This window comes from Leopardus geoffroyi, chromosome B2, assembly GCF_018350155.1.
Source record: "Leopardus geoffroyi isolate Oge1 chromosome B2, O.geoffroyi_Oge1_pat1.0, whole genome shotgun sequence".
Taxonomy (NCBI): domain Eukaryota; kingdom Metazoa; phylum Chordata; class Mammalia; order Carnivora; family Felidae; genus Leopardus; species Leopardus geoffroyi.
The window spans coordinates 139,151,155-139,295,333 of NC_059332.1; the positions used below are offsets into that span (position 1 = coordinate 139,151,155).

The 144,179-nt window shown below is 43.0% G+C and overlaps 1 protein-coding gene and 1 long non-coding RNA gene across 8 annotated transcripts; one reads left to right on the forward strand and one right to left on the reverse strand.

Moving 5' to 3' along the window:
• The first annotated feature begins 5,665 nt into the window (after nt 1-5,665).
• Nucleotides 5,666-22,697, forward strand: LOC123609198. The gene is made up of 5 exons (XR_006717666.1): nt 5,666-5,676; nt 11,965-11,968; nt 13,058-13,061; nt 14,728-14,732; nt 22,596-22,697. It is a non-coding gene; the product is annotated as an uncharacterized LOC123609198 (long non-coding RNA).
• Nucleotides 22,698-28,652: 5,955 nt separating this feature from the next.
• Nucleotides 28,653-112,989, reverse strand: CNKSR3 (CNKSR family member 3). Of its 7 annotated transcripts, XM_045500089.1 has the most exons (14): nt 112,448-112,459; nt 112,201-112,333; nt 60,335-60,498; nt 53,007-53,209; nt 52,425-52,512; nt 47,358-47,399; nt 44,762-44,881; nt 42,730-42,789; nt 37,830-37,898; nt 37,348-37,581; nt 36,515-36,639; nt 33,727-33,935; nt 33,138-33,227; nt 28,653-30,148 (listed from the first exon to the last, which is right to left on the reverse strand). In XM_045500089.1, the coding sequence occupies exons 2-14, from the start codon at nt 112,250-112,252 to the stop codon at nt 29,850-29,852; spliced, it is 1,755 nt and encodes a 584-aa protein (XP_045356045.1). In that variant the 5' UTR covers nt 112,253-112,333; nt 112,448-112,459; the 3' UTR covers nt 28,653-29,849. The 7 variants fall into 7 exon arrangements, with proteins under 7 accessions (XP_045356045.1, XP_045356043.1, XP_045356046.1 ...); XM_045500087.1 differs by having other exon boundaries at nt 112,201-112,982; XM_045500090.1 differs by having other exon boundaries at nt 37,435-37,581; nt 112,201-112,966.
• Between the last annotated feature and the right edge of the window lie 31,190 nt (nt 112,990-144,179).

The following is a 144,179-nucleotide window of genomic DNA, read 5'->3' on the forward strand; positions in this document are numbered from 1 at the left end:
ACTATCTTATTCACTGATACACCTCACGATGCTTAGCACGCAGCGGGCACTCCATAAATATTTGTTGAAGAAGTGAGGGACAGATGAGGTGAAGAAATACTGTAAGTGGGTGTATTTGTTTTCCATTGGTCTTGTAACAAATTACCATGAACTGGGTGGATAAAGCCTCACAGATCTATTATCTTACAGTTTAGGAAGGCAAAGGTCCAAAATGGGTTGGTGAGGCAATATTCCTTCTGGAGGCTCTAAGAAAGAACCATTTCCTTGCTTTTTCCAGCTTCTAGAATCTGCCTGATTCTTTAACCCATTGCCCCACATCACTCCAACCTCTGTGTCTGTTGTCACAGCTCCTTCTCTTAATCTGACCTTCCTATCTCCCTCTTCTAAGGACGCTTGTGATTGCACTGGGCCCACCAGGATAATCCAAAATAATTTCTCAATCTTAAAATCCTTAGCTGAATCACATCTGCAAAGTTGCTTTGCCATGTGAGACAACACATCCACAGGTTCTGGGATTAGAACATGGACATTATTCAGCCTGCTAACAGTCCACTGGGGTAGAGTCCTTTTCCCTCACCTAATTCTTTTTTTTTAAGATTTTTTCTTAAGCAATCCATACACCCAACGTGAGGCTTGAACTCACAACCCTGAGATCAAGAGTCTCACGCTCCACAGCCTGAGCCAGCCAGGCGCCCCTTCCCTCACCTAATTCTAATAGTTTGTAATGCGCTGGTTTTATATTCCACAAGCAGCTAGATCTCACCCAGAATGGGAGCTACGTTAATGTCCTCCAAATACCTAGCTCAGTCATTGACACCAACTGAGCCAAAGTCGGGGAGTCGTTAGGTTTTCCCCAGATCCCTATCTACCTCCACAAGGAAATCACCAAATTTTATCACTATTATTTAGCATGATTCCCAAAGTCATGTCCTTCTTCCACCCCTGCCTGCTACCCCACTCCACCTTCAGACCTCATCCTCTGCAGAATCGCAATACCTTTCCGGCCAGACTCCTGACCTCCCAGTGGACCTCCCTAAAGCTGTCCTCCATAATTCTGAGTTCTCAAACATGCAGATGTATCACTCCCCAGGGGCTGCACACAGACCTTGAGAAATATTTGCTGAAATACTTATGAAACAGAGCTAGTGATAATAGGTATGTTGATCTGGAAAAATAAAATGGTCCAAAAAACAGATCCTAGAATCTAAGATCTGCTACATCCTTCTTTGTGGGGGATGATTTTGATTGGGTTTCCCCTGTTTTGTAAGGAAGCCCATTCCTCTGGTCAGTCAGTTCATGTGTAATTCACATGAGTGGATGCCACATATTGGTAACATTACCTTTCTAAGATTGAGGAGATAAATCACACGACTTTGTGACTGACTCCTCAGCCTGGACAAAACTGATCACTGCCACCAAGTGGCCAATGTTGTCATTGAAACGAGCAAGCACACGGACACAGTCGCCTCTCGTTCATTCTTCCCGTCGCAAGCGGTGGAGGCACAAGGGAGGCCATGAAATACACTTCACACCTTCATTGGCCCAGTGAGGCACCGTTTAGAATGGTGGCTTGCAGGATTTTTATATCCCAATGGGAAAAAATGAAGTAAAAATACTTGCGAGCTGCAGCATAGAAATTATTTTTAACTCCTACTTTCCATTCCATATTCAGCCTTGCAAAACACAGTAATACCTTGTTTACTTGACATGAAAGGGAACATGATACACTGGAAGGTTATTTTCAAAGTAAACTCAAGCTACGCCTTTAAGAATTAATACTTATTTTTACAATTTAACCATCTATAATGGGTATGTCTGAATGCCTCCCTGCGGTAGAAGTTAGAACAAAATGATATGCTTGTTTCTCTGGGCGCAGCGGTGACCAGCCTGTCGCTGCTGAGAGGGCGGGCTCCTACTGTGTCACATTCTCCACTGTCCAGGGTCAGGCCAATCCTTGCCGGCACAGAAACTCCACTTTGTCCCTGCTTTGGGGTATCCTGGCCACAGGGGTGCTGACTTATCCTACCCACGTCACATACAAAACCCTGAAAGCAGATGTTGGTGTTCATTTGAGATAAGAAACCCAACACACGGTGGGGCTCCTGGGTGGTTCAGTCGGTTGGGCAGCCGACTCCGGCTCAGGTCATGATCTCGCGGTCCGTGAACTCGAGCCCCGTGTCAGGCTCTGTACTGACAGCTCAGAGCCTGGGGCCTGCTTCTGATTCTGTGTCTCCCTGTCTCTCTGTCCCTCCCCTGCTTGCTCTCTTTCTCTCTCTCTCTCAAAAATAGTAAACATTTTTTTAAAAAATTTAAAAAAAAAAGAAAGAAACCACATGGTACATTGACATTAACCTGACTACTATTTTCTGAACCTGTATCAGGGGTTGAGGTCAGGGGTGGGAGGAAAGAAGAGGGGAAGTCATCGCTGGCCCTTAACAGAGAGAAACAGAGAGCTGTATTCAGGTGGCATTTCTGCTCCTGTTCTAGTTCATGTAGCTTAGCAAATACCCCCTTTTTTTTCTGAGATAAATTCCAGGAGTCTCTGTTCCTTGAGAACAAAAGGATGAGCTAAAAATACTATTAAACATGAGAGTCGTTAAGGATGGTGTGTTTTATACGTTCGCTTTTAATTTTGGAGCATTTGAGCATTTTTTGGTGTTGTTTTTGCTGTGCATTTCTAATTTTATTACAAAATAGTAAGAGAAGGTAGACTGTGTAATTTATTCCTTGTAAAATAGATTTATAATTCTCATTGTCCAACTGTATGAGTAATTACTGTGTATCTTAAACACTTTAATAAAAGGTCAATTCTCTGTATTGTAAATAATTTATATCTATTGATTCAATTTTGAAATTTGTCACTGCTGGTAACTAAACCCTTGTCTAATTCATATACATGATCTGTCAAAAACTGGGGGAAGTTTGTTCATTTCTATGGCATTTGGATATTTGCCAGTTTCTTTTTATATTTCCAGTAGAAGTTGTTTCCTATGTTCTAAGTTCAGGTACCTGAGCATATACAGGTTTTTGACTATTACGCCTTTCACTATTGCATCTATTAAAGGTAGATTGTACCTTTTACCTAAAATGACACTCCAGGGAAATGCAAATCAAAACAACAATGATATATCACCTCATACCTGTCAGAATGGCTAGTATGAAAAAGATAAGAAACAACAAGTGTTGGTGAGGATGTGGAGAAAGGGGACCCTCATGCATTGTTGGCGGGAATGAAAATTGATGCAACCACCATGGAAAACAGTGTAGAGGTCCCTCAAAAATTAAAAATAGAAACACCATATGATCAAGTAATTCCATTATGGGGTATTTACCCAAGGAAAACGAGAACACTAACTTGAAAAGATACATGCACCCTTACGTTTATTGCAGCGAAGGCCAAGATATGGAAGCAGCCCAGGTGTCCATCGATAGGTAAATGGATAAAGGAGATGTGGTCAACATATACCATAGAGTTTTATTCAGTCATGAAAAAGAATGAGATCTTGCCATTTGAGGCAATGTGGATTAACCTGAAGGGCATAAGTCAGTCAGAGAAAGACAAATACCATATGATTTCACTTAAATGTGGGATCTAAATTTCAAAACAAAACAAAACAGGTGGTTGCCAGAAGGGAGAGGAAGAGGGATGGGCGAAATAAGTGAATGGGGATTAAAAGGAACAAACTTGCAGTTATACAATAAAGAAGTCACAAAGATGAAGAATACAGCACAGGGAATATAGTCAATACTATTGTAGTAATGTATGGTGACAGATGGTGACTATGCTTATGGGGAGCACTGAGTAATGCACACAATTGTCGACCCACTGTGTTGTGCACGTGAAACTAATATAATATTGCATGTCAACCATGCTTCAATAATAAAAAAAAAATTTTAAGGAACGTTAATGGTAAATGACAAATGACAGTTCATCTCTGCTTTTGCCTTGAAATGTATCTCATCTGAAATTAATATTGTTATTTCCTGTTTTATTTTGTCTGCACAACTAAAATCTTTGCCTACGTTTTTCTTTAATTCTTACACCTGTTTCTAATTTCATTTTTGATGTTTTTTTTGTCGGTGTTTATAGCGTATAGTTTGGTACTTTATAAAAATATACTTTGGGGCGCCTGGGTGGCTCAGTCGGCTAAGCGTCCGACTTCGGCTCAGGTCATGATCTCGCGGTCCGTGAGTTCGAGCCCTGTGTCGGGCTCTGTGCTGACAGCTCAGAGCCTGGGGCCTGTTTCGGATTCTGTGTCTCCCTCTCTCTCTGACCCTCCCTCTCTCTCTGACCCTCCCTCGTTCATGCTCTGTCTCTCTCTGTCTCAAAAGTAAATAAACGTTAAAAAAAAAATACTTTAACATTGTGTATTTGCTTGTCAAAACTGCTGTATCTGCTCTTTTGTCAGCTTGTTTCATGTTTTCTGCTAGTCTGTGCTCAGCTGATGCTCCAGGGTCCAGGGCTAGAGCATGTGACTGGCCCTAAGCCAATCAGAAGATTCCACCTGTTCTGAGCTGGTCCAATCAGAGAGATACCAGCATTTGTACAGGAGCTATCAAGACAAGATTCTCTTTCATGCTGAACTTAAATTTGTCAAAATGCAAGGTTAGAGCTTCGAAGACCACCTTGCTGGACTGAGAACGAGCCGACATAATAGAAAAATAGGTCAGAGGCAGAAAGAAATAAAACTCCCAGAATGCAGCTACACTTAAAGATAAGTCTACACCTAGACCCAGCACTATCCATACAACTTCCCACAAGGATGGAAATGTTTTATGATTTGCGCCATCCAGTATGGTAGCCACTAGCCACATCACAGCTATTGAAATGGGGCTAGAGCAACGAGGGAGGTGCCTGGCTATTTCAGTGGTAAAGCACGCAACTCTTGATCTCAAGGTTGTGAGTTCAAGCCCCACGTTGGACGTGGAGCCTAATTCAAAAAAAAAAAAAAATCTTTTTTTTTTTTAAGTGGGTCTGGAGCAACTAAGGAATTGATAAAGACGGTGCATTATTAACAGAGAAATACAACCAAAGACTAAGCATCTTGATTAAATTCATAGAATTTGGAGCAGAGCCAAAACTGTAGCCAGGTCTTCTAGAATTGACTCTTATACTAGGAATACATGAGCTAAGATTTGTAGCAATTTGTGACGAAAGGAGTGATGAGGAACTGAAAAATAAGCCCTGTATTTGCTGTGTAGATTTCTGACTATTTCCTTTCTGTTTTTTATTCCTTATGTGCACTGGCATCAAATATAAATAAGTCTTTGGAGCTCAGTTATAAAACTGATGTGCCAGATGCGAGGGCAATCTGCCCGCAACATTTGTCACCCCACTGATTGCCAGGGTTCACTCAGCTAATCTGGCTAGCCCTGTGGGGGTCCCCTTCCTCCCTCACCCGGCCACGTGCATCCGTCCCCAAGCTGGGCGCTCTGTACAAGAGGACGACGTTTCCAGATAGGGGAGGATCTTCTTTGGTCAAGGGTATATGAGTTGCTGCGCTCTCCCATTAGAACCTTGAAACAAGCTCTCAAGGTCCATTTGTAGGAGAAGGTGGGGTAGTCGGGCTTCCAAGACTCTAGACACATCCAATAAAACACTGCATGTGGGGGTCTGCCTATCTTAAAAATAAAACAAAACGAATGTAACAATTGTTTCTTAAGATAGGCTTAGGGGTCCTGTTTAGAAAACTTTAAATAATTCTGACACCATATTTTAATGCCTAGTTTACATTGAATACTTATTCTGACATTTAAAGTGGTAAGATTCGATGCGAACAAAAGGTCAGGAAAGAATTCTTGAGGCATTCCTAGTGCAAAACAAAGTGTTTTTATTAAAGCCCGGGGACAGGACCCATGGGCAGAAGGAGCTGCACCGGGGTTGTGAGGAGTTGATTATATACTTTTAAGTTGGGGAAGGGGGTAGGGATACAGGAGGTTTCCAAAGGGATTTTCATACATTACAAAAGATTTACAGGATCCTGGAGGTCTGGCTATTGTAAAGCCAACGTTGTTTTTTGCCTCTAGCAAAGCATTAACATTATGGCAGTCCTGGGTCCTTCGAGAAATGTCCCATTCTGCCCATCTCAGGTATTTGCCAATGGGCTGCAAGTTGTAAGGACATTTAATCTTATCTGCATTTCTTTTGCCTTCACTCTGCTCCTCAAGATGGGAATTGTGACTCTTGAAAAAAAGTAGTTACACGAGCAGCCTCTCTAAGCTTCTTGCGAGTATCCAATGGAGGGAGCTACCTCCCCCCTTACTGACTACACTGAGGGGCATCCTGTCAGAATAGCCTCGTGGTTCATTTTCTCTGGTGCACAGGCACGGTCCATTATCTTTTGCCTTTTGCCTTTCTCCTGCTTGAGTCTATATTTAGAGATTTTTAAAATATTTATAATAATATGTGGTATAGTTGGGTTATAATTCTTGGCAAAATGCCAGCTTTCAATTTTGTTCACACATAGCTAGCAACTCAGGAAATTTCTGGAAATTTCAGGAAATTTCTGAAACCTAAAATATTCACCCATGACCTCTCAATGATTATGCTGTTACTGCCTCAAATATGTCCATTTTGTGGGTTGCCAAGAAGCCAGGAAATGCACGTAGCAGCCAAAATTGAAGTGAGCTAAAGTGTAGCTGAGGTTTTGTTGTGGTTTTTTTTTCTTTCTTTTTTTTTTTTTTTTGGACATGACATTTCTGATTTAAAATTTTGCAGACCCAAGTGAAGAGGAGAAGACTTTTACATGTTAATAATAAACAGTAAAAATATTTTGAGACTCCGAGCCAAACCATCCGGCTTTCGGCCCCAGGCTGCACCAGCCAAGAGGGCAGAGGAACAGGAGAAACATGGACCCCGAAGAGACTGGAAGGCTGGAGGGGCTCTCCTCTCTGCAAGGACAACACCCAGAAAACACCCAGGACTGAGACAACTCCCCAGTTAATTGTCAGCAAGTTCTATAATGAAATCTCCCTTAGAACAAATTTCTCCTTTTATTATCAACATCCTCGCAATAAGACAATCTAACCCCGCCTTTTCCCTTTTTTCTTTTCTTTTTTTTTCTTAAGATGTGACTATTGCTCTAAGTTCTGCATTTAAGGGGAAAATAACACCAGAGCCTCTGCGTGAAGGCTCACTGCTCTCAGCCTTGTGTGACGCTTGGGCTCACTGCTTTAATGTTCTTCCACACAGCAAGGAAGGAACCAGTGCTAAACTCACGAAACACACCCTGAGCATCACCAAGGAGCCTGAGGCAGAACTTCTGGTCCCACCACAGGGAGAGTAGCTCCCCAGGTCTGTGCAATGAATGTCAAACAGCCCTCCTACAGGGTGGTCCCAGCATCTCTCTCTCTGGAATCTGTACATCCCACCCCTGACAGGAGTTTACAGAGAGCTTCTCACAGAAACTGGGAGAAGGAAGATGAAGGGGGGAAATCCCTAGCTCTGTTTGAAAGACTGAGTCCAAACTAAGAGGAGAATGAACTGAGGGTTGATGGGGGGGGGGCGGGCAGAGCACACAGGGGAGGGGGGAAATGGGTGATGGGCATCGATTGAGGAGGGCTCGTGTTGGAACGAGCACTGGGTGTTGTATGTAAGCGATGAATCATGGGAATCGACCCCCAAAACAAAGAGCACACTGTATACGCTGTATGTTAGCTAACTTGACAAGAATTATATTTAATTAATCAATTAATTTTGGGGAAAAAAGGCCATGACTGGCAGAAAGTGCATTGAGGGATCAGTTAACATAACAATAAGGTCAATATGGAATTCAAGATCACATCAGTAAGTTTCACCTGTTTTTGAAATGAAGAATGCTGGAAGACAAATGTTGTTAGGATCATATTTGACCCAGAGAAGGAAAAAGGTTGGGGAGAAATTATATCCGGGATTAACTCAATCAGCAATGGTAGCTTTTGTACATAAACTTAAAAATGTATTAGGATGATAATATGTAGGTGGCTTTATTGTAAGATTGTCATCACAGAAATTAAGATATAAAAATCCATCTGGATATTGTCCTCACATACAAGTAGTGCACACTTTGTAAGTTTCCATTATGCATGAATTTCAGGTATTATGGCTTAAATGACCCCCATTGTGCAATAACATGGTGCACATTGCAGTTACCGAAGGATGTTAACTGGGAGAAATTGCACGAAGCCCAAGCTGTTGGTAGCTTCTCCGTCCCCTAATCACTACATAATAACGGGTGCATCTCATGATCAGTGACCAATCGCACCCCTTTTTCCATGTCTGTTGGTGATCGATCACTGCATCTGTCATTCAGTTCACTCACAGCCAGCACGGTGCGCACAGAAAGCGATAATCAAAAGCATCAAAACAAAAGGGAAGCAAAGAAACAAAAAGTAATAAGGCTGAAGTAAATTTCCAGTCAAATAAGTGTGAGTGGAGTTCTAGAAGAAACAGCCAACCATGGGAATGTGGACACTGCTCTCGTCCTGAGACTATTGATAGGCAGACAAAGAGTTAATGAGGTGAAGTCAGTCACATAAGTGAGGACGACAGTTGTGACAAAAAAACACGAAGACGTCCTAAAAGAAGTGGTGTGGGCTAAATAAATAAATTAAATTGCGTTAAAGAACTCTCAGAGATGCTTTTCATTAAAGCACAAAGGATAAAATGTCGGAAGCTAATTCAAACTTAGGAAAGAAGCATGAAAATTCTTCAAGATATAGGAAAGATTCAAAGAAGGCAAGCACTGTACAAGTTATTCTTGATAAGTTTAAGTGTTTATTTATTTACTTTGAGAAAGAGAGAGAGAGTGCGCACACAGGGAAGGAGCAGAGAGAGAGGGAGAGAGAGAATCCCAAGCAGGCTCCAAGCTGTCAGCATGGAGCCCAACATGGGACTCAGTCCCACGAACCAGGAGATCATGACCTGAGCCAAAACCAAGATCCAACGCTCAACCAACTGAGCCACCCAGGCGCCTTCGATAAGTGCTTTGCAAAGAAGTAAAACACTTTAATTCTCAGTGTTTATAATGTTCTAAATTATATAGTATTAAATATATATCAGTTTTACTATTTTTTAAGTTTCCCTATATATTTATAGCTGACAGAAAGTATTTGATGTTTTGACAAAATTTTTCCAAGTTCACAGAAGAATAAGAACTTTTCCCATTGATTATAAGAAGTGTCAGCTTATATGGTCATACTAACGGTCCTGCACTGTCATGCAAAGCGAAGACTATCTACTCTATTTTAAAATGGGAACATGAATTCCAGGGTTTTGACCTCTCTCTGCTCAAAGCACTAATATGCATGCTTTTATGTGAGTTCCCAAGGCAACATCGCCTTCTGCTTACCTTTTATTGACACGTGTCCCCCCCAAAACGAAAAGAATGGTCTTGGTATCATCCTGCCTTTAGCCAGGTTAACGTATGTATTATTAAACTCAGAATTAATGCCTTTTTTCTGAGGGATCATCATCATTATTTCACATATAAAGAAGACTTCAGTAACTGCTCCATGGTGATTATACTGCAATTCAAAGATTTCTAAAATTCTGGGTGTTTCCCATAGCAAGCACCTTCTCCCATAGCAAGCTCACTGTACTTGGAGTGTAGTTGCCATTCTCATGCCAGTTTTCAATCTCAAAACAAGGGATACGTAGCATTTGTCCCTTCAGTCTAAGCTCACATGGGACATGCTGCATGTATTATCCTTCTATGCTCAGTAACCAACCTGAAAGCCTACTGTCTCGCAGCCCAGGGTATCCACAGAGTCATTTCCTGTCTTAGAATGTCTTCTCCACTCCCGCTGTCTGATTCCCAAATCAGAAACCTGTTTATCTTATACTCTTGGTCTGTATCACAGTGCCTATCAAATAGTATTTGGTAAATTCTGTTATGAATGAATCCTCAAGTCTCACCTCCGGTAACACCTCCTCTGAGAAGCCTCCCCCTCCTCCACCAAATGGACTGTTGACTGGACAACTCTCTCCCCTGCACTTGTACCTTTGTATCTTTGTGGCAATCAATAAATACTGTCTTATCTTTCAAAAGTAAGTTGAAATCAATGTCTTTTTAAAATTTTTTAAAATGTTTTATTATTTATTTTTGAGCCAGAGAGCATGAGCAGTGGAGGGGCGGAGAGAGAGAAGGAGACACAGAATCCGAAGCAAGCTCCAGGCTCCGAGCTGTCAGTGCAGAGCCAGATGTGGGACTCGAACCCACGAACCGTGAGATCATGACCTGAGCCAAAGTCAGACGCCTAACCGACTGAGCCACCCAAGCGCTCCTCAATGTCTTTTTAAAAAAAAAAAAATCCTTTTCCAGGTCCTCGATACCTCACCTAAAGTTCAAACTCCTTTGTTGGTGTTCTCCGTGTAGTCATTCCTTCACTCAGCTAGGATTCATCCATCACTGGGTGTGTTATGAACCAGTTGAGGGCCCTTTTCTCAAAGAGGTACCCACATGGACCGGCGGACAGATGCAGAGATTATGTTGTGGCACAATTCAGGGAGTACGGTGACAAGGGAGTGCACAGTGTTATTTTGATAGCAGAGGGGAAGGGCACCTGATCCATCTTGAGGATGAATGGAAAGGAGCGCTTTTCTCTGAGAAGGCAGTTGTTTGGACTGTTTTAAGGATGAGTCGGAATCTGCCCACCAAAGAAAGGTGAAGAGGAAAGGGGGCGGGCATACCTTGTTTCCACGTGCTTAATATATCAGGAGACGTACTGTGTCGGGGGATGATGCCCCAGCAGTATACAGAGCTTCATCACCCCTTACTGCCTGGTAGCTTCCCATTATGTGGATGCCCCTTAGTGTGTTCAGCCAGTCCCCTACCGGTGCACATTAATATTCCTCGTGCCATTACCTGCTATCATAAGTAACGCCGCAATGGATGCCATTGTGCATATTTGTTGCATTTTGTATTTTCGCCAGTTGTAACTTGGGGATGAATTCCTAAAAGCGTGTGTACGTTCCTATAGTGGAATTAAACATGTTTAAACCTGGGGGAAAAAAATCCCTGGAAGCGTGATTGCTGGATCAAAGGGTAACCGGAGACATGAAGGTGCTAAACATTGCCAAATTGTGCTCAGTAGGGTTTGTGCCATTTGCATTCTCATTAGCAAGGTAGGAAACTAAAAGACAATTTCTAGAAAGATGAAGAAAAAGGTGACGTAAAAATCCTGGTCTCAGAGCTGTACTCCAGCAGCATCCATGAGAAAGGACAAGTCCAAAAGCATAAAGTACTAGGAACTCAGATCTGTAGAGGCTGAATCATAAAATCAGAACATGTATTTAAATGGATAATGTAGTGTGGAGGAACAAACAGCCTTCTTCTTACTATTACTACCTCTTGTCACGCAACAGAACAAATCAAATACACCACCTCTCCTGAAAACTGTCAGGGGAGGGGGCACGGGAGGTCCTTACCTATCAGGTAGCGGTAGTAGAAGGAATGAACAGCACATTACCTCTTATTACTAATAAAGGCTTCCTTCATTCCCCAACTCCATTTTTCCATTCAAGTGGATCTCACAACTACAACTTTTTTTCTGCCCCAGACGTTTTCCAGATCTTTACTTTCAGTTAGGGAGACCTGTCATATGCATTTTTGCTCCCCCCCCCCCCCACCCAGACCCTCGGGTCCTAATTTTCTCTGAAGCAGAAGTGGTCAGGACAGCTCAACAGGTTAGCAAGATGAACCAGATAACTCAACTCCTACACCTGATCTCACCTGCCTGAACCCCTCAATCTGTTTTCTGGGGACAGGTAAAGAAGGCAGACAGTGTTGTTTAGTTGTGTATCTATATTTGGTTTAAATAAAAGTGCTACATACACATGTAAATACAAGCACGACCCAGCCTGCAGCCTTAAGAACCAGAATATGACAATAGACTTGAAGCTTCCTGGGTGTTGCTGCTTCCCCCAGTTCCTTCCTCTCCCCGAAGCCTCTTCTGAAGAAGATGTGTGTTTGCATTTGCTGAGAGTTAGGTGATCACGGGGGCCACTCTGGCTTCCTTTAGTCCTAACAGGTGAGCCTGCATTGTAGGGATGAGGCTTAGGCTCCGCATCCCAGGGCTGAAGTGTGAATTTGTCCTGGGAACACTTGCCTGTCCTTTTTCCACTCATCATTCTCAGCTCACTGTTGGCAGGTCCCACACATTCTCACAAATCCGACAGTGCTTTGTAAAACATCTTCACCGTGATTAGTGCAGGAACGAGCTGTGCTGTAGCACCAGGGCTCTCCCTGGGACCCAGTAGCCCAAGCTGCTGTGAGTGGAACTGCGGTTCATGGTTCTTGCCTCCGGCCTTGAGACAGTATCTCCCTTCCTTGTTATATTCTAAGGTAGGATGATAGCAAATCCTATTTCAGGGGCCCCTACCCCTTAAGAGTTTTATCACCTATGACCGTTTCAAATAGTTGGTAGTGGTTACCTGAAATTCTGTCTTCAAGGGGTTGAGATTTGTTTTCTAAGCACTTCAGGAATGCAAGGTCAGTCTCTACTGTGAGTAGGCATGTGATGAGTGACGGTCCCAACAGAGTTCAACCTTGACAGCCTACCTTTCAACATCTGTGTTTTTCGGATGAATGTCTATTTTTACTCTTCAAGGATTAGCCTTTGATTATCTAGATCTACCTTCGGAGACCTAGTCATTACTAAGGTTGTAGGAATTTTAAAGGCAAACATTTCTCTCCCTACCCCATTGTGTATCTCATCCTTCATCATTCACGCCCCACTCTAACCCATGCCCCGCTGGTAAATCAGCCTCCCCAAACTCAAGCTCCTTGCATCCCCTTGACCTCCTAAATCCTAGCAGAAATTATACACTGCAGAAACTATTTATTATCTGAATATGTGCGTCTATTCTGACCATTCATAATGGCTAATTCTAATTCCAGGTTAATACTCATCACTTGGTATAATAGGTATCTGTCGCTGTATAACAAAGCCTCTAAAATTTAACAGTTTGGAAAAGCAATAAACGTTTATTTTCCCACCCAGTGTCTGTTAATCAGAAGTTTGGGGATGGGGGTGCCTGGCTGGCTCAGTCGGTGGAGTGTGTGACTCTTGATCTCAGGGTTGTGAGTTCAAGTCACACATTAGGTGTACAGATTACTTGAAAAAATAAAATCTTAAAAAAGAAGGAAATTTGGGGAGAGTCCGTTGGGTGACTAGGGATCTCAGGTGAGGTTACTGTTGGGATGGCATCTGGGACTGGTCATTTGTGCTTCAGGAAACTTCAGTTTCTCAGCACATGGTCCTCTCCATAGAACTGTTTAAGTGCCCTTCCAACATGGCAACTGGATTCCCCCATATTTAGTGGTCCAGGAGAGAGCAAGGTGGAAGCATCAACATCCTCTATGACCTACCTCAGAAGTCACACGCCGTCATTTCCATAGTATCACCATTGGTATCCCACGTCCTCTCTGTTCAGTGTGTGAGGAAATTACACAGGGGGATGATGGGGAAATGACACACTTGATGAAGGAGATCGGTGGAGGTCTTCCTGCAGGCTGAGTCCTATACCTGGCAAATATTTTTCCTTGGAAAGAGGTGTAGAGCCAAGATCCGCAAAGCCTGACGCTTGTTAGTTTGTGAACTACTCCAGTGTGTTGAGTAAAAAGCAGAAAGGAAGCTTTTACCTTTCCTGTGCACATTTTTGCAAGAAATGTCATAGCTTTGTGGCTTATTGCCTTACATCTTTTTTGAGATTCCAAAAATGAAATCACATTTCATGATTAAAGAGTAAGGAGCCACAGAGCAGAGAAAAACAAGGGGTCATGGCAGAAAGTTGTTACTCAAATGCTCCTCAGTATTCCTCCGGAGAGTCTTTTGGTTCAGTAATTTTCCACCGAATAATAAGTTCCACTCAATGAAAAATGTTCTTACCCTTCTGCTTCTGACAGTAACTGTCATCATAGAATAATGGCAGACTACGCTTTGTTTTGTTTTGTTTTGCTTTGCTCTCTGGAATGCTTGATATGGTAGCACCCACAGAGTTTCTGGAATTTCCTTATAATCTTCTAAGGAGGTAGACAGCCATAAGTCTAATTATAAAACAACGTCAGCCTTGTCATTGCGAGGTTAGCAAGCCAGAAATCTGGCGAAGTTCAACAAGGCAGTGGCTTAAAAATATTTATATAAAACTTTGTTTAGCTGCCAAACTCCTAAAGAAGGAGGAGGATTCTTCAAGGTGCATCAATATGACCAAGGAATGTTTTCTAAGCTCTCTCTTCCTCCTGAATAATCAAATTCAAGAGACACTTACAAGAGAATCCATCACCGGAATATGCCAGACATGTTTCTAGATTCTAGGGACTATCAGGAAAACTAAGACCTCACCCTCCTGGAGCTAACAGATCTTTGCTCAGTGAGGGGAACCTCTTAGACTCGGTGTAGGTTTTCAGGATGTCCCCTCCTCTTTATCAGTTTGTAATAAGACATAAAATCCAGTGATACAGAGATTCGGTTTGGAAACCTCTTCCTTACTTTTTCCCTTCTACCCTACACCCCCTACTTTCCTGGGAAGAGCACACCCGGAGAGGACTCTCCAGGAAGCATCTGGCTCTAGGAATGTTTCTCCCTCCAAATCTTATATGTTTGGAGCCTCATTCCACCTAAATATTCTCCACATCCATTCAACATGTGCTGTGGGTCTGCTCAGGCATTACTCTCAGATTTTAGACCCTTTCGTCCTGCTGGTGTTACAGGAAGCAAATCTCAGCCCCCGGTGATTTATGCAGAAAGAGGGTGTCCAGGGCTCCACCACAGCCTGGAGAGTCAGGAATCCTGGTGACAGAGGGCCATAACCTTCCCAAGAAAGATGCGTAGGAGTAAGGGAGCCAACGGCTTTTTTGAATGGACTCTTTGAGTTAACATCCACCCTAGGAGCTTCCTTCTTTTCCCCAGGGAAGAAAAAAGTAATCTTGCTCCATCCAAGCTAAGGACTCACTCAATTTTTTTTTATCCTATTTATATGTATCAACTTTCCTTCTCCTTCTATTATCTATCACTGAAACCACTGAGAATTCTTTGAAAAGGCACAGTGAAAAAGCAGCTAGGTTTATGAAGCAGAGCACTTTGTCTATTTCATTTTGAAATATCTAAGTTTCCTAAAGACATCTTTCTTTCTTTAGTTGGGGATAACTTACATATAGCAAACATTCTATTAGTTTCAGGTGTACAACATAATGATTCATTTGTATATATTATGAAATCATTACCACAGTAAAGCTAGTTAACATTCATCACCACGCACAATTACAATTTTTTTCCTTGTAATGAAAACTTTGAAGGTCTACCCTCTTAGCAGCTTCCAAATATGCAAGTACTAATTATTATTATAATGTCATACATTACATCCCCAGGATTGATTTATTTTGTAACTGGAAGTTTGTTCTTTCTGATCCCCCCTCACCCATCTCGCCCACTCTCCATCCCTGCCACTGGCAGCCACCCATCTGATCTCTGGATCTATGAGCTAGTATTTTGCTTTTATTTATTTTTTTAAGATTCCACATGTACGTGAGATAATGCGTGTGAGATCATGCATTATTAGCTAAAGATAGCTTTCTACATTACAGATTAACAGTCTTGAAACCTCCCACTAAAAGGCAATCTTAAAGCACTTACGAATTACAGGGGGCTTCTGGGTGACTCAGTTGGTTAAGTGTCCAACTCTTGATTGGGCTCAGGTCATGATCTCACGAACCATGAAATGGAGCCCTGCATTGGGCTCTGCACTGAGAGCAGGGAGCCTGCTTGGGATTCTCTCTCTCCCTCTCTCTTTCTGCTCCTCCCCTGCTTGTGTGCATGCTTCTTAGCATTCTGCCCTCCTCATGAGGAGCACACATTCCCTCCACCGCCCTTTCCCCCATCAGTCCCTAGGGTCAAAAATGACAATGGTCTCCTGAAATCCAAAGACAAGTTTCCCCTATGTAGCTCCTCATTTTTGAAATGGAACTAAGTTATGGAAAGCTAAAATTTTAAAGGGAAGAATGAAAAAGTCTTTGAATATGGCAATTATCAAAACATGAAGGGCAAGGTAATTTGTGTGCCATTTCAAAAGAATTATTAAAAATATGTTTACTACTGTAGCAATTGCCCTGTAAGTGTGTCAAATGTTTTCTGATCGTCCCTTCACATCTGCCTCTCACTCTCCCAAAGGTGCTTCTTCCCAAAGACCCCTGCTTTGGGCCACAGAAAGCTGCCCTCCATGAACCACTCCATCAACCAGGTTCTCCTGCCCTCTGACTTCTGGTTGTATCCTGCCAATGGCCAGAGGTACTGACAGAAGGAGAGGAAGGTCAGGAAACATTGTTCTCTCTGTCTCTCTCTGTCTCTGTCTCTGTCTCTCTCTCTCCCTCTCTCTCTCATTCCCTCCCTTCCTCCTCTGCATTGGCAGTGATCTTCTACCAAACATCATGGCTTCCAGTGAACATCCCCTCCTCTCTCCTGCCTCATTCTCACTGGATTCCAGGGGCCTCTCCCTCCTTTAACTTATGGTCCCTCCTGCTGATGCTGGGATGCTTCAACTGTCTCTCAGGAAATCTCTGCATCTGATGACACTTCTGTAAATAACCCATTCATCAGACTCTCATTGATGACCCCTTTTGAGGGTGTCATCTGTTTCCTGCAGTGACCATGACTAGTACTGTGCATGGCTGATTTTTTTTAGCCTTCATCTCAATGCATCAAGCATTTCACTCTTTTCCAAATGAAAAGTAAATTACAAAAGAAAAGAAAAAGTCAACCACAGGGTGTACAACTTTGCATAACTAATAAAATAATTTAGGCATTGCCACAAAGAAAATTAAAGAAAGATGGTTTTTTTGTGTATTATTTAATTGAGGCAATAGGAGAGGAATGTTAAGGAAAGCAGGAATGTTTGTCAAGTTCAGGGTCCTTGATAACCACACATGGCTGCAAGTTGCAGCCACATGAGTCATTCACAATGGATGTGAACGTGCATATGTAACAATTCTTCTCCTTTTAATGAAACATAAGAAATTTGCAAGTCTTGAAAATTAGAAACATACGTATTCAATTATTTTATTAGACCTTATTTAAAGAGAAACGTTTCTGTAATCAAATGTATTGTACATTGTTTTTTAACATCTGGAACAATAAATAGCTTATTAATAAAACGAATCAGACTCAATAGTTGGATTTTTACGATAGTTGGATTTGATTCTTTGTCTTCCTGAAACAGGTTTAAATTAGCTTTTCAAAATAGTCCACTAATTTCTTGGATGTAGGAAGAATAAGAGGTTCTCAGAATTACAAAACAACTATTGTCTTTTACATAGAAAAACAAACTCAGGAACACGGAATTGAATTATTCACAATTTGATCTCAGATTCTTTATATCACATCATCATCGTTGGTCCATACTTGTCCTTCTCATACTTTTTTAAATTTCATTTTAAAAATAATAAAATGAATACCTATGTACCCATTACATACCTTTGCACCCACTATGCTAACCAAGAGCTAGAATATTACTGACCTGCCACAAGCTTTGTGCACCTCCCCCACCCTCTCGGGACAACCCGGTCTCAGACCCCTGCCACTTGCTCAAGCCCCTGCCCACACCTGCCCAACTCACCTGGGCACCCATTTCCGAGGGCAGGGCATCCCCTGGACCATCACCACATAACCAAGCTGGCCACCTGCACATACAGATTTCTAGCTCCTCCTTTAAGTGGACCCAGATGAAAGGCCACACCGCTTGGCATGGGTTTTGGCTTCTTGAGCTGCCACCAAACAGGCTAAGTGACCCAACACGAAAGTATAGGGACTCTAACTTCCATGGGCAGACCCCGACCGACGGGCGAAGTTGCTGGGAGGAGCCGGAAGACAAATTCCCTCTTCACTGTTCCTTCTTGCATCTTTCCAGAGACGCTCCAGTGAGCAGGACACAATCCATAGGGACCCACTGTGTCTCTTCATGACTCATCCTGAAATGGTAGCCAATAACGCTGCACAGCCCTTTGTGTGTGAGTCTGCTCAGGCGGCCATAACAAAGTAGCACAGACCAGATTTAAACAGCAGACATTCTTTTTCTCACATCCCGGGACGCCGGAAGTCTGCTGTCAAGATGTCAGCAGGGTTCAGTTTTTTCCAAGGCCTCTCTCCTTGGCTTCTAGGAGGCCATCTTCTCCCTGTACCTTCACATGGTCCTTCCTCTGGGCACACACACGTCTGTGTCCAAATTTCCTCTTATAAGGACACCAGTCATACTGAATTAGAGCCCATCCTAAAGACCTCATCACTTCTTTAAATACCTTATCCCCAAATATGATTGCATTCTGAGGGCCAGAGATTCAGGACTTCAACATACATATTTGGAGTGTGGAGGACACAGTTTAGCCCATAACATGCTCTTACCACCCCAGCAGAGATAACACCCTGGGCTTGGTGTTACTCATTTACTTTCTTTTCACTTTCCATTTAGATGTCATGCCTAAATAATATTTTCTTCAGTTTTAGCTGTTTTAGAATGTCATAAAGACTGTTATCCTATTTGTTGTTATCCTATCCTATTTGTTATTTGTTGTTATTTGTTGTTATTTGTTGTTATCCTATCCTATTTGTTGAATTCTTTCTTTTTCCATTCAACATTATGTTAATAAAGTTCATCTTTGATGTGAAGAGCTATAATTCATTCCTTTTCACTTGCTGCAGATTATTCCATTGTGCGAATAAACCACCACGTCCACATTATTTTGTGGATGGACATTAGGTTGTATTGTGCAAACAAAAGCAAATGGCCAAGCGGCACAAATGGGCCCCTTGAGACCATTTGTTGGGGTCACTCAGAAAAGCATGGAAGGAATGCAGGTCCCTATTGTCAGTTGCATCTAGGGCAGTAGACCGAAGTCTAACAAAGGCCAACCTCAGAGCCTAGAAGAGAGCCCCTAAACATCGTGGGGCTTTTAAGCTGCATGATTAAAAAAGGCCTGGGCCCTCCCCTGGCATGATTAGGGGTTGTGTTTGCAGCTGACATATTGCCAACTAGCGGCAGGATTTGCCTCATTACCACTCACAGTCAGGAGCAACCAGTTCTTCCCCTTGCAATAGCAAGGAAATAGGATCTAAGCCTCGCATTGAATCAGATTTTATTGTCCTAAATAATGGTTCATAACCGATTTCCATGGAGCTCTGTAGGAGCCCCCTTCCTTTTTGGGAATATCAGCTTGTAGGGGATCAGTCTTTGACATGTTAGCATTTACCTCTCAGGTAGTTAACCATTTTATTCTCCAGAAGATGTCCCCAGGAATGAAATGGCTGGGTCATGTGATGTATGAATATTTACATGCTAACTTAACATCTCACCAGCAATACACATAAGATCCCACGGATCCTCCAAAAAATGTTTTTTGCTAATTTTTGTACTGAGTGGTCTCTCTCTAACCAACTTGTAGGAAGTATTTACATATTCTTAATACTAATCCTTAGAATGTATCCTCTCTCAATCGGTAGCCTTCTTTTTATTTCTTTTACAGTGTTTTTTGATAAACAGAAGTTCTTAACTTTAATGTAGTTGAATCTATCAACCTTTTCTCTTATCGTTGGTCCTTTTGTTGTCTTATGTAAGAGATCCTTCCCCATCCCAATGTCATAAAAACATATAGACTTCAAAGTGATGCATGGACCGAAAAACAAGTCATAATGGAATTAAAAATTAGTTTTTTAATGATAATTAAATATCATTTAATGAACTAAATGATAATGAAAATACTACATGCCAAACTTCGTGAAATACAGCAAAAGTGATGTTTCAAGGGAAACTTGCAGTCTTAAATACTAGTATTTTAGGAGTTGTATGTTAATGAGCTAAGTACCCAACTTAAGAAACATGGCAGAAACTACTACTCTTCACCAATATCCCTTTCCCATCCTCACTTGCAGCGAAGGTGGCCGTGATCATCATTTCTAGGCTAAGTTGGTTTACGCAGCTTCACTTTCACAGGTCCTGCACCTCAACCTACCAGGCAGATAACGCCCCAAGTTGGAGAATCCATAACATAAGAGTAGCCTGAGTCCTTGAGTCACTGGTCAAAGGAAGGCTGTCACGGAGAGTTGCCCAACCTGGAGCATCCACAGTGGCCTCTGCATGAAGATCACATAAACTCTTCGTGTGTTGAGTGACTGAAATACTTGAACTGTTTCAGCATGAACCTAACATAAGCATTAAAGAACAAAACAAGCCAGAATAAACCCAAAGGAAATGGAGTGACGGAGAAAATAAAAGAGCAGAAATCGATGAAATGGAAAACAAAGAAGCAGTGGAAAGTCTCCACAATGGTTCTTCCCCGAACTCTGGGGAAGCCATCAGGTAACTGCTCACCTCTGCTCCTACCTCCTTGCCAGCGCGTTTTCATCTCCCCACACTGTTCAGAAGACTGTGTTGAGACTCCACATATACGAAGCTGCATGGGCTGGATTGGGTTGCTCATTTCCCTAACTGCCAAATAAATGTGCTGTGTTTTCTCCCATTGCAGCTGCATCAGGGAAACAAAGGGCAAAAGAGCAGAGCCGGGGGCCAAAGGTAAAAAGGGCAAGAAGAAGAAAGGCCCACAGAGCGGAGGGCAGGGGTTCCTGGGGTGCTCAGGACAAGGGCTCCCCATGCAAGGGAAAAAAAAACAAAAGCAGAGCATTGCCATTTGCGTGCCCCAAGGATTTTCCATTGCCAAGAATAGAATTCAATCCCATTTCCCATGTAATGAGTGTAGTCCACATTTTCAGTTAATTCTGCGAGAGTGCTTTTGAAAAAAGTGCCCAGATGTATTCACAGGGGAAATGCAACCAAAAGGAGGCCCAGTAATCCTCATCATTAACTGTGATTTGCAAAGGACTTGTTTATTTATTTATTTATTTATTTAAGTATCTGATGTTTCTTCCTTTTAATTTTTTTTTCCTTTGCTGAACTGCATCATAGTTGAACATCTCCTGCTACTTATCTTTTCAGTGTAGATTCCTGGGGGAGCAGAGTTCCTGTTTGTTTTCATAGAGCAGTAAAGTAGAACCCCACAGACCCAGGCGAGCCCAGTGTCACCATGAGCGAAGGACGTTACTGTAAAACCACACTCCCACAGTCTCAGATGATAGCAACCGTGTTGGTTGTCTGTAAACCACAGCAATAATGTTCTCAGGAGTGCTTCACTCACCCCCTCGAGATGAAGGCCCTTAGGAATATACACTGTCTACTCAACAGCTTTCCTATTTACACACTTGGCTTTCTCAGGTCCAAAATACTCTCCTTCGACAAAACGTCATAAAACCGGAATGGTCCCTGGCCTTACCTAAGTTTATAGGAGCGTTCTTTGGCCCCTACTCTCCAACTATTCATTTTTCTATGCCTAATTTGAAACTGCCTGTATGAGTCTTAAATGAGTCCTCTGTAGACTTCTGAGAGCTTACGTTCTCAGTAGTTCCTGTAATCCTGTAACCAAAGAAGCTGTTGTTGACAACCTGGGTTTATTCTTCCTATAAACACGATTGAGTTCTGACACCTGGTATAATGTTTTCCTTTAGAACGAGAGCCAATGTAATGAAATTCTACATTACAGAAAACGTTAATAATTTTTCCTAATTTTTTTCTGACTTTATAGTCATTAATTTTTCCATCTAGTTACTTCAATAATATTTGCTCTACTGCCTACCATGTGAGTTAGACAGACTCTGCTTTAGAAGGGCTAATAATCCAATCTGGAGAGCCAAACATCTAACAGGATGATTCAATGTTATAGAAAACAGGAGAGACCAATTAATTATGACCAGAGTAGGATCAAAGAAAGCCTCATAGGGATGAATTTGGGACTCACGCCAGCGATTGGATCTGGAAGGATGAATCCATTCTCAGGATTTAAGAATCTGAAAGTAAGTGCTAAGTAAGGGGTGTGAGAAGAGTCTTAGCTAAAATTAACTCGTTGTTAGTTAAAACCAACACACAAACCAAATCTTACACCTCGACATGTGTATTTTATGTTGTCTAAAGTCTAGAATTCAATTCACATCATTGAATACACTCTAAGGGGGCATTTCAGTGGCATCCCTTCATTGAGAAGTCTGAAAAAGGCACTTCCAAGTAAAATGTACTACTCTAAACAAGATTTGCTTCAATGTTCTTCCATTTATTTAAATGCCCTAAGAGCAAATGGAGAAGCAAAGCTTGAAAGGTCTTGATTTGATTCTTTACTCCAAAGATCAGGTTCCAGTTTTATTGTTGTTGTTTGCTTTGGTTTTTCTTTCTTTCTTTCTTTTTTTTTTAACTGCTTATCTGATCTGAATGCCCATGGGCAATGCTTGTCCACCCACTGGCATTGCCATGAGCACAAATACTATAAAATGCCAATTCAGTCAATCCACCGTGATTGTCTTATATTTTTTCCTAGGAACTCAATGGATTATTTCCTAGGAAATAAACAGATGAGTATAATCACAGTTGGGGGTGAACATTAGGTGTTCAGGGTAGTGAGAATTCCAGGGAGGGGGATAATTAGTACAAAATACAGCTGTGACACAGGGTACAGAAGAGAATTGAGTTTTGCTAGAAAGAGAAAGAAGGGGGAAAAGTATGATCTCTTTCCTTGGGGCTTTTGCAAAAGTAGTAGTTGAATTGTGTGGACTGCTGATTATGTAGGTTTTTATTTAACATGGGTGAACAGCCATACGTTCACACGGTTCCCCTAACAGAGGAGAGGCACAAACACAAGAGAGACACCAAAGGGGCTGGGAAATTCACTGTGAAATGTGTGTGTAAAATTCACAGTCCCACCCCAGTCCCACGTCACAGATAAATGAACTGAGACTCATGGGCAATCAGGGCAATTCACAAAAGTTCTTCCAGAAACAATATCCACGACCACTGTGTCTATATTGGCTAAGCATCTGTTGGTGTGTGTGCTGACCCTTTGGCTGATACACTGCACATGCCCAGATGGCTGAAAGTCAGACACAACTCCATAAAACAGATGAAAGCCAGGCCTAAAGATCATCTTCCAGCCCTGGTGTCCCTCCCACGGTTTCTCCCGGCGACCACAGCATTAGTTGGAAAAGGCATCCAAGGACAGTCTTTTTCAGCTTCTGCAAAGGCAACACACAATCTACTCATTTCATATTTATGTAAAGAGTTCCTTCTCATGAAAATTTTCAAAATGGGTACCGTTCTACATGATTCCTTTTCTTCTAACCACATGAGACACAGAAATAGTTTGGGGGTACCACTTGAAACTGGGGATGAGAGGCAGAAGTCATTCAGCCAAACAGGACACGGGCCAATGCGCAGATTTTGTTTTCCTACACAGTTTTGCTGAAGAAAGCTGCGGGAAGTAAAGAGAGAAGGCATGTTGGTGATGAGTCAAGCTGGTTGTTAAAGCCAGACTGTGGTTCTGGATGTGCCCCATCAGAGACAGGCTTTTATCACTTGAGTTCTGACTCAGCCAAAACTTCTGAGCAACTGAGATGTGTACCAGTGAAAAACCACACTTACAGGTTACACACAGCACAGCGGCTTTCTGACAGTGTGACAAAGGCATTCTTTTGCTGCTTGTGGACAAAAGAATGAGCAATTCCTCATAGACCGGCTCTGGAATGTCTTATTTACTAGAGGTTAAGATGGTGTACACACTACTATTACTAAAATATTCCAACAAAAGTCAAGATCTATTAAATGCTGTGTGGTACACGATACCAAGGGCCTTACGAACGTTATCTCCTTTAACCCCCATAAGCCTATGAAGTGGATTCTATTATTATCCACATTTCGGAGATAACTGGGGAGCAGAGAGATAAGTAACTTCCTTCAAGTCACAAAGTTGTAAGTGGTAAAGGGGGACAGCTGGATTATCTGACCTCAAAAGCTGAGCCCCCAGCTGCTTCTAACTACAGCCAATTTCCAAAAGTCAAAGACTTCTAAATTAGCCCTAATTCCCCACAATCTCTCCACTCATATCCTGGCACAGCTTCCGATGGAATTGACAAGAGAGATTTATGAGTGAGAAAAATTAAAAGACAATTTCTAAACTTCAGAGACTGTATTACCTTATATTAAATTTATTTTTAAAGTTCTTTCATGTTTCTCTAAAATAATCAAAATGTTCAGACCAAGATATGTCCATATGGTGAAGGGATGTCTTAAAATCTGGTCTCTTTCACCCTAACATTAGTATTACAGGGTAAATCCCTTATAATTGGTCTGGTCTGCGGAAGAACAAGAAAAGAGTAATTTGTTTTCTGGTTTCTTTCTCTCGTTTCAGTCATTCCTTCACAAACATTGGAGTACTTACAATGTTCTGCACAAGGGAAGAGAAAGTGATGAGAATATCCCTATCCCTGGAATCCAGGAAAATAATTCTTTTTTTTTTTTTAATGCGCCTTTATTTATTTTGGGAAAGAGAGGGAGCACAAGCAGGAGAGGGGCGGGAGGAGAGGGACACAGAGAATCCCAAGCAGGTTCTGAGCTGTCAACGCAGAGCCTGACATGGGGCTCAAACTCACTTACTGAGAGATTGTGACCTGAGCTGAAATCAAGAGTCAGACACTCAACCGACTGAGCCACCCAGGCGCCCCATCTCTTCTTTTTTAAATGCCTTTGAGATTTACTTCTTAATTTTCTCCTACAGCTTCGGTTTCACAGTTTTTCGGAGAGACAAGAAGCTCCATAAAGAAGCATTGTGTGTAATATCTGGTTGTGAGCATGTCATGAATGCCCAGACTGTGACCCATCTTCCTAGGAGCAGTGACTGTAGAGCGGTGGGCAGGATCCAGGGGAGAATGTAGGATTAAAACCCACAGTCTTGGCCACAGCCTCACAGGTTTTGACCCCTGAGGTCTGTTGTCAATTGGCAGCACGTGAAGATGAACTTCAAGAATGTTGTCATCGAATTTTAGAGTATGCCTAAGACGATCGGGGTACAATCAGAATCTTGTCCTTAATAACCCGACACCACATGCATTTCTGTAAGGGGAGTGCCCCAAAGGTTCTCAAACACGGTGTGTGACAGTCTCCTGCTGAGTGATGTTATTTTGTTGACTGTGAACAAAATCTTCTCTCTTCTTTCCAAATCAGTAAGCCAAAGGCCATTATCATAGGACTTTTGTAAGAGGACAAAATTCTTTCACACACACGCAAGGGTTCGGACAGAACTCGCCTCCCTAAAACTGGAGAAAAACATGGCGCTCCAGCAAATCTGAATTTGATATCTCTTCCTCCTTTAGTTACCTTCAACCTCACATTTGTCAAAACTTTGTCAGACCAGCATATCTCTAGCAATAATTGTGGTCAAAAATAAAACCCCTGGGGCAAAACTTAGCAGTTGAGACATTTCCAGAAAATTATAAGGTAAATTTGGTAAAATTACTATTTTTTCTAGTCCCATTTCCTATAGGTTATAAAATCTTTTTTTTCTTCTTGTTTAAGTCCTTCTAGGGATCACCAACCACGTGCTATGGTCCTACTAGGTTTGATTCATCACACAAGGCCTTCACATATTTGCAGGAGCATCAGAAAGGTGTTTTTTGGTGGCTCAGTCGGTTAAGCCCCTGACTCTTCATTCCAGCTCGTAATCTCGTTCGTGGTTTGTGAGATCGAGCCCAACCGCAGGCTCTGCATGGAGGGTGCAGAGCCAGCTTGGGATTCATTCTCTCTCCTTTCCTCTTTTTGCCCATCCCCAGTTCTCGCTCTCAAAATAAATAAATAACCTTTAAAAAACGTCCGTGTTTTTGTGTACTATTTAAGCCAGTTTTCAATCAACAGAGTTTTAAATACTCACTTTCCAGGTGATTAGCATGAATGTATAAAAAAGTTCACCTTCCATATAATCTCTAAGGTAGTGGTTTGTAGTCTCATCAAAGGAAATAATGCAGCGCTTTGGTCACAAGGCTGGAGCAAAACGTGAATGGACAAGTGTGTCCACAAAGACTAGTCACAGACACATGGAGACCTCCAAGTTAGGCCAAATGACCAACTCATTTATGCCCCTGGTGGCACGAAAAGCTGCATGGTGTTTATTCTTTGCCGATAGTATTCAAATGTCAAAGAAATTTACTTAAGTTCTTCAGGGGATAAAATTATGTGTAAGTATCTTAGGGTTTTCTGAGGGCCAACAAACTGAAACTTGGTAACATTCATGGTCTTTGGGCCACAGGTGGCAACAAATGCTTGGTTTTGGGGGGAGGAAAAGAAAAACAAAAATAACCCCCATAAAACTGATTCTTGAACTTCAGGTTTGGGGGGTAGAGAAGCAAGGAGAAAGCAGCAGAGATAGACAGCGGGCAAGGATATAGCATGAAGACCGAAACGCTCAATGACAACAATAGAATTGCTTTTAAATCGCTTGTTCTCAAGAGGACAGTACCTTGTCCTAGAGGCAGTTTGGGACATGTGATGGGGAGCCTCACTACTGGCGTCCAACAGGTGGGACCCAGTGCTGCCTGAGCCCTACTGGTTGGATCCAGTTTCCCATCAGCACAGCATTCGACTATGTCACCGAGCAGTTCATGGAGATGGAAACCCAATTTAGAATTATCTGGGTCTATAATTTCATTTTATCTATAACCACACAGGGAATTTTTAGTCCAGTTTGAATAGGCGTTGGAATTTCCAGCAATTACTCCACAAATTGGGAGAAACCTGTCCAGTGAAGTGGTTATGCACAAGTTGGGCAGAGCTAGATTGCTTCGATTTTAATCCCAGCTCTGCGGCTATCAGCGGTCTACCCTCGGATGCCTCCCTCGTTTGTAAAATGGGAAGAACAGTGACACCTCATAAAGTGGTTAGGGAAGTGTTTAGAACAATGCTGGGCACCCAGTAAGCACTACATGGGCACAGCTCTCACAGACTTCTGTTCCATCTACAACTTCATCAATAATTGGCCACATTCTAGAAAATCCTATTACTGACATCAATCTGTTCCTGGTATTGAGTCGCCAACACAGCACACCTGCTACTGGTCTCCATTCGTACCTGCCGTATTCACGGCGATATTATCTGAAGACGCAGGTACGTGCCTTGTTTCATTATTTCCACACACGTTGTAATATAATCATGTGATAATATTTACATAGTAAAATAATTATTTCACTATAAAATGTTCATATCTGTTTATATTTCATTTAGAACATTAGATTGATATGTGTGTATAGAGGCTGGTTATATTACCTATTAATTTCATTTTGGAATAGTGAAAGTGAATGCAGGTGATGCTTTTATGTGCAAACATAGGTTCTATCATCCGTGATTCTTAGTTGATGACCGTAGTCATGTTGTAAAATATTTATTACAAAAAGGGCTGGGTGTTGAGTTGGGTCTGGTAGAGTTAAAAAAAATAATCACTATTTTAATGTTTCATGTCAAAAAGTATCATTCCACATCTTCATTTGCTGGCACATGTCCACCATTAAATTACTATTGAGGTGAGCAGTTTCCATGTCATTTCTAAGAAATTAGTATTAAACTACTGTTTATGTATCTCAACAGTTGAGATACATACTTTTTTTTTTTTTTTTTTTTTTTTTTTTTTTTTTTTTTTTTTTTTTTTTTTAGCAGTTAATCTATTTCTCGAACACAATTCAGGAGAAAACTCCAAATAAAAATAAAGACGAGGCTGTAGCATCTGACTGAACGAAGGTAGAGGACCCAGAAACTTCTCTGGTCTTCCATCAGGGCTTGAGGGAACAACAACAACAACAACAACAAAAAACCTGTGCAGTCCCTGAAGTTGGGCACCACCTATATAGTTAAGACTGACTTCTGGGGGCGCCTGGGTGGCGCAGTCGGTTAAGCGTCCGACTTCAGCCAGGTCACGATCTCGCGGTCCGTGAGTTCGAGCCCCGCGTCAGGCTCTGGGCTGATGGCTCAGAGCCTGGAGCCTGTTTCCGATTCTGTGTCTCCCTCTCTCTCTGCCCCTCCCCCATTCATGCTCTGTCTCTCTCTGTCCCAAAAATAAATAAACGTTGAAAAAAAAATTAAAAAAAAAAAAAAAAAAAAAGACTGACTTCTGAAAAACGCATTTTGAGGACGGTCATTTGATCACAAGTGGCATTTTCTCCAAAGGGGGCCAACCTCCAGCTAAGACCTCCAAAATTTACTTAACTCATTCCCCAGCTGCTCTTCAGCACTAAGAACCCTCCTAACTCCAGGGAGGGAGAGGAAGTGTTGCCATCCCCTGCTCTGGGCATAAAGCCAGCCCAAGCTAACGGTAAAATGGGCCAGGGCTGGCGCTCCTCCTTTTCCATAGCTGCCTGCTAGTCTCCAGAGCCCTGTTACCAGACCTCCCGCACCCCCCTGCTCGACCCTTACATTGTATTTAAAGCACCCAATGAATCACACATTCCAAGTCTCAGAATCACACATTTCAGCCTCCTTCTGCTGAAACTCCCTCTGAGGCCGACAGGAAAAGAGCCGGACTGAATGCAATCCCCTTAGCCCCACCAGAGGCATTCTAAAAGGAAGATGTTTAGTAACTCCGGGAAATCTCTAATTTGTTGAATTTCAGGCAGTTCAGCAAAGTAAACAATTCGAGGGGTGTGTGTGGGGAGGGGCGTGTTTTTGAGGAAGGGATACCAGCTCTGCCCAGGAACATACCTCAGAAAAGTTCCCAAATGTAATGTTACCGTACCGCGTGTCCTCAACGCCCCCCCAGTTCTAATCCATAAAAATCCCAAAATGCTTGGGAAGGTTTATTTTGTTTTTTAACGATCGCGCCCACACTGGCATCGGCCACAGTGGTCACTTATAAATCTGAAAACACCTTGAACACTCTTTTTCATTAACTTCATATAAGACGCAAAACAAAGATATTTCAAATTACGTGTGACTAAGTAAGAAAAATATACAACTATATTTAAAACACTTAAATTAACAAGATAGTACTTTTCTGTTCTAACAAAATATCATACATTCAGTTTAAACAAGAGTTAATATCCAGACACACTTTTCCAAAATACCTGATGCTAGTTGAAAATGAGTGACCGTGAGACTTTCCAAGAGATTTCTATTTAGCAAATATGTACAATTTTGAAGAACTGCCTTTTTTTTTCCTGGAAGACAGACATTAAACAGTCAAAATGCAAACTGATGTATCTCTCATAAATCTAAATATTGTTGCTTCATTTTTCTGCATGATACTTTGGCTGTCAGCAAATCTTATAGCTTCTTTCCCTTAAAGACAATAACGTATAACACCCCCCTCACAAATAACCATGAACTTCTTTGTGTGTGATAAGCCCTATCTAAATGTGTTCACGTGTTTCTGCATTAATTGACTTATCTACGGAGATGGTTTTGACAAGGGTATGACCAAGTGTAACAGGCCTACACTTAACCCACTTCTTTGAAACAGCATGAAATACATGCTACATGTTATTTCAAAGTCAAAGCTGCTACACTTACGAATACAGTACATAGCTTGAAAAGTCAACACAAAAATGTTTTCTCCCTTGGCTTTCTTTCAGGTGAAGAAGCTGGACCACAAACCAACACATCTGTGTGACAACGGCCACCAATTCCAGCCCCGCCTCCCAAGCTGACAATGGCCTCATAATGGCCATACCATCCCTGGCCAAGGCCCCAGTTTATATAGCGTCTCTGTGTTCCAACTCTAAGGAAGCAAGAAAAGCCGACTCTACTCATTTCCCTCCTTCTGCCTCCACAAGCCAACACCTAAGATCCTCTGGATTTGTTCCCATCCAATGACTTCGAGATTCCAAGAAGGGCAGTATACAACTTCCAAAAGAAAAAAACAACAATGAAATTGCATAAGGTCACTACGTAATACTGTGGATGGAGACCAGAAGAGGTTGTCAACTGAGGAAGCAAGGCACTTGGGAACAGGAGACAGGGAAGAGTCCAGGGAGGGCAGGGCTCAGTGAGTCAACAGTTTCAGGCGGGTAAACCAGCTGACCAGCAGGGACGGTTCCGTAGAGGAGGACTTGGCCGCCGCGGCCGCCGGCTTCTTTCTGGTCCCTTCCTCCTGGAATGGAATCGTGGCACTGCTGTGGAGATCTGAACTGATGTAGCACCTGCTCCCTCGGACATAGTCTGCGCCTCGGACCAGCTGCCTCTCCGCTGTGGGCCTTGAGAAACGGTATGCGGGCGAGGAGCTTTCTTCGATGATGGGAGGGATCCGCTCATTGCTGAAATACCGGCAGAGGGCGTCCTCACCTGTTTTCAGACAAGGCCCACAAGTCCATTAAAATAACCATCCACTGCGTGGCCTGCTCAGACCTCTGATGCCCTCCTCCCAGGGATGGGCTATGGCGCCTCACAGACAGCCAGGCCCACCCCCACTGGATGCTCAGAGAGCAGAAATGGAAGAAGTCCATCATAGGCTGCTTTCACTCCTGAGAGGCAACACAAAGGCAGAGCAGAGGGCCCTCACTTCCTTACCAGTGTTAAGAACTTTCATAACCAGAGTGAAAGGGCTGTATCATTCTATCACCCCTTCTCCATCTGTCCTTGTTCAAGGCCTGCAGCACATCCAGAACGGTGGTTCTTACTCTGAAGCGTAGAGAACTTAGAAAGGTAGGGGTGCCTTTGACTGTCACCCTCCAGGAAGAGGCCAGCACTCTTCACCTTTAGTAGATAGCATTCAAAGATTCTCACGCTCTGCAATCCTTAAGACATTTCTGAACCAGGAAGAATGGTCCCGGCCTAAATGCCAACAGGCAGCTCCTGGGATGGGGGTAGGGGGTAGTTAAGAAACTGAATAGACACCTAAAATGCAGGGCACCTTGGCAACATGTAGCATTCTTTTGACCCCGAAATTCTGCTCCTAAAAATGTACAAAGATCTGTGTACAAGATGCTTATTGAAGTATCATTCACAATTGTGGGATGGGGAGGTGGGGGCACAAAATAAGCTACATGTCCAATAACAGCAGACCGAATAAATATGTGCTACGGCCACAAGATGGACTGGCAAATGCAGGCATTATAGAAAATACCCATGTTTTAAACTTTTTTTTTTTTTTTTTAACGTTTATTTATTTTTGGGACAGAGAGAGACAGAGCATGAACGGGGGAGGGGCAGAGAGAGAGGGAGACACAGAATCGGAAATAGGCTCCAGGCTCCGAGCCATCAGCCCAGAGCCCGATGCGGGGCTCGAACTCACGGACCGAGAGATCGTGACCTGGCTGAAGTCGGACGCTTAACCGACTGCGCCACCCAGGCGCCCCAAAAATACCCATGTTTTAAATAACAGTCACCTTTCACAGTATTGTCAAACATCTGTTTATTCCACTTCGCACCTTTTTTCTAAGTGTGTAACATTAGAAAACGGAGTGATTATTTCTAGGTTGGGGAACTAGTTTTATGTTCTCATACCTTCTAGATGTTTTTCAATGTACTTGTTTTGCTTTTGTATTTGAAGCGGAAGTTACTTTCAGGAAGTGCCTGTTGTCGGGGAGCCTGGGTGGCTCTGAGCCTCTGGCTCAAGTCATGATCTTGCAATTTGTGGGTTCAAGCCCCACATTGGGCTCTGTGCTGACAGTGCTCAGCCTGCTTGGGACTCTCTCTCTCCCTTTCTCTCTGCCCTTCCCTGACTCGTGCTTTTTCTCTCTCTCAAAATAAATGAACTTGAAAAAAAAAAAAAGTGCCCATATTCAAAGAACCATGTATCATAGGAGTCTATTTATCTGAAATGTTGAGAGTAGGAAGATCCGTAGAGACAGAAAGTAGATTAGCAGCTGCCAGGAGCTAAGGAAGGAGGGAATGGGGAACGACAACTTGCAGGTGATAAAATATTCTGGAATTAGTGCTGATGGACAAACAGCTCTGTGAATGAATGAAAAACCTCTGAACTGTACACTCAACAGAGCGAGCAGATGTATGGTATGTGACTTCTCTCTCAATAAAGTGGCTTTTTCTTTTAAGTGCCCCTTGTGCAGATAGACACCTTTTCATTCTAAAATGATCATACAACAAAAATACAGAAGGTGAGATAGGAGGTCAAGTGCGTCTCCATTTCCGGGCTTAACTCTCCCATCACCTCTATCTCTCAATACTAACAGGAAATAAAGGGCTAAACTGGGGATTAAAAACCTAAGAGAATGGCAACGAATATCTTGAAGTTTCTAAATCTAAACAAAGGACAGGCCTGCCACCTGCTGACTGCTCCACAGATTTTCACATGCCAATTAAGGGTATCTAGGACCTGACACAGACATCTCCCTTTTCCAAGTGATTCAGACACCTAAGTCAGGTCTCAGGGAGGGGCTGACCCTCTCTCCCCCTCCAACCCCAGTGAGGGGTTGACCACTTGGGAAGTTGAGCCTCCAGAATGTTTTTCTTCTTCCTTTGACTATCTAAGGTCTACTCCACTTGAACTTGTCACCTATTCTTTGTTTCAGCAACACACGAACAATGCTAGAATGTCTTGCCAGTGCGGATAATCAAATCATTTGGCAAAAAAAATAAGAATTTATTCAAAAACGTTTCCCTCAAGACTAGTGTAATAACCAGTAACTTTGATTACAAGAGGAATTCACACAATTTATTTTCCAATGGTAATTACTCTTTAACACAAGAAGGATTTAGGGAGGGAAAGAAAAATCCATGACTATTCACTAAAAATCAAAGAGATTCCAAAAATAATAGTCATAAAATTCAGAATGAGATTGCTTAGTGAATAATGTAGATTTCTACTTATTTAGAAACTTACAGACCATCAATGTCCACAGCCCATTAAAACAACTTTTTTAAATGTTTTATTTATTTTTGAGAGAGAGAGAAATAGAGCATGAGTCGGGGAGGGGCAGAGAGAGAGGGAGACACAGAATCCAAAACAGGCTCCAGGCTCTGAGCTGTCGACACAGAGCCCGATGCGGAGCTCAAACTCACGAACTGTGAGCTCATGACCTGAGCCCAAGTCAGACGCTTAACCGACTGAGCCACCCAGGCGCCCCTCCACAGCCTTTTAAAGCACACAATGCTAATTAGGAGATTCATAGGCACTAACTAGGAGTATATAATTCTGCCATTCCAGAAACAGGCAGGGCCTTAGAGATTCAGCACCCCGACTCCAGAGATGAGAAGACGGGACTCAGGCCAGGTCCTCTACGCGGTTATTACAGGACGGCGAGGAAGAGGGTTGCAACAAAGGCCCTGGCTCTTTTGACTCCTGTTGGGTGTTTTTTGGTTTGCTTAAACTTACCCTTCCTCCCATGACCTCGAGGTCTGGCAAAAGGGTCCACGATCCCCATCCAGCTCCCGTCTGCAGGCATGGACAAAGGCCGGGGCTTGCCTTTGGAGGAAGGGGAAGGAACGTGATAAGTTGTCAGACTTTGGGGGACTTCAGAGAATCTTTCCTTTTATTTATAACTTAAGACTCCCCCATATCACACTCACGTACCCATAAGCAAGAACATTATTTTAAAATAAGTAAAGTATTTTAAAGCATCATATTTCCACAGCAAGCGATTAGGACAGAGGCGGGCTGCACTTAAGTGTTGTGTGTCTACAGAGCAAAGCAGCTCCAAGTTAAAACGCAGGCACTGAAAGTTAAAACGGTAACATGATCTCACTCCGCTGGGCTTTGATGCCAGGCAGAGAGTAATGATTCAACAAGGCTTCACTTGAGAGAGATGAATAAAGGTCTCATACTTAGAATTTCATTGAGGTTTATGTTTTCCTCAGATTACCCTTCAAGTCTGCCAAATTCATCCAACAGTTCCAAATAAGGAAGGGGGCGGGGAGGGAAGGGAAAACAAATGGCAGAACAAAACAAACACCCAGAAATGTACCATGAGACGGTGTTTTCTCTCTCATTTTTGTGGGCAGAATATTGGTTTCCACCGAATACCCGGGCAACTGATCAGAATCAGCGATGGTAAATCTCCGTCTTCGGCTCTCCTGGTCCAAGAAGGAATTTGGGGACTCTGAGCCCTTAGGTCCAGGCAAGGCCTGTTTACACTTACTGAATCCTCCATAAAGAAAACTCCCGTTCTCATCCCTGGAAGACAGTGGGCAATAATTAAGTTGCTTACAAAGATCCTCTCATACAGATGAATTACAGGAGATACTTCCTCCAGTACATACACATAAGACAATTTAAATCTTCCTTTCCACTGGAAGAAAAAAAAAAAAAAAACATTACTTTTTCAATCTCAGTAACCCCCTCAGTAAACACCCCCTTAACAGATATCCTATTAAATAAGAGTAAATAGCACGATCCTACTAAATAAAGGAAAATGAAATTTTTTTTCATAGATGTTTAAGCAGCAGAAATACACCTTTGAAAATACAGCTCTGGTTTCCCTGTACTTCTATCCTATAACTGAAATCTCCTATTTCTTACAGAAATCACTAGTTAGGGTATATAGAGCCATTTTTCTGATGCCTAAAGTAGTATCTTTGCCAAGATCCAGCAAAGAAGACACTTGATGTGTAATGGAATTAGATTTGAAAATTATGTCAAAAAACACAAAGGCACCTTTATAATTCCCAGTGGAGGGTGTCTATTTTCTGAACTCAGCACAGAAACTAGCAAGTGTTGGATTAACCATTCCAACTTAATTCTTTTTAAATGTCAGCTTTTAAAAATTTGAAATTAATTTTAGTTGAATCCAAGTTACTAGTTAAATTTTTTGCATTTAGAAAATTCTATTAGGTGATCTTGCAAAAACTACTAGACAAAATACAACAGCAACTGAGTCCAAAACCGATCTCAAGATCAGCTTTGCCTGCTTGCTATTCCCAATGAACCTCCCACCTGTGTGTACCCCTTTCCCTCCTATGAGCCCATCGCCTTCTCTACTTTCAAACCTGGAATCTAACTTCCCCATCCACAAAGCTTTCAAGACTCAGCCACTCACTCTCCATAACCATTTGCAGGGTTCATTCCTCAGAAAGTCTCCTTCATTGATGGTGTGTACGTGTGTGTGTGTACATGTGTGCTCGTGTGAGTGTGCGTGTGTGTCCCCCCAAGCAGATAAAAAGCTCCAGTTCCCTTTCCCCTTTACTATGTACGTGACCTTTTTCCTACCACTGCTTCTGTGACCCTTTGCTGAGATCCAGATGGGAACATTCAGAATTGGGGGTTTGGGGAGGACCTCCCAGTTTCTGCTGAAACAACCTATGCCCTGGTCATGAGTGAAACTGTGTTCTCCGTGTGCAAAGGCAAGTACTTGTCACTTTAAATACACTTAACATCCTGCGACCACATGGCTCTGATCTGTGAATGCAGGGAAGAGTTCTGTCTACTAACCAGAATGCCTCTGATCGCCTAAGAGAAGTTCTGTATGCTGTACTAAGTTCCGGGCAACCCAAAACCAGGGAGAGGAAAATGATGTTAATTCTTCTTTGCGCCCACGGGAGAGACACAATAGAATCAAATACTAGCTTAAAACAAAAACAAACCAACAAAAAGCTCCAATATAAAGTAATATATCACTGTTAAGTTCAGCCTGAAGTTTGTCTTATGAAATATTATAGCATAATTATATAGTTCTCAATTTACTCTTGAACAGTTGATTAAGACATTGGCAGTTCTCTGTGGGCAAGAACCACATCTGTTTTGTGTAAGTTGGTGATTCTGGCCCTACACTCAGTAAATATACGTTGAATAAATGAGCCAAAATCTCTGTAAATACGTCAACTGATATAAATAAACTTGTATTTCACACCTAAATGATCCCTTATATAGCAGCTAATTTGACCATGTAACAATTAAGAGGGCACCGACTTTTAGAATTTATAATAGGCACACACAAGTACACATGCATGCACAAATACAGAGCATCATACCTACATTCACATTTTTTAAGTCCCATGAAGAACACCTCTCTCTCAGCAAAACAAAGCTGTAACCGTAATTCATGTCCCAAAAATATTTATTATCTTCCCCCCCAGAGGTGATTTACCTAATACGTAATGAAACTTCAGCTTCAGGGATCCCCAAACAGCCCCTTCTCATATCCCAGGAGGAGCCAAAACAACGTATTCCCGGAGCACACGCTTTCACAAAGAGCCCGCTCCCACATAACCGCACAGCGTCAAGACCCGTGAACCCTGGATCCATGCCTACATTTCCACCTAAAGGATCACACATGTCCCCCAGTTTTATTAAGATATAGTTGACATGTAACATTGTATTAGTTGTAGGTGTACAACATAACGACTTGATATGTGTGCATAGTGCGAAGTGATCACCATAAATAGTTCCATTAACATCCATCACCTCACATAGTTACAAATTCTTTTTTTCTTGCTATGAGAACTTTACAAATGTCCTCTCTCAGCAACTTTCAAATACAAAATAGAATACTGTTAACTACAGTCACCACGCTGTACATTACATCCCACAGCTTATTTATCTTATAACTAGAAGTTGGGACCTTTTGACCCCCTTCACTCAGCCCTCCCACGCCCACACCCAGGATCACACTTGTGAAAACTGCCATCTCAAGACTCCCTGCTGTCACACGGGAGTTCAGCAACTTCTCCCCTCGAGACCCTCACAGCCTGCACACCACCACTGAGAATCTCCAGGCACAGGAGACGCGCACACCGCCAACAGGAACAGTGACCTACCGGGGCGAGTAGGGAACGGCTGGTGGAGGAGGGATATAAAGATCCAAGATGGCGGGCTTCTCCTTCTTCAGCGAGGTATCCATTGTGCTTTCAGGGGACTGGGTTGTCGTGGGTGGAGGTGAGGTCTGAAACGGAAGCCAGTGCAAAGGGTGGAAGTGAACTTAAGAGATTATTCTTGGTTAACTCTCCTTCCCCAAAAGCAACCCCGGGGACTGAGGTCATTCATGTGTTCACAGCCATTAGCGACACTCCATTTGTATTCTTTGAGACAGTCAGAATTAACTGGGAGTTTTGAAAGACTGGAAGCACAGTAAAAAGTAGAGGCTTGGGAGCCAGGTCAGAATTCTAGCTCTGAGCAAATCACTTAAATACCATGCCTCAGTTTCCTCCTCAAAAACCAGCCATGCTGGCAGGAGGTCCTGCACAGGGCTGCCGCGCAGATTAAATGTGTTAGTTCATACAAACCGCTAACGATGCTATCACTGACTAGGAGCATGGGCTTGGGACTCGGTCTGGGTACTATTCTGGCTATGGCTCTTATTAGCTGTGTATCTCTGGGCAAACCACTCAACTTCTCTGTGCCTCATCTATAAAGATGGGAATCAATGGGGACAAGAATAGTACCAACACAGGGTGACTTAAGTGACACAATACACATAACAGGCTTAGCTCACTGCTTGCCACGCAGGAAGTACACAACTCTATGCTATTTAGTATTATATATACATATACACATACATATAAGTTAATTTTAAAAACTTTAAATCCTGGCAGCTTAATTTTAATCATGTTATTGGTCTCAAAGGACCTATTTTTAAAATCTTGGATGAGACCTTCAATTTTGTCACTTCTGTAGGCCAACAACGATGACGCTGTTCACGTGCTGACACCAGGTGAAGTTCACAACCAGTAACAGATACCTGCACCAGCGGTGGTTTCCACCGTAGGTTTTTCAGGGGGGCAGGGGTAAAGTTGAAAGAGCCCGTGGGGCGCTTCTTAAGCAGTAATACGACGCCAGTAGGATTCTCCCTCAACTTCCTCACCAGATTTTTCAGCTGCCATCCCACCTTCAAAGAAGGAAAATGAGGAAAAGGGACTCACTCAGGAATAATGAAAAATCAGAGCTATGAATTTATTCCAAGGAAATCAGGAGCGAGCAAATAGACACCAAGATGTTCATCTTAGTAGTACTTAAAATTACGGAAAATTGGATATAAATTGCAAATTAAAAAAAATTCAAGCAAAATGGCTTTGGATTTAGTTGAAAGTTCTAGAGGGGAATATTAAAAGTTTTCGTCTCGATGAACAAACTCACCACAGTTTGCTGATTAACCTGAATGACTTCATCACCAGCATGAATCTTCTGAGATCTGTCTGCAGGAGACTATTAAGAACAAACACAGAGACCTGTCTTAGTTTTTCAACCCTCTATTTCCTTCTGCTTCTATTTCTTCTTCCTTCTTTCTTCTGCAGACAAAGAGCAACGGGAACACGATTTTCTCAAGAACTATCACACGGCGCACTTACGAGATGACCCTGAAACTACACGGTCTGTAGAGTCTGGCCCACAGGCGGACACCTGACTTCCCTACTTGATGCGTGGGCAACTGGTACAGATCACCCGTCAACTGCAACGGCTGGGTTCATCTAGCCCCTCAGGAAGAGCGGGACACACTGCTGACACAAGAAACTGATAAGAGCTGCTGGTTCACCTAAAAAATATCGTACAGGGGCGCCTGGGTGGCTCAGTCGGTTAAGCGTCTGACTCTTGATTTCAGCTCAGGTCCTGATCTCACAGTTCGCGAAATCGAGCCCCGCGTAGGGCTCTGTGCTGACAGCATGGAGCCTGCTTGGGCTTCTCTCTCTCCCTCTCACTCTGCCTCTTTCTCTCTCTCTCAAAATAAATAAATAAACTTTAAAAAATATCTTACATATATCCCTATCAAAATTAATTTTACAAAAGCTGACCAACTGCTTACCACGTAAAGATCATCACTGTAACTGTCATCCCATCTCCTTTTAAGCAGTTATTAAAATTAAACCTTGTTTACTCAACCTTATTTTACACATTATCACAATGCTATCAAAATAGAAAGACGATGACAATAGAAAATGTATTTCTTCAGAGAAAATGGCTTTAAATTTTTTTCATTTTCACGTTGATTTCTTTTTTTTTTTTTAATGTTTATTTATTTTTGAGAGAGAGAGAGAGAGACAGAGCATGAACGGGGGAGGGGCAGAGAGAGGGAGACACAGAATCTGAAACAGGCTCCAGGCTCTGAGCTGTCAGCACAGAGCCCAACGCGGGGCTCGAACTCACGGACCGCGAGATCGTGACCTGGCTGAAGTCGGACGCTTAACCGACTGAGCCACCCAGGCACCCCTCATGTTGATTTCTAAATGAGTGTGTTTTCAGTATTAGAAGTCCAGATTTTTATTCCCCCAAATAATATGTGTGTATATAAATACCTAGATGTAATTTATTTGTCAAATATTTTGCTCATAATATTCTTGTTCAATCAATGAAACTAGCACTCTTCATGTTTAAGATAACTCCTGTGAGCAAAAGCAAAGGATAAACCCTTCCTTTCAAATTATAGTCATACCTTATCTAGGCCAGAGTATTTTATTTGGTAACTTATGTAACTGATTGAATCTTCAAACACACTTATAATTATTTTTTTAAAAATAGCACTTTTGGGGCGCCTGGGTGGCTCAGTCGGTTAAGTGTCCGACTTTAGCTCAGGTCATGATCTCACAGTTTGTGAGTTCGAGCCCCACATCAGGCTCTGGGCGGACAGCTCAGAGCCTGGAGCCTGCTTCGGATTCTGTGTCTCCCTCTCACTGCCCCTCCCCTGCTCACGCTCTGTCTCTCTCTCTCTGTCAAAAATAAATAAACATTAAAAAAAATTATATAGATAGATAGCACTTTTGAATGAAGTCAGGAGGGCAGCAACTAAACCCAAGACATCCTTGCTGGATCTTCTCACTCAACTGTTCTGATGGGCTCAGCAAGAAATGAGCAAGCAGCATTAAACTACACAAACAATCTCTTTGACTTATCTAGATCCAACACGTAACTGTGACAATTATTTTTCAAAACATTTAACCTGCAACCATAACAACCAGCGGTGCCTCACCTGAGAGACCAGCACAGGGGGTACCTCTGGGAGATGGTCTGTTTCAAGTCTCTTTCTCTTGAGACACTTAAAGAAAAAAGTGAGTGAGTGTAGGCTCCTTTTTGCTCCTGCGTGTCAGATGCTTAACCCTCAGTTACAGACCAACTTCGCTAAGTCTGATCAGAATCAGTCTAGCCATGGGGCATCTAGGTGGCTGAGTTGGTTAAGCATCCAACTCTTGATTTCGGCTCAGGTCATGATCTCCTGGTTCATGGGAGCAAGCCCACATGGGACTCTGTGCTGGCAGAGTGGAGCCTGCTTGGGACTCTTCTCCCTCTCTCTCTCTGCCCCTCCCCTGCTTGCGCTCTCTTTCAAAATAAATAAATAAATATTAAAAAAAAAAAAAAAAAAAGAATCAGTCCAGCCCAGATAATCTTCCTGGCCAGGGATTCATTTAAGGTAATCTTCACTTTATAAAAGATGACCCAGAGGTCAGGAAGTTCCTGTTTATAGATATGCAATCTTAAAAAACAAGCCTAAATGACCTGAAGTGACTTTCCTTCCTCGGGATCCTCACGCATTCATTTCTCAAATGTCTTACCAGGTGACTAAGAGATGTGTTTGGCAGAACACTGGTAAAGAGAGAGCTTGATACCAAAATTCTTCCTGGGGCAGTGGCTCTTGCCTATCTTCACCACGAGCCAGACTACTGAAAAATGATGCTTGTTCTGGTTTTCTGCAGAAGGGTGATGACCCGGAGAAGAATGCATCCATTCTTCAGAGGCTAATCTAATTCCCACCTCATCTCAGAGGTGGGGAATAGAAGTATGGATGGGATCCTGTTAAGACTCCTCTCAAGGTGTTGAACAATATCAAAAAAGAAGTCAAAGAGAATCACTAGATACTGTTAGGCTGACCTTGGAATGATCCTGATTTCTCAGGTAACGTCCCCCCCCACCCCACCCCAAAATGCACCGTAGGCCTAAGATGGTCTGCTGTCATTGCTGCAGCCTGGAGTCCAAGATGGAGAAATAAAGGAATGCAGTGGGTGATTTCTGCCCACTACCACCCACCATACTAGGCTTCCACTAAAACATTCTGATTCTGAAGTCACAACAACCTTAAGTGCTAGCTGGAAAGCCATCCGGGAGCTCTCACTTTCTACTGCCATTTACATGTAAAATATCCAGCATTTAGGGTGAGATACTCAGATTAAGCCCTGGAGAAGTGGGCTCTTACCTAACATCCCACCCTCATCTGCAAGATTTAGCACATTCCAGGTACTCTGTGAACACAAGCTGAGTGACTGAAAACAATGAGTGACATTTTCGAATGGACTGCCAGATGGAATAAGTCAGGTTTTCCTTTTTTTCGTCTTTAACAAGATGGAAACCACCTGTCTCCAGGATGACTTCTGTTTGATCCTGTGTGGGATCGACTATATCCAGGTCAACCCTGAATCTCTCACCCAGTCTTATGAGGCTGGTAGGAATTCTAGGAAATGGATCCTTACATTTGACCTTTCACGTCATTCAAAAGCAGCTTGTTAAGTTGACAGTCTGTCATTCAACTCTCATCCTCAAAACCAAAGGAAGGGGGGTGGTTTGAAGAGGAGAAATGTGTGCCTTCTGGTAGTAATATGATAGTGAGCTATACGCTGATCCAAGATGAAAACCGCTTTAAGAAGACCGGTAAAGTCTGGAACCACACAGGTCTGGCTGTTAAATAATGCAGTCACTATCAAGTGATAGATGCAAAACTTCAACTCTTTAAAAACTCAAATGACCGTCACCATCCCTCTGAATCCACCCAGCTCCTAAACAATGACATGAATGGTCCATGAGTATGTTCTTGTTTATGGTTCAGCTGAAATTCGCTAAGTCTCTGACAAGGATGAGGGATGAACTGCGTCACGAGTGATGTGTTTTCTCCTTTGCACCGTCCCTGACCTAAAACTAGAGTTTCCTGTGCTGTTACTGCCGATCGGGTGATGTGCTACAAAAATTCCTACTGCTTGTCAGTGCGTTTTCACCGCCGCTCAACAGAGAATGCTTCAAGATAGGACCATCCTTGTACTCACCGTCTGCCGGAACCACACAACTTATTTACGTTTCACTGGCTGCTTTAAGCAATGCCATTTCTTTCCTGCTACAAAAATCAAGCTTGCATCACAAACCCTCATCAAAGACCATGCCATTTTATTTTATCTAAAGATCTAGCAGCTGAAGTTCAAAATGCAACATGTATTTGCACCGGATTAGAAAAGCGGTTACCAAATTTCTTCTATTTTTAGGAATTATTTCCTCTTGTCTTAGCTGATTAAATAGCAGATTAATTTCACAGACACATACTTCTTTCATACAGATCCAGGAAGCTATTCAAACATTTTTAGCTTCATGTCAACGTCACCAAAAACTAGCCATAGTGTAAGTTCCAAAAAGAAAGCATTCAATTAGCTCCACTTTTTACAAATTCAAAATGTTTGAGGGGCTCAAGAAAAACCTTTCATGTAGTAGCATTTCCAAAAGGAAGTTAACAGTGTACAAAGACTCTCACAGTAGAAACAGTCCTGCATTTTCTATTCAAAAGATTAGGGTGCGGGGCAGGGGAACTAAATTTCAATATCATATCAAATACTACAAAACACAACTCTATAAAAAGAATCTGCATTGTGCAAACAATCTCGAAATAGTTGCTTTGGTGACGCATATAAATTCCATTAAGCAACAACAAAAAACTGTATTTTACACATATAGCTACCAATTCCAGTTCCTGTAAGAGTGATTTTCAACAACAAAGATATCACTGTTTTTATATTTATGGGTTAACATTTCCAGGGTGCAACAGGAATAATTAACAAGGGTGGGGGGCAAAAACCGGGCAAGGTATGTGAACAACAGCAATAAAAGACAATTTAAATAATAAATTTACAACAGCTGGTGATAAGCAGTGTGCTTAGCAACAGAAATAAACAAAACAGCACCCACACTCTCACTATAGATAATAAAACAGGAGGCCCATGTTTAAATGAAAAGTATAGGGACTATGTGTCAAATGTGTTTAAACACACAATGGCTTTTACATTTATGCACTTACATTCTCGGTGGTTCCAGTAATCACGTGCAATCCATCATAGGTTGATTTGATGTACATGCCCTAGAGGGAGTCGCAAATATATTCACTCATTACTCCAACATTTAGAAACATGGCCGCCAGGGAGACTTCATCTTATAAAACATTAAAGGCAATCCCTTCAGAACAACACTCATTTTTAAGACTCTGAAACATTGTGAAACAAGATCCACAAGCAGTGAAGGGGAGCTAACAAATGGAAACACTAGTGGAAGAAATCAGAAGCCAGATCTCTTTGGTATGAGAACTTGTGTACTGGGCCCACAGAATTTTGCCATAACTCTGGGGACTCAGAAGGCATCTTCTCAGACGTGCAGGATGAATGAGGCATTTCAAACGGGGACTGTTCTCTCCTGACCACTTCTTTGTCTGGTGACACAATGTATTCGGATAAATTTGCTATCGGCACTCATTGTGGGGTGACTCACTGAAGCCACCAACAACCCAGACCAGGATATATGAACAAAGACTATTAAGAAACACCACTTAGGGAGTAAACCAGAAACAGGCACGCCTCCATTTTAAGGGAAGCATAAAGACAGATACACTCCTCCTGACAGGCCTGACAGGCAAACTCAGGGGTGAATGCCATATCATGGAGGAAAGATTTCCGCCGTTGGATAGATCACGTACAAAACATTTTTAGGAAACTTTTATAAGATGAGGGGAAAGAGCAAAATCTCGCAGACTGGGCCAAGGGTAGTTGCTCACCCTGGTATCAGATTTGCAATAACGTAGATCTTCCTCAGAAATCATCTTGACCCTGGACTTGCCCGGCTCAGCAACTACACCACACTATAATGGGACTCTCATCAATTGCTGACACTCAACATGCATATTTCTACTTGCTAAGAAAGTGAGCTTGTCGATATCTGGTTGATTGTTGTTTTCCTGAGGAGAGAGACTGCCTTGGTGTCTCCCCACAGCTACCTACAGACTACTTCATGCTTCCTCCTCCTCCTCTTCCTCATCCGTACCTGCACAGCCACCAACTACCGACAGGAACTGTGCCCCAGCAGCTGGCACCTGACACCCATCATCTCCTTGAACACCGTCCACAACTCTGTGAGGCAGTAATTATTACTATTCACTTATGACAGATGAGGAAACTGACCTATAAAGCAGTTAGGACACTTGAGGACTTGGATTTAAACCCAGCTCTCTCAGACTCAAAGCCTCTACAAGCTCATCAAGGAGGCTCATGGTTTTTCCACTTAAATTTCAGCAAACTGGGGCACCTGGGTGGCTCAGTTGGCTGGCCATCCGACTTCACCTCAGGTCATGATCTCGCGGTTTTTGAGTTTGAGCCCCACATCGGGCTCTCTGCTGTCAGCACAGAATCAGCTTCGGATCCTCAGTCCTCCCCCCAACTCCTCCCCAGCTCATGCTCACGTGAGCACTCTCTCTCTCTCAAAAATACACAAACATTAAAAAATAAATAAAAATAGATTTTTCAGGCAATTCATCACACCAGATGCATGCTAGGCACTGCAAGGTCTGTGATCTAGGAAGCCAGGTAGCTACCTGTTTGTATGCTGGGGGCCTGTTATTATAATAGGGCTCATACATCATTTATGAAACAGTTCTGAACTTTTTTTAAGAAATCATTTCTTTCAACCACCTCTTCTCACGTTCATCTAAGTGCTAATAGACACTTTCAGAGCAGATGTTGTTTTGTACCCCGAGACCATCTTTCCTTTGTGTAAATGTTTTATACCTCCTCACACTAAGTCCTAAAAATAAAACTGTTAAAACAATCCCTTCAAGATACGAGAATACAGTTTAAAAACTGTATTTATTTGTATACTTTGAAGACATAAAACCTATCAACAGTTCGAGATGGCAAATTCCTAACTACATAATGGAAGACAATCTAGTTGAATTCTATTCAGAATTACAGTGAGAGCAATAAAGAATCATTAAACAAAAACCCAAACTTTAATAAATGACGATGTGTTCTTATTTGGGAAGAAAACAAGTGTTTCTAGAATCTCACCAGGCCTTCCCCAGGCTTAACGTTTGGCAGGTGAACTTCCTCCAGACACGCACACTGGCTCATAACAGGATCTGTAGCAGATCGTATTGTTTTGTCACAGATGCCATTTAAAACCTTGACCTAGAGTTGGAGAGGCACATAGGAAAGGTTCAATCATTAACCAAGTTTATCTCAGCTGCAGTTTAGAGAAATGCACTTCATCTACAATCTTCAGCTCTGGTCGGTGATCATTTTAATAATGTTACTTGACGAAGGCATGGCATTGGGACTTCGTATCTGCGATCTGTGGCAACGGTGCCACTTCGGCTTTGTTTAAAGAGTGCAGCTCTTATATGAATTAGGAGCACAGACTGTACAGAAACCCCCGTTTGGCAGTTAAGGACAATCATCTATTCCTAGCCTCTGCATGGTTTTTTCCTGATCGCTCACATTCTATACATATCAAATATTCACAAGGTTTTTTTTTTGTTTTGTTTTGTTTTGTTTTGCCTGTACCTGCTTTTTTTTGAGTAGGTTTTATTTTAAAAGCAGTTTTACGTTTCCAGAAAAACTGAGCATAAAGTGCAGAGTTTCTATGTGCTTCCTTCCCACCCCAACACAATTTCCAACACAGTTATAACAGGGTTAATAATAAAATATAAAACCATTGGCCTTAGTGTGGTACATTTGTTACAACCGATGAACCAAAATTGGTACCTTATTATTAACAAAAGTCCGTAGTTGACATTAGGGTTCATTCTTTGCGGTATATAGTTCTGTGGGTTTCAACAAATGCACACCGTCATGTATCCACCTCCACGGTATCACACAGAACACTTTCACTACCTGAAACCCCCGTTCTCTCTATTCATCTCTCCCGCCCTCCCCCACTATGAACCCTTGGCAATCACTGGTCTTTTTACTGACTTTGTGGTTTTTGCCTCTTCCAGAATGTCAAATAATTAGAATCATACAATATGTAGCCTTTTCAGACGGGCTTCTTTCACTTGGTGATATGAATTTAAGGTTCTTCCATATCTTTTCATGGCTTTTCGATCATTTCTTTTTATTGCTCAGTAACAGTCTCTTGTCTGGATGTTTATCTGGTCACTCACTGGAGGACATCTCGACTGCTTCCAAGCTGCAGCCTTAAGGAATGAAGCTGTTGTAACATTCTGTACAGGTTTTTGCGGATATAAGTGTTTAATTCATTGGGTACAACTGCTAGATCGTGGGGTGAGCATCTGCTTGGTTTTGTAAGAAATGGCCACAGTGCCTTCCAAGGTGACTGTACCATGTTGTGTTCCCACCAGCAACGATCAAGAGTGCCAACTGCTCCACATCCTTGCCAGCATTTGGTGTTGTCATGTTTTGGATTTCAGTTATTCTAACAGGCGTGTATAGTATCTCACCGGTATTTTAATTGGCAATTCCCCTAATGAAACACGATGCTGAACATCTTTCCTATACTGATTTGTCAGCTGCGTATCTTTTTGGTGAGATGTCTGTTCACATCTTTTGCCCACTTTTTAACTGGGTTGTTTCCTCACTGTTGAGTTTAACAGTTCTTTGTATATTTTGGATACAAATCCTTTATCCTTTTAAAACTACTTGCTCCCAGTCTGTGGCTTGTCTTTCCATTCTCTTAGCCCTGCATTTCATGGAGCAGAGTTTTCCATTTCAATGAGATCTGTCCTATCGGTTTTTCTTTCACGGATTGTGCCTTTGGTATTGGATCTAAAAACTCACCAGCAAACACAAGGTCAACCTAGATTTTTCTCCTGTTATCATCCAGGAGATGCATAGATTTGTATTTTACATTTAGGGGTAACCATCTTTTTAGTGATGGTTCACATTCTCTGACCCCAAACACTGACAACGTAAACTTTTTGAGACATGAAGATCCCCATGAAGTGGTGGTTACGTGTTGTTGTTCCCCCCAGATTCATCTAACCTTTCAAAATCAAACCACCAAGGAAATCAGGAAATTCCAAAGAGTGATTTTTTTTCCCTCAAGGGGGAGAATCCAAGAAGTGACACTTCTTACCTTCCCTCAATTTGTTTAGCCTCCTATTTATGGAAAATATATTTATAGCAGTTTCACTGCTAAATTCCTCAACATCAGTAGGAGGAAGGCCTTATCAAAAGGGCCCAGGCTGGCTTATGTCAAAGGGAGGAAGCGATGATGAATGGTTACAAAATGCTCTTTAAACAATCACGGCACATCCCCCTGCCATCAGAAGGGTTTTGCCAAGGATTTTTTTTTTTTTTTTTTTAATCATAATGTTCCTAAAGTGAAATTTACAGATCAGGGTAACCCTGATTAACAGGCTGGCTAGTAATTTAAGTATAATTGTACCTGATGAAATGTTCGGAGGAAGCAGAGACCCCCATATACCCAAGTTAAGCACGGGAATTTTCATAGTAGTAATTTTCTTGTTGCTAGATTACTTTTACTCTTCTCTTTCTACCTAAATTAATAGACTCAAATCCCAAAGAGCCAATATTTCAAAGTATATCCTAAAGTCATTAGCCACAGAATATTTACTTGAATTAATGTGAGTCCCATTCGTTTGGGAAAAGGAATTTTACAGTCACTTCTAAAAGGTATACTTACTACGGCTAAAACTTTATCCTCCATTTCTGCTACAAGGCAATCCTAAAGAAGGAAAGAAGAAAAAAGAAAATTGTAAGAGAGCTAGAAACTTGGCATGCCCCTCCCCCTGCAGCCCAAACAGCCCTGTATGGGATGTGGAGGGCACAGAGCAGGCACCCAACACCTTCTCAGGCTCTGCTCTCTCCTGACCAAAGAAGCTTATCATCCAAGGAACCCATTTGACCGATTATTTCATCAGAAAACCTATGAAAATCATTGAACTGAAATCCACCCACCACCTATACCGTGCAGAGAGCAAGAAACCAGAAGTCGAGTCCAAGAAGGAAACCTGACAATGGCTCCCAAATGTGACCCCGTGCTCAGCCAGCACTTGGCCAACAAGTCAGGAATCTTTTAGCTCTGGGCCTGCTTCTATAAGAATAGCTTTCAAATAAAGGCTTGAGTAAATGTAGCCACAGAAGATTATTTTAAGCAACACTGAGATTAAATCAGATATTTTAGTCCTTAATAAATGAAAAAGGTTCAACAAAACATTCATTAACACACTGCCAAAAAAGTGGTCTTGAGGTATGCTATTGATGATGTTAAATAAAGGGCTGGAGTGCAAAGCATTATTTATTCAGTGTAAGAACAAAAGACTCGGAACTGTATGAACCCAGCTGGCTGATTATAGGAGTCTCCATTGTCCTGTCTAAAAGTGGTCACAGTGAAACCACAAATGTGAAACTCTCACTGTTAACCTTCACAGTTAACTGGCCTACAGCAAAGGTTTCCCTCTACATGGCAGAGGACATGCAGAAAAAAGGGGGACTGGGGAGCCTGGGTGACTCAGTCAGTTAAGCGTCTGACTTTAACTCAGGTCATGATCTTGCAGCCCGTGGGTTCGAGCCCAGCATCGGGCTCTGTGCTGACAGCTCAGAGCCTAGAGCCTGCTTCAGATTCTGTGTCTCTCTCTCTCTCTACCCCTCCCCAACTCACACTCTGTCTCTTTGTCTCAAAAATAAACAAACATTAAAAACAAAAAAGAAAAAAAAAAGAAAAAAGGAAAAAGGGGACCAACTAGATTCTTCAGAGTTTATTTTGCACCTTTAAGTATAATCCCAAACTGGAACATCCTAATTATTTCATGTACACGAAAGATATTAATCAACTCTGTTGGAATTGTAAAAGATTTTCACTTCAATCAAAAGTCACTTAAGGTCACTTTTCTGCTACCACTGAGGAGTGGGGCAGGGGGCGGGAGTTAGAAATGTATGATACTCTACCCTATGATTTTGTAATCAGATTTTTGGTATCTTCTTAAATTAAAAATGTGTTACACATTAATAGTGACTCTACTGCTCCCAAAGTTTACACTTATCCTCAGGAAAAGAGCATCCAAGTAAGAAAACACTTTAAGAAAGAAACTTAGAGATACATTTTTACATGCGTGAAGCTGATATAAACTCAAACACTACAGGAGCAACAACTTCTGTAAAACAGAATCATTCCAGCTCGAACATGTGCCTTGCATCTTCCATCTTGTGCACAGAGCTAAACCACCAAGTACCATGGATGGGATGTGGATGGCTCATCCCCTGTTAACAGCATCAGAAACACAGAATTTACTAAGTATCAATTTTTAGCGAACAAAACACTTATGCAGTCTTGTGCTAGGAATAAAAGTAATAATGTGTATTTATGGTTTTTCATTACAGATCCCAAAATGATAATCGCCCACTGGCAGAGAGCTCCTCTCAATACTCCACAGCCCACGATTCAAGGTAGATGTGTGACCTCGTGGTTCCTGACACTTGATTCCTTGACAGGTCCAAGAAGCCACCTAGAAAATGGGCTCCCTGTGGCATTGGAACCAATGGGTGAGAGGTGCTCTCCTGCCTCCCCAAAACTGTTCAAGCCAACGTGTGAAAGGGCTCACTTTTTACCTTCTGCAACCGTGAACACGGGTTCCCACAGCTGTTTCTACTGGGAGGAAGCAGCCGCAGGCATGATTTCATGCTTTTTGGCACAAAGGCAATGGAATGGAAAAAAGGCATCCTGAAACCAAATCAACCCTCTGGAGCCAGACGGCGGGGCTGAGCTCCGTCATGTTCCTCGGTCACCTGGCTCGCAGCCTCAGACCAGCCTACCTGGCAGGGACCCAGCCAGGGCAGCTATGGGGTGCTCCTTCCCTCCACTGCTCGTCCTCCTCCTACCTCGTCCCCAGCAGGGTAGCCCTGAGCAACCTGCCCAGCTGCTCCCTGCCTGCACTCCTGTCTCTGCGAGGCGGGCACGAGGCACCCTCACTCAGCGGAGAAGCAAACGCGACAACACACGTCGAGCACGTGGCACACACGTGAGACACAACCAGCGCTCCGCAAATGCTCTCATGGCTTTTTCCTCCTCTGCTTCTGTGGCCACCCAGCTTTCTGGCCAGTCCTCCTGGGCTTTCTAGCGTACTGCTCCCTTCCCCCCAGTTTTCCCACAGTGGGACTTGGCACCTGCCACCGTCATCCCATCTCTCACGGCCGCCGCTGCAGTTTTCATGGCCTCGCAGCGCAGAGGACAGACTGAAGATGCAGATCCCCACCCCTCCCCCGGAGTTCCTCGGTCTGACATTACAGCCCAGAAACTGGAAACTGACGGAAGATCCACCCGTGGACTCGGACGGCACGAGGCGTGCTCACGAGAAGGGCGCAGTCTCCTTCCAGGGGAAAAGGCAGCAACGATTTACGCCTCAACGCAGGAGACCGACATGTTATCCTTCAAGGGAAGGATGCAGACGAAGTGACAAGAAACAGGAGGGGAGATGGCAACCCGTGGAGGAGAGAAAGGAGCAAAAGGACACCCAAAGGTCTCTCCTTGCAGACAGAGACGAAAGGAATAAAGACCCAAGGAGAACACGTTCCTTGTCACCGGAAGAAGGAAGGACACAACTTTCATTCCTGAAACTTCCCAGATAAAAGGAATACACGGAAAAGACAGGTTGCTTCCGGAAAGGTCAACAGATCTCCTGCCGAGAGTTCTGAAGACGGCACTCCCCCCCCCCACTGCATCCCCTCCCCCGGCTGGGAGGGAGTGTGAGGGCTCCCCCTTTCAGGATACAGGCGGCACCCTGCAAAAGGCACGGGGCTCACTCATCAAGTGCATTGCTTCTCATTTGTGTGCACATAAATACACCCGGTGCCAAAGCACCTGTGTTCTCCAAACGCTAGAGAAAACATATGTTCAAGGAACTAGCCATCTTTTTCAACCCACGTTCCTAAAACAATATTCCGTGTATAGTGACGCCTTGCCAGTCTTCACCCTTAAGAACTGTTCAAATTTAAATAAGCCACAGAACAAACAAACAAAAAAGGAGCAGCATATTGTGAACTCCCTTTCCTGGAACCATCAAGTCGGTGTCCAGAAAACCAGTACAAGGCATCATTTTTAGATTTCCTACTATATGCTGTCACTTCTTGTGGGCACTGAGCTTTGCATTTAATCTTCATAGCAAACTTTCGAGGTAGGTGTGGTTATTAGATAAAATATTTCACATTATTTGTATTTAATTTTACACAAATACATAAATGTGGTCACATAATGGTCTTTGTAAATTTTTTAAAAAGTGTTTCTTTTTGTCGTTGGGGCTGGGGGCAGGCGGGGGCTGGCTCCTAGGCTCTGTCCCCACTTCTCTCCCTGCTAAAGTAACATGACTTTTCCTCCGGACTGCCTACTGAACTTACTCCCTTGTACACAGGTTCTTGGATAGCGTGTGTGTTACGAACACGTGTCTTCCTACGTTTTCGTATTTTGGGGGGGGTCACCATTTGTCTTTATATTCCACTTTTTTTCCTTCTTTGCTCGTTCAACAATAACTTGTAGAAATCTTACCAAATCATCTGGTGAAGTAAATATTAGTATTCCCATTTTACAGACCAAAAAAAAAAAAAAAAAAAAAAAAATGAGGCTCTTAAGTTTTAAGCGACTTGTCTGAGGTCCCAGGGCTAAGCAGTGGTAGAGGCAGGATTTGAACCTGTGGTGGTCTGTCTCTGAAGCATATACTCAATGAGCACCAAAGGGAAAACAAAAACAATACCTCACGTGTCCCTTAAGTTTGGGTTAAATTTCTCCTGATACATGAAAGATTTGCATCAGCTTCTTTGTCAAAAGCATTATCTCATTTGTTTAAAAACGCATTTAAAAAAATTTTAAAAACCACTTATCATGTGCCAGGTGAGCTGAGGCCCACAGAAGCAGGGGCAAGTGTGGTGAGACTGCTCGGTGGACAGGACGCCCTGCTCCTGACGTGAACAGATCAGGATCTGTAACTCCCACCAAGAGATGTTTTTTCTATCATCAGTTCCCAACAGTCGACAATGACTACCAAGGGGCTGGGGTGGCTCAGCCGGTTAAGCGTCTGACACTTAGTTTCGGCTCAGGTCATGATCTCAGGGTTCATGAGTTCGAGCTCGATGCAGGGCTCTGTGCTGACAGTGTGGAGCCTGCATGGGATTCTCTCTCTCCCTCTCTCTCTATGCCTCCCCTGCTCATACTCTCTCTCTCTCTCAAAATAAATAAGTAAACTTAAAAAAAAAAAAAAATGACTACCAGGAAAACACCCCAAGATGACATAATAGGCCCATTCCATCAGGACAAGCACAGAGTCATGCTGGTCAGGTTCCTCAAACGTCACCGTTGCAACGGAGGGTCCCTCCGGCCACATATCCATAACTGTATCCACCTCATCCTTCCGGGGCCCTTCCCTCAGCATTTCTTAACTTCACGTGACTCAGTTGCTCTGGAGTTTCTATGAAAAAAATTAAGTGCTCTAACAGTTTAGAGACAGTACGGGCCTATTAGCTCAACTATTTTAAAACAAAAAAAGGTAATCTTTGATGTAAAAGCCACTGCTCATTGTTCAGAAACCATCGGCAACAATGCATCTAATGGAAAGCCCTTCATCTCTCCCCGGGTCGGATGGGAAAAAAATGGCAAGAAACAGAAAGAGCGAAAAAGGCACTTCATGCCTGCATGTGAGCCCTCTGAAGAAGAGAACAAGGATAAAGGGAGGAAACAATGTTAAAAAAGCAACGACATACTGACCTTCTGGACTGTAGTGGTCAGGTCTAGACAGAGCTGAATGATCTTGTTCTTCGTTACTGAGAAATCAGTGATCCCTGTAAATGGAGCCCTGGAAAGCAACAAGCATTCTTTTAAAAAGGGGGGTGGGGACACTGGGATCCCACGTTGCAGGCTGACAAGCAGAGCTGGTTTAAAGGACTCGTTATGCAATGGTTTCCTCTCCCGTTAACACACAAAACAGGAATCTGAACAGAAGAGCCGCAGGAGTGCTAGATAAAAACACATTAGAAAATGAGCCAAGAGAATTCACGTCCCTTCAGAAGTCAACTAACGGCCTTCAGACCAACGAAATAATCATGAGTGTTTAACAGCAGCGAAAACACCTTTGGCACGGGGGTTCCACTCTTCCCCAAGTGGACCTTAATTTGGTCCTGCCACTCATCTGTTCAGTAGCTTCCAAAGGGACCCTAAAATCCCACCATGATCCAGAAGTCCTGGAGAGGCCCAGTGGAAGGGACATGAAGAGGCTCATTTTCCTAAGATAGGCGTGTGTGCAGCTTGGACCCTCCTCCGATGGGACAGTGGAGCACACGCGTAACCTACCGGTCCAGCCAAGCTAACAAGGCCTTAGCAGCACCGATTAGCTCCACCACAGAGGTCAGGAGTTCGTTGGGGGGCTTGTGGGAAGTGTCCCCATCGTAAGCCGGACTTTTCCGCCGGCTACTTATGTAATTCTGTAAGTTGTGAGAAGATGCTCGCAGTTTCAGAACCAAGTTCTTCATATTATCGGTTTCAAGGCCGTAATTCTGTGGAAAATAAAATCAAAGGGAAGAATTCAAAACAATCAGCAATGTCCAATCTCTATTAGTAACTCAAAAGCCCAGCGAGCAACTTGAATAACTCCTACAATAGCCACAAAATCCTCCTTATTTACCCACAGTGTGGACCTCACCCACTTGCAGTCACGCCGGCCTCCTCTCTGTTCCTCCTTCAGCTTCCTCCCACCTCAGGGACTTGACTCTCGCCAGCTTCCCTTGTCAAAATGCTCCTCCCACAAATCTTTGCAAGATTTTCTTATATTTACATACTAGCCCAAATGTTCCCTCCTCTTAGAGGCTTCCTTGACCACGTAGAGCAGTTTCTCAGCCTGAGCCCGACTGACATTTAAAGCCCAGTAGTCTCATCCGGATGGCCAACAGGCACACGAAAAGATGTTCAACGTTGCTCCTTATCAGGGAAATACAAATCAAAACCACACTCAGGTATCACCTCACGCCAGTCAGAGTGGCCAAAATGAACAAATCAGGAGACTATAGATGCTGGAGAGGATGTGGAGAAACGGGAACCCTCTTGCACTGTTGGTGGGAATGCAAATTGGTGCAGCCGCTCTGGAAAGCAGTGTGGAGGTTCCTCAGAAAATTAAAAATAGACCTACCCTATGACCCAGCAATAGCACTGCTAGGAATTTACCCAAGGGATACAGGAGTACTGATGCATAGGGGCACTTGTACCCCCATGTTTATAGCAGCACTCTCAACAATAGCCAAATTATGGAAAGAGCCTAAATGCCCATCAACTGATGAACGGATAAAGAAATTGTGGTTTATATACACAATGGAATACTATGTGGCAATGAGAAAAAATGAAATATGGCCTTTTGTAGCAACGTGGATGGAACTGGAGAGTGTGATGCTAAGTGAAATAAGCCATACAGAGAAAGACAGGTACCATATGGTTTCACTCTTATGTGGATCCTGAGAAACTTAACAGAAACCCATGGGGGAGGGGAAGGAAAAAAAAAAAAAAAGAGGTTAGAGTGGGAGAGAGCCAAAGCATAAGAGACTGTTAAAAACTGAGAACAAACTGAGGGTTGATGGGGGGTGGGAGGGAGGGGAGGGTGGGTGATGGGTATTGAGGAGGGCACCTTTTGGGATGAGCACTGGGTGTTGTATGGAAACCAGTTTGACAATAAATTTCATATATTAAAAAAAAAAAAAAAAACCCAAAAAAATAAATAAAATAAAGCCCAGTAGTCTCTGTTCTGGTTGGGGTGAGAGGGCGAGGGAGGATTCTGGTACATGGCAAGAGGCTCGGTGGCACCGCTGGCCTCTCTCGACTCATTAGCCGTCAGTAGCACACTCTCCCTGGCTGTGACGACCGAACACGTCTCCAGACATTGCCAAACGCCCCCTCAGGTCACTCTCTAGCACATCACCTATCTGCCACCTCCCGGAACCACCATGGTTGGCAGGAACCATCTTCCTCCATGGGGCACAAACTGTGAGACAGGGCGAGTTCTATGTATGGTTCACCCGTATCTGCAGCACAGAAGACAATTTCCATCAGGTGAGATGCACTTGCCCAGAAACAGAGCAGCGCTGACTAAATGTCAGTTCACCGGAAATGTAATTTCTGTCCCTTGAGTTCCTAACCTGTGTTCTTTCTGGACGATGTTCATCTTACTCAGGTGCTTTGAAAAAAATGAATTTCACATGACAGGTAAAGAACAAATCCCAGAGGATGACACATAAATCTGAGATGACTCTGGGGAGGGGACGGATGAACTTCTGTATTGAACTGCACGTCCATGTCCCAAGTTGGTGTTTCATTATTTTCACAGAAAAATAAAGATATTTCTGGGGCGTACTACACAGTTTCAATAGCATCCCAAAACAAGACCGTGGTACCGTTTAAAAGCCGGGAATGATATGACCAACGTTATTGAACACTTATTCCACACCAGGGATTGAACTAAGGGCTCAACAAGTATTATCTCCGGTAAATAACACGTGAAGGTGGAAATGATAGTATCTCTATTTTACAGGTGAGGGAATAGAAGCACGGAGTCATCGAATTTACTAATCTGTGGAGAGGTGGGATTCCAATCAAGGTAGTCAGCAGCGAGGGCACAAGGTTTGGATCACCATGGGGCATGTTTCCATTTCACCCTCCCTGCCCAAGGCAGGGCAGAAGGAGAAGACAGAAAAGAGGCTGGGTAAAGACGAGCAAAAGAAAAGCAGCCAGCGGCCCTGGATTCTACACAAACTAACAAGATGCTTACCTCCCCCCAATTTCCATCCTGACCTGCTCCACCCCTGATGTTCAAAGAAATGTTTGCATGGTAATGAAAGTCCCAAGTAATTTCTGGTGACAATGACTCTAAGACACCGTAGTGGGGTTTTCACTGCAGTTAATTGTTCATGAAGCTTAAATTTATGTTGCTTCCTCTAGTATAATAAAAAGTGCTTTCTAAAAAAATTTAGATAGGAATTTTTAAACGAGTGGAATACAAAAAAAAGTAGGCTAAGAAAGTAAAAATCCTTCCCAGATCCACGAACTGGAGGCTGTCTTTTGTAAACCTTAAAATTTTCATAATAAATTCATAAATTCATAATTTTATGAAATAAAATTTCAAAATAAAAGTGTTTTGTATTAAACGGCAATGTTCTATTTAACTCTTACAGTCTTCATTTTTTTCTGTCATTTTCTACAGGCTAAAATATGACATTATCCTTCAGCACAGAAGACAAAACTACAAAGATGGGTTTTCATCATGCTTTTTCAATTCAGAGAATCAAAGACTCACAAGTGAATGGATAAAGAGCCACGTGACAAGCTTGTTTTGAAGCACTTGTGACTGATTAAAGGGAACTGTCCCCTCATTCAGTCAATTACTCAGCCTGCCAACTTCTATCAAGAGTTCTGAACTAAAGCAAGAGAGTCAGCTTTCTATAATCGACGTCACCAAAAATGAGTGGAACTCTTATGACCGGACACAACATTTACTTCTTGAATTCAAAGCGGACTGAACGCATTTTAGTGTTGCAAGAAGTTTTAAACCTCAATCTCCTACAAACCTACCCCTTTTAATATTAAAACAAAGGGGAAGTGTCGCTTCTTGTTAACTGGTTCTTTTCATTTCCACTCAAGGTGCTCTGATTCTGTTTTCCCACCCAAAACAAATCATAGGACTAGAAGGATAGATAGATAGATGCAGCTATAATGGAGTACAATTCTAACAAGATAGAGGGAAGAAGCAAAGAAGGAAGGAAAATACCTTCCCTTTCCACTCCATTCCACAAGAAGAAGAGAACAAGAAACTGATTACATTAACTCAAGAGAGCCTGTAATGTAGAAAAATAATCAGGGAAGTATTATTGACTTAAGTGACCCACAACAAAAGACAGAAAATGAATAATTTCTCAGCCCAGATTTGATTATCTCCACTAATCTTTTCCCTAAAACTTACCTCCTTCAGAAACTGCATTAAAAGTATCAACAAGACACACACCGAGTAAGAAATGAAAGGAGTCTCTGAAATTCTATATACCTACAGAAACCCTTCCACTGAGATCTCACTTCATTAGAGGTTAGCCATCAGGGATTACTTCCTGGTCTGGTTAGAGAAATCACACAGCAGACAGGAGAACAGGAAACAGGAAGATTCTTACTCTTCCGGTGCCTGAATTATACACACTCTAGCTAAAGATGAATCTTCTATTTCTCTTCTACCTCCTTTTCCCATTCCTCCTGACCCTGTTCACGATCTAACATATGTGTTTAAGGAGGGCCAGAGAACACAGTCTAAACCATCTCACTGACTTGGGTCAATTATTAGGTCACAACTTAAGACATATATGCCGCAGTTTCCCTAAAGGCATTTTAATACAACCTCATGAGCAGGATCAAGTTAAATACAAACTGACAGCAAAGATCACTCTTCCTGCATGATTTCTCCCCAAAAAGAAGGATAACATTTTTTAATGACTTGCCATAGATGGGTAAATTATGGACAATGAATAATCTCAGGGGTATACAAGTGCGCAGAAGCACCCTGGACAAGTAAACACATTACAAGTATTTCATTTAATCACACACTTGGGTGGCATCAGTTAACGTGTGTGCTGATCCCAACTTTGTTCACTTTCTTAACCTACACCAACCTTAAAAATCTATCTGCGCCTGCCTTGGTCTTGACAGGTTGATTTGCCAAAGAAAATACGTTACAATTATAGTTTATAGTTTATTACTCTCAGTCACACCCTCCGGACCAGTGCTAGTCAAACAGAACTTGCTGCGGTGATGAAAATGTTCTCCATCTGCACTGTCTAAATATGGCAGCCACTAGCCACCACTAGCTATGAGCTCTTGAAATGTAGCTTAGGGCGACCGAGGAGGTAATTTTTTTTTTTCATTTTAATTTATTTTCATGTAAATAGTTGCATGTAGCCAATAGCTATCCTACTAGAAAGAGCAGCTCTAGAGTCTGCCCCTGACAGGTAGAGAAAAACTGGGCTCAGACTCTGAATTCAATCCCGAGAGTGATCTTGGTTCTACCTCACGATACCAGTCACTTGTAAAAGACAGTGGCGTTCCCTCCCTTGCTCTCTATCCATGACCACCTATCTGTGGGCCATCTGCTCACCAGTTCTGGAATCTTTACCAACAGCTGTTCGCTAGTTTTAGGTTTTTATCCATTCTATCTGCCCTGTTCCTTCCAGAATTTTCCAGTGGTTTTGTTTTTTCCTCCCCCTTTCTTCTAAATTCTATTCATTTCCTGTCTATCACAAAACCAACATCCACTAAACTCAGTTTACATGACAACCTCTTTTATACAACCTCAGGGCCAACTGCAAACATACATTAACTGCCCAAAGGAGGAGTTGTTCAAGGCAAAAAATTATGACCAATTTATAGATACAAAGATCTATACAGTATAAATGGATTAAATAGATAGTATAATTAATATATGCATTACAATAAGAACATTTAAAGGGGAAATTACAGCAAGATGAAAAGCTATTTTAATAAAGCTCTCTAAAACCCTCCCCAAACCGGAAAAGGCACCCTCATTTGAGAACTCTCCTATCACCCTCCTGTCAAATGCATTCACCAGCACTCTACTGCAGAAGGCATGTCCAGAATGAGTCTGAGGTCAAACTTTGTCTACAAAGGAAATTAGAAGGAAATTGTAGGAGATAAAATGCAGCTTTAGGTTCTGGCATTTGTCCAGCTTTGTTCATTTTATCCAATATTTTAAGAGGTAGGGAAGGGGCAAAAGCAAAGAGAGGCAGCTGTTAGGTTTATTACCCGGCTTGCTGTGCACAGTGTGCCTCTAACAGACCCTTCCTCCTTACCTCTCCTATTGTGGACTGCAAAGTAATTTGCCTGTCCTCAAACCCCTTCCTTCAAGTTGAAAGAGACAAATCCATTTAGCAGAAAAGATGGAAAAGTGATCTTCCCAGAAAGCGTAACAAAAGTAAACTCAAACAAGCTGCCCTGTATAAAAAAAAAAAAAACAAAAAAAAACAAAAAAAACAAAAATGCAGCTTTAAGAACAAACAAGACTCTAAGACATCTTCTGGGCCGTGCAAAACACACGTTAGTGTGCAGCCGCACCTAGGGAGTGTTACTGTACAGATGGGGAAAACAGACACCACCGTTTCCCTGGAGGTCGCAAAGCGAGGAGTGTGTCGCAGAGGCAGGATCAGAATGCAAAACGCCTGCCTTCCAGGCCAACACTCACACCACTTGGCCACAGCGTCTCCCCGGTGGCAGCTCATTTATCAACCACAAATAATTTCCCCGTTAGTTTCGTAAACAGGAGCAGTGCATCTCAGAGCAGGAGACAAAGCTCTGTCCATTTTAAGAAGAAGAACATGCACAGTGCAGTAAGAGTTATATAATCAACGGAACGCAGACCAGCAATGGCAGAATCATCGGGAACATTCTTCCCCACCGTTCTCAGTGATGTCATTGTATATACCCCTGGCTCAGGTTCACAGCATTACTTAACCCAGACTGAATGCTGTGGCCTGGGTCCAAATCCTGACAGTTCGGGGCGCTGCATCCTTCACACGGCATCCTAACAGACACACGTGGATCCCCACCGTGGGGCAACCAGTGTGGAAACACAATGTCCTCACAGGTGTTGTCATCCCACACCTAAAACAGCTGCTCGGGCAGCCACGGGTATAGTGCAAGAGTCAGAACCTGGCAGGATTTAACTCACTCAACGTGCAAGTCAAAGCTCAATCATCTGCAAAGGGTACCAAAGTTCACATTTTTTCCCTTCTAGTTACCACTCCGCAGGCTGACTACTACGAGCAAACACATCAGTTATTTAAAGATCACAAATACCTGTGAAACATAAAAAAGCTGTTGATAGTACCAAAAACACACATGAAATCAGAACCTGTATCTCACTTCAGCTTAGAATATGACATTTTCATTCAGGATTATCTCCAGTGTTTTATTCTCCACAGAAGATAAGAAAACTAACAGATTTTTTTCTGTAAAAGGCAAACTCAGTTTCTGTGACAGGCAGATTTCTTCTTAAAGGGCAAGACAATAAATATATCAGACTTGCGGGGGCCACACGGTGCCCTGAAAGCACGAAAGCAGCCACAGACCACAAATAAACGAACGGTCATGGCTGTGTGCCAATAAAACTTTATTTACAAACATGGTGGGCTAGATTTAACGTGTAGGCCACAGTTTGCCACCTCTTTATCTAGAAAATAATTTCTTTTCTTCCTTTTTAGGTTATCTTCAGCTCACGTTTCATGTCAATGGATCATTAGGAAAATGGAGGCGCCTGGGTGGCTCAGGAGGTTAAGCATCTGACTCTTGGTTCCGGCTCAGGGCACAATCTCGTGGTTTGTGCGTTTGAGCCCAGCAGCAGGATCTGTGCTCGAAGTGCAAAGCCTGCTCAGGATTCTCTCTCTCTCTCTCTCTCTCTCTCTCTCTCTCTCTCTCTCTCTCTCTCCCTCCCTCCCTCCCTCCTTCTTTCTGCCCCTCCCCCTCTCGAGTGCACTCGTGCTCTCTCTCACTGTCTAAACAAATAAATAAGAAAATGATTCTAAATCACAAACATTGAAGATTTAAGACAATAAATCTTCATCATCATGGCACAGATCTCTTGAACCAACCAGCGCACAGAGAAGGTCGACAGCCTCCAACACGAGTTCCTGGTGTCCAATTCGCGTGACCCCCAGCTCTTCAAGATCCTGATGGGAAATCTGCAGCAGCTGCTCTCCGTTTATCTTCTCCCGTTCGAACTTGTGAACATACTGCTGCAGGCAATCATCTAGCCCTACCAAAAGAAGGCAGAAGTCCATTATTGCCATTTTGTTTCCTTTACTCAAAAAACTGCCCACGTTTAAATGAACTTCAGGAATCGCCAGTTATGCCCCAACTATCTGACTGTTTACACAATGTATACCCCACCCCCACCCGAGGGACACTTTTCAGGTGTGTCCTCATCTTCTCATCTCAAACAGATGTGCAACGTGCGGCTTAAATTTTCAAATGGATTCGGCACAATTTTACGACGGTTACCTTCCCATTCCCTCTCAACTAAAAGAATAAACACTAAACCCTTGCTGACTTGGAAATGCGAGTTATGTGGACTAGATATTTGTTAAGCAGTCTTCCTTTGGAGACTGTCCATCTGTCTCCCAGCCCATGTGATCCCATGAACTTGCCAATCAAGATGCTTTGCCACAGCGGTTGGCCACAACATTCTACCCACCAGCCAGTTATAGGTTCAAGGATGACCAAGCAAAACCAATCAAAATCTTCCTTGATACTTGGTATATGGACACAGGAAGAGAGAAGTTCTTCCTTTCCAGCTGGAAGTCATAAGGATATAACTTTGGGGATGCTGGCTTTTTTCTGATCAGTTTCCTGAAAATACATCCATTTGAGAAGAAGAAAATGCTCCAATAATATGCTATATGCCCGTGGATGTAACCCTGCTTAAAGGTAATTCTACCCCTACAATTTTTCACTTAAACTGAACTAAATCCCCTTTCTAGCTTAAGCTTGTTTGTGTTGGGTTTCTGCGCCTTGCGACTGAAAAAGTTCTCATGAATACAGAATCCAAAGGAGAAAATACCAGCAGTGGTACCAGAGAAAGGCAATGCTAATTAAAAGGGGTAGCTTACAGGAATTTTTCCAGGTCAAATAGTACTGTCAACAGAGTTGTATTTTAATGTTTTTTTTGTTTATTTGTTTTGTTTTGTTTTTTGAGAGAGAGATAGAGACAGATAGGATGTGTGCTTGGGATGGGGAGAGAGAATCCCAAGCAGGCTCCATGCTGAGCACAGAGCTCAACTCGATCTCACAAGTGTGGGATAAACACCTGAGCTGAAATCAAGAAACCGAATGCTCAAATGACTGAGCCACCCAGGCGCCCCAATGTTCTTACATAATGACTAAATTAGGTAAGCCTCACAAAACTTGGGTTTCTTTATTCTTGTATAGAGAACTTTCTGGTCAACTTGTTTCAGTGGTTTTACTGGAATAAAATTTTATACTGAATCAATTGGTCTATTCAAGCCTAATAATTGTTGTATTTCCAACAATGAGGCTTATATAAATCAATCCCAACACAAAGGGTGAAAATTCAATTTAACTAGAATAAAATATGTGGAAAGCACACTGCTGTGCTCGGTCACCCTCAAATACACACATACACACACGTGCACGCGCACACACACACACTTATTTCATTGACCCCTCACCAAAGTTCTGCCACGTGGGTACTCTGGACTAGGAAAAGTAGACACAAGGCGCAGCACTTGCTTTTGGCAACACTAATGTCATCTATGGATCTTAAAAGCTGAAGTGCTAGGCTAAATGATACCTCTGCCCCGTAAACTTTCACCATTTGCCTCCTGGTAAGACATGAAAAGAAGACCAATGTCCTTAGAACCATTTGGGACTATCAAATACAGGAAGAGGAGGTAAGAAAAAATTATTTTCTGGTAACCAGCTGGAACCCACCCATCTTCCCTCAAGTGACACCTATCTAGCCAAGGGGCTCCATCACACAGCAAGCGAGGTTAGGGACAGTGACATAAACAAACCCAGCTCCACTTTGACAGCCTTGAGCCACAAGTGGCCATTGTGGCACGTGAGTCAGACAGACAGTGGAGGCCATGCAAGTCAGCAGGTATGGAGACCGATGTGCCCCCCTGGCCCTGGGCTGCATCCCAGCACCCTGCCACCCAGGGCCATCTGCAGATGGGCAGTATCTATCTGCAGTAAACAACAGCGCCAAGAGCTAAGGAGAGCCTCCAAACACCTCTATTCCCAACTTATAGATGACTAACTTTAGGGCACAAGGGAGCTACAAAACCCGTCCACAGCCACACGGCTGGTAAGATGCCAAGAGAAGGATTTCTGTAGTCATTTTCTTCAGCTTTGCTATAGAAGGAAAGGCCTGGAATTCAAATCAAGGCCCATTTGACACAAGCTCTGCTCTTCAACATTCCCCCCAGGAAACACGGAGTTATAAAAAATCCTCTCCAAGCATCTTCCTAAATAAGCAGTAGGGTCTACAGTAACACGCTGGATTGCGAGTAACTTGTTTTGCAAGTGTTCCGCAAGACGAGCAAACATTTTAAAAATTTTTTTACATTTATTTATTTTTGAGAGACAGAGAAACAGAGCACATGTGGGGAGGGGCAGAGAGAGAAGGAGACAGAATCGAAAGTAGGCTCCAGGCTCTGAGCTGTCAGCACAGAGCCCGATGCGGGGCTTGAACTCACAAACCATGAGATCGTGACCTGAGCCGAAGTCAGACGCTTAACCAACTGAGCCACCCCAGCGCCCCAGTGAGCAAACATTTCTAATAAATTTTAATTTGAAAAGCCAGCGATGTCTTGCAATACAAGTTGTACGTGATTCCAAACATCACATGATCACAACTGAACCAATGGTTCTTGAAATTCGCTTTGATATACAAGTGCTTTGGATTACAATCATGTTTGTGGAACAAATTATGCTCGCCAACCAAAGTTATACTGTAATTGCAAACAGTTATTAAGAGAGAATCACAACATCTTAGAGGTACTTAGAAGCTACTGTCATTGAATCCAAACAGTTGGAAAGTGCGAACAAAAGTCTTAACTACTATGAATTTCACCCTAAATCACTTAGCCAGTTCTAAGCCAGATCACAACCAATATCCTACAATCTCCTGTCCTTCAGGATGTCCTCTCCCTTTGCCTATTTTTAAAATTTAAAGACAATTTTTGTTTTAATGATCATCAAAGTTTAGGAAAACTATGTTATACATTTAAACTTCGTTATGGCTGAATTGTGTTGCACCAAAATTATACGTTGAGGTCCTAACCCTGAGTGCTCAGAAAGTGAGTGTATTTGGAGATAAAGCTTTAAAGATGTGATTATGTCAAAATGAGATCATCAGGATGGGCCTTTATCCAGTAATGACTGGTGTCCTTATAGAGAAGGCACACATGGAGGGAAGGCCTAGTGAAGACACAGGGGGAAGAAAGTCAAGGAGCACAGCTGCAAAAGAAGTCAACCCTGCCAACGCCATTATCTCAGACTTCAGGCTCTAGAGCTGCGAGTGAATACATTTCTGTCGTTTCATTACCCGGTCTCTGGTACTTTTCTACGGCAGCCCCAACAAAACCCACACAAATGTAACAGCGTTTTATTTCATATTCATCCACAGGTCATAAACTCTTTCTTCACTTAATCTTAGCCAAAAGGCCGAGAAGCGATCATAAACTCTTTCTTAAGCAAAACAAACGACCAAGGACCAGCAGAACTGAAATTCATGTTTACTGTGCCAAGCAAGTCCACTGCTTAAAATATAAGCATAAAACAGAGACTCATGTCAGTTTCCATGCACAGAATAAATGCGTCCATTAAAATTAAAGTGAAGAAGCCATGCATCATAGATGCTGGTTAAACTTTATCCCTGAATAACAAGTAGATAAAAGGTGAGGCCAGATTTCTCTTTTAATTAACTGAAAAGTTTCACTGAAGAAACAGGATTTCAGAAGTAGCTTTAGAGCCTGAGGAAATATTTTGGACACAGAGAAAGCGGAGGTGGAAGGGCCCATGTGGGGTCCTGGTAGGACAAACGCTGCATGTATGATCAGAGACTGAGAACTTGAAGGATGCAGAATACAGAACATTTCCCTGAAAAGGGAGCCAGAGTGTCCTTGAGGATTCTGAGGGAATATACGGGACCTGACCTCAAATAATCCAAAGATCCCCGACATGTAGAAGAATTATCAAGAAGGAATAGCATGTTGCCACCTACCTAAAAACAGTTTCTATAGTGGCATAAAGACTTCTTTTCAAGGAACACATATGTTGAATAGGCTAGATTAAAAAAAAAAATTAATGTTAATTTATTTTTGAGAGAGAGACAGAGTATGAGCAGGGGAGGAGCAGAGAAAGAAAGAGACACAGAATCCGAAACAGGATCCAGGCTCCCAGCTGTCAGCACAGAGCCCGACGTGGGCTCGACTTCACAAACCACAAGATCATGACCTGAGACAAAGCTGGACACTTAACCGACTGAGCCACCCAGGTGCCCCTGAACATGCTAGATTTTAAATAATATTGCCCCCGGCTTTATTATTCCAACACGTTATGGCCTATTCTTCAGTTATCCCACTGATCAGAATACAAACATTCGCAAACAGCTAAATGAAATACGACACAGCCCCACAGAGGAGGGGAAAATCCCCAACTCAAGTAAACTGGTCTAATCATTTTACAATTTGCAAGATCCACTTTAATCTACTTGTCGCACGTACCTGTTTGCCAGTTCCTTGCTTCGAGGAACTTACAGAATGTCTAGCAGCACCGAAACAAACACGTAATTAAATAAAATTAGATCAAACACATTCCAGTTACACAAATTAAGCACATAACTCGATGTGGAAGAACCAAGAAGGAGAAGGAAGGAGAGGCCCAGCGTCCCTCTGCTGTCACCAGGTCTGGCAGTAAACACTCAAACGTTCAAAGAAATCCCACACGTGAAAAGGAAAAAAAGAAACCTCTTGCCCTAGATGTAGACCGAGACGGGGCCATGGTTAAGAGCCTGAGCACCAATACGAGTCCCACTTCTTGCCACAGGAGCAAGTTACTCAGTCCCCTGTAAAACAGGGCTAAAAGAAAGCTCTGCCTACTGCACGGATCTGCAATGAAAATGAAATGTTAATATTTACAAATGGGCTTAGAACACCATGAAGCACACAATAAATACTCTATAAATATTGTTAAATACAAAGATGTGATTTATTCAGGTCCTCACTTTCCTAAGTGTTCAGAATAAAAGTTGCCAGAGAGACAGAGAAACCCCAAAGGCGTAGGTAGCACCCCCTCGGGAACACTGTAAATTGGAGATGGGATCTCAACGGCCCACGTTATCATCTCCCCTGGAAGGTATTCCCAAAGACGGGAGCCTGCCACAATCATCGATTCCACCTAAAAGTGTTTTCTGACGGACATCAGAACATAAGCCCCATGAAAGCAGAGGTTTCCTTTTGTTCATTGTTTGGCCCCCAGCATCTAGAACATTGCTGGCACTTGACAATATTTGTGAAATAAGTAAGTGAATGCGTGAAGAAAGACAAAGAACTTCACAAAAATGTTAATGTCACACCAACGTACAAGCCGCCTGATTTTATTTTCCCATGGAGGTGAGTAACTAAAGATAAGGAAACTACGGACTGTGGTATCTACAGGTATTTGCTTCAAGTCTCAATGTTTCAGGATTAAAGATGGTCATTTCTACCTTAAGGATAAAGAATCATTGTCCCATACTAAGAATTATTTTTTCTTAATTAATCTCTCTAAAAGGTGGCAAGGCCTGTGTATAGGAAAATTAAGAAGTTAGAGGAAATGCTCCATCACAAAAAATGTAGAGCTATTCTCTTCCTATTTTCTGTAGGAGACTAAAATCAGATCATGGGCTACATCACCCTCTTTCTGTACACGCGGCCCACTGGAAGGACTGTTCAGTGGCTATGCTTTTGGCCTATGCTCAAGTCAGCAAAAACTGTAATTCCACAAATACAGAGTGGTCTTACAGCATTTTACATACAGTACTTTTGATCACTGAAGCATGTTTTAGCCAGAGGGTTTTTGTTTGATTCAGAAATTGGTTTAACTAAAGTTATAAGCTCGTGTCTCAGTCAGGACTTTTAAGGGCCACAAGTGACAGATGATTCAAACAGAATCGGGTGGTACGCTAGGTTCCTCAACCAGGAGAATCAATTACAGATCACACAAATTCAATTTCATTCATTGAATTAACATGCAAGGCCTTCCACTATGAAGGAGATGAGGGCTTAGGAAGAGGTCAGTTCTCCACAATCTGAACCAGAGGAAAGGAAACCAGACTTGGGTGACACGTTTATACCTAATTAAAATATTCTTAGAATTCTCAACACTTTTAAAAACATTAAACAGTAAAGACCTGACATCAAAGGTCCTCTGCCTTCTCAACTTGCTGACCCTCCTGATCCAATATGTCATAATGTCTCCCAAGCGTGGCCCTTTGCTAAGAATTTAAAAAAACTCAATATGGTTGGCTTCTCGATGGGCATAATACAATTAATGAAGCAAAACTAATCAGAGCATGCCAAAATTCAGAAGCATGATGTACTGGTGGGACTTCCAAGTGCCCTTTTAGGAAGTGAGCCATCCAACTATATCCCTTTGGAATGACTTTCTTTTGTCACCCTTGTTTTGTTGAAGTCTGTAGGCCTTAATTTTAAAAGAAGCTGATAAAACTGGTTTAAATATAGCAATCTGAGTTTAGACAGTAACACCACGTTTGAAACACAGGGGTGTGCTGACTTTCAGCTCTATAATTTTAAAGGATTGAGGAATTCTTTTTGCCTGGTTGGACAGGCCCTTGACTGACTGGCCTTCCCTAGAGAATCAAAACTACAACCAGTGTTGGGGCACCTGGGTGGCTCAGATGGTTAAGCATCCTTCCACTCAGGTCGTGATCTAGTGGTCCGTGGGTTCAAGCCCTGCATCAGGCTCTGCGCTGACAGCTCAGAGCCTGGAACCTGCTTCAGATTCTGTGTCTCCCTCTCTCTCTGCCTCTCTCCTGATCGCACTCTGTCTCTCTCTCTCTCTCAAAAATAAACAAACATTAAAAAATAAATAAGTAGGGGTGCCTGGGTGACTCAGTCAGTTGAGTGTCCAACTTCGGGTCAAGTCATGTTCTCATGGTTCATGGATTCGAGCCCCGCATCGGGCTCTGTGCTGACTGCTCAGAGCCTGGAGCCTGCTTCCGTGTCTCCCTCTTGCTCTGCCCCTCCCCTGCTTATTTCCTCCCCACACCCGTCTCTCTCTCTCTCTCTCTCTCTCAAAAATAAGTAAACTGAAAATTTTTTTTACATGAAAATAATTGATTAATTAAATAAAAAAATGGTAGACTTGACGTCTCTAAGCAATGATGATCAGATCTAATGAGAATCACTTGAAATGGTATCACATTCCTGGTTAACGAGGAATCACAATTTGCCTTCCAATTTTTTTTCAACGTTTTAATCTTTAACTTTTCCTTTGGAAATGTCTATTTCTTATGTTAAGTTTTATAATATCCCTTCAAAAGGTCCCCTCCATCCCATGTCACTGTCGCAGCTAAACTCTCCCGCCTAGGTTTCTACGGTAATCTAGAAACGGGCTGCCACGCTCAGTCCTCTCTTCCTCCACAATTCTTCCTCCTAATTCACCCTCCAAAATTCCGTGTAAGCAAAACCACCCTACCCTTCACAGATCCAAGTCCGGGAGCGCCTCATGGCTAAGCCCTGGAGGGTCTGTCCTCTTCCAAACTTCCCTAGACTCCCACTTTCCTAGGACATTTGTCCTTCTGGTGAGAATGTAGAAAAATGCCCCTTTTGTGGAGTTTCTCCAAAAGGAACAAAAGCGTCAACTCACAGGTTAGCCAACACAGCTCACGGGCCAGATTCAGCCCACTGCCGGGTTTTGTAAGTCAAGTTTTATAGGAACACAGCCAGTCTTTCACTTACATGCTGCCTCCGGCTGCTTTCACGCTACAGTGACAGAACTAAGTGGTGTGACTGAGACCGAACGGCCCACAAGGCCTAAAATATTTACTACCTGGACCTCTACCAACCCTTGGTATAACTAACAGCAGTGACGAGTACAAAGTGATGATAAATCTGCCAAGTGGAGAAATAGACTCGACCAGGATTTAAGTGAATCTGGTTTTTTCTTTTCTTCTTATATTTTTCAAAGAGTCATTTTATAGAATTACACTGAATTAACAACAGAGAAGGTATCACCTCCCCTCCCCTATAAAAAATCCTAAACATGCTTTAGGAGACCACTTACTAAAATTCACCAATTTTTAGGGTACAACCTGGTGAGTTTCAGCAGATACAGAGAGTCTTGTAACCATATCACAGCCATGATATAAACATTTCTATCACCCCAAAAAAGTTCCCTTTGCTGGTCAGTTCCCTCCCCACAGCCTCTGACAGCCAAGGGCTTATTCTGGCTTTACTCCATGGCCTTATTGTGTTATACTGGCTAGAAACCACTTACTCCCAGTGTTTGGGCTCCTCACACATGGATGAGCTGGCTTTGATCAGAACAGACACCCAGGGGCGCCTGGGGGTGGGGGGGGGGGCTCAGTTACTCAAGTGTCCCACTCTTGATCTCAGCTCAGGTCATGATCTCACAGTTTGTGAGTTTGAGCCCTGCTTCCAGCTCTGTGCTGACAGCGTGGAGCCCGCTTGGGATTCTCTGTCTCCCTCTCTATCCCTCCCCCACTCATACTCGCTCTCATGCACTAAGTAAATAAATAACACTTCTGAAAGAAAGAAAGAAAGAAAGAAAGAAAGAAAGAAAGAAAGAGAAGAAAGAAACAAAGAAAGAAACAAAGAAAGAAATGACACCCATCCTACCGCTCACAGCTCTGATTTTCTCAGTCATCTTGCCAGGTTTCTGGTTCAATGCAATGTGAAGAAAGGGTACCACAACACAACGTCTGAGAACTGGATCAGAAGATCTCTCAGTTCCTTCCAGGCCTACAAGTATCTGAACTAGTATGAGTTACCTTCATTTACCATAGCAGAGTATGAAGAAGGAAATAAACTGCCCAGAAACTTCAATCTCAAACATCCTCAGAGCTAAAATAATTATGAAGTGAATGAACTTGGTCTTGGGGAAAGATGCTGTGAGGTTTTCTGCCCTGATTAGAGTCTGAGCCGATGAAGCCATTGCTGAGGCCTCTACTGCCTTCAAAGCAGAAGCTGCAGGAAATCCAAACACATGGAAAGAGCCAGCAATGAGAGCCCTGGAAGGCCAGTTAAGAACCAACCAAGCTCTCCCACTGTATTTATGGAATGGAGCAAGTAATCTTGAGGGGAAGGGACACGCTCCTGGGCATTTTTTAGAGTAGCAAGCTTAAAGCACAATAATGCCGAAGACAAAATAAAAATTTGTGCTCTTAACCATGTGGGAAAAGCTGGTCCACACATCACTAAAGAGGCACCAAATACATAGCAACAAACCCAAGCCTCAATTTCTTACAAGAAGCAACAACACGGAGAGCAGAGGGCAGTCAGTATTTTGTTTCTAAAGCAAACCCAGCTTTCTTGCCGGGAAGTAATGCCTTCTAGGACTTATGTCACCCCAAAGACATCAGAAAATGGAACCAAGAAACAACCACTCTTCGGGTTTCACTACGTAGGCAGACAATCCGTTACCGAAAAAGAACTTGGAAATAGCAAATATATCCATGCCAGGATAATTTAAGGAAGTAAAAATAGAAAGACTACCTTAGTTCAAGGATTCAAGTTACCCAGAAAACAGTCAAGTAAACGGCCTGCCCTCATTTGAGGTTTCTGCACTGGTAAGTAATGCCTTCCAGCTGGCAATTTGCACCAGGAAACTCTGCGTCAAAGTTGTAGGCCCTGCAATCTGACCCTGTCTCACCGCAACCCCCCTTCCCCCCCCCGCCCCCCCCCCACAGCTCCAGCACAACCTTAACACTGTGTAAAGGACCCATCCTGCCATCCCTTCAGCATCCTGAGCCCAGGCGCAAAGGGAGGTACCCAGAGTGGGGACAGGGGAAATGAAATAAGTTAGCATTGTCTGAAATCATCTTTTTCAGGAAATACTTAGGCTGACCTAAATCACTGAACTGACAAATGCAAATTCTGATGCAAATCAGAATCAACCAAAGAACCGATGGTCTAAAGAGATAGATGATCAGCTTTGAGTCCTCCTCCCTTGCCTGTCCCCCTCAAAAAAGTATCATGAACGTGAAAGGTAACACTGAGGGCAGGGAAGAAATCTGACGCTGCCTTACATGTCTGTGCGTATACATATGTACACAAATACATCATAGTAGATGTTCAGCAAAAAAATGCAAAGTAAGTTTTCAGATTCTAAAAACAAAACCAAGTTGTAGAGATGAACACAGAGGATTCCACAACGCTCTGGGGGGGGGGGGGGGGGGCGGGGAATGTACTTTCCAAGGTTGGTTGGTATAATTCAGTAACCAAACAGTTGTATCTAATTCTGGAATGCTTGGGGGGTGGGGGGGGGGGAGGAGTAACATGTGTTAAGAGGAGAAAACAATGTATTTTTCTCAATATAAGTTGTAATTCTTCCCCTCCTCCAACACAACTTATTTTGCCAATACTATACATCAGATTTACTCTAAAACCAAACATTGGCTACAACTATTGTGACTGGCGTGCTTACGCCGAATGGAAGGAAGAACTGAGTAGTTCCCCACACACCACACACAGCAAGTTTAAGTTGACAGCTCTGGGGGGAATCAATTTAGCACAGGGACCAGGTGGTGGCCCAGAAGCTGGGCTTCAGCTCTGCCCATTGCTTGAGTGTCAATACTGCCCAGGGGAAAAGCTCCCCCATGCAGAGGTGAACATACAATACGTTCGCCACTTCCTTTTCACCTGGGCCATCAGGATTTCCAGGGAAAAACTGCCATTTGTCTAACCATCTACTAACACAGCCATCAGCACTTCAAAAGTGCAGTCCAAACAGCTGGGCAGCGTGTTAAATTAAGCCCCTGGGTTAACAGGAGGCTGTGCGTTTTACAGAGTACCTACATGTACAAAACACTTCATTGATCCTTGCAATGACCCTAGGGCGGATGCTGGCCAAGTTATAATTATCGCCACTCCACTGATGAGGAACCCAAAATGAAAGAGTGGGCTCCCTAGGACATTGTTCCAGTAAAAAAGAAACAAAACAAAACAAAACAAAACAAAAAACAAAACGGGCAGGGCTAAGGCAGAACCCAGACCTCAACTGGGCACCCAAATCCTCGTGGGGTCTAAGGTAGTTGATAAAGAAATGGAAGAATGGAAAAGTGACTTAATTAGGTACATTAATTCACAGACTATGTTTCAGGTACCATGCTGTGCACTGCAGAAATGCTGTAAGATACAAGTGATGTTCAAGTACTTGAAGACTAAAAAATTGTAAACAAAGCAAGGAAAGGGCTATTCTTAAGCCTATTTTCAGGCCAGGATCAGCAACATGGCAGAGTAATTAAGGAATAGGGCCTCTGAGGCCAAACTGCCTGGATTCAGTTCTGCTACTCCCCAGCTGTGTGACCTTGGGGAAGTTACTTAACCTCTCTGTGCTTCAGGTTTTTTTAACCTACAAAACGGAGAGGATAACAGCACCTACCCTCAAGGGGTCATCTGGTTATCTGGATGATTAAACATGTTAAATATTCTTAAAGCACTTACAACATAATGACAGGCACACAGTAAGTGCTGTTTAAGTGTTTGTGAAAAAAAAATTTTAAGCTCTTTAAAAAAAAAAAAAAAAAGACAAGAAACTGAGGCTCGGGGAGCTTTTAAATAACTGACCTAAAGTCACACAGCCAGTAAGAGGCTGTGTTGGGGATTTAAACCATTGCCTGTCTAGCACTGTTAAGGGGAACACAGAAGCCCGTCTGGGATGGATGGGACTGGAGGTCTGACGGCAAGAAGCTGACATCATCAGCAGCTGATGGCTTTTTTGTACAGTAGCAGGAGACGGGGGCCAAGGGGATGCTCTATTCAAGGAGGGTGGAGAAAAGCCAAAAGCAGCTGTTGAACTGGGGACAGCTGCCTAGGGCAATGGAGCCTGTTGTGAGGCACCGTCAGTCTTTTCTGATTTTTGAAATGACAGCTTTATTGAGATACAATGCCCAGACCACACAATTCACCCAATGAATTCACACAATTCATTGAGTTTGGGTAGATTCAGAGTCATGCAACCATAACCATAACCAATCTTAGTACCTTTTCGACCCACCCTGCAACAAAAACCCATACCCGTTAGCACTCACTCCGTTTCACCCACCCCCGCCCTGACCACTGGTCAACCACTAATTTGTTTTCTAAGTCTATGGATTTGCCTGGCTATTTCACATAATAGATTCTAGACATTTCCCATAAATAGAATCATACAATATATGGTTTTTGGTGACTGGCCTCTTTCATGTAGTAGATTTTCAAGGTTCAGTAAACCTTCTCAACACAGTTAAATGCCATTCCCTTGCTCCAAGCCCTACTGGCTTCCCACTGCCCTTAGGAAAAACCCAAGCCAGCAAAGTCCAGTCTGGTCTGTTGGCCTCCTACCTGCCTCTCCAGCTTCATCTGGCCAAATTCTCCGCCAACTACATGCTGGACACCAGTTTTATTTACTTCCTCCAGCCCTCAAGCTTCTTTCTACTCCCGGGCATGCCTGAATACTGTTCCTCCGCCCTAGAATGACCTTCTTCGCAGGGAGGCCCCAGCTGATCCTGGACCTAAAGTAGCCCAATGACCCCTGTTCTTCCCTGTGGATCCTGGTGGCTTCCTTCATAAGACTTAACAAATTTCTGAGTTTTTACTTGCTCATTAGTCCTCATTTGCCTCTGTCCCTCTCTACAACACAGAGCTGGGACCACGCCTGTCTGAATTATTCCCCATTGCAGCGTGCAGGGGCCAGGGCCCAGGGCCACTGCCTGGCCCAAACAGGCACTCAAATAGTGGCTAGACGAAGAGACAAAATGAGGAAAATTCCGGTTGAGGATGAAGACCAGAGTTTAGCAGTGTAAACCGATGAGGCTGCACAATCCCCCCAACCTGCCACACTCTTCTTAGTGAACCTGTCGAATCCCCCCGCTCCCATTTTTTCCTTAACCGCCTGTGACAAGAGCTACGGAAATTCCCCACTGGAAAACAGAACCAGAAGGTCCTGGCCCTTGCAGCTTACAGTGTGGTAAGGGAAGAATCTTCTAGGTTCTTCCACACAAAAATTTCCAAAACTGTGCCATACTTACGGCTTGACAGAATGTCAGCTCTAGTTCCCGGAGCGATTAAAGCTTTCTCCTCGTTCTCCAGAAAACCCAGTTTTTACTACACTCTAGGGGCCTCCACGTCGTATGTTACTTGAGTGACGTTCATATCGCAGGCTCTCTTGTCTTATAAAGTCACCTTGGTCTTGTGCAGGGGCTGGAAAGATACGTAGGCCTGGGCTCTATTCTCGCCAGCTATGGGACCTCGTGCAGATCACTTCACACCTGTTCACCAATGTGGACAGACAAGGGCAGACAGGTTGACCCCATGGTCCCACCAGCACTGTCTTTCTACGATTCTGTGATCTCAGGACACGACGTCCTCCTTCCCATCTTCAAAATCAGTTAAGACACCCGCACCATCCAACCCTCTGCTGACAGAAAAGTCAAGGGCTCGGATATCAAAGCCAGCTCTCCGTCAAGAGGGCATGTAATTGGCACCATTTGTATATAGTAACTGACACGAAAAAGTAGTACTTTTGAAGATACTATATTATAAGTTCGTATAAGCCCAGAATTATGGCAGAATTTTAAAGATATATTATGCTTAACAAAAAAAAAAAAAAAACCCAGGTCCTGTGTTGGCTCCTCTAGGACTGACTGCAGATGTGGCGCCCTGGGCCTCCCCGGAGCCCTTCCCCATCATGAAGCGGGCACTGCCCGCTCCACTCTTCCCCCTCCCTCCCCGGGAAGGCGAGAGAGCTGACCTGAAGAGCAGTCTGAGCTTTTCCAAAGAAAAGGAAATTCTCCACGGGGAAACGTTCATATGCACATACAGTACCAAGCGTAGATTTTAAAAGCCCGCCAAGGAAAGTCAAAGCCCCGGATGAGCCACGAAGCCTATGCTACATGAGAAACGTCCTGGTCTGGGAGCAAATGCAGGTAAAACCTCAGAGAGGTCTGTGTTTGCTCTTAAGACCTGCAAACCTGATGGCTTCGAATTCTCAAGGCTTTAATGTGAATTACAACACGACCCATGTCTTACCAAATACTATCGATGAGAAGAAATCAAGTTTTCTGTGATACAAACTTATGAAAAATAAACTTAGAACTGGGAAGAATAAAGATACACAATTACACATATGAAAATGGCAAACAGTTAAATGTCACTTATTACATGGACGTTCCCTTTTCAAGACATATATATAAAACCTTTAGGGGCACCCAGGAGGCTCAGTCGGATAAGCATCCAACTCCCGGTTTCGACTCAGGTCATGATCTCATGGTTCATGGGTTCGAGCCCTGTGTCAGTCTCTGTGCTGACAGTGTGGAGCCTGCTTGGGATTCTCCCCCCCCCCCCCCCCCCGCCCTCTGCCCTTCTCCTGCTTGTGAGCGCTCTCTTTTTCTCTCAAAGTAAATAAATAAACTTCAAAAAACCCTTAAAACTTTAATCCTCCTCCTACCCCCATGAGTGTGTACTATAACCTCCCACTTCAAAGATGATGAGCGGGGTGGGGGGGGGGGTAGGGGGCGGAGGGTGGGCAGTGAGGGCGAGTGACCTACCCATGGCCACACAGAGCCAGAGCCCGGGGGCTGGCACCAGGGTCTGCACTCTTCATGCCCATATCCTGCCTCTCCAAGCTCCAATGCAGAACCTTCACCCACGTTGTAACTGATGCTGTAACTGATCTAAGGAAAATACACTTTTGTATAACAGGAAAGAACACGAGTCATTTCAGCTGACTTACTCTACTGTCTACAATCACCTTTGCAAATTGTGATGGCAATGTAGGGACAAATGACCTCCTGCCTGGATAGGTCAGATGAGAAAACTAAGAGCTCCTGCAGACTGGTCGTTGCTAATACCCTGACATTATCAACTCGTGTCCCACGTTTCCCGTAACAACACTCTAAAACACGGTGAGATGGACTCCATCTTTTTTCCTAGAAAATCGAGATAGAATTCTTTTGTTGCTCTTTCAATTTCGAATGGAGCTCTAGAAACGGGCCCTTTAGGCCAGTTATGACCATAAGAGGGTAGTGATGCACCAGAAATCTGACCACCTTTAAAGGATTACATATCTGCGGAGGTCACGGGACTCTCTCCCTATGTTTCTCAAAGTTACTTTTCAAAAAACTTTAACAGGAAAGAGGCAAGCTTTCTCTTTCTGGGACCAGATAAAAACACACAACATTAGGCAGTGCACCTCGAGGCTTCTGTATGCCATCAGCATCTCAGAAAAACCAAAGGCAGAGAGAGACCACACTACAAAGAAGAGAAAATGTCGCTGTCGGTACAGGTCAACGTCTACCCCATATATCCTGAAGGCTACAGAACAACAAAGAAAAAGAGAAAAACAACTGTCTGCGGTGTGCTCGCTGGCGTGGAGAACAGGCCAGTTACTGGGCTCATGCACTGACTGGCGTCTCGACACACAAACGAAAACAGCAGCACCTGCCCTACAGAAGCACACACGAGCGTGGCCATGCTGCGAAAACTGGGAAACAGCACGAAACCGGAGGCTTCACGGCCCGGCAGTCTGGGGCCCAGGCTCGGCCCTCAGGGAAAGGTCTGAGAACTTCTGGGGGGTGGGGGGGGTGGAGCAAGGAAAAACGGGGAAGCTGTTCTCCCCTACTTGTTATTTTTTCCCGGTGGGGAAGAAAACGTGGGGGGTGCTGTTCTATGACGAAGAGTCAACCAGGGAGAGCCGGTGGGACAGGAACACAGGAGGCAGTATGGAAACGAGGAGGGAGGCCAAGTTCTGCCGAAGAGGAAACACAGATTGGCCGGCTGCTCTGCTCCCACTGAGAGCCACATGAACCTTGACAGTCGTTACCAAGCTGCGTCCTCCAGGGAAACATCAGCTACTGAAACATCTTCCAAGGAACCTCCTATCCCACCCTCCCGAAACACCCCCACCCTGCCCCAAAACTCACAGCTACCTGCCTGTTTCGAGTTTGGGAGAGACGGGGCACTACCAACAGAAGTCTTCTGTTTCAGAGTTCTGAAAGAATGACATTTGCCCCAGAATAAAGAGTCCATTCCATCGGAGCCAATGTAGATATATTTATTTAGCATCACATCACCTAGGAGCTGCTTGACAGCAGTCCTGGCGAGGGCGGGGGAGGTTCAGGAGTTCGGAAGCTCATAGGACAGCCTCCTCTGAGCAAGAACCTGTTCTCCGAGCTGGAGAGAAAGCAGGCAATAAGAAAAATGAGAACTCCAACTCTGTGGTGCAGACAGTTTACAGGGAGCAGACAGACAGGAAGCCTAATAAACAAGGTGATTTTAAATGGCGATGTCTGAAGAAAAAAATAAAGCAGCATGACAGACACAACAGTGACACACAGATGGACTTTGTAGATTGGATGGTCAGGGAGTGTGTCTGAAGTGTCACTGAGAGGTGACATTTGAGTTGAGAACGGAGGACCTGAGAAAGGCAGCAAGCCAAGGTCTGGTAGAAGACTTTTCAGGAAGGGGCGCGTGGTGACTGAGTTGTGTAAGCGTCTGACTTCGGCTCAGGTCATGACCTTGTGGTTTGCGAGTTCGAGCCCCGCGCCGGGCTCTGTGCTGACCGCACAGAGCCTGGAGCCTGCTTCAGATCCTGTGTCTCCCTCCCTCTCTGCCCCTCCCCTGCTCATGCTCTGTTTCTCTCTCTCCCTCTCTCAAAAATAAATAAACATTTTAAAAAATTTTGTAAAAAAAGACAAATGCCATTTTCAACATGTGATTTTCCTGGGAGGCATAAGCCTCATGCAAAACCACTTCAAGAGGTTACCTCTTAAGAACACGACCAATGGTTTTTGGATAGTAAAACCATGACCTACGGTTTTGCAACAGTAAGTAACTGTTGACTGAACAGAGAATGCATGGACCCACACACTCCAAAGCGACAGGACAGCATGCTGAAAGCATGAAAATACAGTGGTCGCGAGGTCAGGCAACCTGGGCTTAAGACACAGCTTGACTTTTTAACTTCCTATGGGTCCCGGGACAGTTATGTAACCTTCAGAACTCTGTTCTCTTAGCTGTAAACTAAAATATCATGAAGTACTGTTTGCAAGTACTTTGTCAATGATAAAGTGCCTTATTATTATCCTTAAAGACATTTTGAGCCGGTATTTACAGTGGCATCAATGGAAAGGTTCACTGGAATAAATTCTAAAACAGGAGTGCTAATCTGGCACGAGTGAACTTTCTCATCCTCAAGCCCATGTGGCAGCTCTGGCCTTTGGCCAGCTCTCTCTCAAGTGCGTGACACCTTGTTTACACATGTAGTAGAAAGAACAGTGTGGAGACCTGGGTTCCAGTCCCTAGTCTACCATTCAACTTCCTCAAGCCCCATCCCACCCTTTATATATAAAAAATATAAGTGAACAACCCCCAGATCTCAGAGCACTATTGTGAATATAAAAATGCCAACGTCATGCTTTGCACAAGTTACAGTTGCCCCATGTCAGTCTATGTTAGGATTCTCTCTCTCTGCCTGTCCCCCGTACACACGCACACTTTTTTCTCTCTCTCTAAATACACTTTAAAAGACAAAATCAAAACGAATTCATTTTTAAAAGGGCCTTTAAATCCCTGTTATTTATAAATTAGTACCACTTGCCATAAATAGAAAGTATCAGAAACATAAATGTAATGAAAACAAAGTTAGCTGGGCATAACTGTCTCCCAGGGCCTGTTTGTTCATGGAAAGATGGAAAATGCGAGTGACAGGTGTCGGAAGACATGCTGTCTACAAACACAGTCTTCTCTTGACCTTAGACAGACAGTCATCTCCACTATTATCAGGGACTTTACACTTTGCTTCCAAAGTTACACTCTGCTGTAACATTTCATGAAATACCTTTCCCGAAAGAGGTGGTCAGAAAAGGAGTTCCACTGTGATGATTATCCTGGGGCGGGGAGTTAAAAAAAAGAGTGCCCTAAACAGAGTCACATTTTGGTAGCCGGTTACACTTGGCTGAAGGGTGTCTCTTCTTCGCGTTAATAACCTTTGTTCAGCAAATTTCCAATAAGTTGGTCCATACTCTAGCTGCAAGCATCTGGCTCTTCAAGTTTCAACAAAAACAGCTTTCAGAGCAAATATAGGTAATACAAATTAAAATTCAGAGCACCTGCCTTTGGGTAGGCAAGCCCAGACAACGCGACCCATAACTGTGACAAAGTGCCTGATGGACTTGACTGACAGCACTGGCCCCGAGTGTAATAAAAAACACAATGGCTGTTTGTGCTCAAATACATTCAGCCTTCCTCACCCAGCCTGACACACATACTATTTATACACAAGTTAGATAAAAAACAGTCAGTGACAGCATATTTGGGCACCTCCAGATTTGAAGACTAATTATCATCTGTCATCATCCAAGCTTCATAAAACACTAAATAGCACATTACGTTAACAGAAAACCAGTGAGTATGAAATTTGAAGGTATACCATTGCCTCTTTACTCGGGCACCCCTACTCAGCCCTCAGATCTCAGCTCAAACATTCATTCCAATGGGAATATTTCCCTTCCTCTCAACACAAAACCCCAATTATGTATCTCATGGCACCTTTCTTTACAATTTAATATCTGAATAATTGGTGTCTGTCTCCCAAACACAAGCTCCATGAAGACAAGGAACAGGTTGCTTTTGTCCTTCATCATACCCCCAACAGCTAAGACAGTCCTTGGCAATCCAGAATTATTTGTGGAATGAATGAGTTCAAAGGACGTCAAAATTTTATTACACATTTATAAGCCTTGGCCGTGTTTAGAATGACCACTAAGAGTACATTTCAAAAAGGCGAAAGGACACAAGGCAGGGATCTTCAACTGCCTACAGCTTCCTGCTAGCAGATCTCAATCCAGTCCATCCCCTACAACAGAAGCCTCTCTTTTTTCCTCCATGTAACTTCCAAACAACTTAGTCAGGTACTTGAGTTTATCAATGAGCCTTTATGGAAAGGCCTGCTTATTGGAGAGGGTTGGTGACAAGGGAGGGAAAAAAGCAAGAAAACTAAAGTTTACTGAGTGGTTACGATGTGTAGCGTATTCCTAATTTAACCTACAAAACCAACCAACTAACCAACCAAACAAAAACAATCCTCTGTTGTCACCATCACACAACTGAGACTTGTAGCTTTTCGTAACTTGCTGAAAGTCACACAGCTAACAAATGGCCAAACAGGAATAACTCTCCGGTTCTTTGTGAGAAGTCACACAAACATTACAGAGAACACACCAGGTGAAATAGGCCTAAAAGAAGCAGACAAAAGTCAGGTGAAAGGGGAAGGCATCGTAACACGACTTACAAGAGCTAATGTGTATTGACTGCTCTCCACGTGCTACACACAGGGCTAAAGCATCTAACATGATTTCATTTATTCTTAAGGTAAACTCTATGAGGTGAACATGATTACTGTCCCCATTTTGTAGAGTAAAACTGGGGCGTGGGAGAACCAACTCAACCAAGGGGAGGCAGCTGGTAGGCGTCTGTGATCTGAACCCCAAGCTCTCTGAGTACCTATCAGAGTACTTATAGGTGAGGCACCTCTTCTGGCTCCTGCCATGATCTAGGGCTCTTAAGAGAAATAAGGAAGTTAGCAGTCCGTGCACTTAGGAAGTGTCCACCGTATGTCAAGACAAGGCACACAGGGTGATGGGTTGAGATGAAATGACATAGCCCCAGGTCTCTAGAAGCTTACGTATCGATGGAAGCCAAGGAAGACAGAGCTGGTCTTAAGGATGTAGGGTCTGGAGCCATGCTGCCTGATTTCAAACGCTGATCAGCCATGCAGTTTTGGGCAATAACTTAACTTCCCTGTGTCTCAGTTTAGTCCACTACAAAATGGTGCTACTTCATGGTGCTGTTATTTTTTTAAATGGGCTAATATAAATAAAGTCACTGGGACAAAATAAGCACGAATAAATATTAGCTATTACTATGTTTGGAACAAATGAAAATCAAGATTAGGTGGGAAATGTACGACCAAATGAAAGAACTACGGAAGGAGAGGAGTTCGATAGTATCTGAAGAACATGCAAGGTGGATGGGAGCTAAATAAAGTCAGAGAATCCCTCAAAAGAAAACTTTGAGCAATTTATTCATGCAGTGACGTAAGCACAGCAAAGATGGGGACTGTGGCATCACAAGAGAAAGAAAATGGACAGGATCAGATGATGGGCCAGAAATGTCACATGAAAAACAAGAATTATTTAAAGACAACACCAAGGAGTGAATTAGGCTAACTGTAAGGATTCAAACTCTAGGGTGCCTGGGTGGCTCAGCTGGTTAAGCATCCAACTCTTGGTTTTGGCTCAGGTCACAATCTCATGGTTGGTGAGTTCGAGTCCCACATCGAGCTCTGCGCTGACAGCACGAAGCCTGCTTACAATTCTCTCCTTCCCCCTCTCTCTCTGACCCTCTCCTACTCATGAACTCTTTCTCTCTCTCTGTCTCTCAAAAATAAGTAAACATTAAAAAAAAAAAAAGAATTCGAACTCTACCCAGCGAACAACAACATGAAAGGGCAAACATATGAAAAGAGAGAGGAGAAGTATAGGAAGAAGATGAGGTAATGCATTTCCTCCTGCACCTGCTGAGTTGACTGTCCCCATAAGTGAGTCAGTCAGTGGGCACAGCCTGTGGGCACCAGGAGGCTCCAGACCAGCCCCTGCAGAATGTCTGGCCCAACAGGTTTACATAATGCATGGCCCAATGGAGTCAGAATTATTCTGAAGAATCCACAAGATCAATCTTATCACCTCCTTCCCTTTTATGAAGAAGTTCATGTTAAAGGAGCTAAGAAAAATTGAAGACAACACAACTGGAAAGTGGCAGAACTAGCCTTGAGACTCAAGTTCATCCAACTCCACAAGCTACCGTCTCTCCAGTGGGAGGCTCAGACAGTGAGGCTTGGAGGATGAGCCAGCTCTCCAAAGAGAAGATCAGACTTACGACACACACTTGGCCCTTCCTGCCCTGCAGCCTGGGCATCATTCTCCATTGGGCCAGCCCTCCCTTGCCTTCTCTGAATCAGCAGTTGTGCTCATTAGTCAAGAGCCAACAGTAATCCTCTCAGCTCCCAGTAGTCTTAAGCCACCCTCCTCCCCAAGTGGAAGTGATCACCTCCCCCAAACTCCCCCCAGAGCATGTACAGACAAGCTTCAACTTAGGTACGCAGATTTAGCCGCCATATGCCTGCCCCCCGCACTGATGATCAAAGCTGATGCCACGACCGTGTCTTCCCCGGGGCCTCCTCCTTCCCCTCGGTTCCACTGGACTTATCTTGAAAGCTGCCACCTCGGTCAAAGGTTAACTTTCTGGAGAGAGGAGGACTCCTGTTTGGCCATGGGCCAAAGGCACCCTGCTGTACCCTTTGGACAAATTCGAAGCACTACAGTTTTCTCCTCCACTACTTCCTCTTCCAACTGTGAATTTATGATTATTTTTTTTAATGTTTATTTATTTTTGAGAGAGAGACAGACAGCGTGAGTGGGGAAGGGGCAGAGAGAAAGGGAGACACACAACGTGAAGCAGGCTCCAGGCTCTGAGCTGTCAGCACAGAGACCGATGCGAGGCTCAAACTCACGAACGGTGAGATCATGACCTGAGCCAAAGTCAGCCGCTCAACCGACTGAGCCACCCAGACGCCCCAACGACTGAATTTAAGTTCCTCTGAGGAAGTCATTCCAGTATTGTTCACAGTATCTTACATATGGTAGATATCCAATAAACAGTCATTGTCGAAGATCATGAAAAAACCACCTTTCTACAGTAACCTCCAGCAACCTCACCCCACACTTCAGAGCCCAAAGGTAAGTCCAGAGGCTTCTAGAAAAACAGTATACGAGGCCTGGAGATTACTTTCTTTTACTCTGCAAAACCAGCAGCATTGCCAGTAGAAGCAATGATATTATAATTTTTTTTTTCATATGTGAATGGTTTCATGTTAGGAAGGCCTGGAAAACATAACGTGAGTCCCTTCTCTGAAAAGTTAAAGATAAGATAAAGCCTCTTCAATAAAGTACATTCAGTTGACTCACTGAATGTACTTCTGCCAACCCAAAGCCTACCTATTCTCATTTCAGGAGCAAGTAAGTTATTTTGTTTCCCAGCCTCCAAACACATAAGCTGAGTACATTTAAGAAAGGTGCTATGGAAATGGGTATGAGGCTAGAACCATCCCAGGGCAGTAACTTTGAAAACACGGCATTCCAGGGGCCATTTGGTAAGACAGTCACAGTGTCAAAACATTATCATTACAGTAATCACTCGTTTCAATAATTATGCAAAATTCGTTCCTTCATAAGGAAGGGATATTGAATGCACTCTGGTTGATCAGCAGAAAGTAAATAATTTGTTTTAGAAAGATTTCCATCCAAAATCAAAGGGAAAAATAATAAATATCCAGGTGTTAAGATGAGGAAGTTCAGTTATCAGGAAAATTTACATATGTGGAACAGCTCATTCCCTCATCAAGCCCGGTAAACACGATATATTGTATCAATTCTCTCCAAAGAATTACAGAATGTCCACTTTCTTATCTTTTCTAATTCCACAAACAATCTAACTGTAAGACACAAATGGCTGATGAGGTCAGCTGTTTGGCACCCAGTAAAACCTGTTTGTACATAAAGAATCCATTTATGTCAAAGCGTTCAGTGCATTTCAAAGATAATTCATTAAGATTTCTTGAATCTATCACTGAATTGCCAGTGAATGAAGAAAATGATTATAATATTATGACATCGTGACTTCTATTGGAATCCCCGGGCAGCTATTGGCTTTGTAGAGGAGGGGGGAAAGTTCTTGGAGCTTCTCTGTAATTTTTAGTACAGTTTCAAAATATCTCTAATAGAATGAGATGGATACTAGCTATTGATAATTAACCAGGTCAGCAAAGCTTGGGCGCATCCAAGGTAGCCCGAGGGGCAGGGTCACCTCACAGGCTCATTCCCTTGCCTTCCAGTGAGCTCCCTTCCTAAACACCTGCCATCAGCCCTATGTGTCATTCACACTGCTCCTCCTAACACCCAAATATACTCACGTGAACCCCACCCCCTCGTTTAGCCCCTTCAGTGGTTCCCCAACACTCACAGGATGAAACCCAACTCTCTAACATCACTCACACCAGACACTGTCCCGAGGCATTGGCAAGACAGCCATACCTGGAAGACAGTCCCTGCTCTCATGGGCTTTCATCCTAATAGGACACAGGCGACAAACACCCTGGCCTGGAACAGGTCAGGCGGTCAGTGCCAGGAAGCAGGCTAAGTGTAGGGAAAGTAAATAAAGAATGACAGCAGTCAAAGAAGGGAATGAGAAAAGTTCTGAAGGAAAAGTCCTGAACGCATGCAAAGGCCTCCCCCAGTTGGCCCCTGGCTTCCTGGACAAGCTCCTCCCCTACATTCGGGAGGCAATTCCAGCCTCTGAGTTAGGATTCCTTCTCCGAACACACTTACTGCCTCACATTTTCCTGCCTTTGCATTTGCGCCTCTGCCTGCAATGCTTCCACACTCCTCTCCGATGTCGCAAACTCCTCCCGACCCTCCAAGATTCAACTGAAGCTTCTACTCCTTGATGAGGCCTTCCCTGCACACCAGCCCCACACCAACCCCCCGGCCCAGCAAGGTCAGGGCCCCTCCCTTCTGCCACCTGGCCCAGGCCTTTTTATTCCTGTCTCTGATTTCTCAGTAAAATGGAGCTAGCTCCTTAAAGTCCCGAGTATGAGACTCACCCCAGCACCTCGTCCTTCAAGACAGCTGTACCTTTAGAAACTCAGCTCACGAATGAAATGCGTGCCCTTCTTTTTATAATACCATCTTTGAAAAGATCTACCCATGAAGAAAGCGTAAACCCATGGATGCCCTTTTTTAAAAAACTCTTTTTGTGAAACTGACTTTTTTTTTTTTTTGTTCCTGAAAGCTGCAAGGCTTAAAAGTCTTTTTGGGTTTTTCCCCCTATAAAATTATCTGGACGCCTAGCCATGTGTCGTGGTACAGGAAGCAGCAATGACTCTACAGTTAGAAAAACATTATGCTCGAAAGAAGAAACCCTATCTGCCAGGACACCGAAACATTGTTGAAGATACAATGAAAATGTAACGGACGCAATGAAAGCAGCTCATACTCTTCTGCAGCCTGGGATGATTTTCATGAAACTTTCTTTCTTAGAGGATAAACGGTTTAAAGGCGGGGAGGAATGCATACCCCCTTTTGGCTCTTTTTCTACAGCTACACTCGGGACCTTTAACACTCAGCCTACCCACCGACACCCTCGCAGTGCCCAAACATTTGGCTCTTGCTAAAGGGGACGGGATTCAGGGTAAGAAATTCCGCCGTCAGGGCAGACCCCTCTGCCATTATTTTATGGTTCCCATTTCGTTTTCAATGTTGGGCAAATCAAAGTTTTGGAAGGGAAAGCCTCCCCGTTTCAGTGTGAGGATGCTGGATTCATAGTCGGGTTTTCGAGGCACAAACGTTAGCCAGATCCCACGAGGACCGGCCTGGACCACGCAGCCGGCTGTCCCCCCTCAAGCCCAAACTACAGTCCCAGAACTGAAGACCCTTTAAATATAGCCAAAGAAAACCTCAGCTGCTCCACCCCCAATTCAAGCACCAAAGGAAAAAAGGGGGAAAAATCGTTTCCATATTTCACATAAACACAGATCTTACTGCGGCAGCGAGGAATGTGTGAGTCAAACAAGGGCTGACAGTGATTAGCGCACAAATGGAGCCCCTGCTAAAAATTCATACAAGAATGTGCAGCAAAGAACTACAACAACAGACGCCCCTACTGTGAAATGCTGGTGTTTATGTTTCAAAACGGCTTTTTAAAAAACGAACTGTCCTTTTCCATGGGATCCTAACTTTTTTGTTGTTCAAGAGGAAGCACCTGGAAGAGACTTCCAAATGGAAAACTTGTGCCAAAGTAATTTGAGATTCTGTACTTACAACTTAACTGTAACTGTATATTGTTCCCCCAGCCCCCAGACTCCTTCACACGGTGGTTGAGATTAGCTGTGCCCTTGAACGATCTTTGGTTTATGGCACTAGCAGTGGTCACGGTGGGGGAGGAATAGAAGCAAATAAATCACAGAACGGCTGCAACTCCAGAAGGGTAATTTTGGGAGCAGTAAACTTTCTCTGCGTTGAGAACCAAGAACCAGAATATCTGGTGCTGGGGCCATCTCATTTCATGATAAAAGAACACAGAAGGAAAATAAATAGACCACAAGTACCATTTCCTGAGCCCTTCCGTATTCCGTAACACGAGTTGGGCATTCCACTCCTAGGGTCTCGTTAATCCTCATAAGAAGCCTACGATGTATTAGCGGCCCCACTTGCAGATGGGGAAGCAAGATCTAAATGGCTAAGTGCTCAAGGTTATACTGCCTGTAAGCACTGGACTGAGAATTCCAGGTAGGGCTTTTGCTCTGCCCCAGGTTGGCTCTGACCCTCCCCACCCCCCAAATTGGAAGATGACAGCAGGTGAAGCTCCCATCCTAGAGTGACCTCTCCAGACAAGTCTCATGAACAGGATGGATGTAGGGAAACCGAGCTTTTTCCCTGATTGTTCTCTACATGATCAAACTGGCTGATGCTTAATAAATGAACGAATGCAGAATGTAAAATCTAGTGTCTGAGGAACCACAGTAACTGTCATGTGAGCATGTCCCTGTTGTCCACTGTCAAAGAGGTGACACTACTGAGCTATAACTAGCAATTCCATATCCAACAGAAGATAAATCATGTTCGTAACCTCATTATGTCCCACAAAACCCCAGTTTCCTGGAAAGCCAGAATAAAATAGTCAACTGGGTATGTGCCATCGTGTCTAGAGATTATGATCTCTTTATAAAGCCATGACATGGCCTCACCTCTTCCTTCTACTGCTTATTTTATAACGGTTCCTATAAAAGATCTAAGTGACCAAGAAAGTCCATCTCTCCTTAAGAATTTCCCTCTTTTTTTTTTTTTTTTTTTAATTTTTTTTTTTCCGTTTATTTATTTTTGGGACAGAGAGAGACAGAGCATGAACGGGGGAGGGGCAGAGACAGAGGGAGACACAGAATCGGAAACAGGCTCCAGGCTCTGAGCCATTAGCCCAGAGCCTGACGCGGGGCTCGAACTCCCGGACCGCGAGATCGTGACCTGGCTGAAGTCGGATGCTTAACCGACTGCGCCACCCAGGCGCCCCAAGAATTTCCCTCTTTAAGTCAGCAAACGACAGTAAAATATAAAAGACCTGGTGCCTTCAAGAACAGAGAAGATGAGGAAAATAGGCACACATTGCCATGTGCCCTTTATGATTGCATCATCTTTTTAGAGTTTATGAATTTATGTATGTGTACGTTTTGGGTTTTTTTGGGGGTTTTTTTTGTTTGTTTTTTTAAGAGACCGGACTACCAGGTTCTGGTCATTTTCAGAGCACTAAAGAAAAAGAATGACAGCGGGTGGCTGGCAAATTGTCAAGCCAATAAGGCACCTTCCGCCTTTGTCTAAACAACATGTACTGAGGTCATAAAGACAGCATTCCAGCAGCGACTGCTGCTCCCGGGACAGTTGCTATTGCACTTCGGGGAGTGGCCACAAAGGCCCATGGTCTGTTGGGGTTCAGCAAGCTCAAATGTACAACACAATTTTAGTGAGTTTATCATCAATTGCTTCCCATGGTGTCAGCAACTCATGAAGCATGAAAACAATGACCTACCTCTGTCTCCCTTCCAAAGGGTTCCCTTCATCAATTCTGAGTCCTACTTCTCAGCATTGAAATTCAAAGAAGTGACCTTGCCCTTTGGGTCAAAAATCAACCAATCCCTCTTAATCAGGTTTTGCCAAATTACGAAGCAAGCTGTGGAGGAAGGTACAAGTTCCACATTCTCCCTGTGCCTTGGAGATCTCAAAGACTGTATATCAGGCCATCTTCCACTCTAATACGATCTTGACATAAAAAAAAAAAAAAAAAATGACCAAATGTTTGTTTGAAGCAGAACAGGTGACACGGTAATAGAGTCTCACAGTGAGAGATCAATTCTCTCTCATCAGGCTGACCCAAGATATTTTGCCAGGTGCTGGCCAGCCTGCCATAAAACATCCTGAATCTGCTCCTCAGCACCAGCCTGGGTGGGCCATGATACCCTCCTGTTCCTAAGAGGTGCCCAGATTGTCACAGAGCCATTCCTAAATCACTGGTGATTTGAATTAAGTTTAACTGTATAAAAATCACTTCTAAAATGTTTGAGGTTCATTTAAATAAAATGATGTGGAAAGATCTGTAAAAGAGTATTAAATGTAAAAGCAAAGATAGGAACCAGATTCAAACTACGCATGAATGCATTTATATAAAAGAAAATAAATTACCTATGACTACGTATAAAAATTTATGCAAATATCTAGGAAGGGCTCTGGAGGTGCTCACCCTCAACTCTGGAAAAGGAGAGGGTTTGGTAGAGAGAGCGACGGTCTTTTCTAATTACCTAGGGTTACATTGTTTACATTTTTCTTACAAGAAAGTATTTCTGTAGTATTACTGGACAAACAAAAATCAAATCTGTAGGCAACAGAAGGACAATGGGGGGCGGGGGAAACGTATGAAAACAAATCACATTCCTTGGCTCCCAAACATCTTATCGGAAAGGACTCTGCATTAATATTCTCGTGCTTACCAAGCTGCTCCACAAGGCTGCATCTCGGCCTGCGTCGTGAGCAGCAGCTGTTTCCTATCACTCCTTATCTGCTTCCTCCAAGGCCGTGAAAACTGCAAGGCAGCTCTGTCTGGTTCCAGAAGCTGAACTTATAAAACCGCGTCCACACCTTCACCCCAATGGCATCTTGGGAGGAAGGGCAGGAAGGCTCCAGATAGCAACTTGCTGCCTTTATATTTCTGGGTCTAAGGCCTTCTTCCCTGATACACCTAAGCCATTGTCGAGGAGCCTCTAGGCACCTGACAGTCGCCACTAGTCTCGGCCTCTACCTAGTCACGACTGCCATCATACTCAAAGACATTTAATGTTCCTTGGCCTAAAAGAAAACAGAGGGTTACTGATAAACCTTCAAGCACTTCTGAAACAGGCTGGAAAAAGAGACAATGTGAGTACAACTTATTGATTTCCACAACTGGCCATGACCCCACTACCAACTTCAGCCTCCAGCACTGCCGACGGACAGTTTTTCGTTTCCTAAATCTCTTCACCTAGAAGGTCCCACCCCCCTCCCCAACAGGCTGGAAAACTCCCCTTTATCCCATAAAACCATCCTCAAGCAACTGTCCCTTAAACTGTGTGCGTGTGTGTGCGCACACCCACCCACCCACACACACACACACACACACACACACACACACACACACACTGCATTCTGTGCTCCTAGACCTGTACCCATATCCATTACTGAATGTCCCAGACCATACTGTGTAGTCATTAGTGCTGACATCTCTCCTGCTGGACTGGACGCTCCTGGGCACTGGATCTCCACAGCTGACCCTGAGTCTAGCACATCACAGGTGATGAAAACAGGCTTACTGATCTGGACTTCAGTGTAGCCAGGACAAGGACTATGAAGCCCCACACTGCACCCGGAGAGGGGGTGGGGCTACAAGGCTATAAATGAACAGGACTGGGAGCCGGGATGTGAATAGGGTGACTTTGGGAGAAGAGTATGATCACAAACGTTCTGGGCTGGGAGGATGGAGAATTTGGTTCTGATCTAGGTCCTGCCACTGCAGCTTGGCTGGGTTAACTCTCTGGGCCACCATTGTTTTAGCTGTGAAATGAAACCATTTATTGGCTCAAATGAGCCTGTATGTGGACTGCATAATCTAAGGTTATCACTGTCGCTCAAAATTACAGCTGGTGATGGAGAAACACGTGGAAGTCAGAATGCCAGAGCCACAGACTGAAGAAAAAGGCCCTCCTTTGTTATATTCCCAGAAGTCAAAAAAATAGCCCAATTTTCCTAATAAACAGGCCATCTTCCAGTTCACAAACCTAAACAGGATTAGAGCTCAGCACCGCTCAACACCTCCCTCTTCTTCACTCCAAGGAATCCTTCTGGTCTCCCTGATCTCAAACCTGTCAGGATCTGCCCCCATCCCTTCTCCCAAATAAAATGAATAAAAATTTCAAAATAAAAATAAAGTGCTATGATTTTGAGGCAAAGACATCTGTTGCCAATTTAAGCAGCAAAGGAATACTGACAGCAATCCTGGGTCTTTAAGGCTTGTAAACAGTCAGTCAATTAGCCACACAGGCCTGCTGGCTCGCCTGGCCGGATTGCTTCAGGCCTCCGGAGGGGATTTTTAGCTTGGCTCACCACCCCTGCTTTCTTAGCAAAATTGCCAGTTCCACCAGTGACAGTGCTACCAATCAGCATGGATGTTACCTCTCTTTTTACCGGATCTTCAATGGATTTTTTAAATCTTTTAAATTCGGTATACAAGTTTGAAAATTGACAGCATCTAAAATACACCGTGCATTAAAGCATGAGTAGCAGCTTGCATCTCCCTACACAGAATTCTAAAGCTGTAACGGGGAAGGGGGGCGCCTGGGTGGCTCAGTCGGATAAGCGTCTGACTTCAGCTCAGGTCATGATCTCATAGTTCGTGGGTTCAAGCCCCACGTCGGGCTCTGTGCTGACAGCTCAGAGCCTGGAGCCTGCCTCGGATTCTGTGTCTCCCTCTCTCTCAGCCCCTCCCCTGCTCACGCTCTGTATCTCTCTCTCTCTCTCTCTCTCAAAAATATCAACGTTAAAAAAAAAATAAGCTGTAATGAGAGGGTGGGGAGTGGTATGGATAGATAGGTCACAAATATATTTTTTGAAGTAATACATAAACGTAAAATAATTAAACAATGCAAGAAGTTGAAAACTGACCTAGATGAAATTATGTGCAGTTTCTCAAAAGAGAAAGGGACGTCTTTGGCTAATACAGATTTATTCAGTTTGAAGACAACTCTTCTGCATTTGTCACTGCTGAACTCCTGTGTCGGAGCAGGTACACATGGATTAAACTAGAAACACACCTCTTCCCTTGCCTCCTCACAAACGCCTTGCCAAAGTCTACTTGCTCTGTAAACAAGCAACTCAGGCAAACCCTTCCGCTTTTTATTTCACACCCCATGCCTCCCAAAAGTGACACCAGGTATGAGTCTTGCTCATAAACCCAATGACACAGTGTTTCATGTCACTCCAGGACCCTCTCTGCGACCTGTGGGGACCATCCTCTCCCCTTGCACAGGGAACCTAAAAGTTCTTTGAGAAGTTTGTGACTTTCTAGGATTCTGAAGTTGAGGGAAGCAACTCTGGTTACTAAAGAACAGAAGTAAATCACCATCCTGATAGCTATTCCCACAGTGCTTACAGGAGCACATCTTACGAAATAACTTCTTGGCTCCCAAGAAGAAACCGGGCTGGTTTTCTTAACTGGGCTTGGTGAGACGGAGCGCCTTCCACTGGGGCTGTTGAGCCAGATGATGACAGAGGACTATTACTCAGTGGAATACATACTACACCGAGGAGGACACACCCAAGGGTTGCTGTCACCCCACCGGTTATCAAAAGCCCCACTAAAGCAGGCAATGTAGTAAGTCGAGGACATAAATTGTGACACCACACCGGCTTAAGAGGCCAGCCTTTGGCAACAGCCTGCCCTCTGACTTTAATGCTTGTACTCTACAGATCACTGTTAGCAGCTGTCAGCTCTCAGAACAATCAGTTAGGGGAATAACGAGGGGGACAGATTTAAGAAATCATCCACACCTGGGGTGCCTGGGTGGCTTGGTTGAGCCTCTCTTTCTTTTTTTAATTTTTTTTTTTTTGATGTTTGTTTATTTTTGAGAGAGACAGAGCATGGGCAGGGGAAGGGCAGAGAGGAAGGGAGACACAGAATCTGAAGCAGGCTCCAGACTCTGAGCTGTCAGCACAGAGCCTGACATGGGGCTCGAACTCATGAACCATGAGATCATGACCCGAGCCAAAGTCAGATGCTTAACCGACTGAACCATCCATGTACCCCGAGTGTCTGACTCTTGATTTCAGCTGGGGGTCATGATCCCAAGGTTGTGGGATGGAGCCCTTCAGTGGGCTCTGTGCTGAGCTTAGAGCCTGCTTGGGATCCTCTCTCTCTCCTCCCCTCTGCCCCTCTCCCCCACTCATGTGCTCTAAATTGGAAGGAAGGAAGGAAGGAAGGAAGGAAGGAAGGAAGGAAGGAAGGAAGGAAGGAAGGGAGGGAGGGAGGGAGGGAGAGAGGGAGGGAGGGAGAAAGGAAGAAAGGAAGAAAGGAAGAAAGGAAGAAAAGAAAGAAAGAAAGAAAGAAAGAGGGAAAGAAAGGAAGGAAGGAAAAGAAAGAGGAAGGAAGGATGGAAGGAATAAAAAAGAAAAAAGAAAACAGAAAAAAGAAAGAAAGAGAGAGAGAAAGGAGGAAAGAAACCATCCACATCTTAAAGTTTAGGAGGTGGAACCGGCATCCCCTCTATTCTATGCCATTTTATATCAATACATCCCCCAAAATATGCGATCCAATCTTCTTTTTGCCCTTCCTCACACTGAGCTGTAACTTACCATTTGTAAAAGGCAGGGTGTCTGTGTTTAATTCAAAACGATTCTGTTGGAAATGTGAGTTTTTACCCAGGATATCCCTGTAGTCTATGCAGCCAAACAACAGCTAGAGTTTTATCAAGCACTTGCTATGTGCCATATAGTGCTGTACTGTGGTACCTGCCTCACCTGCATTATCTCACTTACCCCTCAATATAACCCCTGAAAATTTAGTAACAGCATGACCCAAATTTAAAAATAAGCTAGTTGACTACAACAATGTATATGACTTAGCCTACGTCACACATCTAGCGGTAATGGGTCCAGACGTCAGCAGTCAGCCCTGGTCTTAACCACTACACATTATAGCAGCCACAAATGTTTCTGAATGAGGAATGAACCACACACAAACACACAAATGTACACAACCATGGGGGGGGGGGGTGGTTGTTGGAGAAAGGAAGAGAACTATGAATGAATGCATGAATACATTTTCCCTTCAGGCATAATCTTTAAGAGTTAAACAATTGTTCCTCTATCGCAGGGCAATTAACTTCAGGCATGTGCTCCAACCTTCACCCAAAGCAGACAGATTCCATTGAGTGCCAGGATTTTTCAAAGTCAATTCCAACTTTGTTAGAGAGACTTGAGGGTTTTACCTTCCTCCCTATCAAGTGTTTACCAAAGACCTTTACTGTCTGGCCCCAATTTGAGAAGATAAAACAGACACCGTCTCAGACCATCTCAAGTGCAAATGTTAATCCCATCATTTAGCTTTAAGATGAAAATGATCTTCTTAAAAGAGAAAAAGAATGTTAACTGCATGGCATCAAACCAAAGCAAACCAACCAAAGCAACTCTATTCCTAACATCTCACAGCAACAATATGTCACGTTCATTATAATTTTGGATCTGTAAAAAGCAAACAAACCAACAATTACAATAATAAGGTCTATAGTACACAGGTTGCTTTTATAAGATAGGATAGTCTTATAATGTCTTCATAATAATATACAGTTATTACCAAGATGATAATTATCTGCCTTACTGCACAAAATTGTTTTCAGATCTTCTGATGACAATTAAGTCATTATAAAAGATTTCACCTCACTGATCACTTCCAGGAAATCTCCCACAATTGCATTTAATAAAATAGATTATCTTAGATCCTTAGATTTCACCCTGAATTCCTAAGGTTGCTTATAAGCATTTATACTTTTTCTTTTGTTAATAGTCAGTCTTAGGAAATGCTCCTTTTCTCCTTGATTAAAACATGATTTTAGGAGACGGAATTTCTATGGCAGAGCTGGAACATTACATTATCTCAAGTTAAAGTTAATTTTTAAACTGGAAATACGATAAAGGGACCAACAACCATGTTACCTTAATTAAATATTTTTGCAATATCCATTCTAGGGCTTAAAAAAAAAAAATGAAGGAGAAACCCAAAACACGCCTTGGGATATGAGACAGCCAATGATGCAAAAAGAAGTTATAAAACAGAATTCCAGGTTGCTAACGCACACAAGAGAAGGATGTTAAATTGGTTAAAGTAATAGATAATAGATGTGCTACAAACCATCACATACTCAGAAATTATTGCGGGGGAGGTAGGGGGTGGGGGTGGGAATAGAAGCAAAAAAAAAAACCTGGTTTTTTAAATGGTAACTATTAAAACACTAAAATTTTACCTTGTCAAATTATTTTTAAACCACGTTCCACTGAATTAGAATTGTGGACTGCTAAGGATAGAAGCTTTCCCAGAACTGAGTATATGTTTAACCCTGGGACGATGTGGCAATGTCAACCACCCACAACAATCTGGGAAACAATGCGAAGCAAGAGAAGGGGCAGCCACACCCTTCAGAGGTGGGTTCTCACTTTGCTTTCTCATCCAACCATAATCAAGCCCTATTAGTTTTAAGTATAATCTCAGTGTCCTTCCAGAGTTCAGGACCTTGGAGATGAACGCCCAGGTGGCGGCGCCTGGATCTGGTATCAGTGTGATTCATCTGGGCCTGGGTCTGAAATGTTCTGAGTCTGTATTTTCAAGATGTAGGTATAAATTGCATCATGCTAAAAGTCAGAAAGGGAGGAAGAGAACAGTATATCTTAAAGGTGGAACATCCTTCTGGGGTTGGGAAGGAAGTGATTTCCTAACCTTTGAGTGAGATTTCTGACCACTTCTGGATAATAAATTCCTACAAATGCTAAGCTATGCTTTTTGGCTCACCCCACCAGAGTGCAGACTGAATATATAAAGACTACATTATAGGCTGAGCTAGAAACAATCATCAATCATTAATCAGCCATGGGCAGCAGACTGGAAGTGATAACACACAGAACACCCACAGCTCAAGGTGTAACTCCACACCGCACTCCCCCCCAAAGCACTTACTTCCTCTGAGCTCAGCCTGCCCCACCCAACTCCCAGGCTCTGTTCCTCTCCATTCCTCACAGCCTTCCCTTTTCTCTCCCACCACCACCAGACTTTGTTTCATCAAGTCCGTGTTTTAGCAGTGCCTCTGTGTGTTAACAAAGAGTTTCCATGTTTCCTTGTGCTAAAAATCTGACCGGTTTCACAATTCACAGATCAAGGAAAATAAATACCCAGGAAGTCAAGAAAATTTTCACACAGAGCATTTAACTGAGACTTCTTAAAATTCAGGGACTCCCCTACAGTGGAGGGATAAGTTCACTCTGGGTCATAAACCCAGTATCATGCTCTGTTCCAGAAGAGTCAAGTAAGTGCCTCTGCAACAGGATCCTGAATCAAATAACATATAGGATCCTTAAAAAATATAAACACATATATGGATAGTTACACGTATATGTGTGAGTAGACATATATATGTATGTACGCATACACACACACACACACACACACATACACACACACAGAGATATTATGTATGTATATACAGGCACATGCACTTCCTCCAGAATAGAAGGCTACTCAAAGATCATAATTTCTTCATTTGTTTCCACCTGCTCGGAGGCATAAACAGGGCCCCGGTGATCTATTCCTCTCCCCAAATACAAACCTCTCCAACCTCATCTCCTTCCACTCAACCTCCAGATAGGTACAGCACAATCAAGTTCTTTCAGTAGCCTGGCTCTCTCTTGCCTTTCAGTTTTCTGCCAAATATTTTCTTTCCCCTCCCTAATCCAGGCCGGGTTACCTCTTGCCCATACTACAGGTCTTGATTTGAAAGTGGCTTTCTCCAAGAAACCATTCACGAATCACCCATTCAAACCCGAGTTAAATACTCCTCCTCTGCACGCCTAGGACACCCTGTAGCTTAAATGCCGATGGACTGGTCTGTGTGTTCCCCTTGACAGAAAATGTCAAAGACACCAGGGATCCTTTCTTGTTCACTACACCTATAAGAGATATTATAAATGACAGGTTTTCAATAAATATTTGCTGACCTATATGTAAAGTTATTTGGTTTATCTATTGGCACCAGTTTTCCTGCTAACAAATGGCTTCCACCTATGGGCTGTAACAGACATTGTTTATATATTATTTTATGGCATTCTGAGTATTTCAGACAAATCTTACGATATATGAAGGTAAATGATCAGCAACAGGGAATTCTCCCAAGGTTTAGGATCCATCCATAACAAATCTTTCCTACCTAAATGGGTTAACTAGGGAATATCACAGAACTCAGGTAGCTATTTACTCTCATTTCCAAATTTTCATTTCCAAAAAATGTGGGGGAAAAATGGGGAAGGGAGAATTTCTGCTGAATAACTCTTCTCTATGGAAGCCACAGTACACAGTCATTCACTAAGTGAATGGCTTTGTTAGTATTAAAATAAGAGATTGCATCATCTACACTGCACTGTTATCCAGTTGGCATAACACGTCCCAATAGATCAAATAGCTAGTCACCAAACAGTTAACTATTTCAAAATTTGGGTACCGATTTTAAAGAATTAAATTAAAATGCATTCAGTACCTCAGTCATACTGAGAACAAACCAGAGCTGTGTTCTTTCAGGAAGAGCATGGTCTCTCAGACACCAATTCCTCTTTTCCATTTGTTCTTGGATATACTCAGACTTCTGCTGCCATCAACGCACTGAAACTAACCCGTCCGGTCCACCCATGTCCCCTACGTGGCTCACTCAAAATGCTGGTCAGTTCTCTGTGCTCCCCTCACCAGCCTGGCCCAGCTGACTATACTCCTTCCTTCTGGGAATACGTTCTGCACCGGCCACCAGGGCCACCCTCTCCTTGCTTTCCTTCTACTTACTGGCAGCAACTTCGCAGCAATCTTCCTGGTCCTGGTCGCTCATCTTCCAGACTTTCAAAGGTTGAAATACCCCAGGTTTTCTTTCCTCTTCATTTGTCTTCTTTTGCTCATTCATTTGGTGACCCATCTGGTCTTGAACCAGTCCCCACCATCCCATTAATCCAAACATATATCCAACTGCCTACTTCACTTCACGAACACACACTGCAAATTTCAAATCTGAGTATTCCCTTAACCATCTCCTCCTTCCAACTCCCCAGGCCAAGTACTCGATGAGTATCTTTGTACACCAATATCCAATCTCCCAATTGGCCTTTCAGAACACCTGGAACATGGCCACCTCTCACGGTGGCCACAGCCACCACGGGGTGCCACTGTCATCTTTCGCATGAATGGTGTCATAGCATCCTGTTCCTGATTCTACCCACGTTCACTTCAGTCTTCTCAACACAGCAGCCGCTGTAACCTTAAAATGTACATCTGATAGCACTCCTTGGCTCAAAATCTACTGGCTCACCAAACACCAAACTAAAGCCAAACGTACAATATATATAGTGATCTCTAAGGCTCTGCACCAGCTGGTGTCTGATCTCTGATCTCACCTCCTGCAGCTCTTCCCTCTGCTCACTCTGCTCCGGTGGCTCACTCTAGCCACCTTGCCTCACCAACACGGCAAGCACTCTCCTGCCTCGGGGCATTCGCACTTGCTGTTCCGTCTGCCCCAACATTCCTCCACCCGTCAGCCTCACTGCTCACTGAAATCCTTCCCTGGTCACCACAGTGAACACTGCATCCCCATTCCCTTCCTGCATCCACCGATGCAGCCCGTCGCCCCGCCACGTCTAGGTGCTACAAATTTTACTTACATCCTGTCTACCCCCACTAGCAGAGCAGCTCCAGGAATATAGGAACTACTGTCTACTTTGCTCACGGTTGTATCCGCAGTTCTTAGAACAGTGCCTGGCACCATGCAGGCATTCAATAAATATTTGTTGAATGAATGCATGGTGACTATGAAACCCTCGCTACACTTGGTGGGAATATCCGTTAACGGGACACTCCAGTAAACAGACTAAGAGTTAGTTAATGCAGACTAAGAGTTAGTTCTATTTCTCCTCATGTGGCCTAGGAATACAGTACTTCATCAAAAACCTCATTTCTAGAACTAAATAATGTGAAATACAAGTGACTTCATTTCCGAATACCAGGTAAATGGAGTTAGTACTAATATAAAAGTCATAGATGGGAAATTAGCAAGTTTTAATAGAAATATCAGCCACATAGAACACTGGGATAGATGGTATTAAAAAAAAAAAAACAATAACAACTACCATTTTATAGCTGGCCCTATTACACAAAGAACTTATTAACTTTACCTGAGGGAAATCGCAGAAAAAAATCACACCTACTTCTTAAAGTTGGTTGGGTCAACGAGATGAATAAGAAAATGGGCCATATCATATCTGCCCCCACCTTCCCTTTAGTGCCAGGCCCTTAAGAGCCCTACACACCCTTGGCTCTCTCCAGGTTGGTCTTTCGAATCACCCACTTGCTTTGGCAACGCAAAGAAGGCACTGATCTCACGGAATCGAGCTCACGCACCCACACAGCAATTGCAACCAAGCATGTCAGCCAGGACTGCTGATACTCGCTAAGCATTGGACGAAACTTGAGGAACTACTCCAAGATGAATTTTGCATTTATCAGCACTGATTTTGTATCTCCATTTACATGCTATCCTTGTAGGACTCTAATCTTCTCTTTTATTTTGCATTCCATACCTTCTAATGAGTGGTACAGAAATAATTCTGGGTGTCATATTCATGTATATTGCATCATTTCACACTCAAGTATGAGAACCTAAATTTCAGCTAACACTATCCAATTTTAACACGTTTCATGTGCCAAGCTGCATGATATTTACACCTCATTAAAACATGAGACAATCAGAGTGCTGTAATAAGAGAGGGCACTGTGTTTTCTTAAGGGTTTGAATCATGCAAGACGTTGGTACATCATGCAAGATGCATCTTCTACAAACTGGATGAGCTTTTGAAGCTGGTATCTACAAGGTGTGCTCACCCTTGAACCTGCAAAACAGCTCCTCCCAGAATTCAACACATTTTACTGGTACTTCCCTGTGGAGTCACTGAGTCACAAAACCTGGACATTGAAGTCCCTTCTACCACTCACACATCAGACCCTCCTGGGGCTTCCAGATCACTCTTGGGCGGTGCCTCTCTCACCATTCTTTTCCCTCCTTTTGTTCCCAAGCCCTCCGTTCTAGCTCAGGCCTCCCCAGCGCTCCACCCAGGACCCCAAATGCCCCGTAGAGCAGGTCTCTTAACCCCTAATCACTCCTCCTCCTCCTTGGAGCCTTCCCTACTTCCTACAGTTCTAGCAGCAACACGCCTCCATTCAAACCCTTCTGTAATTTCCCCAGTGAATGAAGAACAAAGTTCCTAAACGTCAGTGGCTCTCAAACCGTGGTTCACAAACCACCTGCAAAAGACACCGGGGGCTGTCCACTACAAATGGGACTCTAGGCCCCCACCATGAACCTACAACATTAGCAAACTCTCTGGCAATTAGGGCCACGAACCATCTGGTCCTTACCAGAGGCTCTTATGCCCACTAAAATCTGAGTGCTCTTGAGTCTTGCAGTCATACGACACAGCTGGACACACCTGGCTGTGCCAGACAAACCAGCCCACACAAGACTGAAAAACAAAAACTAAAAAAACACAGGCTAGCTATTTGAAGGTAACAGAGAGCTGCCACGGCAGCCAGGACTTGAGAGGTCAAGATCCCGGAAAGACAGGAAAATGAGTCCAACATTCTCTCCCACGTTGCTTTTTGCGGCTTTTCTGATTCCCAAGCATCCTGAAGACAAGAGGCCACGCAGAAAGTAGCCATGGCTTAGAATACGAGAGAAAAAACATTTGATTATCTTTGAATGTACAAACAAGAGAAGAAAAGCCACCTCTAATTCTATCATCCTGAGACAACCAATGCTGGCATCGTAAATGTATTTCCTTCCGGTCTCTTCTTTTAATGTATATTCTCATGATCTCAGAATTTTAACTTATGAGAAAACTAGAACCTAAAACCATGAAGTGATTATCCAAAGGCTACATCATTCCTATTAAATATACTTGAAAACTATCTTTCCCCATTTACAACAGCCCAATCACATATGTTTAAAAAGAAAAGAAATAGGATATTCTCCAGAATTTTTTTTTATTGGTTGATAAAATTATAGGTTAAATTTAAGGAGGTCAATTCAAGTCTTACTGTTCATAACATAAATGTTTTCCCCTTGCCTTCGTGACTTATTACCAGCCAACTTACGTTGGTATCCACCAAAGAGCAGCTAGGTTGAGAGGTCAGGTTCTGGAAGTCAAATATGTCTTGATTCAATCCCCATTTACTCATTACACAACCTCAGAGAGGTCAGGGCCTGGTGTTCTTAACTCCAAAATGAAGACCATAAAAGTGCCCCTGTGAAATAAGCATTCTGAGGACTAAACGAGATAATCCACAAAAACTCCCCAGCAAAGACCTAGCACGTAGAAATCTCAATAAACACCACCTGGTAACGGCCGCCTCCTTACCAAACCATGACCTTCTTGACGACAGGCTTCATTTATATCTAGCTCATCTTTTTGTCCCTAGCATAAGGCAGAGTAACTGGTACGAAAACGGAGATAGATAGATAGATAGATAGATAGATAGATAGATAGATAGATAGACAGAGACAGATTTTTTAATCTGTTAAGAGGAAATTAAAGGTTGAAATAAAAACTTTATGAACATTTAACATAAGATTATAACGAATATATTATGTGTCTGTATACACATGTGTATAGTCTGTATACTTATGTTATGTGTTAATACACACATATACGGACTATTTACTTACAAAGCAAACCAAAAGATTCAAATATTCCATAATTATCCCCGAAAAATTTGTAGATTGCATTTTGGAGTGAGTTCTACCCCGGTGTAAGTACTAACACTAGTGTTTTTCTTGTTTTTTTTTTTTTGTTTTCTTTTGTTTCCCAATTCAGAGCACCACGAAATAGAAAGACCTTAAGTCAACTGACAACTTACTAAATCAAACAGGATCCCACAAACTAGCACAAAAATTTGGAACATATACCCTACTTTAAAATCCTTCTGTACAAAGGAATGAATTTATGTATGAATGAACTCTTTCTGCACAAACAGAAACAGTTCCTGTCAGGAGCCAATACCGCACAGCCAACGGCAAAATAAACTCAATCAAGAGAAGCCACATTCCTTTTTCACACTGAAGAGGAACTACCTAATGGTCTGCTACGCCCAATAAGGCATTGGTATTTTTGACCTAACAACACCTCAATGGAATCACACGTTGCAATGTTGGGAATAATGGAACTAGTTAAATGGCAAAATGAAATTACGGGTAACCAACAGATTTACTAAACAGCTGAAGAATTACTGTGGAGCTAACCGTATTCACATCTTATAGGTATGTTTCTCACCTGGGCAACTAACACCTGACCGGAGTGGTCCACAGAGGGAATGACAAACTGACCCACAGATATATTTTGTTTGTCCTGTGCCAAAAAAAGCCTGTGAGCGGTTTTCTAAAAACTGGGCAATGTCACATACAAAGCCAGATCTCCAGCTTCATTGTGAAACAACAAGAAAAAGCAACGAAAATCAGAAGATCTGGAAACCGTAGGTCTGGTCAGCCAAAACTGGGCAACCGGCTTGTCTTTGGGCGGGAGGCAGTCTCTACAACTTTCTGCCTTCTTCTCACATGTACTCCTCCATTTCCATTCCCGACACTGCCTGCCTGCCCCCTGCCGTCAGCTGTAGTTTGTAACTCTTGTTCCAAGTCCCAGTGCCCACCCTGGTCTTGAGTGTTCATTTCTGTAGTGTCTCTTCTAGTTTGGAGTCTCTTGGCCTTCCACAACCGCAGGGGCTCCCGAACCCCACCTGCACGGGTTCAGTGTCCACGTACTAAATGAAAGAGCTCTTCACCTTGATCTTCCATTTATTTGCTGCTCTGAGTATTTCTCTCGTCTGCTTTCCTTCCCCCACTTCTCTTTGCATCTGCCTGCGCTGTTCAAAGCCAAAACTGGAGTGCTAAGTGAGAGAGAACAACTATCCAGCCTCTCTCTTAAGATGGAATGGGGGAAGGGGTTACATTCTGCGCCTCTATTAGAGCAAGGTCTGGAAATTCCACACAAAACCTAAACAGGTCCCTTCAGACCCCGAAACATTCCTCTCCTGTGTTTTCCTAAGGCTGAGCACTCAAAGAGGTCCACAACAAAAGGCTCCCAGGGCCTGGGGTGGAGCAGCTGGCTAGGAGCCTGCAGGGATAGCAGCTTCGACTCTCCCCCGCCCACTCTGGAAAGGACACTCACAGACAGAGGTACCGTAACTCATCCACTGAAATACGCAACAGCCGTCCCTACTGGAAAAGCTCTCCTTCCTTACTCATCACTCTGTACGAGTCAAAAACCAACTGTAGACAGGAATTATGGGGGACAGTCTGGTTGTTTTGTTTTTGTTTTTGTATGCGCTGCATGAGTGGTATAGACCAATGGTCCTCAAATTTTACCCGGTACCAGAATCTCCTGAGGGACCTGTTACCATGCAGCTTCCCGGGTCCCACCCCCAGGGTGTCTGATTCTGTGCGTCTGGGATGGGGCCCGAGAATTTACATGTGTGAGTTCCCAGGTGATGCAGATGCTGAAAACGTAAGTTCAAAAACAGTGATGGATGATGCGATGCTGGGGGACCCATGTGTATGGGGCTGGGAAAGGGTCTCGTGAAAAATCTCAGCTTAGAAATGTTGGGTGTCAGGTCCAGTAATCCTATATTTATAGGTGCTCGTCACGTGTGCTGATTAGACGGTACCCGACAAGAATGGAGAATTCCAAAACGGAGGTGGTCTTCACAGATCAGCATTATAGAAGTTCTCCAACCTGGCCCAGGGGTACTCATAACCAAAGCGCTTCATAATATAGGTCTCTAGACATCTTCCTCACAAGGAGGATGACTGTTGTTTCCACAGACGCTACTCACAGCCACCTCATCCGTGCACAGTTAGTGTGGGGCTCCAGCTGGAATCCTTGTTAAAGAGGTACTCACAACATCAACAGCTATTACATGAAGGCTGGTCCACTCTACGTGGGAAGCTAGTTTTCTTGTCTGAAAGATCACATTCAAGGCAGTGTGACGTGACTCTCTTTATAACACTGTGATGTAGAGGCGCCTGGGTGGCTCAGTTGGTTAAGTATCTGACTTCAGCTCAGGTCATGACCTCACGGCTTGTGAGTTCAAGCCCCACATCGGGCACTGTGCTGACAGCTCAGAGCCTGGAGCCTGCTTCGGATTTCTGTGTCTCCCTCTGTCTCTCTCTGCCCCTTCCGTGCTTACTCTGTCTCTCAAAAATAAATAAAGACATTAAAAATACTTTAAAAAAAACACCATAATGTAAAATTACTCTGGGAACATAAAAGGCTATTCTATTAACACAGGTTAAAGTGGGAAACGCGCGCACACACACACACACACACACACACACACACAGTGCTAAATCCAAAAGCACTGAAATTTCCCCTCTGCTGCAAATCTCTGAAAATAGGAAATAGAATGTTTCCTTTCACTAAAAGGTTTTCCTCAGGAAAGCATGATTCAGATTATCATAATCACCGCCTTTTCTGATAGATAACACGTAGGGGTTCTCCTCTAAAAGGGCTGACAGATTTTCTTCTTGGGGGAAAAGGGGAGGGAAGGGAGCATAGGTATGTGTCGCAACCTTCCAGGCTGTTCTCATATAAGCCTACCTACCGTCATTTCTCTGACACTCTACCCTACTGATAAGTAATGCATTAAATGTTTAAAAATGAATTCAATTCTTACCTGTTGAAAATCACTCAATACACCATCTGTTCTACCAAAAATATGATGGCTTTCTTTTCTAAAGAAAATTAGGACAGTCTTTCAATGGAGCAAAAATATTTTAAATCAGATCTATCTACAAGTTCCTTTGACTCAAACATTTTTTAAGTTTTCCTACAGAGAGCTTTCTAGTTTTTACAACCTACTGATGTGCATTCTAAGGAACTGTTTTGCTCTAATAAACACAACTGCATTTGCCCTTCTGATCCCAGGTTAAAAACTGTTCAATCAGCCATTTGATGTCAAAGAAAACAAACTAGGCTAAGTCCACTTTCACAAAACCCCTATTCATAGATGAATAAACAGCTTCAGAAACTGTAGCTCCCAGCAAAATGTGCCAGGAAAGAACAATACCGGGAACAAAGCACGAGAACGCAAAAGGACAGATTTCCTCCTCTATTTAAATGACAAGAGAGTAATCAGGATGAGGGGAGAGTAGGAGCTCTCCTAACCCCAGGAGGAAAAAAATGAAAAAAAAAAAAAAAAAAAACCCACTAATATACCTCACGATTTCAAATATAATTTCAAAATGATCTATCAGTGAACCAACTCCATCTAGAACTTGCCCTCTCCAATGCTGGAGCCACCAAAGCCTTAGTCCAAAATACCATCATCTCTAGAATGCCTTCCAGCTGGCCTCCCTAAATTTACTTCTGCCGCAAATGCAAATCAGATTTGTTACTCTCCTGCTTTCCACAACAACTAGGAAAAACTGCAAACAGCTGACCAAGATTGAGGAGCCCCTCCATGATCTGGCCTCTGTGTTATCTCTTACCCCCTCTCTGCCCACCACCCCACCATCCTTGTTCTTCAGGAGGCCACCACACTTCCTTTCCTCAAACACTCCAAACTCATTTGCACCTCGGGGCCTCTGCAACAGCTGTTCTCTCTCCCCCTCTAATTTTCCAATCGTTGGTTCCGTCTCATCATTCATGCCTAAACGTCATGTTCTCAGAGAGGCTGCCCTGATGACACCATCGAAAGAAGTCCCCCACCCAATCACTTCCCTTCATAGCTTTACTTTCTTCTTTGCACTTATCAGTAGTATTTTCTCGTTCGTCTATTTTGTTGTGGTGGTCACTGTCAGCCCCATAGTTAAAGCAGGGGTCTAACTCATCCCTGTACCTGGAACACAGCTGGATTTCCAGCACCTAGAATATGTGGAACTTGGTAGGTCCTAAGTAATTATTTGTTGAATGAATGAAGAAATACTTTTTACAACAGCATGGAACGGTCATCAAAATGAGTATTCCTTCTGCACTGTTGCTCCTAAGCTCTTCCCAAGAAAGCAACCACAAAACCATTCTATGATACCCTCTAAAACCTACAAGGTCCTCAAAGGAGGTGAAGGAGATTGTCCAAGGAAACATGAGGAGAAGACAGAAAATGTAGTTAATTTAACAGACCACCTGTGTACCAACAAAAGGGACCACCTATGTACTATGGAATTGTTGTGAGTTATTAGTAAGCATGTGAAAAGTGACTATCAGCCACAACAGTGTTATATATTCAAACGAAAATAATCCAATTATACTATATATTAGCTTGGAGTTATTATGGATTAATCATTAATAATAAGCATATGAACATATATATGCCGTGCATTCACTATACTGCCTCTTTTATTTATAACTAAAATCCTATGTGTTGGTTATTATCAGTCCCATTTTACAGATGAGAAAACTAAGGCAGCCTTGAAGAAGAAAAGTTACTTACCCAAGCTTTCAAACCAGTTAGTGTTAAACACAGAACATGAATCCAGTTTTATTTTACTCCAAAGCCTATATATTATTCACCATAGCTGCTTCTCTCTCAAAGCAGTTAAAAGGAAGACACTATGAATAATCAAAGGCAGCAGGAAATGCGTGCGTGTGTGTGTGTGTGTGTGTGTGTATGTCTCTGTGTATGATTCTACCAAATAGAAATGTTAATTATACCACATAGACAAAAAAATGCAATAGGACACTCAAAATAAAAATTAGATTAGAAGTGTCAAAAGAAGAAATGATGTATTCTATTACTGAGTTGCATTCTGAAACAATACAACACAATCAACAAACTACAATAAAATAAATAAATAGCCATAAGTGTCTCAAATACTGAAAGGTCAGGTTCAAAATATGCAGTGTCCTGCTTAAGCTGTGTAATTTCAAAAAGAAAGAAAAGGCCTGTGTCCTAGGAGTATAAATCCTAAGGGGAGAATCAGGAAACACAAAAGTTAGAGGCTCTCTGGAGCTGCCCCTTCCCACACTTGTCGAGGAGAAAACAGTACCCACCTTGGCCAGAGGAGAAGACAGGTATAGAGGGAACAACAGAATAGAAGCCTGTGGAGTCTGGTCCCAATTCCTGGCCTTTGACCTTGGACAAGTGATTTAACATCTAAAAGCCAAGATGTCCTCATCTGCTACAGAGATATGCCTTCACTGAACATCTCTCGGGCTTGTGAAAAGACGCAAAAAAGAACAAACGTGGAAGAGCTGTGCAGAGCTTACATAAACAAAACTTGCCTTATTTATTAAAGGCCAAAATGATGGCTAAGCCTGGGGTGAAAACTCTAGAAATATCATGAAATGAGAGTAGAGAGGGAAATCAAGGTGAGAACACGAATGTCCCAGAGCCGGAACCGAAGAGGCTAGGAATGGGCAGTCAACACTGGAGGCAGCGACACAGAAGTGTGAGGCAGAGAAGACAGGCCCCCACAGCTCTCTGCGATGATGTGGATGCAGAAAGGCTCACCTGTGAGCCTCGAGCACGAAGAGGTCACTTCCAATCTCAATGGAGACAGACAGAGACACCTGGCCTTGGCACAAGACACACTTTTAAATTATGAAAACTGCTCTGGTTATTCCCGAAATAACATTCTGTGTCATTTTCTACCAATTATGCAATCTCCCCTGGTATCTGCTAATCCTGACAAACCCTGTGTGGTCAGAGACTATAGGACCGGCCACAAGCCCACCCATCTTCCAATGTCCCCCTGGCAATACTGACAAACCTGAGCCACAGGGCCCACCGACCACCTCACAACGCCCTTCTTTTGAAAAACACAAAAACAAAAACAAAAAAATGTTGTTACGAGGACCCTTCGAGGCCCAAAACGTAGGTAAGAAATCCCAGGGGAAGTGTCTCACTTAGTTTGCAGACAAGGACCCGATGCTGTTGCCAGGTGGTGCTTATGAACAGAAGCACACCCCTGACGTCACCTTTTTGCTTTCAGTAAGTGGCCAAGTGAAGCATCCTCAAACGAAGCACCGTCCTTCAAGGACTTAAACAAAACCCATGGAGCCCCTGTCGGGTCGGAAAGCAGACCCCAGCAGCAGAGTATAAAAACGTGCTCGCGGCCACGTGCCCGAGCGGTGCTCCTTGAACCGTAATGAGCACGCGAGTCACCAGGAGATCCTGTTAAAATGCAGATTCCGATTCAGCAGGCCTGAGCTTCTGCATCTCTAACAAGCTCCCGGGCGAGGTGGCCTGCTGGTCATGGACCGGGTGCCAGACAGCAGTCAACACCCGACAGCATGCGAGCCCTAACGCCGTGCTCGCTGGAAGTCCAGCTACTGTTTTTACAAAGTTGAGAAAACACAGTTTGGATTTCTTTACCCAGAGAAGGTTCATAATACTGGCAAGAGACATCTATCGCTCGGCCAACCGAGAATCTTCCCGATCTGCTGGCAAGTCCTGCCCTGGTTCCTCGGAGCGGTCGATGAATGGCAGGGAAATCTCTTCAGTACTGACTGGTGCCCCTGAATGGTAGGAGTCAACCCTCTGACAGACCTGACCGCTCAGAGAGAATAATTTATGACCTGCAGCTATAGAATAACAGAGAGGAAGCAATAAAAACGAGTGGTAATTTACAGAGAGCTTACGTAAGACCATACAATCAGGGGTAGGACTGGGACACAGCCCCCAAGTTTGATTCCAGAGCCCACACTCACCACTGAACTCCACTGCCCTGGTGCAGGCCATGGACACGATGAAGTCGTGGAGGAAACAAGAGGGCTGTTGAGCCCCGTCACTTATAAATAGGGGACCCTGAGCAAGTTCTCTGTCTCCCTCTCTCTGCTTTAGTTTCTTCGTCTTTACCATGGGTTAATAATGGTTTGTATACTTCATTGGGTTTCCTGAGAATTATGAGTCCAAACAAAGCACTTAGCATAGCGTCTGACACATAGTAAGGGCTTCAAGAAGTGTTTTTCTATTATTATGAGTAAGATAACTCTATGGCTGGAGCCCAGGAAATAGACCAGAACCAGGAAGTGTATGCAATAAAGTGAAGGGTTTCTGACCTCTGAGGGAGACATACAGCTCTCGAAAGGACCTCCCTTTTTCACTGACCACAGAGGCTAAAGGGAAAAGCATAACCTAATTGAAATCAGGGTTATGGGAGGAACTGACCTCTAGTATGACGGCAGCAGCAGGGGCCTAACGGCCTAACACTGGAGTTGACCTACAATGTACCCGATCTCTACAGATAACGCTGAAATTCTAGCCCCTCCAGGACCAAACACGGACGGACACCACAGGGAAGAACAGTGTACGTGGCCAGATTACAGAGAATGAGCAAATGTCCTGAATCCCACAGGCTCAGACCTTAAGCAAGAAACCCCCTTTACTCTTGGCTGGTGATGGGGAAACGGTGCCCATGCAGAGCCAGAAGCTGGCCAAAGAGACTTCTGCTCTGCAACTAAAGCTGGGTCGTGCTCCCTCAACACACTTATTGAGAACCTGCCCATTCCATGCCAAGCCATGACCAATGGCACTTATGGGAGAAACCAGTGGTCCTTCCTCCTTGTTAAAGACATTCCCCAATGGCCTGAAAACAGAAACACCACTTGGGTAGCTGCATTTCACCATGCAACTCCTAACATTTAAATCAAGCTTAGAGACAAAAGACTTCATATAACTTACAGTTTTGACCAGAGAAAGTTTACCAGGAATGAAAATAGAACACTATTTCTAAAACAGGACTGACCCACGAGCTTGACAGAAGTAGGAAATTATGACATGTATCCTCCTTTGAGAACTAATCTATAAAGATCAGTACATATAAATTACTGTGTGTTAGACACCACTGGCTTAAGTTTACCAGTATCTATTCTCCCCTCCTTCCTTACTGAACAAACTCCAATTTTTTTCAGGGCCACAATGTACCCAACCGAAAAGAACTACAGTGACTGGCTCCCTTGCAGCACGAGGGGGGCTGCATGATAGTTCTGGCAAGCGAGACGTAAGCCAGAAGACCTGGCTCCTAGCGGTCTTTTGCCTCCTCTGGGTCTCCTTTCTCCTGCCTGGAACAAAGGGGGCATGGTCCTGGAGGTGGAACAGCCACCTCGCCACCTCACACTAAGGCATTAAGCATGAGGAAGAACTCCACTGTGGCACCACGTGCTAAGAACAGCTGAACAGGACGGCAGAAGGAGCCCGGGCCTCTGACCGCACGGCAGAGCCCCCGCGCGCTCCTGAATTCTCGTCTCCAGACTTCATTTGCAAGAGAAAATCAACGCTCCCATTTGGTTAGACCCCTGTAAGTTGGGTTTTCAGTGGTGCACACCTGACCCTACTGTCACCTGATACACGTTGTAAAAGATCATTTGCTTTGCAAAAGCCTTGACTGAATTATCTGAAAGACGAGGTGCCATGAATTGTGAATTAATTTGATTTACAAATGACCCTCCTGACATACACCAAATGGGTAGGATAAGACACACATATCCCAGACAACTCTCCTCCGTTAACATGATTTTAAGAACTCACACGGTGAGAATCCTGGAGGTCTGGTCATCAATGTGGTGAAGACTCTGAAAGTCCTCTGGGAGTGACCCTGGGAAGAACCCCCTGAGAAGATGAAGTAAAGCCAAAGCACCTGGAGTCAAGTGCTGCTGTCACTTCCTCAGGTACCTAACCTTTCTGTGCCTCGGTTTCCTCAACTACAAAATGGAAATAACAGTTCCTACCTCAAGGGGTGGTTATGCAATATTCAATGAGTTAATACTCATACAATGTGGAGACCGGAGCCTGACCTACCGCTGGGATTTACTGAGGATCTACTAATATCATGATAAAATTGGTGACAGTATAGCTAAAGACTAACACAAATAAAAATTATAATAATAAAAGCCAAATGAATTAATACATTCTATACGCATAAACCTTTCTTCTAATGCTGCACCTGCTGAATAGCGTCAACATGAAATCAAGCTGTGAATCGTGGTCGGGTTTAGACAGGGTTAAATCCAAGGTTTTCTCCAGGGCTCACAACCACCATACCATACTCATGCAATACCAAGAGTGGCAAAGTCTACATGAAGAACTGCTTATCAGTAAGTAGGATGTATTTATAAAGTGGGGGGTGGGGGGTGGGTAGAGATGTTAGCAAAGACAGCTAAAAATAGACGCATAAGCAAACAAGTCTGCAGAAGCCAACAGTTGATTGAAAAGTCAATACTTTGACAACATTACTATGAGAAATATTCAAGTAATGCATCACGCAATTTGGGAGAACGTAGCCTCTTGTGTAAGCGTAAGCCACACTTGCACTTTTTATCTTTCCTCGATTCTAACACGGAAAGTACCCAGGTCATTCTAGGAGGCTGTACTTAAGTGTCCAAAAGGGCACAAGCATTCTGTATAAAGTTGCCACATGCTAACCACAGGTATGTAACTTAATCAGTAGCCAGAGCTCCTGATACCAAGGTATTGAACTGCTGATAATTGGTCTTTCAGGTCAGTAGGAAACTTTCTCTAGATGAAAGCAATCTCAAGTCATAACGTCAAGGCAACTGGAGACCAAAAACCTTTTAATCTGCTCTTCCTTTTTAGATGCTAAACAAACATAACAGGATGTGAATTTACACTTCTCCCAATCCCCAGAGGCCCCCCCCCAAAAAAAAGACACCAATCTTGAGGGTGTGAAGATCTCACTCCATAATCTTCCTGTGTGCCTGTTACCATTTTTCTAGTTGTACATTATCAAGTACGCTGGCAGAAGCTGAAGAAAGCCAAAGAGCGATAAACTGTAACCCTTTCTGTACCCCACGAGCAGTACTGTCCGACAGAAGTATACTGCAGGTCACAAATGTGAGTCACAGGTGTAATTTTCCATTTTTTAGGAGCCACAATTAAGAAGATAAAAATAAACGGGTGAAGTTAATGTTAATCATACATTTAATGCAATGTATCCAAAATACTCACTTCGGCATGTGGTAAGTATAAAAAACTGAGATAATTTAAATTATTTTTTTACACCTCGGCTTCACACGCATGTAATTTTACACTTACAACACATTGCAATTCTGACCAGCCCACTTTAAGGGCTTAAGAGCCACATATGACCCTACAGGACAGAACAGCTCTGGAGGTCAGAAGCCGCTGAAATCATCCTTTTCTTATGCTGCTTCTGTAAGGGACACCAAGGGAAAAGAGACCAACCAACTGCATCCTGGCAGGTCACCAGGTGGGGAATCTGGTGGTGTCCCGGAACAGGGAAACACGCCCTACTTCAAAACAGGGTCTGGGAATTTACAGCTTTGAAGTTGCGTTTTTGTGCCAAGCCCTGGCAATGCTCTTTACTCCTCCCCCAGGCAAAGCCAGTCACCAATGCACAAGTATGTGTTGTTTGCATCCTCGTTTTAAATGAGAGCCCTGGAAATTCTGGTCCCTGGACAAACCTCTTCTCTGGAGACACTGTATCCCTCTCCTGCTCCACTGGGATCAGGATACCCCACTGATGCACGCCATGTGTCCCATACAGGGACGGACACCCATTCCCACGTGGTCTGTGTGTACTTGGCAGGCATGGGAAATGAGATGTAAGAGATGACCAGTTTCCTTCATGCCCCAGCCATGAGACGGTCTGAAAGGCGACCTGATCTTACCAGTATTACCTACCTCACAGGCTTACTGTGATCACCAAAGGCAATAACAGAGAGAGAGTTCTTAGCAAACTGTAAAGCGCTATACAATTCTAGTTAGTATTATTGAGAAAGGGCACCATTCCTCACCTGGAAGAGCAGATAGAAGAAAGAAAAAAGAAACAGTAACTTGAAACAAAGAGATGTTAAGCCAGGGGTGGGGGTGGGGGGGGGTGAGGAACCCATAAACACAGTGGTTGTTCTTGCGGGCTTTGTTTCTTTCGAAGAGTAGAAGAGGCTTGAGAAACCTCCATCACTCTTCCCTGGAAATCTTGGGAGGCACTAAAAAGTAAGCCAGACCGCTGGGTAAGAGCTTCTACCCCCGCTCAGTCACCTATGACCGCCCCACCCCACTGCTTTTCCTCGTCCCAAATACCGTACAGCTCAGGACAGTGATTCTGAACAGATCGCCTCTTCCCAGTGTCTAAATGTGGCCTAGAAATGCAGCGCCACAGGGGGTCCTGGCACCTTGGAGCAAAAGTCACCGAGTCCCGGGGAGTCTGGCTCAAGGCTTCTCGCCGGCGGGAACGCCTCCGCGTTGGCTCCGGTGCTGCCCTGTCGCCTTCTCCAACAAAAACAGAGAGGCTCGGCGAGCCGCCCTCGTCTCCCTTTACCTGTCCAACCGCCCCGTCACGCCTGCGAACTACTCCGAGCGGGCAGGCGGCATTTACGAGGTCCGAGGGGAGTCACCCACACAAAGGCGCCTTGTGCCTCTCCGTTCCAGGACGGGCAGCCTGGGAGCGGGGCACCGCACCCCGGCAGGGAAGGAGCCCCCAGCCCGGCAAGTCCCGAGATACGCCCCCCCCCCCCGCTCCATAGAAAGGCCATCTCCCTCCACTCCCCGGCTTAATGACGGGGCTCCCCTCGGCTTGCCACAGCTCGCACCCCAAAGGCAGGCACAAGAGCTAGGGGTGCACAGGCCACTCCGAAGAAGTTTGCATTGCCACCGCACTGCGCTCTGCACGCGTCTCGCCCGCTGGAGCGGCTGAGCACCCCCAGACCCCGGCTCCCCGCCCACCCCATCACTGGGCCGGAGACGCGCTCCCCCCCCCCGGACCCGCTCACCTCTAGTCCAGTCCACCACTTGTTTGGGGCTCCACTTGGTCACGGGTTCCATGGTAAAGGGCTCTGCTCCCAGCTGGGCTACAGTCGGCGGTTAAAGTCTGGCTACCAGGGCCGGCTGCCCCTTCCTGGGACCCTTCCCTGGTCCCCGCGCGCCGGAGCTCCCCGTCAAGGCTCCATGGCCGCGGTCAGCGGGTCATCCCAGCGCGGCTCAGCCTGAACAGCGCGGTCCCCTCCCCGGCACCCGGACCGCCGCGCGGCTCCTCCTCCAGCTGCCACCGTCCAGCTGCAGCTCCTCCTCCTCCCCCCCGCCGCCGCCGCCGGGAGCCCGGGCACAGCTGCCGCTCCTGGACGACGGCAGCTGCGGGGACGCGGGGCCGTGACCCCAGGCTCCCCTGGCCTCGGCTCGGCGCGGGACCCTTCGGGCCCAGCTGCTCCCGGCCGCTCGACTGCGCCGATCGCCGGGACCGCTTCCTCGGGTTCTCCGGCCGCGCGCTCCGCTCCCCCCTCCAGCTCCTCCTCTTCTGCGGCGTGCTCTCCCGGGGTCTCCGCTCCGCGTGCGCTGGCGTCCCCGAGCCTTCCCGGCCTCAGGTCCCACCTCCTGCGCCTCCCTCCGGGGCTGGACTTGGACTGGGAGGAGCGCGGGGCCGGCGCGCTCGGGTTACAAAGTTTCGGCTCCGGTCGCTGCTCTCGGAATAAAAGAGGGGCGGGGCCGAGGACCCTGTGAAACTCGTGGGAGGGGGTGGTTCCGCCCGAAACGGGCGAATCCGGTTACTTTCCTTCTCGGAGCCTTTCGCTCACACTGCGAGAGTGTCCCGGGCCCTACTTTCCTTTTCAAGGGGCGGGTTGTCGATCTTGCGTGCATCCAGGAGAGCCCGTTGGCTTGGGTGAGGCCCGGGCCCTATTGGTAGCAGAACAATCTGTCTTGGCCTGAGCAACAATACACTACAAAAAAAAAAAAAAGTAGGATCTGCATGTTCTGTTCATTTTCAATGCTTTGCATCAGAATGGCTCTGCGATTAAGCCTTTCTCACTTTAAATTTCTCAAGGCAAAATTATTTTACTTCATACTTTGGGTGACATTGTGACAATTAAATTCATTTTTCTAATGCCCTAAACGCTAGCCCAATGTTATTTTGTTCTGGAAAGACTTTGGCCCTCCGTGTATATGCGTTTTCATCCTTTTACTCATTCTGAAACCAAGTCTTCCCTGTGGAACATTCAAGGCCAGTGTCTAAGAGCAATTATCTCTCATTTCAACTCTGGACATGGGCCAAGTTCTCAAGTCCCATGAATCTTGCCTGTAAGATGGTCCTTGGGGACAAAAGGGTCAAGGCATTTGAAGGTGCCCAGCACAGAATGTCTGCATGGAGGCAAAGCCAGAAGAGGCGGGAAGGAAATGGCCTGGCTTCTGGGGCCTGGGGAGATGGAGGCAGTCACTTCATTTTCAGCTTTATCCCACCCTTATCTGAAATGAAAAACCTTGGCCCTCTGTGTATCCACTCCCATCCCCTTCTGGTTTTCTACTTAGGTCCTGGGTCGCAGTCAGGGGCCACGGGGCTGTCACTCACAGCAAGCACCCAGGGATTGAAGGCCAGCCCCCTCTCCAGCCCTGGGCTAATGGAAAGCAATCGCTTTCTGATATGCCCCAGGAAAGACTGCCCTCCTGTTACTCTGAGGTGCTTGGCAGGCTGGGGTTGGTGTGGTAATCACTGCCTTGCAAGACTCAACGCACTTCTTTCTGTAATGCTGCAGCAATATTTCAGCTTCGCAGCTAAAATGAATCATAATAAATTGGTAGCTTTTAGCATTATTTATTGTTGTATTATCATATTCATACTTGCAAAGTGAGCTAATGCTCATTTGGATTAGTCATCAATCTTGAAGGAAAGGTTGCTAGCCAGCCAAAAAAAACACAAAACACAAAAACCAAAAAAGCGAGCGCACGACTGCAGAGACTGACATCGGGAGGGCCCTTCCACATTTCATGGGACTCAATCTGGGGCCAGAATGAACCCTACATGGAGGGGAAATCCTCAATGTGAGTATTTACCTCTCCTCCTTGAAGCCTCCCCCTCAACACCCTCCCCAGCCTGAGTGAGCTCACAGACATTCTTTTGGCACTTAATGATTCTTACCTTCAATTACGATTATTTATTCACACCTTCCCCTTGGAGACTTAACCCCTCGAGGGCAGAACCTACCCGATATTATGTAGAGCATTCTCTCCTCTCCCCTCCTACCACCTAGCTGGTACCACCTCACACAGAGTCCAAGGTGTGGTTAGTATTTATTCGTTCAATAAATATCTGCGAATGCCTCCTATGTGCCAGCCACTGCTTTCACTAAATATTTGGTGAATTAGTGTGATACGTACTATTTATACAGGTCTGTTGGGATGCCCATGTTGGAAAGGTGGCGGCAGCGGGCCTACGCCTCTGTTGTACACTGAGATGAGCTGGAATAAGAGGGAAAAAAAACACCTAAAAAAGTGAAGCAACATCAGACCCACCTTCCATGCAACTTATCTATAGAACTGAGGAAACACAACCACACAGATAATGCAGTTATCAGATACAATGATTTTTTTTTTTTTTGAGCAAGAGTTATTGGCAGACTACGAAACTTGTCAAAGGAAATGACAAGCTTCCTGGTAGAGTAAATGACCTTCAAAAAAGATGACCTTTTTAAACTTAATAATATCACTGGTGAACCATCTTTATGACAGAAAGTAGGGAGAAGGATTTTGACATTTGTCATTAGAGTCACTAGAAGATATAACCAGTCACCTCCACACCTTTTGTTACTGTGATCGCCGTATGGTGCCGTCTTTAATTATAATTAGGAAGACCATATAATTTATCCACAAGCCAGGATATTCCTGAATCCTGAAGGGGAGCTATCAGGGACAGCTGGGTGGCTCAGTCGGTTGAGCGTCCGACTTCCCTGATCCCACACAGTTCTTGAGTTTGAGCCCCACATCGGGCTCTGTGCTGACGGCTCGGAGCCTGGAGCCTGCTTCGGATTCTGTGTCTCCCTCTCTCTCTGCCCCTCCCCCACTCATTCTCTCTCTCAAAAATAAATAATAAACATTTTTAAAAGTTTAAAAAAAAATAGCTCTAAAGGGGAGCTATAAAATTGGGTCATGGGGTCCCTGTAATTATGAAGAAAAGTCAAGTGTTAATGATTTTGCCATAGAATTTACCTTGATGTTTTTCACAATGTTTTCAAATTCATTTGCCTTAGTCACTACTGGGGAGTTAAAAGCTAAAATTCTGAAAGTCAAGCAAGATTTTGCAAAATTTCATCCCACTGAGTCAACCCACTGACTGTACTCAGTACATAAATACATCCTGGCTAAAGAGGAAGGCCATGCTAAGATCTGTAACCCAGAAGAGCAATTAACTATCTAAATGAATTAGCGTTCTGTTTACATTTCAAGTCCTGAAGGCTAATTACTATTTAAATAAGGCCTTCTACTTTAATTACAGCTGTTAGCATGTGAAAGTTTTTGGGAGACTGCCTTCCTGTCTGAAATGCAAACTTGAAGACAATCAAACTCACTAATGGCGCATAACAAAGGCAGAATTTTAGGTAAATAGCCTTGGAAACTGACGTGTGTACAAAAAGATCATTTATAAACTTGCCAAGTTTTCTTCTCTGCCAGCTGTAATCCGTAGCTATGCTATCACACTGTAAACGCATGCACGGTACCAAAATGCATAGCATTGCTATAGCATTGCACAGCATAGCTATGCTGTCCTCTTCAGAAGCAGAATTACTCATTTGGGCCTTGATGTCTATGGCCAGTTCATGACATGTAACAAGTACCCGAGTAAATCCTTTTCTAAACTGAATTGAATTTGTAGAACTGATAACTAAAACCCAAGTCTCGCTTTCTCTTCCAGCTCCTTTGTTTTTCTGACTTTGGGTCTGCTTGCACATGGAGGTCATTTATTCGACCAATGAAACATTTATTCAGTACTTGGAGGGCACTAAACTAGGCACAAGGAAGAATCAGAAACAGATGCCAGTAATATTTACAGATCAAAGTCACCACGCAGGGCGACTGGGTGGCTCAGTCAGTTAAGCGTCTGACTCTTGGTTTCAGCTCAGGTCATGATCTCAGGGTTTCTGGGTTCAAGCCCCACATGGGGCTCTGTGCTGACAGTGCAGAGCCTGCTTGGGACTTTCTGTCTCCCTCTCTCTCTGCCCCTCCCCTGCTCACGCTGTCTCTGTCTCTCTCAAAATAAGTAAATAAGCTTAAAAAAATAAAAAAGGCATCATGTGATTTTCTAAGGGGGGGTAGATTTCTCCAGCAGTTTTATCAAAGGAAAGTATGCTGCTAGACCCAGACAAGAAAGCTTTAAGGGCCGATACGATATTAACATTTTGAGCTAGTCCATATTTTATTAATTTCTTTTTTTAATGTTTGTTTGTTTGTTTGTTTTGAGAGAAGGAGAAAGACTGGGGGAAACGCAAAGAGAATCCCAAGCAGGCTCCATGCTGTTCGCACAGAGACTAACATGGGCCTCAATCCCACAAACCTGGGATCGTGACCTGAACCAAAATCAAGAGCCAGTCGCTCAGCCGACTCAGCCACTGAGGCACCCCCATATTTTATTAATTTCTTAATTTGAGAACTAAGGCTGGAACTCTTTGGATTAGTGGTTATCACTACAATTTAGTTGACAAACAAGGAAGTAGCAAAAATAAGGAAGCTTTTAAACAGTTTATTAATCTGGCAAGACCCAGTCTCCTTCCCCAGTCCAAAACACTGTTTCTAAAGAATGAAAGAAAAAAATAAATAAATAACACAAGCTACTCCAAAAATGCAGCTTTATCTTACCATCAGAGGTCCTCTTAATTACTGTTTTCTTCCCATCCCATTGCCTTTACTATTTGCAGAACATTCCAAATTATTCAGTGTTTCCTTCGCAAATAATTGTCTCATGAATGTCTCTTGGGTTATCTTTTATTTGAGCGATCCCATACAATTCTGCAAAATGCCGCCTGGGAAATATCCTGCATTTAGGGCTAAGCATTCTTATCTATGACATTACCTCACTGCAAAGTCATCAGTTAACTAAATTACCCAGGCTGTTGATGATCTTGTCTTTCGTTCAACTCCATTTGGTCTGAATTCTTCGCACCACGGTAATGTAGTTATTTTCCTAAATACCCAGGCTCCCCATCAGATAATTCAGGTAGTAAAGTCCTCAAACTTTTGTTGTTTTTTTTTTAAGTCTCACGAGTGCTGCCCTACTTATTCGAATTCTTTTGATCATTCAGTTAGGTTAATTAAGTCATCCTACAGTAGGAAAGCTGATATTTGGCTTTCTTTTACTGAACCCTATCTGTTAACTCGGAGATCAATGTCAACTGGATAAATGTTCAAAAACCTCACCTATCTTAAATCAGACTTGGAGGTGTTGACTACACTTTTCTAACACAAAAGAGAAACAGTGACACCGTTAAATCCTATTTTCCAGGATTTATGGCTGTTATTTTTGAAGAGCTGTTGTATGAAGCAATATCCACAAAAGAGTTGAGCTTCCTTACCCACGAGGGCTAAAGCCGCAGCTAACAAAGCAGTATGCTATAGACAAAGAAGGAACCATCCATTCTGCATTTCCCCCACGGATTTATGCTCCTTTTCATTCCCACTATCAGATTGCAGAGTGTCCAAAAGAACAGAATGCCATTGGCAACGTGTTCTTATAGTTTCATTTCAACTTTGTGGGACTCATAATCTCTGAACAAGTACACAGAATACCAAGAGTTTCAGACTCTGATTTTTGTTTCAAATATAAACTCCATGTTGATAATGATAGACCAAAGTTTGGGGTAAAAAAAAAAAAAAAAAAAAGAAAGATTAACATAAGTCATTTTGAACCTAAAAATAAAACTCTAATTGAATTAGGCCAAGTCAACTTTTAACGTGAGAAAGAAAACACAGGTTTGAATATCATAAACACACTAACCCAAAATTTTACAAAATTTTTAAGGTGCTAACAAAAACATAAAAATAACTGTCCATTTAGTATTTTGTATTTTTCTAATTTTAGTTTGGCCTACCAAAAGTATTTATAATGACATTTCAAATCAAATAGAAATACATATCCAAATGCTCCAGACTATAATTCAGCAACTTTAATGAAGTTGGAGTTCAGTCTAAAAGATGTTTGTTCTTTCATCAGGTAGCTACAATTGCATGCAGAGGAGGGCAATTTCTTTTTCTTCAAGTTTTAACCTACCAAGGGCATTTAAATTCCACATTCGCTACTAATCAACACAACCAGATTTTCACTAACAGCACATTCATTCCTCCTATTTGGATCCTATTTGGACCCTTCATCCTTTGAGCCTATAACAGGACCCTATTCTTGAATTTTCTACAACTGGCCCCTTGTATTTGGAAACACTATAATCATTTGGGATGGGGGAAAGGTGGAAAGAAAAAGAACACAGCAGAAAAGGAGGAAGTGTTTCAGTCTACTTCAACATCAAAAGGCAAAGGATGAAAATTAATACCAATCAGTGTTTTCCTGTAGGAGTCAAATGATTCGACAGGATTTTAAGAACACTCCCAAAGACCTAATTGAACAGGAAAACTCACGCTTGCTGCCAAAAAGTCAGCAAAATGGTTGTTCAAACCCACAACCAGCTCCCAAGTGATAATAACAGGATTTGTTGTTTTATAGTATGCACTGCACTCCCAGATCAAACCTCTTTTTTCCATTTGAGCTCCATGTACGTTTTTCTTTCAGTTACAGAGGAATGAGGTTAAATTCGTTCCCTTTTGGGGCGCCTGGGTGGCTCAGTCGGTTAAGCATCCGACTTCAGCTCAGGTCATGATCTCACAGTTGGTGGGTTCGAGTCTCGAGTCAGACTCTGTGCTGACATCAGAGCCTGGGGCCTGCTTCAGGTTCTGTGTCTCCCTCACTCTCTGCCCCTCTGCCTCTCTCTGTGTCTGTCTCTCTCTCAAAAATAAAGACTGTAAAAAAAATTTAAAATTCATTCCTTGTCTACTTTTTCTTCTTTCACTGAGCTTTGTGCCAGAGAAACAGCTGTGGGGTCAGGGGAGAACAGATTCCAAGAGCTGGAGCATCCTCTGTTTAGAGGCCAACAGAGAGAGAGCCCTTTGGTGGTTAAACTTGCGATACGGGCTCTGGAGTCCCAGGAAATCCCCGCTGCTGGGCAGAACCAAACAAAGGAGGTAACTTGAACAACCCCAGAGGGAACCGGCAGGCTCCACTTCCGTCCCACTCCATGTAACGTCCCGTGTGGATGCCACACAGTGGTCAGTCACAGGAGGTCAGACACGGGAAGCTGGGAATCAGAATGACTCCGATGCTGGCCTCACCAGCCAGGACGCAGGCAACACAAAGAGGCCAGGTTCGCCTTCGGTATTGCCTCCTCTTCCAAGGGCCAACTCCTCTCCCTCTGTGCCCGTGTTTCGTGGTTCAATAATTTCATCCCTCCAAGATGCTGACCTAAGAAGAGCGTCCTTTTCTCAGAGACTCCACCTTTTGAAGGGAAACTCTGTGAGCTCCCAACTAACTTTATTACCTCAATCTCTTAACGAGTCTAAAGCCAGCCGTGTAACCTTGAGCAAGGCAGCCTCTTTGGGTCTATATATGGAAGATTTAGGTCTAAAGGAACTTTAAGAATCCTTCTAGCTTTGGGGCGCCTGGGTGGCTCAGGCAGTTAAATGTCTGACTCTTTTTTTTTTTAAGTTTACTTATTTATTGGGGGGAGGGGGAGTGCAGAGAGAGAGGGAGAGAGAATCTAAAGCAAGACTCTGCACTATCAGCACAGAACCCAATGTGGGGCTTGAACCCACGAACTGTGAGATCATGACCTGAGCCAAAACCGAGAGTCTAACGCCCAACCAACTAAGCCACCCAGGTGCCCCCAGTTAAGCATCTGACTCTTGATTTTGGCTCAGGTCATGATCCCACCTTCCCTGAGATCAAGCCCCACATCGAGCTCTGTGCCTTAGACAGCACAGAGCCTGCTTGGGATTCTCTCCCCCCGCCCTCTGCCCCTCCTCTGCTTGTGCTCACTCTCTCTCTCTCAAAATAAATAAATAAATAAATAAATTTTAAAAAAGAATCCTCTTAGCTTCAAATTTCTCTGGTTTTTAATAGTGAGGTATCGGTTGTTGGGGCCAGATGAGGGGGAAGGCAGTTTTCCACCAGGGACCTGACTGACTTCTTCTAAGTCTGGAGGGCTGGCCACGGCTGTATCAATTCACCTGGTGACACTGGCTCCGAAAACAGGAAACAGAATAGTACTGAGAGGAGACGAAGGAGGACACTCAGGATTCTGCATATTATTTACAGATTTTACCACAGAATGAACATAAGCAATTTGTCGGAAGCTCTCAATATTATGTAATGATAGCCAATCATACTTTGGTTGCCAAACTGAGGGTTTCACTTCTGCCAGTATTAAAATAAAGTAAGTAAAAACATTAAATGCACAGAGAACGGGGTGCCTGGGTAGCTCAGTCGGTTGAGCGTCAGACTTTGGCTCAAGTCATGATCTTGCAGTTTGTGAGTTCAAGCCCCATGTCGGGCTCTGTGCTGACATCTCATCTCCAGCCCTCTTCACATTGGTTTCCTCCCGTTTGGGAGGTCTTACAGGCAAGCAGTGTTCACATTTTCATTTCACTAGATTTTTTTTTTAACAATTTATATTTTACTTAGTTCTGTGGGTTTTTCCATTTTTTTTTTCTTCAGGTGAAAACATATCCACCAGATGACTTCTAATTAAGTTACTATTTTTATAAAGAGTGAAACCCTAAAGTTCAAGAAGGAAAAAAAGTATGTACAGGAATGTTTTAATACTAGCTCATACCCCTTCACCAAATTGTGATTCACCAAATCATTTCATCTCTCTGGAGTCAGAGACCAGAAAGAAGCAAGCCATCTATGAAGGCTCACACAGCTCTATGTCGTCATAAATTTAACCACTGCAGCACTGCCTAACGTTGTTTAAAAATCAACATAAATACATCTGAGGTTTGCCTCCTACCCAGAAGAATTCCCAGATACAAGCATGGCTTTAATCATGATTTTTTTTTCATTCCACACTTGCTGTGTAAAATATTATGTCTTTCTAAGACAATGAGCTTCCGTCCTCCTCAGTCGTTGTCTCTGTACAACTAGAAAGTCTGAGATATTCAAGGCACTAAACTCCTCCACCAGTGCAATGAGAGAAAAAGTGTCTCTCCTACTCCCCCTTTTCTCTTTGACATCTGACTCCATGACCAGCTTCTTCTATTTAGGGTAGGATCTAGGAGTAGAAATGAAATCTCCATATAATGGACAAGGTCTGAAATCTGATCATCTTTTATATGATTTTTTTTCTTATTTCTTCTTCTGATAGCACTTGTCTCTCTGCAGTTATTTGTTGTAAAACTGGGAACAATTCGAAGAATGGCGTTATCTTCAGTTACTAATTAATCCACTAAGAAACTTAAAAGCATTCCCTTCTGGGAAAAGGGGGTCCTAAATAGTCGACAAGAGTCCTTTATCTTCAAAAGTACAGAGGCTAAATCATTGTCAATCTCCAGTAGAGCTGCCATACTTTTTAAGGACTCCATAAAGGCTTCCCATGGAAGGCTGCCCAAAGGGGAAGTCCAGTCACAGAGAAAAGTTGAGCTTGATGAATTCCAAATTGGCCATTTCAGTCTTTAAGAGGAACTGTCATCAAATACGGGCCACAAAGGGGAGCCTCTCATGTGTTGCAGTCAATTATGCAAATATTATAGACAAGTAGCCAAAGAATTATTCTTTTCTTTTGCCTTCATTCCTCTGCATGTTATTTATATCCTCTGAACAAGGACACACAATTTCTCACCAGGTTTTGGAACTAAAGTCTAGCTGACCACGCTTTTAAATGTTTATCCCATTGTACAGCATTTATGAACAGACAAGCCTAAGGGTGCCACACAGGAGCTTTGTTTCTATAGGCAAAGGATGTCCCATCAAAAGTAACTTCTTTGAGAACCAGGGGGGATTTTATTTTAACCCTGGGTCATGAAAGTCCAGTCTTCAGTCATTCAGATCAATCGTGTTCAATACAAATATGAAGTAATAATAAGTGACCTTAAATCCATCAGCTAATCCCATAACTGAAAAAAGAAACCTCCAATGTTTTCACTAGTGGAACCCTAAACAGGATTGACACATAGTAACAAAACAACCAAAATAGTAAGAAAAAAATTAAGCTCAAGAAACCTACTTTTCAATGATTCTTTGTCCAAAAATAAAAACAATTAAAAAATGGCTATAAGGCATAATACACTAGCATAATATACTTATACTGTATATAAAACAAGGCAAAATTAATTTTGAAATATCTCTGAAACACACCATTTAATCTGTTCTTAAATGTATCAGAGTAAAAAAAATTATAAGACTAATTACGGAAGGTTTTTTTTTTTAATTTTATTTATTTATTTTAAGAGAGAGAGAGAGACAGCACAAGTGGGGGCGGGGCAGAGAGAGAGAGACAGAGAATCCCAAGCAGGTTCCACACTGCCTCAATTTCTTCAATGTATGGATCATTTGAGGAATCTGTCATAATCTCTATCAGATAAAGAGTGGAGGGTAAAAAAAAACACAAAAGACCTTTTTGAAGTATGTCATCACTAGGAAACTCCACTTCAGTGAAGTGGCTAAATGGTAATAATATTTATAGTAAAGGTGGGATAACTTTTCTAATGTTAAGGTAATTTTAGGACATAGTGTATCTGTGGAATCTATTTGTTGACAAAAGGAAAAGACTAGAGATAAAATTCTATAATCTCTCCATGCAGTGCCTACCAAAGAACAAGTATGAGAAGAATTCTACAGAAAAACAGCCAAAAAAAAAAAAAAAAGGAAGAAAGAAAGAGAGAGAGAGAGAAAGAAAGAAAAGCAAGGAAAAATCAAAACAATAACCAAACATACACACACACACACACGCACACACACACACACACACACCCTCCCCAGAATCTAGTGTGGGAGAATGGACATGATTAACTCTATTGATAACTTGAAAATGCTGAGAGACTGTAACATGAGTACAATGTGGTCAGCCTTCTAAGGGCCAAAATAAATAACATAGTGCTCATTTTCAACAGTTGCAAAGCTGTTGCTTCCCTGTGTGTACTACAGAGCCAGATAGGTCCATTGGTTTTCCTTCAGTAGCTTTCCTATTGGCATCTAAAGACCCTTTCTAATTAACATTATTTTCTCCCTGTGCCCAACTAAATCCTTCTCCACTAAACCGGCTCTTCATTCAAGTTATACGTTTCTTCTGTGCCCTTCTGTGGCAGTCACTGTGTCACTTCACTTTCTTTGTGCTCACTGGACATAAGAGGAATGCTTAGGGACTAACTATGGTGCGTTTTAACCGTTCAGATCCAAGATAGCTTTAAAAAAAATCCATGATTATGTTGTTACCAATTCAACAAGGAGTTGAGTATCTACCACCAGCCTCCACTGTTCTAGGGCACATAAAGAAAATGATGTTTTTAAAAATTAGATAATGTTTTCTGGGGCACCTGGATGGGTCAGTCAGCTAAGCATCCAACTCTTGATTTCGGTTCAGGTCACGATCTCATGGTTCATGAGATAGAGCCCTGCGTTGGGCTCTGCGCTGATATCATGGAGCTTACTGGGGACTCTCTCTCTCTCTCTCTCTCTCTCTCTCTCTGCCCCTCCCCTGCTGGCATGTGCTCTCTCTCTCTCTCTCAAATAAAGAAACTTTAAAAATATTAAATAAATAAAATAAAAAGTAGATGTTTTCTAAAAAATATATAACCCATCCCCCAAAATGTCACAGCAGTAGACAAGATCACCACACTAGCCATGTGTTAGGCACTTGGGGGAACGATATAATAATTCAACCTCCGGGCTGAGTTGTGTCACAGAGATGGAAATCAGATTTCAGTGAAATCAGAAATAGGCAGACATGTCAGCAGGAGAAAAGTCTAATGCCAGTTCTTGTATGGGTTGTGTGAGCTACAGCCAAATTGGCTTACATCTGTCCTGAAAGAAAAAAAAAAAAAAACCCTAGAAAATAAAAAGGGAAAAAGAATGAACAGAAAAAAAGTGATAATAAATAAATCAGAGACACAAAGCTTGACTTAATAATGGAATTCCACTTTTCATAGAAAAATGACACTTGATGCTTTATGAGTTATTAGTTCCTTGGGAAAGAATTAGGATTACTGAAATATCTTCAATGCAATCTTACAAAAGAACAAAGCTAGAGGCATCAGTCTCCCTGATCTCAAACTATACCCCTATAGTCATCAAAACAGTATGGTATTGGCATTAAAACAAATACATTGACAGGGCACCTGGGTGGTTCAGTCGGTTAAGTGTTGGATTTTGGCTAAGGTCATGATCTCACAGTTTGTGGGTTCGAGCATCGCAAGGGGCTCTGTGCTGACAGCTCAGAGCCTGGAGCCTACTTCAGATTCTATGCCTCCCTCTTTTTCTGTCCCCCCCCCCCCCACTCACACTCTGTCTCTCTCTCTCTCTCTCAAAAATAAACATTAATAAAAAAATTTTTAATAACAATAAAATAAAAACAAATGCATCGATCGGTGAAACAGAATAAAGAGCCCAGAAAATAAACCCATGCAATAGGTCAATTATGACAAAGGAGTCAAGAATACACAGTGAGGAAGACATCAATAAATGATGTTGGGAAAACTGGACAGCCGCATGCAAAAGAATGAAGCTAGACCACTATCTTACACCACATACAAAAATTAATTCCAAATGGATTAAATACTTGAATGCAAGACCTGAAATCACAAAACTCCTAGAAAAAAACATTGGCAGTAAGCTCGTTGGTACTGCGCTTGACAATGATTTTTTTGGATCTGACGTCAAAAGCAAAGGCAACAAAAGCAATATAAATAAGTGGGACTACATCAAACTAAAAATCTTCTGCACAGCAAAGGAAACCATCAGCAAAATGAAAAGGCAACCCACTGAATGGGAGAAAATCTTTGCACATCATGTATCTGATAAAGGGCTAATATCCAAAATACATAAAGAACTCATATGACTTAATAGCAAAAAGGAAACAATCCAATTTAAAAATGAGCAGAAGAGCTAAATAGGCATATTTCCAAAGAAAGCATGCAGATGGCCAATAGGTACAGGAAAAGATGCTCACATCACTAACCATCAGGGAAATGCAAATCAAAACCACAATGAAATATCTCCTCACACCTGTTAGAAAGGCTATTATCAAAAAGACAAGAAATAATAAATATTAGCAAGGACGTAGAGAATAGGGAATCTTTGTGCACTGTTGGTAGGAATGTGAACTGGTGCAGCCACTATGGAAAACTCTATGGAGGTTCCTCAAAAAATTAAAAATAAGGGCTCCTGGGTGGCTCAGTCAGTTAGTCGTCCAACTTCGACTCAGGTCATGATCTCACAGTCCATGAGTTTGAGCCCCGCATCAGGCTCTATGCCGACAGCCCAGAGCCTGAAGCCTGCTTCGGATTCTGTGTCTCCCTCTGTTTCTGCCCTTACCCCACTCACACTCTGTGTCTCTCTCAAAAATAAATAAACGTTGAAAAAAAATTTTGAACTAAAAATAGAACTACCATATCATCCAGCAATTCTACTTCTGGGCATTTGTCTAAAAAACATGCAAACACTAATTCAAAAGGATACATGCACCCTCATTTTCATTGCAGCATCACTTATGATAGACAAGATATACAACCTGAGTGTCCACCAATGGATGAATGAAGAAAATGTCGCGCACACACACACACACACACACACGCACACACACACACAGGAATATTATTCAGCCATTAAAAAGAATGAAATCTTGCCATCTGCAGGAATATGAATGGACCTTGAGGGCATTATGCTAAGTGAAATAAACATAAAGTTAAAGAGGAGCACTTGGGTGGCTCAGTTGGTTAAGTGGCTGACTCATGATCTCACAGTTTGTGAGTTCGAGCCCTGCATCGGGCTCTGCACTGACAGTGCAGAGCCTGCTTGGGATTCTGTCTCTCTCTCTCTCTCTCTCTCTCTCTCTGCCCCTTCCCTGCTTGCACTCTATCTCTCTCAAATTAAATAAACTTAAAAAAAATAAGTCAAAGAGAGAAAAACAAATACTATGTGATCTCACTTACATGTGGAATTAAAAAAACAAGTTCATAAATACAAAGAACAGACTGGTGATTGCCAGAGGTAGGGGTGAGGGGTGGATGAAAGAGGAGAGGGAGGTCAAAAGGTACACAAAAGGTACAAATTTCCAGTTATAAAATAAATAATTTCTGGGAATATAATGTGCAGCATGGTGACCATAGTTAATAATACCTTATTGTATATTTGAAAGTTGCTAAGAGAGTAAATTAAAAGTTCTCATCACAAAAAAAGTTTTGTAATTATGTATGATGACAGATGTTCACTAGACATCATGATGATCATTTTGCAATATATACAAATACTGAATCATTATTTTGTATACCTGAAGCTAATATAATGTCAATTATACCTCCATTTAAAAAAAAAGAGGGGCGTCTGGGGGTGGCTCAGTTGGTTAAGCATCTGACTCTTGATCTCAGCTCAAGTCTTGATCTCATAGTTGTGAGTTCAAGCCCCATGTTGGGCTCTGTGCTGGGCATGAAGCCTACTCAAAAGGAAAAGAAAAGAGAAAAAAAAGAAAAAAGGAAAAGAAACATTGAATGATCTTATGTTAGAAGTATCAGGGAGGAGATTGAGGGACATATTTGTGACTAGAGTGATTACTTGGATGGCCCAGTCAAGCAACAATCATATTTCTCCCTTGATCAATTATTTTGGAAATTTAAATAAGCCTAGTACAAAGAGTTCTCAAATAATCATAATATTGGTGACAGGGCATGAAAATCATGGTCAAAATAAAGCAAGATGATACAATGCAGCATCACATGTAATCAGAACTTTTTGCCTCCTAATCTCCCTTCCTCACCCCATGAGTGCTGCCATTCTCTCTTCTGAGGGTCCACATCCCCCACAGCATTGTGCCAGGCCCTGTGTTGTCCTGGACATACAGCAGCCAACTAAACAGATAAAAAAACAAAAAAAAAACCATCTTCTTGGAGTTTGCTCTTCAATGTGTAGGACACAAAAAATAAATGAAATACACAAGGGAAAAATACATATGTATGACAATTCAATATTAGTATCTTTTAATGGAATTTTTTAATGATGGGGAAAGTCTTTGATATTGACCTACGTATTTACCCTTTCCTCAGAATTCTCCTTCCTAACAAGCCAGGGAACTGGATCATGTCCCAACTCTTTTCAGTCATGGATTAAGGGCTGCTCCCAGGGGAGTGTTATTTCTCGGTACAGAGCAGGCTCCTTGAGCCAGAGAAAACCTTCAGGCAAAGGGATGTAGATGCTGGTAGTAGGTCATGGGTCCAGCTTGCTCTGAAATGGTAAGGCTGAGAGAAAAGGGTGGAGCAGAGTTTGCTATAGTTTATAATTATATGTGCCACATTATAGGATACATTACTAACAGGCACACTACCAGCTGGGCCCCTAGGGCTCTCCTCTGGCTGTGGGCCTCCCTATAGAGGAAGGTGTCCATGGAGCTAAGAGGACATGGCCATCTGGAGCCCATGGAACCCCCTCTAGACCATGCTCCATGGAATCCCAGAATTCCTGTCTGGTAAGGGTAGAATTGTGACCCCTAACTAAAAATGCACTGGAGTCCTAACCCCCAGTACCTCAGCATGTGACCTTAGAGACGAAGTCTTTATATAGATAAACAAATTGAAATGGTATCATTAGAGTGGGCCCTACTCCAATATGACCAGTATCCTTATAAAAAGGAAAATCTGGACAGAGGCAGACACAGGTAGAAGGAAGATGATGTGAAGAGATATAAGGAGGAGATGAACATCTATAAGCCAAAAGGAGAGGCCTCATAGTCCTCAGAAGGAACGACCCCATAGAGATCTTGATTTGGACTTCAAGCCACCAGAACTATGAGGCAGTAAATTTGTGCTGTTTAAGCCACACTGTTGTGGTACTTTGTTATGGCAGTCCTTAGTATAGGAAATAAATATGCTGCCCACACAGCCCCAAGTCTGTGGTCAGTGCCTGTGCAGGGCTCTCAAGTCCATCCACCCACATGTGAACTGGCCACCAGCATGCCCTCCCTAGTTCTAAGGGGTAGCAATTTGAAGGTAGGTGTAGACGAAGCTTGGGTACTCACATGCTTGCATGAAAGGCCTTCAAGTATGAGATGGGGCTAGGAGTGAGACAGAAGTGGGTTAAGTCAGGGGCCATGGCAAACTCTCCAAGACCACACTGTGCCACAATGGAATTCTGAGGAGTCAAGGACTTCTATATTCAAATCTGGTCTCCAAATGATATTTTGGTGTTGGAGAGGTATTTAACCTTTAAAATAAAACAGCTACCGGAAACCACTCTAAACAAATGTGAAGGATAGTGAATTTCTGTAAGAAAAAACTATGAAACCACCCAAGAAATAGAATTTTGCCAGCTCCCCCAGATGCCCCTTCTTTGTACTATACCCTAATCATAGCTACCCGCCTTCCAAAAGTAAGCACTATCTTGACTTGTAGAATAATCATTTCCTTCATTGGCTTTATCACCCAAGCATTCATCCCTAGATACTATAGTTTGGTCTTGTCCATTTTTTTTTTAACCTGGTAAATCTTTTAATCTACAATCTACTTTTCTCTGCTTTCTATTTCTTTTCCTTACAATGTGTCTGTTCAACATTCCAGCTCATCTGACATGGAGTTTCCCACAGTCTCAATGGTGGTGATTACATTTTCATGGTACAGTTTAACACATTCCTCTGTCCTCTGCATTTTCTACAAATCAGATCCAGAAACTTTATTAAACTCAGATTTAGATGTGATATTTTTGGAAATTCTAGTAAGTGTTGTGTTTTTTCATTAGAAGGACTATCTGGTTTTCATTCTTTACGTCAGCAGCTACTGATGCTCTATGCCTAGACCTATTCAATAATTGGAATTATAAAATAGGGATGCTTCAGTGTTGCCATTTTTATTTATTAAATGAATTAATTATATAAGATGATTCTTCCTCTCTCCTACTATTCAGTTACTTAGTGGTATAGTTTATATGGGTAAGGCAGATAAAAGCTTGATTTTTTTCTCCCTTAAGCCGTTTTCAAAATAGTAAATTGCTGTTTCGTTTTGGCCAATTTTAAGAGGAGACTGACTTATTTATTTTTATTATACCCATTTTCAAAATCATAGATTTAAATATATTTGATAGTTTTGAATACTTTGCAATTCTTATCTTCGTTGATGCTCAAATTTTTCCATCTCTGGTCAGGGAGAACTTCAAATCAGCTCAGTGAGTCATTTTGACATCATGTCCATGTCTTTTAATCCTCAAAGCAATTCTATGTTGTAGATAGTATTTATTACCCCTATTTTACAAGTGTATTTAGTGCAGTTAAATAATCTGCCCAAGGCCACTTGGTAAATGATGGAGTTGGAATGCAAATCCAGGTAATCTGTTTACAAAGCTTGACCTCTTAATCACCATGATAACTCGCCATTAAGAAAAATATGGCTAACTCTAACTTTACCATTTTTAACCATGTCAGGTAATATTCTATCATATACTTTTCTATAATTAATTTTTAGGTGAAATTGTTGCAGACTACAATGCAGCCAGGCAATGAGCATAGAATTGCCATTGGCCATTGTCACTGTTAGATGACGTTTTACTGATGATCACGATTCGGTATTGACGAAACACAGAGGCAAAGCAGTGTGGTGGTGGGCTCAGCATTATCATGTAGGTTACAGTTAAACAACAGCAATTCCCCCAGATATTCCTGTAGCATTGTTAGATTTCAGCCATTTCTTTCAAAGGGGCCTAAATTCTAAACTGGACTCAAAATTACAATTCTTTCTCCATCTTGATTGTGATCTATAACTTTAGGTCAATAGACAAAAGCAGAAACCATAATAGCAACATACAGATGAAATGGAATCCATTATGGGTTGAATTGTATCCCCCCAAAAGATATTCTGAAGTCCTAACACCCACCTCCGCCCTGCTACTTGTGAATGTGATCTTATTTGGGAATAGGGTCTCTACAGATGAAATCAAGTTAAGATGAGGTCATTAGGTTGGGTCCTAATCCAGTATGACTGGTGTCCTCATGAGACAAGAAGAGACACAGAAGCTGAAACGCATACGGGGAAGAAGACCTTGTGACAACAGAGGCAGACACTGGAGTACTGGATGCATCTAGAAGCTAAGGAACTACAAGGTCTGCAGGCAAACATCAGTATTTAAGAGGCAGGGAAGGATTCTCCCCTACGGGTTTCAGAGACAGTATGGCCCTGCAGACACTTTGATTTCAGACTTCCAGGCTAAGATCAAAGTAAGTCAATAAATTTCTGTTTTAAGCTACCCAGTACTTGGTACTTTTTTTTATGGCAGCCCTACGAAACTAATATCCGATATTTCATGGGTCATCATTTTCCCTATGAGGAAATCGAAAGCCAGTGAAATAAAAAGATCTGTCAAAGATACCACAGCGCAACCAAGACTAGAAAGCAGATCTGTGGACTCTTTTTCTAGTCTTCCACAAATATTCTGCCTCTCAATTCGAGAATAAGAATTCATTCATTCACTCATACCCCCAAATACTTACTAAGTATCTACCAAATGACAGTCATTAACACAGACAAGAACATACATTTGGTCTGGAAAAAGTTTTGTTCCTCGTGGTGCTTAGAATCTGGTGGGGAAGACATATAATGACTAATAATAATGATGATAAAACAATTTCACAAGAATATGTACTAAAAATAATAATTTAATATTCCGGTAAAGGGAACTATACAATAAAGAATGAAACAAAAAGTTACAATAATAAAATATTTTCACAAAAATAAAAAAAATAAAGTACGAAATTCTTCCACTCGTTTTGCTAAGAAATCAAAAATTAGACACACTGTAATAAATTTATAAAGACTAGACCAACAGAGAGTGCTTTTCCCCCACCCCCAAGAGGACACTGGGTAAAGTCTGGAGACATTTGTGACTGCCATGACAAAGCAGGTGCTGCTGGCACCTAGCAGGCTGGGACAGGCATGCTGCTAAACATCCATCAGTGCACAGGACAGCCCCAACAACAGAATCATGCACTCGAACTGTCAAGAGTGTCCATGCTGAGAAACTGACCTAGTCTAAAATAGAGGCTATTTTCTTAGCCATGCTCAAGTTTATCACCAATTCCTGATTAAAAAGGACCTGAAGACGAGTATCTGAATCCACTGTAAATCCATCACACTTTATTTATGATAAGCTTATAGAAAAATGCACGTATTTCTCATTTCATACCCAATAAGTCCTTCTGTCTTCCTAATAATGTCATAGCTATTATTTTATATGGATATCTGATCTTGGTGAATTCATGGGAATTGCTGTCAAGACTCTGGCAAAATCTGGGGCACCTGGGTGACTCAGTCAGTTAAGTGTCCAACTTCGACTCAGGTCATGATCTCACAGTTCGTGGGTTCAAGCCCCATATTGGGCTCTGTGCTGACAGCTGGGAGCCTGGAGCCTGCTTCGGATTCTGTGTCTTCTGTGTCTCCCTCTCTCTCTGCCCGTCCCCCACTCATGCCCTCTCTCTCTCTCTCTCTCTCTCTCTCTCTCTCAAAAATAAATAAACATTAAAGAAAAATTCTTGAAGATTCTGGCAAAATCTAATAAACAGCACAGGATGTTTTCAGGATCATCTCTTTACAGGATGCTCTCTCAATCAGAGTCATCTCTGATAGAGTACACTATGTATTTCATAGGCATCAGAGAATATTTCTATGTTCGCCATTGTTCACCAAGCTAAGTAATTTGCTTCTTATATAAACCTATACATTATAGATATAGGAGACTTTAGATTCATTAGACACCAAGAATCAGCAGTTGAAGCTCAGACAGACACTTGTGAAGTGACCATCAAGGATCAAACCCCAATGACAGGATGAAAAGCATGCAGGAAATAATCATATGGATATTAAGTTAAGTAGGAAATGAGTAATGCATTCAGTACAGAAACACACATAGAGTCAAAACCAGAGGAATTGGAACATACAAATTTATCCTAGCTGAGCAGAATAATCAAGAAATTAAAAGGTTACTAAAAATAGATGATTCCAAATCCAATATACGAATGACAGGGCAGAATGAGGCACATTCCAAAATAAAATGCACAAGAGGCCAATTCAGACTGGCTGGTCTAGAACTAGGGATTGTAGCTTAGGGTCAACGAACCATGGACCTATCATGTGCCAGGCCCAAGTTAAGGTTGCCAAAGACAGGTGTGATGCATAGAAGTGTGATTGTAGAAGTCTAGTACCAACGATTTTAAGCAGAAAGACAAGATGCAGTCAAAGCTCCTAGAATAATCTAGACTTTTCAAGGACCCCTCAATGAGCAGATCATGATTGTAATTGCATTACCATTTTCATCTAATGAAGTTTCAGAATCAGGTAAAAGGAAAATTAAGGAAAGATTGACTTTCAAAATAAGCCTTTGATTTATAAAGTGATGATAATTATGATTAGCAATAATAATAAGTAAAACATATGCTTCTATGGGAACAAGAGATTTTCTCATTTAGCACTCGCACTAATCTTATGAGGTAGGAACTATCGATAACTCCAATTTACAGGTTAAAAAAACAGGTATTAAACAGGTCAAGTAATTAGGCTAAGGTTATGTAGGTAATAAGTAGCAGACTAAGGCTCTAACCTAAATCTTTCTGAATCTAAAGATTTGGTGTTTTTTTTATTTTTGTCATTAACTACATATTTTTTTTAAATTTTTTTTCAATGTTTATTTTATTTTTGGGACAGAGAGAGACAGAGCATGAACGGGGGAGGGGCAGAGAGAGAGGGAGACACAGAATCGGAAACAGGCTCCAGGCTCTGAGCCATCAGCCCAGAGCCCGACGCGGGGCTCGAACTCACGGACCGCGAGATCGTGACCTGGCTGAAGTCAGACGCTTAACCGACTGCGCCACCCAGGCGCCCCTACATATTTTGAGAAACCAATACATACACCTGTAAAAAACAACTCATGAGCTATGTAAGTGTTGGTAGCTGTCCTTTTCCCCAATCCTCACTTCAGAGAGAACCACTATTTTTAGTTCTTTATATATTCTTCTAGAAAGGTCATAAAGCAACTCTTGCTCACTCTTTTTATCTCTAACACAAATGGTAGCACTAAGCACACAATATTCTGCACCTCACAAAGCTATTTTTTTAACCACGAGATTATATTGCTTATTTCCAAATGTTGAGCTCTTCTAATGATAGGTAAATGAATGAATTTACTACCCTCTCCCCCCCAAAATCACACATATATAACATTGGCAAGAAATGACAATCTACAAGTACACCTTCAGATAACCAACATTTTGGAGTGGTTTAAGTATGACCATGATTGTTAGCAATGATCTCTTTGGTTCCTTAAACCTTATCATGATGATTTAGTGTAGTGATTATCCAAGTGTGGCTTGGGGACCCATTATGGTCCCTAAGACCTTCTCAGGCACTCTACAAGGTCAAAATTATGTTTGTAATAAAACTGAGATGTTATTTGTCTTTGTTTTTCAGTGGAATTTTCCAGAGGCTGCATGATGTGTAATATTGCAACAGACTGAATGCAGCACTAGATACAGGAACTAAGCTGTCTTCCAGTAAGCCAGATATTGAAGGTATTTGCAAAAACGTAAAACAATGCCATTCTTCTCATAAATTCTTTTTTGTTTAAGGTAGTTCTTTTTTATTAAAAAATGTTATGTCACTTAACATTATTGCTGTTATTTTTAATGAATCATAAATAAATATTTCACAAGTTTCTTGGTTTTAATTTCTATTTTGGTAAATATTGGTAGATATACCTCACATAAACCCACATAAGAATTTTCTGGGTTTTCTGATAATTTTTAAGAGTAAAAGAGATCCTAAGACCAAAAAGTTCCAAGAACCACTGACTTGGTAATTTAGAGACCTGCTTGCTTACTACATTGTAAGTAACATATAAACCCAACTCTACTTATAGAAAAACGATCTGAACATGGAAGTCACAAGGCAAGAGCAGGAAGAGAAAACTACCGTTAAGAAAAACAACTGTTCCCTAACTGCTAAGAGTGGCCCAAGAATATTGTGCCACCCAAAAATAGATTTTTTAATGCCACTTAAAAACTAAATGAACTTTTTTTCTTCTGATTTTAAAATGAGAAAGGAACAGGATTAGCAGGGAAGCAGCTCAATACTTAATGATCTATGGTAAAATATTTTATAGGTGACACAGAGATAATTTTATAGGTGACACAGAGATAAAACAATAGAACCCAGCTATTCCAAGGAAAGAAAGCCTCCTAATATTTCTCATAGAAGCAACATTTCAGTGCCAGATGTCAGCACAGCGGAAGGATTTTTACAGTCCCTTCAAATTCATTATAAACAGAGTCTGATAATATGATTAGAATGAAAACTGTAGGAGACAATTTCCAAAACTAGGATGGATTCTTTTTACAGGTTTTCAAAACTGCAGCTATTAATTCTTGCTGATGAAGGAGTACACCCTCAAAAGGCCCGACTGCTGAACCACTGTGCATACAGGTCCTGACTGACTGCACGCAGAGATAAATGAAGCCAGCACCACAAAATGGGAGGAACACAAGTTTGTCCCTCTAGGGCTTCCTTCTCTGCTCCTTCACCTTCACAGTCTTCCTCCCCATTTTCCTTCCCTTTCTACCCAGAGTTCACTTCCCCATCTCCTAGGGCTCTTGGCTTTCTTGACCCGAGTCTGGCTTCTGCCTTGACCACCAGGTAGCTGTGGGACATCGCCTTCCTGAGCCCAAATTTACTCATTTAAAATTGAGTATAATTAAAATGTGCTGGGAGCACCTGGGTGGCTCAGTCGGTTGAGCATCCGACTTCAGCTCAGGTCATGATCTTGCAGTTCCTGGTTCGAGCCCCACACTGGGCTCTGTGCTGACAGCTCAGAGCCTGGAGCCTACTTTAGATTCTGTTTCCCTCTCTCTCTGCCTCTCCCCCACTCATGCTCTGTCTCTCAAAAACAAAAGCGATAAAAACAAATTTTTTTTAAATAAAATGTGCTGGGAGGGTGGAACTTCAATGTTCTCACCAGGGGGGTAAAAGACATATATATGAAGGGAGGGAGGTGTTAATTCACTAATGAAGGAATCCTTGCACCATGTACACACATATCAAATTACCATGATGGGCAGTTTGAATACCTTACAACTTTATATGTCGATTATACCTCAGTAAAGCTGAACATTTTTAAAAAGTATTTATCTAAAACTGGGGATGTTGATGGGGCACCTGGGTGGCTCAGTCAGTTGGGCGTCAGACTCTTGCTTTTGGCTCAGATTGTGATCTCATGGTTTGTAGGATTGAGCCCCACATGCAGCTCTGTGTTGACAGCTCAGAGACTGCTTGGGATTCTCTCTCTCTCTGCCCCTCCCACACCTGTGTGCACGCTCTCTCTCTCTCTCTCAAAATAAATAAACATTTTTAAAAAATGGGGATGATGAATAATGCTTAACACACAGGGTTATTAGGATTAAATGAGAATGCTCTTCATAAATTATACAGCTCCATACAAAATTAGTATATTATTATTATTAACCCCCTAAGATCCCCATCATTGTAGAATATTCATACTAGGCATACTCCTGACTAGGTAGGGTGTTGGAGATGGCCCTGATTCCCTGTGTGGCATGAATGTGAGCCACAGAAAAGTTAACTGTTGGGGGCGCCTGGTTGGCACAGTCAGTTAAGCAGCTGACTCTTGGTTTTGGCTCAGGTCATGATCTCACAGTTGATGAGATCAAGCCCCACCAGGCTCTGTTCTGACAGCAAGGAGCCTGCTTGGGATTGTCCATCTCCTCCTCTCTACCCCTCTCCCATTCATGTGTGTGTGTGTGTGTGTGTGTGTGTGTACATGTGCGTGTGCAAGTGCACGCTCTGTCTCTCTCAAATAATTAAACATTAAAAAAAGAAAAGAAAAGAAGTTAGCTTTGGGTCAGTAGGTAGAAGTGGTGAGCCAGAGGATTAATATGTTGCTTGTGACAGACCTGTTCTCCTCTCCTTTCTTCCTAATACCTCTCCTTCAACACACCTGATCACAACTCAAGATTAAGGGGAACCAACTTTAAAAACTTTTTTTAATGTTTATTTATTTTTGAGACAGACAGAGACAGAATGGGTTAGGGGTAGAGAGAGAGGGAGACACAGAATCCGAAGCAGGATCCAGGCTCTGAGCCGTCAGCACACAGCCCAACGTGGGGCTCGAACCCACGAGCTGCGAGATCATGACCTGAGCCGAAGTCGGACGCTCAACAGACCGAGCCACCCAGGCGCCCCAAGGGGAACCAACTTTTAATTTCAATGAATCCTCTTATTCATATATGACTGTTCCTCAACTTTGGCCTCCCGTCCCTTTCCCAACATTGCATTGATTCTTACCCACTCTCCTTTGGGATCCACAGCCCTCTAACTCGTGCCTCTTCCCTTGGTTCTGAGGGCCAGAGCACCGTGGAGGATGGAGGAAGCAGGGTGTGGGTCCAAGCACATAAGCAGGACTTTGGCCTGGGGACATAGGGGAATGCCATAGAAGGCAAAGGAATCCCAAATACTCTGAGTAAATGCAGTTAGATTTGGTAATGATGATGACAGAAAGGAATGATAGGCTTTACAGGGAACATTCTGGACTGATTACAAATACACTGAAGCAAGAAATTTAAAGCCTATCTTTTTGTAAAAATATAATAATAATAATTAAAGCAATTTATGTAAAATGCTAAACACTTATGCTTAATTGCCATGCACCTCTGTGACAGTTGTTTATGTTACTAGATGTGTGAGCTCACTTTTATTGTTTTCTTTGACAATATAGCACCAGCTGCATCTGCGTGTCCATGACTTACCATGAGGTACGGTCATCAGTTCGCTGTCCTCAGCAAGACCCACAAAGGCCATAAAACACCAGCTGAGCCTGCAGAGGGCAGCCACAGAGGCAGCCCCGTGTGTGTGTGTGTGTGTGTGTGTGTGTGTGTGTCCACCTTCTCTGTGTCTTCTCTCTTTGGACCGGCTTCAGTTTAAAGAAGAGCGAAGTTTGGCGAGTCTTGAATACCTGCCCACGATAACTGCATCTGGAGTCATGATCTGAGAGTTATTTAAATGGCAGCAGCAAATTAAAACATTCAAACAAAAAGATCTTGTGTGAGTTTTAGCTATAAAGGAATCTAGAGAGACTGTCCTGATTCAACCTCTCTTATTTTTGCCCAGAAAGCTACTGAAATGAATGACTAATTGGCACAAATGAAGCTTTATTTCTTTTTGGAGGGTATGTGATGACAATGACCTTATTATCATCTTCCGGGGGGTTGGGGGGAAGCAATGATGAGAAAGATTTTTCCCCCTAATAATTTATGTGACAAGTTAAGAGCCAGGGGGAAATTCAAAAATAAATAAAATCCAGCCCTGATTTCAAAGGCATTACAACGCAGTGCAAGGGTCAGGCAGCTGTGGGTACTGTTAACATGACAGAAGGAGATACGTGGTCTTTGCCCATGTGACAACACAGGAGAAACTGCAAGACAAAAAGTTTTCCACTTTCATTTAGGTTTTAGGTTAAAAAACAGAAGAGGAGGGCAAAACCTGCTTATATCACAATATGATATCAAAATTTACTGAACAGATTTAGCAATCATCAATGATCATTTTTAAGTGGCAAATCCTATATTAAGAAGCTAATCCATGAAACAAGAGTTTCTGTTTCATTGTGTGCATTCGTTAATTTGCTTTTAGCTTTCACATTCTAAATCCTTTTCTCAGCCCTAAGTTTTCCGATGCCATTTTCAGGTACAGCGGATTTGCTTTTATCCGCCATCTAGGTGACGGCAAAAAATCAGCGCAGTACACGACATTCTTTTGGAAGCAGTTAGAAAAGTAGATACTGTGAGTGAGGACTAGAAAAAAGAAACAGGCAGATCAGGAGCTAAGTTTTTGTAAGAAAGCTTTGTACAGAGCATGAAAGTAACATGACAGCATTTGGGAACGCAGACTCATACTCACAACTGCTAGCATGTTGGGAAGGCCAGGGAGACTCACACACTGGCAAGCAGTTCTCACAGGCAGAGCTGAGACTACGCAACACCATGTCCTGGCTGCAGTGGGGGCGACGTTTGGGAAACTGAGCTGTGTTGGATGCTATCAAACATCTGACATAAAGGTTCCTCTGAACTTTCCCATCGTGAGCTTTGAGGCCCGCACCTGGTGGGGCCGAGCTGAAGCCTAAGAGACCAGAGTCAACAGCTCTGGGTGATGAAGCCAGAGAGGCACTGAACATTTTTTTTTCAATATATGAAGTTTATTGTCAAATTGGTTTCCATACAACACCCAGTGCTCATCCCAACAGGTGCCCTCCTCAATACCCATCCCCCACCCTCCCCGCCCTCCCACCCCCCATCAACCCTCAGTTTGTTCTCAGTTTTTTTTTTTTTTATTTTTTTTTTTTTTAATTTTTTTTTTTTTCAACATTTATTTATTTTTGGGACAGAGAGAGACAGAGCATGAACGGGGGAGGGGCAGAGAGAGAGGGAGACACAGAATCGGAAACAGGCTCCAGGCTCTGAGCCATCAGCCCAGAGCCTGACGCGGGGCTCGAACTCACGGACCGCGAGATCGTGACCTGGCTGAAGTCGGATGCTTAACCGACTGCGCCACCCAGGCGCCCCTGTTCTCAGTTTTTAAGAGTCTCTTACACTTTGGCTCTCTTCCACTCTAACCTCTTTTATCTTTTTTTTCCTTCCCCTCCCCCATGGGTTTCTGTTAAGTTTCTCAGGATCCACATAAGAGTGAAAACATATGGTATCTGTCTTTCTCTGTATGGCTTATTTCACTGAGCATTACACTCTCCAGTTCCATCCATGTTGCTACAAAGGGCCATATTTCATTCTTTCTCATTGCCACGTAGTACTCCATTGTGTATATAAACCACAATTTCTTTATCCATTCATCAGTTGATGGACATTCAGGCTCTTTCCATAATTTGGCTATTGTTGAGAGTGCTGCTATAAACATTGGGGTACAAGTGCCCCTATGCATCAGCACTTCTGTATCCCTTGGGTAAATTCCTAACAGAGACACTGAACATTTGAAGGAAGGAACAGAAAGGGAAAAAAGCCACTCTTCGGATCTATTCTGTTACAGAGTAAAATGAATTTATTTCAGTTAGAGAAGGAGGGGGAGATAGTTTCTAGCTACAGTATTTGACAAGGAATGGTTTATTACTCATTATAATTAGTTTAACTTGTGTAGAATGCCACCAAAAACATTTTTACGTGGTGAACTCTTTTATTGACTGGAAAATATGCATAAAGGACTTTGTAAAGGCTAAGTAAATTTTTATCACACAAACATTGTTACTTAATTGGACCTGCTCTGTACAGAATTATTCTTGCTTCATCCAGAAAAGCTGTGTTGGGCCTCTCCTATAAAGACGGCAAGCCCAGGCTTTCCAGTTTTAATAGACAGTGGTAACAGGGTCTCCACTATTTAAGTTTAAAACAGAATGTTGATCCTTGGCTTCTTAGCCAATATATTAGGATTATAAAAAGATACACACACACACACACACACACTATATATATATATATATATATATATATATATATATACACATATATATATACACATATATATATATGTATATACACATACATACATGTATATGTATATATACACATACATACATATATATGATAATTTTTAGGTATGATAGTAACAACAGTAAACCATTATCTAGACATTCTACAGTTATAGTGATTTTCTTAACAACAACCAACTTTTGCTTTAGCTTTTTCCTACAACACATTAAAAAATATATGTATGTCCAGAGGTACTTGGGTGGCTCAGTTGGTTGAGCATCTGTCTTTGGCTCAGGTTATCATCTCATGGTTCGTGAGTTCGAGCCCCATATCCGGCTCTCTGCTGTCAGTGTTGTTGAGCCCCCTTGGGATCCTCTGTCTCCCTCTCTTTCTGCCCCTCCCCAACTTGTCCTCTCTCTCTCTCTGTGTGTGTCACACACACACACACACACACGCTCTCTCTCTCTCCCTCTCTCTCAAAAAAATAAACATTAAAAAAAAAAAGAAGTTCCTAATATCAATCCTGTAAGAAATGGAATATACCACCTCCCATGCTGCTACTCTTCCTTCCCAGGGGAATCTTCTCTTTTTTAAGGACGTTGGTGATACACTTATGTGGTTTGACAGCCAGGTTGGGAACACCCACACCAGCAGATCTTGCAATGATTCCATTTGCCACCACATCTGGAATCATCTGTATAGCATCATAACCTTCTGAGAAGCTTTGCAAATTATCCTAACTATAGTTATCCAACTACAGTGACCTTTCAGCTCTTGCAGAAGTTTGTGCTGTTTTGTGCTGATTAATCCTTCAGATTTGACCGTCCCTAGCTAGAGTTTTATCAATGGAGGATTCTAAGGACAGAATATATCAAATCATGGTCCCCACTGTCTATTTTGTTTTCCTATAAGGCACTGAGTTTCATAACTGTGAATTCTTTACTATAGTATTTGCTGGAACTTAGGTCTAGGAGGAACTTAAGTCAACAGAGGCACAACAACATACTACTGTGATCAACACCTAACAGAACTACAGTGATCTAAAAGTAAGCCCCCTAGTCACGGGACCTGCCTAAGCTAAGATCCAGGGGCAGGGGGAAAATACTCCCACTGAATACATTAAAAAAAATTTTTTTAATGTTTTTATTTATTTTTGAGACAGAGACAGAGCATGAGCAGGGGAGGGGCAGAGAGAGAGGGAGACACAGAATCCAAAGCAGGCTCCAGGCTCTGAGCTGTCAGCACAGAGCCTGACGCGGGTCTTGAACTCAGGGACTTTGAGATCATGACCTGAGCTGAAGTCGGACGCTTAACTGACTGAGCCACCCAGGCACCCCACCACTGAATACATTTTAAAAGAAGAGTGGGAGACAAAAATAAAGTGGTATTTTTAATATATCCTGTGTTCGCCACACTAATTTGCATTGTTTTTAAAGCATCCAGACAGATATGGAACATAATTTTCTCTTGATGACTAAATATTGTCTACTTAAATATGTAAAAATTAATATTTCCACACATAACACAATATTTTAGAGAAATCAAGTCATTTAAAAATTACTGTCTCCTTAATATGAAAAACTGGGAGTAAAGTTTGGCTAATCCGTGATTCCTACTGTGTTTGGCTAATGTGGTACATTCACCTTGCTGTGTTGTCCACAGACAGATCTCTTTCCTAATAAGGGAAAAGTTCCTTATGATCTGGAGGCCAGGTGCCACATTTTCTGCATCTACAGAAATGATGCCCATATTCCATGGTTCAAAGTGTTACAGTCAATCCTTATAAACCCTTTGCTAAATGAATTTTCTTTATTTTTAGTGTTTTTGAGCGCTTCTCATTCAAAAATCTTATGTGTGATCCCTATCCTATTTCAGAGATAAGGAAACTGAGGCTCAAAGAGGCTGAGTCACTAATGTGAGGTCCCTTGGTAAGATCTGAGTCAGATTCACACAGAAGTGGGTAACTCCAGAGCCTGTGCTCTTAAGGACTTCACTGTATGCCCGTGTCTTACTGGTTTGTTCAATTAAAGATATGCTGAGCACCTTCTGTGTGCCAAACTCTGTTCCAGGTGTTGTAGAGATACAGCAGCAACCACACACAGCAGACCTGGACTCTCACAGGGGTTATTCTAGTGCAGGGAGTCTGAGAGTACACGTGGAGAAGGGGGAAGGAGAGTGGGAGAAAGAGAAAGAGGAGTGGAACTGCCCACTCCCGCAGTAACTCCAGGCGTCACTGTTTAAGGGAGTTTTAAGGCTGTTTTCCGAAGCAGCCGCACCATTTTGCATTCCGCCAACAAAGTATGTGGATCCCAACATCTCTGCATCCGTGGCTACGATTGGTACTATCTGACTTTCGTTTTTAATTACGGCCATGATGAGACTCATTTTCAATTTCTAACGTAATTAACTTCTTTTTTTTTTAATTTTTAATGTTTGTTTTTTTTTTTTTTGAGAGAGAGAGAGAGACAGAGTGTGAGTGGGGGAGGGGCAGAGAGAGAGAGGAAGACACAGAATCAGAAGCAGGCTCCAGGCTCCCAGCTGTCATCACAGAGCCCGATGTGGGGCTTGAACTCAAGAACGTTGAGATCAGACCCGAGCTGAGTCGGACGCTTAAGCGACTGAGCCACCAAGGAACCCCAGACATAATTAACTTCTAAAACACTATTGGATGATGTCACAAATCAACCAGATTAAGAAAAAAAGAGCCCCAATTAATCTTGATGTCAGCAGGAGAACTCCTCTGTGGCTCCGTGGGGACAGTGGCTGTCCAGGCCCTCAGTGTCCAGGATACCCTCTAGCTATTTGAAGGAAGTTTCCCAGATGGTCTTTCAATGATCAGTTGGGCTACTTTTCATTGCAAGACACACATCTTCCTCCCTGCTGGGCCCATGGTGGGAAAAAAAAAACAAAAAAAAAAAACCAGGGAAAACACTAACTGTTAAGAGACAGCCAACTGAGAGGTATGTGTTTATTTTCTTTATTTTCTACAAATTTACATTTGACAAGGGTGACCTCTCATTAAGGCAAAAGTAGATCACCAGTGCATTAGAGCTTTACCAGAAAAAAAAAAAAAAAAGTTACTTCTTCTTAACTGACTTAAATCAGATTTGGAGTCACTTTTAAATTAATGTAAAATAATAAATTTTTTATATTGGCCCTACATTTTTCCATCTTAAATGCAATTTTTACTTTTTAAAGCACATTTTCCAACTCGTATGCATATTTGACAACAGGGCCTAAAATAAATAAACAGTGTGTAACATGTAAGTGGTGCATCCATTTCGCAACTGGGTTACCTACAGTACAGAACGTAAGTGTAAGAGCTAACACCCCAGCACAGCCACCTCAGCTAATGCACATTCCTGAAGACTGCTTTGGCCACCACTGTGGATCTATAATAGGAACAAGGAATTGACTATACATTTGGACTTGCCCATTTTTGGTATGACTAAAGAACTGCCTTTAACTCAGTAACACAACAGAGCATATTTGTGTTAAAGATTAAGAAAGGAATAAAGTGGGGGCGCCTGGGTGGCTCAGTTGGTGTGATCTCACGGTTCTTTAGTTCAGGTTCTGTGTAGGGCTCTGTGCTGACAGTGTGGAGCCTGCTTGGGATCTCTCTCTCTCTCTCTCTCTCTCTCTCTCTCTCTCTTTCTCTGCCTCTCCACCACTCTCTCGCTCTCTCAAAATAAACAAACTTTTTTTTTTTTTTTTTTTAAAGAAAGGAGTAAAGTCAGATTAAAATCTTGGCCTCATGCCACTTTAAACTATGAAAGAACATTAATAAGATGTAACTGAAAAGTTCTTACCTGAAGAATTCTTTAGGCAGTAGTTTTATAAAACTCTTGTTTCACGGTTTTTCACTTAGTGCTTTGATCTCATAACTATTTTTCTCATTAGGAACTCCCACTGACTCCAAATTTAAATAAATATGGTTTGTTTTGAGACCGGCTTCCATGGAAAGGGACTGCTGAGAGGCCTGTAACGCACTTGGTATCGCAAAGTCCTTCCACATTTTCTTTTTGTCAGAATATCTCACGTTCTTGTTCCAACAACATTTGCGACTTTCAACATGATACCATCTTAAAATCGTTCTGAAAAATAACTTGTGCTTTCATTTGAAGAGCTCACAGCACTTGGTTTTATTAATACAACACCTCCTTGTTCCATCCCTTCCAAAAGCCATTAAAGTACAAAGTGTTAACTTTCAGTTTGCTAAGGTTAAGAAAGTTAAG

Bases quoted from the DNA above. Each gene is read 5' to 3' on its own strand.
- CNKSR3 (XM_045500087.1), bottom strand. From the start codon at position 112,252: ATGGAACCCGTGACCAAGTGGAGCCCCAAACAAGTGGTGGACTGGACT. The intron at 37,899-42,729 runs GTAAGTGCATAA...TGTTCTTAATAG, and splicing joins TTACTGGAACCACCGAGAAT to TCTCCTGCAGACAGATCTCA. The intron at 30,149-33,137 runs GTAAGTTTAAGC...GTCTGAAAACAG, and splicing joins TCGAGGTCATGGGAGGAAGG to GTGAGGACGCCCTCTGCCGG.